Here is a 126,174-nt window from a genome sequence, read left to right as displayed (position 1 = left end):
CCCTCCCCTTTTGTCCGACCTACATTAGCTCACGGTCTTATCTTGCTTCCGACATTTCCTATTTTGCCTTCCTTGCTCACCCGATGAAGACTTTCAAAATGTTTCCCTCACCACCACCATCAGGCACTCATTTTACTGGCAACATTGGAAGCCTTTCTTAGTGTAAAATAATTTTAATTTCACCTGGACCATGAACGATGAAGGATGGGCGTTATGACTAGGCAGTTTAGCGGGGAAGCCTGCGGCAACCGGCACCTTGAGTAATTGCTGGAGACCACGTACTGCAGGTACCTCCTCACACACTAAACATCTGCCCTCTCCACAGGTACCTCCTCACACACTAAACATCTGCCCTCTCCACAGGTACCTCCTAACACATTAAACATCTGCCCTCTCTACAGGTACCTCCTCACACACTAAACATCTGCCCTCTCCACAGGCACCTCCTCACACACTAAACATTTGCCCTCTCCACAGGTACCCACCTCACACACTAAATATCTGCCCTCTCCACAGGTACCTCCTCACACACTAAACATCTGCCCTCTCCACAGGTACCTCATCACACACTAAACATCTGCCCTCTCCACAGGCACCTCCTCACACACTAAACATTTGCCCTCTCCACAGGTACCCACCTCACACACTAAACATCTGCCCTCTCCACAGGTACCACCTCACACTAAACATCTGCCCTCTCCACAGGTACCACCTCACACTAAACATCTGCCCTCTCCACAGGTACCACCTCACACTAAACATCTGCCCTCTCCACAGGTACCTCCTCACACACTAAACATCTGCCCTCTCCACAGGTGCCACCTTACACACTAAACATCTGCCCTCTCCACAGGTACGTCCCACCCTATTGGTGGAAGTGTTTGCAGTTCTCACATTCGCAATCGTCAGTCCCCTTAGAACTTGTAATGGGAATAGCAGTGGACATTGTGGGTTAATGTTGTGTTTTTCAGTTGAAAAGCATGCATTTGACGCTGATTGTGGGATTGGTGCATGATTCGCGTTGTGCGCTGTGGGTCAGATGCCCTGTTGGTTTGCTTGTTTATGCTCTGTGTAGCCCGGGTAGTCTCTGATGCTGTTGACAATGTCACAGTTCATTTCTATATTAGATCTGTCGATTGCTGTTGCTTGTGAATCAACAGAGGTATTTATAGTTGGCACATAATGCTTGAAACTGACTTCTGGCCTTGCGAATACATATTACCATACAGAACATCCCTCAGCACCATCACTGAATAATTCAGCCCCACTGTAGCACCAGCAAGAAAAATTCTCTGGCGCCGCCACTGCATGTAACCTACTCTAGAACTCAGTAGGATTACTCTGCAGCATAGCCCTCTATTTTTCCAAGCTCCATGTAACTATGTAAGAGTCTCTTCAAAGACCCTATTGAATCTGCCTCCATCACCACCGTCAGCAGCCCATTCCATGCACCCACCACTCTGTGTGTGAAAAACTTAACTCTGACACCCCCTCTGCACCTACTTCCGAGCACCTAAAACTATACACCCTCATTTTAGCCATTTCTGCCCTGGGGAAAAGCCCTGGCTATCTATATGATCAATGCCTTTCATCATCTTATATACCTCTATCAGGACAACTCTCATCCTCCATCGCTCCAAGGAGAACAGGCCAAGTTCATTCAAACTATTCTCCAAAGGCACACTCTCCAATTCAGGCAACATCCTTGTAAGTCTCTTCTGCACTCTTTCTATTATATCCACATCCTTCCTGTAGTGAGGTGACCAGAAATGGTGACCAGTACTCCAAGTGGGATCTGACCAATGTCTTATATAGCTGTAAAGTTACCTCATGGCTCTTGAATTCGATCCCACGACTGATGAATGCTGACACACCACACACCTTCTTAACAACACTGTTAGCCTGTGCAGCAGCTTTGTGTGTCTTATGGACATAGATCCCAAGATCTGTCTGATCCACAACACTGCCAAGAGTCTTGCCATTACAGTAATACTATGTTCTGTCTTTAAATTTGACCTATCAGAATGAACCACTTCACACTTATCTGGGATGAACTCCATCCGCAACTTCTCAGCCCAGTCCTGCATCCTGTAGATGTTACGGTGTAACCTCTGACAACCCTCCAGACTATCCTTGTCTCATCAGCAAACTTACTAACACACCCTTCTACTTCTTCATCCAGGTAATTTATAAAAAAAAATCACAAAGAGGAGGGGTCCCAGAACAGATCTCTATGGAACACCACTGGTCACCAATCTCCATGCAAAATACAAACCATTTACAACCACACTTTGCCTTTTGTGGTCAAGCCAATTCTAGATCCACAAAGCAAGGTATCTCTGGATCCCATGCCTCCTTACTTTCTGAATGAGCCTTGCATGGGGAACCTTAATAAATGACTGACTGACTGAAATCCATAGACAGTCCATGCAGTGCTCTACTGTCATCAGTGTTTTTATACAAGGCGACAGTAACTCAAATAATCACACAGTGATGTGCAGAAGAGCATCTCTGAACGCACAACATGTCGAAACTTGAAGTGACACATGAAATGCTGGAGGAACTCAGCAGGCCAGGTAATATCTACGGAAAAGATTACACAGTCGATTTTTCAGGACACTTCAATTGAACAGACTAGATAGGGACAGAATTTTGCACAAAATATTCATTAATTAATAATCTTGCAATTTAAAGGCCTGTGTACAAAACTGATCAGAATGTGATATAATTCTGAACTGAGATTGCAAGCCAGTATCTTAAAAAAGAAAAAAAGAATGTAGGTATATTGTACAAACTACAAAGGTAAAATAAGAACAGACATTAAAAGTAATCACAGTCGGCAAACAATAGATAATGTTTATGGATTTATTACATGATTCACAGCAGAAGAATGGCAAACTCCAATGGAAATTTTAGCCCTTTATGGTTCAGAAGAAATTAAAGATAACATTAGATAATGGAAAAGGAATAAACTTTCTTGACATTTTTATGTAACATTTTTACTGGAGACAGGATGGGAGGAGGTATAGATAAGATAACCATGGGAATGAGCAGGTTTATAAAAGATGCTGTTTGGGAGTTTGTCTCCAGAGATGGAGACAGACAGGATGAGAAAAGGGAGGAGGTGTCAGAAATGGACCAAGTGAATTTAAGGGGATGGTGGAAGTTAGAGGCTAAGTTGATAAAATTGAGGAGATCAGCATGGGTGTGTGAAGCAGCAACAATGCAGTCATCAATGTAGTGGAGGAGGAATTGGGGAGTATAACTGGGGAAGGCTTTGAACGTGGACTGAGGTATGTTGCCAACAAGAGGCTGGCATAGCTGGGGCCCATACGAGTGCCCGTGGATAGCCCTGAGTTTGGAGAATGTCGGAGCAACAAATCAACAACAGGTCGTTTCCTGCCTCTCTCCCTCCCACTAACACAGACACTCCTCCAAAACCAGGAGGACTCTGGCCATCAGTCTCCAGTCATTGGCTATCGGGCATCAACTTTCAAACTTCCAAACAACCTTCTAGCTTTGATCTTTAGTAATGATTCCCAGCCCCCACTAACCAATGACAGGTCCCCAAAATCCAGGCCTTAAATTCCGGGCACATGAACTCACCAACCCTTGTTCCCCTGTTCGGAGAGTTATCCAAATATTTTATTTACTTTCTGATTTGTTTCTACCCCCCCCCACCCCACCCTAACGCCACACCACCCATGATCCATCTCTTATCCCTGCACTGGTGCTTCAACCCTCTGCCCATCATGTCATCTCACTACCTGTTTCTATCTGGCCCTCACCTCTCCCTAATGCTTCACCTTTCTTAATGATCAGACTCTAGCACTGGTAGCCTTTGTGTTATCTGATCAGCCACCAGCTGCTGTTACCTACCGGCCCCTCAGTAGGTGTCTGCACACCCTGGCCATCTTTCCTCTTTATACTCTGTTGTCTGCCCCCTGTCCTGATGCAGGGTCTCCACCCAGTGAGCCCTCCAGCAGTGTGTCTCTTTGGTGTTGGTGACCTTCCAATGTGTGTCCTTGGAAAGAGCCCATAGATCAGCCATCAGCCCTTTGGTCTGACTGTAACTTGCTGGTCTTTCAGCACAGCGACCTGCCTGTGAAGAAGTGGTGCTGACTGGCACATTCCAGGTGACGGGAGTATGTGTGTGCTGAGCGATGCACTGAAGCTTGGTGCAGCTGGTGGAAAGTGTGGGGACAGACCACGGTCTGGGCTCCTCCGTGACCGCACATGGAGAGGTTAAGTTTCTTCTTGTAATGTTTAATGGCAGTTGTCAGGCCAGCATGCAGTGCATTACTGACACCTATTGAGGCAGAGTGTGGAGCAAAGAGACAGGAAGTATGTCCACCAACACCCCCTCCGAAATTCAAATGTCCTGCCCACAGTCTGAAACAGCTGTTTAAATTGATGTCTAAACTGAGAACGAATGAGAGAGAGACAGAGAGAGAGAGAGAACGAGAGAACGAACACGAACCGCCTGTGACAGATTACATTTGGTGTTAATTCGCGTGTGAACGGATAAGATCGACGGCGACTGCTACCTTATTTTACCATCATAGAATCTGTGGAATATTCATACTTACCTTTGCTCTACATTTCACCCTGGATTACAAATATCTCTCTCTCTCATCATTTATTTCGTGGCTGCTTTACCATCTCAGAACCCTAAACTTTGTTCCCCCAAGCTCGATAGTTTGGGAGTTATATTCACACACATATAACACATGACGCTGTTAACTTTTGTTTATCCTGGTTGTTACTATATTATAAGTAGATACTAATAAAGATAGTGGTTTTAACATTAAAACCTGACTCAGTTTGAAATCTCTTGCTGCTGTTTCGTTTTTAAAACGTTACAATTCGTAACAAGGTTTCTTCACCCATTTCTACCAGTAATGCTGAAACTGGGGATGATGCAATAGCCAGAGGAAACATTATAGTGTGTGCGCGCGTGGGCGCGTTGTGTGTGTATTTAGAGATGGAGATAGAGATAGAATTATAATTTGGTTTACGCATTTATTATGTATATTATGGTAGTTAGTCACGGGTGGGGGCGTGGTAAAAAGGTTTGTTTTACGTATTCACTCTGTTTTTTTTAGGCTGCAGTCAGAGACAGCTGGGTATGATGTCGTTTTGTTGACTGCTGAATTATCTTTAAATCACTCATTGACTCTTAAATTCGCTTAATTACATTTAATATCGCTAGTTTTAGTTTATTTAGTTTTATCGCTTCAAGATTGCTTGTGTTACTAGTTGGTTAATAAAGAATGGAATACAATTCTTCGGATTTGACCACTATAATTGGATTGGATCAGAAGGCGCATTTGACAGGATTAATTTCCCGCGCTTGGTCTCTGACAGCGGTGTTGGTTTGTTCGAGCAGTCGCCACTCCAGCACCACATCATAATCTCGGTCATCCATTCAAGAATGTCTATTCTTGAACAACAGGATTTCTGCAGATGCTGGAAATTCAAGCAACACACATCAAAGTTGCTGGTGAACGCAGCAGGCCAGGCAGCATCTCTAGGAAGAGGTGCAGTCGACGTTTCAGGCCGAGACCCTTCGTCAGGACTAACTGAAAGAAGAGTGAGTCAGGGATTTGAAAGTGGGAGGGGGAGGGGGAGATCCAAAATGATAGGAGAAGACAGGAGGGGGAGGGATGGAGCCAAGAGCTGGACAGGTGATTGGCAAAGGGGATATGAGAGGATCATGGGACAGGAGGTCCGGGGAGAAAGAAAAGTTGGGGGGGGGGTCCCAGAGGATGGGCAAGGGGTATAGTGAGAGGGACAGAGGGAGAAAAAGGAAAGTGAGAGAAAGAATGTGTGTATAAAAATAAATATGGATGGGGTACGAAGGGGAGGTGGGGCATTAGCAGAAGTTAGAGAAGTCAATGTTCATGCCATCAGGTTGAAGGCTACCCAGATGGAATATAAGGTGTTGTTCCTCCAACCTGAGTGTGGCTTCATCTTTACAGTAGAGGAGGCCGTGGATAGACATGTCACAATGGGAATGGGATGTGGAATTAAAATGTGTGGCCACTGGGAGTTCCTGCTTTCTCTGGCGGACAGAGCGTAGGTGTTCAGCAAAGCAGTCTCCCAGTCCGGTGCTCCTGATGTGGCCTTCTATATATTGGCGAGACCCGACGCAGACTGGGAGACCGCTTTGCCCTTGCCCATTCTCTGGGTTCCCCCCCCCTTTCTTTCTCCCTGGGCCTCCTGTCCCATGATCCTCTCATATTCCCTTTACCAATCACCTGTCCAGCTCTTGGCTCCATCCCTCCCCCTCCTGTCTTCTCCTATCATTTTGGATCTCCCCCTCCCCCTCCCACTTTCTTATTAACTCTTCCTTCAGTTAGTCCTGACGAAGGGTCTCGGCCCGAAACGTCGACTGTACCTCTTCCTAGAGATGCTGCCTGGCGTGCTGCGTTCACCAGCAACTTTGATCTCTATTCTTGAGTTAGCACTTCATATCGGAGCTTTAGGACCACTGGTGAGGCTGACTCATAAGCAAAATGCCTATAATGAAAAGACGGCTCTGATTAAAACAATAGATATTGATTAAGGGACCTCCTGCTCGCACCGTAACCTCACGCAACTAAGCACCTGAGTACGTGAAGTTTTTTTTTGAACACTTCTCTCGAATTTACTTCACGTGCACTTTACATGTTACACTTGTGACCATCCACACACCTAGAAACTTTATCACTGACTGTTGTTTAAAAGACTTACCACATAACTTGTGGTTTTACCTATCACCTGGTGGTTCTTGCTCCCCTCCTCCCCACCTTTTAAATCTACTCCTCAGGTTTTTTTCTCCAGTCCTGCTGAAGCATTTTGGCCTGAAACATCAACTGTAATTTTTTCCACAGATGTTGCTTGGTCTGTTGAGTTCTTCCAGCATTTTGTGTGTGTGTGTGTGTGTGTGTGTTGCTACATCCCACCTCATGTGTTTCTGTCCATCATGATGCACACCAACCTCCGCTTAGGCCCATTCCGTGCTTTGGAACAGGAAGAAAAGATTTTTGTCATAGATGAGAGAGGAAAGCCTGAATGTGTTTTGGTGGATTGCCTTAAACCGGCCCACCAAGATCTGGAGGTTTAGCTACCATGTTCCTGCCATCACAACTTGACGATGAGCATGTCAACACACCTCTGGACAAGTCAGAGGCCCCTGCTGTTCCTCCACCCATGGAACCTAGGACCCGAGCTGGAACGCTTGTTCAAGCTCCGAACAGGCTCACACTGGCAGTTTCAGTTAATTCTGGGGGTGGGCCTGTGTAGGGTAAAGTAATTGGTGGAAATGTCCAGAATTCAGAATCATTATCGTTGGGTTGGGGTTCACTTTATTTGTGGAATTCTTTGCCACAGGCAGCTGCGGAGGCCAAATCTTTATGTACATTTTAGGCGGAGGTTGATAGATTCTTAATTGCTCGGGACATGAAAGAATACAGTGAGAAAACAAGAGATTAGGGCTATCAGTCATGATGAAATAGTGGACCAGACTGGACAGGCCAAATATCCTAATTCAGCTCCTACACCTTATGGTCTGACATGAGGAGGCAATTACATAAATGACTTTTACTGTGTTTTGTGTTCAGTTTTTTTGGTATCCAATAAATCAGTTACTACAGTTTTTTCTAAACCTTACACTTAGGCTGTTTTATTTGTGAAAACCTGCAGAACTGCATCAGGAACATTTGTGGTACTGAGGTTCTGCACTGGAAGATTGGGTTATGGACTTTTTCAATTATATGGCTTTTATATGCTGTGTTTTTGCCCTTTTTTTTCCGTTAGCATATTTTGCCAGTTTTTTTTGTGCATGAGAATGGGTGGGTTCAAGACTGATTATCTTGTTACTGTTCTTTTTTTGTGTGGGGGCAGGGTGGGCTTGATTGTCTTTTGGACCACTTCCATGCTTTCCTTCGTTTCGTGGCTATCTGGAGAAAATGAATCTCAGAGTTGTATACTGCATACATACTTTGATAATAGATAAACCTTTTGATCATTTGATCTGAAAGTAGTTGTGCTGCTGCTGGGAATGAAGCTTGGATACACAAAGGGCTGTTGTTTCGTTTGCGAATGGGATAACCATGCTAAAGAATCTCATTACATTAAGGAGGATTGCTACTCCATAAGCAGTTGGTTCCAGGGCAGAAAAGTGTGCCACATAAGCCACATTTTGACCCATTGAAGATATTTTTCCCTCCTCTTCACATGGAACTGGGGCTTATGAAAAATATTGTGAATGCAATGAACGTGAAAGATTTTGATATTTGAAACAGATGTTTCCCAAAATAACAGATACCAAGATGAAAGAAGTTATTTTTGTTGGTCCACAAATCAAACAGGTCATCAATGACAGGTAATTCAAAGAACTTCTTAATGGGACTGGAGAAAATCTCACGGAAGGCATTCAAGGATCCTGATTTTTTTCTTCGCAACTGCAACGACCAAACTATGTGCAGCTGATTGACAACATGCTTCAAGCAAACAAAACCATGAAGTGCCACATGCCACTAAAGATTCATTTTCTGCATTCCCATTTAGACTTCATCGCTGCAAATTCTGGCTCTGTCAGTGACAAGCATGGTGAAAGATTTCACCAGGATTTTGATATCATGCAGAAACATTATCAGGGTATCTGGAATCCATCAGTGCTAGCTAATCATTGTTGGACATTTAAGAGAGAAGCATCAGTCACTGATTGCAAACAAAAATAATCAATAACATTTTTAGTGTAGTTGAACTATTGCAAGGTGTGAGCACTATTACACAATTAAATGCATTATATACAATAAATGTTAAGTTCTTGTTTCTTCAAATTCCTACGTGATACAAGGAGGATGAAACTATATTTGTGTTCAGCTTCAAGCCATCTATCATAGGCAAAAAAATTCTGAGGAAACACCACTTTTGAAAACATTTCCTGTCTCGTGTTAATACCCCACCCTGATCGTGGTTTGTAAAGTACATGAACAGCTGCAGTCCATCTGGTGAAAGTGTCCTCAATGTGGCTCAAGGAGGAATTCCTGGATTTAGAGTAGATGACAAAATATATCCATATATTTTCAGTGGCCTATTTATTAGGTACAGGAGTGGAACCCTGTGTAGCCTTTGGTTGCTGTAGCCCATTCACTTCATAGTTCGACATGTGTGTTTAGAGATGTTTTTCCACACACCATTGTTATAATGAGTGGTTATTTGAGTTACTGTCGCCTTCCTGCCAGCTTGAACTGGTCTGGCCATTCCCCTTTGACCTCTCTCATTAACAAGGTTTTCACCCACAGAACTGCTTCTCACTTGATGTTTGGTGTTTTTCATACCATTCTTTGTAAACTCTAGAGACTATTGTGGATGAAAATCCAAGGAGATCAGTTTCTGAGATACTCAAACCACACAATCTGGCACTAACAAGCATTCCAAGGCTAAAAATGACATTTCTTGCCCATTCTGGTGTTTGGTTTGTAAAACAACTAAACATCTTGACCATGTCTGCATGCGTTTATGCATTGGGTTGCTGCACATGATTGGCTGATCAGATATTTGCATTGATAAGCACCGTTAATAAAGTGGCCACTCAGTGTATGTGAACAATGGCTTGGAGATTTCTGTGTTTCTTTTGCTGTCAGTTCTCAGTGGTGGGGCTGACATACTTGGGAGGCATTGTCAAGGTAGACTGGGGTGATTCCATTTTATAGATAGTACACAGCTGGTGGTGAAAGGATTCAATATTTAAATTGGTGGAAAAGTGGTTTTCTGGATGGTACCGAACTTCCTGAGTGCTGTTGCAGTGCTATTGAATTGGACAACTCGAGGTTATTCCATGTCACTCCTGATGGTAGCCTTCTGATGAAGAAAACCTTTGGAATATGAATTGAGGTATTTATGCACTGATATCCAGCTTCTGACCTGCTCTTGTCAAATCATTTATAACAAAACTTGACATTCTGCTAGCTAAATTGAGCTGATAATTCAGCATTTGGCTGTTGTGTTAATGTTTTCAGAATCCACTTGTTACTCCAGCTTGGGTCTGAAGCTCCCATTCACTAGCTTGTCCTCTAGTTCCTGTGCTCCCTATACCAAAACAAAGCTCTCGTTGCCATAGAATTTCTAACATACTGGAGCCCTGATTCCTGTTCCACTTATTGGACCCCGAGTTTCCCTGGTGCTTCGAACATTATCAGGGCCCTAGGTTCCAAGCTGAACTTCAACTCACCGGAACCCCCAGTTCCTATGCTCTGACTACAGTCACCAGAGCTCTCGTGCAACCTTACTGGAAAAAATAAATATCAAGCTGTGTAACATTAAACAAAAAGCTGCTTTTTACGAAGTCCAGAAAATCTGCCAATTGACCATCAACAGCCTGAGTGTGCTGTATTAACAGAGTTAAACTGCAGATGGCTGGCCCCTTTGAGATTGTAATCAATGGGTGATTCTGCAGGATGTTGGGAGTAGGGGATTTGGTAATGTCATCCCATTGAATATCAAGAGTAGGTTGCTGCCATCTCTGACTGGAGATGATACTTGCTTGAAGCGCTTATCACCCATTCCTGAATGGTGCCGAGGTCTTGCTGCATGCAATCATTTCCTGAGGAATTTTGAACGGAATGAAACATTCAGTAATATCTCAACTACTGACATTTTGAAGGAATTCAGCTGAAGATGGTTGAGCCTAGGAACCCCTGCAGTGACCTCCAAGGTAGGGATAATTGAGTTCCAACAAACACAATATCCAGCTTTCTGTGGCAATAATTGGATCATTTTCCCCTTATCACCATATTTGCTTGAAGTGCTGACTTGATGTCAAAGCAGACAAATATAGTGCTTCACCACTAGATTTTAGCTTCTGGATTCATGTTTGGACCAAGGCTGCAGTCAGGTTTGGAGCCAATTAGCCTGAGAGAAATTCAACCTGAGCTTTGGAGAGCACAAGGCTCAGTTCATTCTAATTGAAACATTTGTGAGAAAATAACTTGTTTCAATTTGAATGGATTACTACTGTTCATAGAGTCACGCAGTATGCAAACAGGTTTTTTGGCCCAAATTCTCCCTGCTAGCCAACATACTCATCCAAACTAGTCCCATTTGCTCAAGCAACATACATCAAAGTTGCTGGTGAACGCAGCAGGCCAAGCAGCATCCTTCGTCCTGACGAAGGGTCTCGGCCTGAAACGTCGACTGCGCCTCTTCCTATAGATGCTGCTTGGCCTGCTGCGTTCACCAGCAACTTTGATGTATGTTGCTTGAATTTCCAGCATCTGCAGAATTCCTGTTGTTCCCATTTGCTCAAGTTTGGCCTAAGGCATTCTAATCCTTTCCTGTCCACATACCCAAGCAACTACCTTTTAAAAGTTGTTATTATGCTGTATCTGCCTCAACCACTTCCTCTGACAATTCAATTTACATATGTACCACCCTCTTTCTAAAAATAGTACAATTGCCTCTCAAGTTCCAGTAAATCTTTCCCCTCTCAACTTCAAACTAAGCCCTCATGTTCTGGGATTCCCAATCACAGGAGAAATATATTCATCCTATCAATGTCCACCATTATGTTTTGCACCTCTGTAAGATTGCCTCTCATTCTCTTACGAAGGAATTAAAACCTGTCCAGCGCTTCCCTATAACTCAGTCCCTTTAGTCCTGGCAGCATCATTGGAAATATTTTTGGCACTCTTGTTGATTTAATAATACTATTCTATAGCAAGATGACCCAAAGCTGAACACAATACTCTAACTACAGCCTCATCAGCCTCTCGTGCATCATAACTGGCCAACTTCACAGTTAACGCCCTGACTCATGAAGTCTGCTGTGCCAGAAGTCTTCTTCACCACTCTACCTATGATTCCACTTGTATGGAACCATGGACTTGAACTTCACAGTTCCTCTGTTCAACAACACTCCCTTCACTGTGAGAGTTCTATCTTGAATTGACTTTCTAAAATGTAATACCTGCGAGTTATCTGAATTAAACTCCATTTCCCATTTGTCGGCCATTTACTCAGCTGATCAAGATTTCGCTAATTCTTGATATCCAAATTCCTCCAGCCCACAGAGAGTACCGATGTACACTGGCACTATCTGACTCCAGGACAGCGAAACCAGAAATCCATGAGCTGGTAGTCATCGGAGGATCAGAGTTGGAGAGGGTCAGTAACTTTAAATTCCTGGGTGTCAGTATCTCAAAAGGCCTGTCCTGGATCCATCACAAGTAAATCCCTCCCAACCACTGAACACATCTACATGAAACGTTGCCATAGGAAAGCAGCATCCATCATCAAAAGATCCTCACCATCCAGGCCATGTTCTTTTCTTGCTGCTGCAATTGGGTAGGAGGTACAGGTGTACCAGGGCTCACACCACCATGTTCGAGAACAGTTACTACCCCTCAACCAACAAGGTCTTGAACAAAAGGGGATAGCTCCACTCATTAAAGGAGTCTGTTATATTGTAATGTCATGCTCATTATTTACTGCTATTTATTTATATCTGCATTTGCACAGTTTGTTTGCAGTGAACAGTTCCTGATCTTTACGGTTTCTGTACTATAGATTTGCTAAGTATGCCCACAGGAAAAGAATCTTAGGGTTTTGTGTGGTGACATGTATGAACTCTGATAATAGATTTTACTTTGAACTTTGACATCCTTCACTGTTGACATTCCAGCTGTTGTTGATGTCATCTATCATCATTAGACTCTATCTAATTAGGCAAGTACTGGCTTGTGTTCCCTGTAGGTTTTCACATAGCATACTTGCTGTCAGTCCCAAGAATGAAAGTCAAAGTTCAAAGTAACAAATGCATATCTGAAGATTTAAGTTATTAGTTGTGTTTACACAGTTCGGTGGTATTTCAACAACCTTTTTAGTTGTTTGCTTAGGCAAATGGTATTGGCTCACAACTGTCTATTCAGTCTTTGTTTACACAGCTGCATACCATAATTTTAGTTGTTAATTGTGAAAAGCACTGACTGTTTTTAGAACATGAGAGATAGGAACAGGAAATTTAGCCTTTTCGGACTGTGCCATTCATCAAGATAATGACTTACTATCCCTCAGTTCCATTTTCCAGAACTGTTCCCTTATCCCTATATTTCTTCACTGTCCAGAAATCTATTTATCTCCATTTTGATTGAACTCAATGACAGTATCTCCACACCCTTAAAAGCGAGAAGAATCTAAAGATTTACTAGCTGCTACATGAAGAAATTCCAAGGAACACGCAGAAAAATGTTGGAGCAACACAGCAGGCCAGAGAACATCTATGGAAAAGAGAAAACAGTTGACATTTCTGGCCAAGGTCCTTCATCAGGGTAAGGAGATAATGTGTGAGAGGGAAATGGGAAAGGAGAATGGTGAAGGGGAGTGGAGGCAGTTAATAGAATTTTGAGAATTTGATGTTCATGCCATCAAGTTGGAGGCTACCCAGATGGAAAATAAGGTGTTTCTCCTCCAGCCTGAGTGTGGCCTCATGGTGGGAGTAGAGGAAGCCGTGGTCTGACATGTCAGAATGCGAATGGGAAGTAGAATTAAAATGTGTGACCACTGGTTGATCCTGCTTTTTCTGGCGGACAGAGTGTAGCTGAAGACGTCTCCCAATCTATGTACTGTCTCACCCACTTACAAGAGGCCAATCGTGTGGAGCACCGGATACAGTAGATGAACCCAACAGACTCACAAGTGAAATATTGGCTCACTTGGAAGGACTGTTTAGGTCCTGAATGGTGACGAGGAAGGAGATGCAGGGGCAGGTGTGGCACTTGTTCTGCTTGCAAGGATAAGTGCAGGAGGGAGATCAGTGGGGAGGGACGAATGGACTAAGGAGTTACGTAGAGAGTGATCGCTGCGGAAAATGGTATTTCTAATCTATCTACGCCTCTTATAGTTTTATATGGTTTAACAATTTGCCCCTCTGATATTCTGTAAACAATCCATCCTCTCCTTATGGAGAATGTTCTCCAGTCCAGGCAACATCCTGGTAAAAATCTTCTGCACCCTTTCCACATACGTCCTATTCTGAGCAGACAATGTTCCAAATGTGACTTAACCAACGTTTTAGACAGTTGCACCATGCTGTTCTCATCCTACCCTGACTGAGGAAAGTATGCATGCCAATTGCTTTTGTTTTACTGTTCCATCTACTTGTGTTGCCACTTTCAGGGAGCTGTGGACTTACACAATATTCTTCTGCATATCAATCCTCCTAAGAGTCAGTCGTACCATTTACCGTATCCTTATATCTTTGGCCTCTCCAAATAAAGAAGAGGGCTGCTTATGTGAGAATGCTGTTCTTGTACTACAGTTCAGCATTCAATACCATAATTCCTTCCAGGCTCAACAAGAAGCTCGGAGACCTCGTCCTTCCCCCTGCCTCGTGCAGTGGGATCCTGGACTTCCTGTCAGATCACCGGCATGTGGTAAGAGTGGGCTCCCTCACCTCTGCCTCTCTGACTCTCAGCACAGGAGCCCCCCAGGGCTGTGTCCTATGCCCCCTCCTTTACTCTCTGCTTACGAATGACTGTTTCACCACCCACAGTTCCAATCTGCTAATTAAATTTGCTGATGACCACAGTGATTGGCCTAATCTCTGTGGGCAGCCTCATTATTATTTGAGAAGTCATCACACTAACACAGTGGTGTCAAGAAAACAACCTCTCCCTTAATGTCGCAAAAACTAAGGATCAGTTTTGTGGAACTACAGGAGGAATGGAAACAGGCTAACACATATTGACATCAATGGATCTGGGGTTGAGAGGGTGAACAGCTTCAAGTTCCTCGGCATCCACATCACCGAGGATCTCACATGGTCTCTACATACTGGCTATGGTGAAAAAGACACAACAGCGCCTCTTTCACCTCAGATGGTTGAAGGAGTTTGGTATATGTCCCCAAATCTTAAGACATTCTACAGGATCACACTTGAGAGCATCCTGACTGGCTACATCACTGCCTGGTATGGGAACTGTACCCTCAATTGCAGGTCTCTGCTGAGAGTGGTGCAGACAGCCCAGCACATCTGTAGATGTGAACTTCCCACTATTCTGGACACTTACAAAGGCAGGTGTATAAAAAGGCCTGAAGGATCATTGGGGACCTGGGTCACCCCAACCACGAACTGTTCCAGCTGCTGTCATCTGGGAAACAGTACCGCAGCATAAAAGCCAGGACCAACAGGCTCAGAGACAGTTTCTTCCACTAGGCCATCAGGCTGATTAATTCATGCTGATACAATGGTGTTTCTATGTTATATTGACTGTCCTGTTGTATATACTATTTATTACAAATTACTATACATGGCACATTTATACGGAGATGTAATGTAAACATTTTTATGCCTCATATATGTGAATGATGCAAGTAATAACGTCAATTCAATAACTCACATCTATCATATCTCCACTCAGATTTTCAATGAATCTAAAGGATAGCCTGCTTCATCTTTTAACAACTTTTCTCAATATCCACAATTCCACCAACAGGCACGTAGATACAGACAACACACAGCATAGACAGTAAATCACATAAAGTATACAGGACCATAAAGAGAGGAGGGAAAAAGACTGCAAAACCAAGATCATGATGCAAAAAAAAGGACAATCAGAGGCAAGTCCATGGTAGCGGTCATGTGAAACGTGGTCCATAGTGTTTATTGCTGAGGCAGGGTTGGGTTGTGCACGGCGATTCAAGAACCTCACATTTGTCAGAAAGTTGGCTTCTGTCCCTCCTGCTTACCATAGCAGTGTTGTAAAGTGAACAACGTCACCACAGAGACACTGAAGCTAGTGTTTGTTTAGCAAAAAACGAGCAACAGGCATCTTTCAGCATCAGAAGCACTCTTGGAAGGAGAGGCCTGACAGACCCAATGTTATATAACATTTTTAAAAGCTAAGATCAAAGGTAACAGCAGGATAATTCTATGTTTCTATACTGCTCCCTTTGAATTACATATAATTTTGAAACACCTCCATCTAAACACCCACACTCCAGGCACCCAAAATGAATGTTAATTCCCACCAACTCGGGGCTGCATTCATACACATGCAGGCTTCTGCGACCAAACGGAGTGTTTCTGTGTCTGCAACCAACCCCCAAAATGCAGATTATTCAGAGCCGCAGTGTAAATTCAATCTACAATCCACATTGAGGTCTGAAGACTGGCTGCTGTAAAAATTAGTATTTCCTTTGTACCATAAAGCAATAAGTTAAGGCATTCCGAAACCCACCGGGGGTCATTGCTAAATAATCGATCTATGCAGTTGGAGCACCAATATTCATAGCTGATAAAGACACACACACAAGCAGAAGCAGTAGTAGAGCAGTCATTCTCAACAAATACTGTAGGAAAAAACCAATATAGGATTTGCATAAAAACAATTGGAGAAAAGGACAAGAACAACCTTGGTTTCCTTCAACATAATTAAAAAAGCATAATCTACGCCTCTGAACTGAATACACTTTTCCATTGCTGTTTACGAGTGTAATTTAATAACTTCGCACGTGCTACCAAAAATAATAGCTTTTCTCAAGAGTGTATTAAATATAAACCAGCTTACAATCAAATATTTACCTTTCGTAAAGCAGGCACTGCGGACCCCGACTTGCATATTTCCAGACATCCCACCTCTCCCGGAAGTTCTGGGAGTCTTCTGCATATCGATAGTGACTCCCTGACACCCGGAAATTATATACAATATCCCGGAAATAGATTTTTTTGAGAGGAAGAGCAACCATCCTGATTGGTCTCTCTTCGTGCCTAACCACCGGGCTGCGAGGAAACACTATGATTTGGCGATATGAGTCAGCTGCACGTTTCCTCATTCTGTGACCCATTTGTGAATGTCCTCGGTGAATCATCCATGTTAGCACGGGAAAAAGATCAACTCCTCGAGCTTGCAAATGATGGTGGGCTGAAAAGTATGTTTGACATAACATCTCTGCCGGCATTCTGGATCAAAGTCAAGGCTGAATATCCTGAGATAGCCACAAAAACACTGAAAACGTTGCTTCCATTTCCAACATCACATTGCTGCGAAGCGGAGTTTTCTGCAATGAATGCAACGAAAACTAAATTGCGGAATAGACTGGACATAAGGAATCCCCTTCGAGTATCGCTGTCTCCCATCACCCCACGATGGGACTGTCTTGTTGCAGAGAAACAAGCCCAGGGCTCCCACTGACAGCGATATTGGTGTTGCAATGATTTTATATGTTCATACGAGGAAAATATGCGCGGTGTGTTTAATATCCAAACGTTACTTAAAATGTTACGATGCTATTGACTTATAAGTGACTTATAATTCAGTGGTCCCCAACCTCCGGGCCGTGAAGAATACAGCGGTGGCCAGAACGCACCCAGCACATCTTTAAGAAAAAGCCGAAATAAACAAGCTAATTAATTAGGTGCCACCCGGCACATAAATGGTGGCCCAGATCAGAAGCGATTGCCAATTGCGTTGTCTCTGATCTGGGCTGACATTTACGTACCGGGCGGCACCTAATCAATTAGCTTGTTTATTTCGGCCTTTTTCTTAAAGATGCGTTGGGTGCATTCTGGCTACTGCTGTATCGCTGCATTCTTCGCGGCCCAGAGGTTTGGGACCACTGTTATAATTGACTTATCCCTATATTCAGGCGAGGAAAATATGCGCTGTATGTTTAATATTAAATTCGTTAGATAAACCCCTTTAGAAATGAAATTGAGTGTATTAGCCACTTACAAGTGACTTATAGTTGACTTATCACCTAAATTCCAGTCACTTTTAATACCCACCCACCCCCGACCCCCTGGTCGACCAGTCTGCAAGAATATTGTCAGTATTAAACCGGTCCACAATGTGAAAAAGGTTGGGGACCCCTGATTTAAACTAGCTGGCTAGCTGCTAAGGAGCTATGCTATTGATGTCCTACGTGATGAGGCCAAACTCCCTGTAGACTTGCTTAAAGTTGTAATAGAATAAACATGATGATATAATATAAGTACATATTTTAATGTCACATTTTCTGCATATACCCAACTTGGTTTACAGATTAGAGAAAATCACTAAACAAAGTATTACATACACCCTTGGAGGTCGACGGGGGCTGGGGGTTGGGTGGATATGGGGTTGCCGGGGGTGGGGATGCTACCTCCCTGAAATGAATTCTTGCAGGGTGGGATGTCTGCCATGGGCACAGTAAAAAAGAGTTTCAAAGTCCCGATAGCCCCAACATCTCACGCAGATGGTAGAAGGAAGAAACTCTCCTTGCCATGAGCTTCCAGCGCCGCAATCTTGCTGATGCAGCATCCTGGAAGCACCCGACCACAGTCCGACTCTGAGTCCGTCTGAAAACTTCGAGCCTCCGACCAGCCCTCCAACACCGAGCACCGAGCACCATCTCTGCCGAGCGCTTCGATCCCGTCCCTGGCCGCCAAGCAACAAGCAAAGCCGAGGATTCGGAGCCTTCCCGGTTGGAGATTTCGGATCACACAGTAGCAGCAGCAGCGAAGCAGGCATTTCAGAAGTTTCTCCAGATGTTCTTCCGTGCTCTCAAGTCTGCTTCCATCAAATCAGAATTGTGCACGGCATCCTACTTGACAGATTACAGATATTCATCACTGGAGAGGCCACGCGCGCTGTATCACGCCGCCATCTTCTCCTGACTTTGAGAAAAAATAATATCTTTTCTCAAGAGTGTATTAAATATAAACCAGCTTACAATCAGATATTTAACTTTTGTTATGCAGGCACTGCAGACCCCGACTTGCATATTTTACTTAATATCGCCAGTGAGAATTATGCCCCCAAGGCAGAAATCGACAGCGGGGGTGGGGGGCGTTGTTGAGGTGCGGATTGGAAATAAAACATAAAGTAGAGAACAAAGAAACCACCAGAGGCAAATACTGATGCATATCCATACTCCTAATAATCCTGCCACTCTTACCCACACCACCACGCAGCAAAAAATTGAGATGGAATTTCTATTTTTACTGGTTTCCTCTTTATTTGATAATTGTGGTAAACCAAACAAAAATTGTAATTCGGTTTCCGGTCTGGACATGCTGCTCTGCCGACCGCTCCTGTGACTCCTCCCACAGTACCCTGAATAAAAGCGATTGTGTCACTGCTCCTCCCTCAGTCCAGGACGGGCACAGCTTGGACGAGGACGTATTTTACTGTTAATAAAAGCCTTTCAGTATTTACTCTACTTCCAGTGTTTTGGAGTAATTTATATCGCATCAGTAATTCGACATGTTGTTCTGCACTCATTTCCTCTCGCTCTTTCTGTTGCCGTCACTGGGAACTTCAGGTAAGATTCTAACCACCACGGGACGGTGGAAAAAATATTCTCATCTTAGTACCTATTGACAAATTTGTCCAAATGTAAGCGCTCTGCAATTAGTTCGTGGTTGTGGGGTTCGGGTGAAGCCGTGGTCGTTAACCCGGTCCAGAAGTCCTACTGGCCAGCGCTATTTATTCTTATTTTAAAATGCGTTCATGGGATCATGGTGGGACGTTCAAATTCATTTATTGTTACATCTTAGCTGGGGTTATAAAGTTATGCGCTTGTAGGTCACCCGAACTGTCGCCGGGGTGTGCAATGGTCACCTCCCCGTCTGTATGTGACTGAGTGGGTTCTCTCCCCGGGTCTTAGCGCCCGCTGTATTTTTTTGCTTATCGCAATAAAACGGGACTCCTGTATTAGCATTGGAGCGGCGAACGGCGAAGGTACGTGCAATTCGTCAACACACGCATGCGCAGTCACCTGCCTGCGCTAGGCTTCATGGTCATAGTAGTCTCGGTAAACAAGGCGCGAGCGTCCTTTTTCGTGCGAAATGTGTCCTCCATAATTTCGGAGGTCTGCAAAGCTTTATGGAAAGCATTGAAGCCAGAGTTCCTTCCCTGCCCTTCAGTCGCCCAATGGGAAGCTATTGCAGCGTAGGATAGAAACAAAATAATCTGCAGATGCTGGGATCAAAGCAACACTCACAACACGCTGGAGGAACTCAGCAGGTCGGGCAGCATCCGGGGAAACGATCAGTCGACGTTTCGGGCCGGAACCCTTCGTCCGGACTGTAGAGGAAACGGGTAGAGGCCCTATAAAGAAGTTGGGGGGAGGGTGGGAAGGAGAAGGCTGGTAGTTTCCAGGTGAAAAACCTGGAGAAAATCCAGAGGAAAGATAAAGGGGTGGGGGAGGGGAAAGAGGGAGGCGATAGGCAGGAAAGGTGAAGAAAGAATAGGGGAAAACACAATGGGTAGTAGGAGGCGGAACCATGAGGGAGGTGATAGGCAGCTGGGGGAGGGGGCAGAGTGACATAGGGATAGGGGAGGGAGATGGAGGGAATTACCAGAAGTTGGAGAATTCTATGTTCATACCAAGGGGCTGGAGACTACCCAGACGGGATATGAGGTGTTGCTTCTCCAGCCTGAGTTTGGCCTCATCATCGCAATAGAGGAGGCCATGTATGGACATATCTGAATGAGAGTGGGAAGCAGAGTTGAAGTGGATGGCTACAGGGAGATCCTGTCTGTTTTGGCGGACGGAGCGGAGGTGCTCGACGAAGCAGTCCCCTAATCTGCGTCAGGTTTCACCGATGTAGAGGAGGCCACACCGGGAGCACCGGATGCAATAGATGATCCCAAAGACTCACAAGTGAAATGTTGCCTCACTTGGAAGTACTGTTTGGGGCCCTGAATGGTGGCAAGAGAGGAGGTGTAGGGACAGATGTAGCACTTGAGCTTACAGGTACAGGGATAAGTGCCAGGTGGGTGATCCGTGGGGAGAGACGTGTGGACCAGGGAGTCGCGGAGGGACCGATCCCTGTGGAAAGCAGAGAGGGGTGAAGAGGGAAAGATGTGCTTAGTGGTGGGGTCCTGTTGAAGGTGGCGGAAGTTGTGGAGGATAATGTGTTGGATCCGGAGGCTGGTGGGGTGGTAGGTGAGGACAAGGGGAATTCTGTCCCTGTTGTGGCGGGAGGATGGGGTGAGGGCCGGAGTGCGGGAAATGGAGGGGATGCGGGTGAGGGCATCACTGATGACAGCAGAAGGGAAACCACGATCCTTAAAGAAAGAGGACATTTGAGATGTCCTGGAAGAGAAAACCTCATTCTCGGAGCAGATACGGCAGGCCTCAAAGCCCTCCGCTACTTTCTGGATAATAGACCTCACCAGTTCCCCACCACCACTAGCCTCCTCCGGTTGGCGGAACTGGTTGTCACACTCAATAACTTCTCTTCTGGCTCTTCCCACTTTCTTCAGACCAAGGGTGTAACTATGGGAACTCGCATGGGCCCTAGCTATGCCTGCCTCTTCGTTGGTTATGTGGAACAGTCTGTGCTCCAAACCTATTCTGGTACTGCTCCCCAACTTTTTCTTCGGTACATTGACGACTACATTGGTGCTGCTTCCTGCATCCATGCTGAGCTTGTTAATTTCATCGACTTTACTTCTAACTTCCACCCAGCCCTCAAATTCACTTGGTCTATCTCGGACACTTCTCTCCCCTTTCTCGATCTCTCGGTCTCCATCTCTGGAAACAGACTGTCCACTGACATCTTCTACAAGCCCACTGACTTTCATAACTACCTCAACTATACCTCTTCCCACCCCACCACATGCAAAAATGCCACTCCCTATTCCCAGTTCCTCCGTCTCCGCCGCAACTGCTCCGAGGATGAGGTTTTCCGTTCCAGAACATCTCAAATGTCCTCTTTCTTTAAGGATTGTGGTTTCCCTTCTGCCGTCATCAGTGATGCCCTCACCCGCATATCCTCCATTTCCCGCACTTCTGCTCTCACCCCATCCTCCTGCCACCACAACAGGGACAGAATTCCCCTTGTCCTCACCTACCACCCCACTAGCCTCCGGATCCAACACGTTATCCTCCGCAACTTCCGCCACCTTCAACAGGACCCCACCACTAAGCACATCTTTCCCTCTTCACCCCTCTCTGCTTTCCACAGGGATCTGTCCCTCCGCGACTCCCTGGTCCACGCATCCCTCCCCACGGATCACCCACCTGGCACTTATCCCTGTCCCTGTAAACGCAAGTGCTACACCTGTCCCTACACCTCCTCTCTTGCCACCATTCAGGGCCCCAAACAGTACTTCCAAGTGAGGCAACACTTCACTTGTGAGTCTGTTGGGGTCATCTATTGCATCCGGTGCTCTCGGTGCGGCCTCCTCTACATCGGTGAAACCCGACGCAGATTGGAGGACCGCTTCGTCGAGCACCTCTGCTCCATCCACCAAAACAGACAGGATCTCCCTGTAGCCATCCACTTCAACTCTGCTTCCCACTCCCACTCAGATATGTCCATACATGGCCTCCTGTACTGCCAAGATGAGGCCAAACTCAGGCTGGAGGAGCAACACCTCATATCCCGTCTAGGTAGTCTCCAGCCCCTTGGTATGAACATAGAATTCTCCAACTTCCGGTAATTCCCTCCCCCTCCCTTCCCCTATCCCTATGTCACTCTGCCCCCTCCCCCAGCTACCTACCACCTCCCTTATGGTTCTGGCCTCCTTCTACTATGCATTATGTTTTCCCCTATTCTTTCTTCACCTTTCCTGCCTATCACCTCCCTGCCTCTCCTCCCCCACTCCTTTATCCTTCCCCTTTCTGGTTTTTCACCTGGAACGGACCAGCTTTCTCCTTCCCACTCTCCCCCCACCTTCTTTATAGGGCCTCTGCCCCTTCCCTCTACAGTCCTGACCAAGGGTTCTGGCCTGAAATGTTGGCAGATCGTTTCCATGGATGCTGCCCGACCTGCTGAGTTCCTCCAGTGTGTTGTGAGTGTTGCAGCGTAGGATGACGTGATGCTACCAAGCGGACCAATCATAGTTGTTATGTTCTGCGTTGCTGCGACGCACGGTTACATTTTGGGAGAGGTGTGCGTCGCAGCAACGCAAGCTCTCGCGTAGGGTTCCGCGTCGTCTTTGCGTAGGGTTTGCGGCGACGAGTTGATGCAGAAGTATGAGTGCATACTTCAATTCCTCTTGTGCCTTCAGCGTTTTGGCTTCTGATTTAGGATGTTCATTCTGTACAAATGTTGCCAATGTGTTTTTTTGCCTCTGACCATCAAGTTGAAGTTTAATTGTCATTCAACCATACACAAATATAAAGCAGTGTTCTCCAGGGGACAAGTGTAAAAAAACACAGTAAGCACAATCACACACTTTATCGTACTTACAGTCACCAAAAATTTGAAAGATGAACACTCATCTTTAAAAGTTGGTTATAGGAGGAATAAAAGCAGGTGTTGGGTCTTCAGCTCCTGAATCTGCTCTGTTATTCAGGTAGATTGTGGCTGATATAATCCTGACTTCACTTTTCTACCCTTTCTCATAACTCCAGACTTTCCCTATTGACAATCAACCTCCACCATTGCCTAAATGTCTGTCCACCTTGGCCTTGAATACATTGATGGACTCCACCTCACAGCTCTTTGTAATAGAGAATTCCATATATTTAGGATCTCTTGAGAAAAGGAATTCCTCATTTGTTTAATTCCAGATTCCCCTCCACTTTGGAAAACATCCTTAGCCCGTGAAATCATCCCACATTCTGCATGGAATGGAATATTGTGAGTAGTTTTGGACCACTTGCCTAAGAAAGGATGTGCTGGCACTGGAGACTGGCCAGACGAGGCTCATGTGAATGATCCCAGGAATGAAAGGGTTAATATACAGGACCATCTGATGGTTCTGGGCTTGTACTTGCTGATGCTCAGCAGAATGGATGAGTTCTCGTTCAAACCTATCATACTGGAAGTCCTAGATAGAGTGGACATGGAGAGGATGTTTCCGGCAGTGCAGAAGACTCAATGGAACTGAGATGAGGAGGAATTTCTTCAGCCAGAGTATCGTGGATCTGTGGAATTCACTGCCACAGGTGGCTGTGGAGGCCGAGTTATTAGGTACATTGAAAGCTGAGGTTGATAGGTTCTTGATTAGTCAGGGTGTCACGGAGAAGGCAGGGAATGGAGTTGAGAGAGAGAATAAATCGGCAGACTCAGTGGGCCAAATTGCCTAATTCTGCTCCTTATTTATCCACTGCCCTTCCATTCTAGGTTCAAGATCCAAGTTGTTCAATGTCATTTCCAGTACACAAGTGTAAAGGGGAACAAAATGATTGTTACTCTAGATCTAATGTAGCACAAAATAAACACAATACTATAAATAAATACCTAAAATAGATTATGTACTGTACATTGATTTTATGTCCATACATTGATGCTAGGCACAGGAGGGTTTGTACATGAAATGATAAAGTGGTGGAGGTGTTGATCTGCCTTACTGCTTGCAGAAAGTAACTGTTTATAACTGGTGATTCTGGCATGGATGCTACGTAGCCTCCTCTCTGATGGGAGTGGGCCAAACTGTCTGTGGGCAGGGTGGCTGGGAATCGTTCATGATATTACTGGCCCTTTTCCAGCACCTTTCTGTATATATGCCACTTTGGATCCTTTCTAATTCACACACTCAAATCAGTCCAATGTAAGGCGGCTGCTTTTGGCTTGTTCGTAATGGAAGTAAAGGGCCGCAGCTTTTGTTAAGCACATAAAATGACTGTCGCATGTTTTATTCACAAAATCCTACACCACCACCCTGCTCTCATCATGTCTGAAGCACCAGTAGCATTATACTGTTTACGTTTTAACTTTTATTGATTTATTTGTAGTAATATGACTTCATGAGTTGTGTGCTGTGTTGTGCACCTTGGTCCAGAGGAACATGGTTTTGTTTGGCGGTACATGTGCGTACGGTTGAATGACAATAAACTGAACTTGAACTTGATACATGCTTGATGGCGGGTAGTCTGGTGCCAATGATGTATTGGGACTCTATATCATGGAGCCTTCCTGCCTGCCACAGGGCAGTTTCCGTACCATACAGTGTGTAAGGATGCTCTCTACTCTGCACAGACCAGCTCGCTTCAGCCTTCTCAGAGTACCATGCCGGCCCATTGATTTTAATGACCTAATATGTTCTTTATGCAGCTCAGCCGATAACCGTTTGATAGTACCCTTGTGCCTGTGAACATTTCAGATTTATGCCTCTTCCCCTCCCCCCCCATTCTCTCCACCACAAAATAAAATAAAACCTGCACTGCCAGCTTCAGAGTAGCTTCTATCCGAAGAATTTTTTTTAAGATTATTGATTGCTTGTACTATAAAGTGGACCCCTAACCTCACACTCTGCCTTTTTCATTTTATTATGTGCCTGCATAACACTTTCTCTGTAACTTTTTATTCTGCATTCTGATCACGTTTACCCTGTTACTACCTCAATGCCCTGATTTGTACGAACGGCAAGCAAAATGAACTTTTCACTCTATCTCCGAACATGTGAAAATGATCAACAGCCAAGCTGCTGTTTCTTAACATCAGATTGTTCGAAATGCTTTCGTATCATGAACATTAGGAATGCAGAATGATAGAGAATTAACAGCGCACTGATGATATCACCTCGTATGGGGATGAAACGTTTGCAAATTAATTGCTGGATCGGAGAACAACTCAAGCCAACCATGATAGAAAATATTTGCCTTAGTGCTTTTGGACCCTTACTGAGCTAAACATTGGCAAAGAGAATAAGATCATAAGACATAGGAGAAGAATTAGGCCATTTAACCTAATGGTGGAGCCATGGCTGATCCCAGATCCCACTCAACCCCATAAACCTGCCCTCTCACCATATCCCTTGATGCCCCAACCAATCAGGAATCTACCAATTTCCACTTTGAATATACCCACAGACTTGGCCTCCGCTACAGTCTATGGCACTGCATGCCACAGATTCACTACTCTCTAGCTAAAGAAACTCCTCCTTACTTCTGTTCTAAAAGGTCGCCCCTCAATGTTGAGGTTGTGCCTTCTAGTTCTGGATGTCCCCACCAGAGGAAAGATCCTCTCCACATCTACCTTATCGAGTCCACTGCTGTTCACTCTGCTCACCCAGCAATACACAACTTGAATCACATCATCAAGTTCGCCGATGACACGACAGTGGTGGTTCTCATCAGCAAGAACGACGAGTCAGCATACAAAGAGGAGGTGCAGCGGCTAACGGACTGGTGCAGAGCCAACAACCTGTCTCTGAATATGAACAAAACAAAAGAGATAGTTGTTGACTTCGGGAGAGCGTGAAGCGACCACACTCCACTGAACATTGACGACTCCTCCATTGAGAACGTTAAGAGCACCAAATTTCTTGGTGTTCACTTGGTGGAGAATCTCACCTGGTCCCTCAACACCAGCTCCATAGCCAAGAAAGCCCAGCAGCGTCTCTACTTTCTGCGAAGGCTGAGAAAAGTCCATCTCCCACCCCCCTCCCACCCTCACCACATTCTACAGAGGATCCTGAGCAGCTGCATCACTGCCTGGTTCGGGAATTGCGCCGTCTCGGATCGCAAGACCCTGCAGCGGATAGTGAGGTCAGCTGAGAAGATCATTGGGGTCTCTCTTCCCGCCATTACAGACATTTGCACCACACGCTGCACCCGTAAAGCCAACAGCATTGTGAAGAACCCCACGCACCCCTCATACAAATCTTTCTCCCTCCTGCCATCTGGCAAAGGTACTGAAGCATTCGGGCTCCCACAAACAGACTGTTCAACAGTTTCTTCCTCCAAGCCATCAGACTCCTTAATACCAAGAGTCTAGACTGACATCTACATCATTTATTATTATATTGTAATTTGTCCTCTACTGTGCCTATTGTCTTGTTTATTATCTATTGTACTGCCCTGTACAGTTTTGTGCACTTTATGTAGTCCTGTGTAGGTCTGTAGTCTCGTGTCATTTTGTGTTGTTTCATGTAGCACCATGGTCCTGGAGGAACATTGTTTCGTTTTTACTGTGTACTGTACCTGCAGTTTATGGTCGAAATGACAATAAAAAGTGACTTCAATTGATTCGATAGGTTTCAGTGAGATCCCCACACGTTCCATAAAGCTTTACAGACCTCCGAAATTATGGAGGACACATTTGGCTTTTACGAAAAAAGATGCTCGCTTTAAACTTTACCCCTAGAAAGACTACCACGACCATGAAGCCTTGCACGGGCAGGTGTGTGCGCATGTGCGACGTGCCGGAATTGCAGAGCGATGCCGACACACCAACGCACGAGTATAAATGCTCACAACGCGCGTAGATAATCGCGTCGAGTTAACGCAGAAGTATAAATCAGCCTTGAGCAATGAACGAAGAACTGGTCTGTACATAGCACCGTGCGGGAGAAAGCATTGGGGCGATTACATCAGATCCCTGCCACTGTGCTCGGCATGGCTACCCCCAGTTCCCTCCCGCGGTCCAGGAAGAGCTTGCCCTCCACGCTTTTGTAAAGGAGGTGATCATTTCGGGTCTAGGCACTGGCAGAGGCGGAGAGGGCAGAAGCAATTTCAGCCTCCCAAGCCATTCCAGTATCACCCCACACGCCGCAAGCCCGGGCTTGTGTCACCGAGCATCCTACTTGACAGATAACCGATATTCATTCCGGAGTGGCCGCTGCTGCTGCGTCACGCCGCCATCTTCTCTTCATTTTCCAAAAAAAACCGAAAAGCAAGTTAGAAAAAAGAGAAAAAAGAAAACTGTGTGTTAATTAGTCCTTAGCAGAGGAAGGCAGGTTGTCGAGAACACTTTGAGCTTCATCCGGAGTCTTCAGTCGCCCAATGGGAAGCTACTGCAGCGTAGGGGGAAAAGCGATGCTCCCAAGCGGACCAATCACAGTTCATTCGGTCTGCGTTAATACTATATTTAACCAAGCTAAATTTTCAAAAATACTAATTAATAATATCATAAGTAATTAAACCCTCCCAAATATATATAAAAAAGAAGCCCTATTAGTAGGAAAAATCTACCAATTAATTAAGAAAGAAACAAAAAAAATCAATCCAGGTATTAGGTTGGAGAACCAAATCCCTTTATCTTCTCAGTCGAATGTCCGAATGACCATTTAAACAGTCATACTTGAACCATAAATCTTCTTTCCAAAAGAAAACCGATAGTATGCAACAATGAACAAATCTCCTTATCTTCTTTTATTAGTCTCTCAATGGAATATCCAAATAGCCTTCATAAATCTTCTTTCCAAAATGCGAATAATATACTGATAACTAAACAAACTTTCAGATAGTTCATTCGGTAGTGAATGCAGGTATAGTCTAAACAAAGTCCAGTGTGGCTTTTGGATCAAAAAATGTACGAGGAGGAGAGTTGGGAGGAAAAACTTTAATTCTTGTCAGGTAATGCAGAGAAGGAAACAGTTTCTTATCATTTGCCTGTTTCAATACCAAAGCAAATTTTGATCTTTGTTCCATTGCCTCCCTCAGATAATCTTCATAAAAATGGAGCTCAGACTCCTTCAATCTAAAATCTCTCTGTTTTCTTGCCTGTTACATTATTTGATCTTTAATTTTAAAGTGAAGAAAACAACCAGAACAGATCTTGGTTTATTTGGATCCTTAAATTTCGAAGTATACACTCTATGTGCTCTTTCTACAGCAGGCAGCTGTGATAAAATGGTAGGAAATAAAGTATGAAAAAGCTTACCAATGTAAGCAGTTAAATCTCCATCTTCAGCTCCTTCTTGCAGTCCGACTATTCGTATATTCTTTCGGCGAGACCTAGTTTCCAGGTCTATAATCTTACTTTGATATCTTTCCAATGGGTTGTAGCTTCAAACAATATTTGCTTAGTTATTTTCAATTCCTCTTCATGTGTAATAACTTGAGTTTCCAAGTCTTTAAGTTTTCCCAGAAATGACTTCATTTCATTACTATTCTTTTCCAGTTGGTCTTCAATTGAATTCCGTTTCCGAATGATATCTTCAGCTCATGGTGGCATTTCATCAGACCTTTCCTTTGGCATCTTTCCTTTCCCATTACCTTTGTCACTAGGTTCAGACAGGTTCTTCCCACTCCTCGTAGAACAGAATATTATTCCCCCTCAAGAATCAGCAAATAAAAAATTTTAAATTTGAAGTTTAAACTAGGGGGAGAGAAAGAAAACTAAGAGCAGCACAAAATTACTGCTACTCCATTTGCAGACAGGGGTGGTCTCCTTGTCAAAAGCCTTCGGAAAATCCAGGACATCACGTCTACTGCATCTCCTTTGTCTACCCTACCTGTAATTTCCTCAAAACATTGCAGTAGGTTTGTCAGGCAGGGTTTTCCCTTCAGGAAAAACCATGCTGACTTTGGCCTACCTTGACATGTGCCTCCAGGTACTCCGTGATCTCACCCCTAACAATTGATTCCAACAACTTCCCAACCACTGATATCAGGCTAACAGGTCTATAGTTTCCTTTCTGCTGCCTCCCACCCTTCTTAAATAGCAGAGCAACATTTGCAATTTTCCAGTCATCTGGTACAATGCCAGAATCTATCGATTCTTGAAAGATCAATGTTAATGCCTCCACAATCTCTCCAGCTACTTCCTTCAGAACCCGAGGGTGCATTCCATCAGGTCCACCCTCAGACCATTAAGCTTCCTGACCATCTTCTCAGTCATAATTTTTGCTGCACATACTTCACTTCCCTGACACTCCTGAATGTCCGGTATACTGCAGATGTCTTCCACTGTGAAGACTGATGCAAAATACGCATTCAGTTCTCTGTGCTTCTCATTACAACATCTCTAGCATCATTTTCTATTGGTCCAATATCTAACCCTCGACTCTCTTTTACCCTTTATATACATTAACAAAAAAAGCTTTTAGTATCTTTGATATTAGTTGCCCGCTTCCTTTCATAATTCATCTTTTCCTTCCTAATGACCTTCTTAGTTTCGTTTGGCAAGTTATTAAAAGCTTCCCAATCCTCTATCTTCCCACTAGCTTTGGCTTCCTTGTATGCACTCTCTTTTGCTTTTACTTTGGCTCTGACTTCACTTGTCAGCCACGGTAGTATCCTCCCATTTGAAAATTTCTTCTTATTTGGAATATATCTGTCTTGCACTTCCCTCATTTTTCACAGAAACTCCAGCCATTGCTGCTCTGTCCTTCCTGCTAGCGTCCCTTTCCAGTGAACTTTGTCCAGTTCCTCTCTCATGCCACTAAAATACTGACATTGGAATTTAGTTCCACCTTCTCAAATTTCAAAGTAAGCTCGATCATATTGTGAGCACTGTTCCCTAAGGGTTCCTTACCTTAAGCTCTCTTAACACCTCCAGATCCTTGCATAACACCGAATCCAGCACAACTGATCCCCTAGTGGGCTCAAAAACAAGCTGTTCTAAAAAGACATCCCATAGTCATTCTACAGATCCTCTCTCTTGAGGTCCAATACAGGCCTGGTTTTCCCAATCCACTTTCATGTTAAAATCCCCGACGATCATCATGACATTGCCCTTCTGACACGCCTTTTCTGTCTCCTGCTGTAATTTGTAATCTACATCCCAGCTGCTGTCTGGAGGCCTGTGTACGACTGCCATTAGGGTCCTTTTAACCTTGTCATTTCTTAACTCAATCCATAGAGACTCTACACCTTCTGATCCCATGTCATCCCTTTCTAATGATTTAATATTATTTCTTATACACAAGGCCACATCACCCCCTCTGCTGGCTAACCTATCTTTCCAATACACTGTATATCCGTGGATATATAGCTCCCAATCTCAGCCATCCTTTAGCCAAGTTTCAGTGATGGTGACAAAGTCATACTTGCCAATCTGTAGCTGAAATTCAAGATCATTTATTTTATTTCTTATGCTGTGTGCATTCAAATATAATACTTTCAGTCCAGTATTTGTTGCTTTCTGTTTTAATTGCACCATGCCTCTATTGCCTGTAACTCATCCCACTGGCTGTGATTATGTCTCATCACCTGCCCGTCCTTTCTATCATTTCTGTTGCCCACTATCTTTGATTTATTTCTGTTTTTCTTCTTCAGCCCTATCACTCCCATTCCCATGCCAAATCAGAGTAAACCCTCCCTAACAGCTCTATTATACCTTCCCGCTAGGATATTGGACCCCTTTGGGTGTTGATCACCAAGCGCCCACAACATTCGAGGAATGCCCTCTTCAGGCTGAAGACCCACACTCAATGATTTAGTTACAGCTTCTTCCCTCCACCAACATATTTAGAAACAGTTCATGAACACATGAACTCTGCCTTATTTTTACTTTATTTTTGCACTTTGTATTTATTTTGTAATTTATAGAAGTATTATATCTTTGTTTTGAAACAACAAATTTTATGTCTTAATAAACTTGATTCTGACAAATGACTGTACTGATTCTGTGTCCGAGAATCAAAATAGAACTCAAAATTTCATTAATTTTGCTGCCTTTTTCCACATGGCTCTTAACTTCACAAGGTTCATTCTTTCCCTTTTTGGAACTCTATACCTTTGTCTTAGCCACTTTATCAGGTAAACCTGCTTGGTAATGCAAATATCTGATCAGCCAAACAAGGGACAGCAACTCAATGTGTAAAAACATGCAGACGTGGTTAAACGTGCAGCTGAGGAAGTAGGGAGTCTGCAAAAGGACTGACAGATTAGGACACTGAACAAGGAAGTGGCAGATGGAATACAGTGTAGGGAAGTGTATAGTTGCACATTTTGGTAGAAAGAATAAAGATGTGGATGATTTTCTAAACAGGGATCAAATTCAGAAATCAAAGGTGCAAACCTAGTGGAGGATACCCTCAAAATTAACTTGCAGGTTTAGTCAGTAGTAAGCAAGATAAATGCAACATTAGCGTACATATTGAGAGGACTAGAATATAAACACAAGGAAATAATGCTGAGAATTAATAACAGATTGGTTGGACAAAACTTGGAATATGGTGAACAGTTTTGGGCCCCTTATCTAAGAAAGGATATGCTGGTCTTGGAGAGGCACCAAAGGAGGTTAACAAGAAAGACCTCAGGAATGAGAAGGGTTAGCGTTTGAAGAGTGTTTGACAGCTGTGGGTTTGTGGAGTGTAGAAGAATGTGGGGTGGGGGGGGGGAAGGTGCATTGAAATGTATTGAATATTGAAAAGTCAAGACAGAGTTGATGTGAAGATATTTCCCATAGTGGGGGAGCCTTAAGCGGGCACAGCCTCAGTATACAAGGATGGGAAGATGGAGCTGAGATCAGGTATGAAATTGGAGCTACAATCCAGAGCACAGGAAGGATCTGTTTCTAAGATTGTAATGGGAATGTGGGTGTATGTTTATCCAGAACCAGTTATTAGGAGTGCTATGGGAATGTGAGTAAGTGTTATCAGGAATGTGATCCAGGTGTGTGACTGGCATCAGGAGTTGCGGTATGTGCACGTCCATTTAATATCAAGCTTACATGTGCAAACTGAGCAGTAAAATATTATGCAAATAGTAGAGCTCCTCGTCAATTTATTAAGACAGCCGGTTGGTCCAACATGAAAGCAGTTGGGAAAAAAAACTGCTTTTTCTCTGCAGCCAGTGCCCTTTTTCACCAATGCTCTATGTTCTAGGCTGTGGTGAGAGTTCATGCATCTCAAAATACAATTTAATCCAGCGGTCGTGGAGCATACGGATCTTGGACCTCCAGAAAGTGTCCACAGCAGGGGTGATTGATAAGTTCGTGGCCTAAGGTCGAAGGAGATGATGTAGAATAGTGGTCCCGAACCACCGGGCCCCAAAGCATGTGCTACCGGTCTGCGAGGAAACAGTACGATTTGGCAATATGAGTCAGCTGCACCTTATTCCCTGTCGCTCTCACTGTTGAGCTTGAACGCACGCACGTCATCCATGTCAGCGCAGGAAGATCAGCTCCTCGAGCTTGCAAATGATGGCGGGCTGAAAAGTATGTTTGACATAACATCTCTGCCGGCATTCTGGATCAAAGTCAAGGCTGAATACTATATCCTGAGATAGCCCCGAAAGCACTGAAGACATTGCTTCCATTTCCAACATATCTCTGCAATGAATGCAGCGAAAACCAAATTGCGGAATAGACTGGACATAAGGAACCCCTTCGCATATCGCTGTCTCCCATCACCCCTCGATGGGACCATTTTGTTGCAGGAAAACAAGTATTCAACACAGGGCTCCCACTGATTCAGTGATATTGGTGCATTGCAATGATTTTATATGTTTATACAGGGAAAATATGCACTGTGTGTTTAATATCCAAACGTTACTTAAAATATTATGATGCTATTGACTTATAAGTGACTTGTATAACCATATAACAATTACAGCACGGAAACAGGCCATCTCTGCCCTTTTTGTCCGTGCCGAACGCTACTCTCACCTAATCCCACTGACCTGCACTCAGCCCATAACCCTCCATTCCTTTCCTGTCCATATACCTATCCAATTTTTCTTTAAATGATAATATCGAACCTGCTTCTGCCACTTCCACTGGAAGTTCGTTCAACACTTACTTCAAGCTCCCCTGACCTCCCCTGATAATTGACTTATCACTATATTCATGCAAGGAAAATATGCGCTGTGTGTTTAATATTAAATTCGTTAGATAAACCCTTTTAGAAACGAAATTGAGTGTATTAGCCACTTATCAGCTATATTCCGCTCGTGATTAACACCCCTACCCCCCCGGAACACAATCGTCAAAAACGATTGGGGGGGCGGGGGTGGATCGGCAGGTACACGCATGCGCGCTTGTGCCCACGCAAGGCTTCATGGTCATTGTTGTCTTTCTCGGGGTAAACCCAACGTATTTGACTGCTACTCCTGGCCGTTGGCAACCCTACCCCCCCCCCCATCCCCGGATTGACCGGTCCGCAAGAATATTGTCAATATTAAACCAGTCCACAGTGCATAAAAGGTTGGGGAGCCCTGATGTAGAAGGAGGTTCGTGACCTTAGGCCACGAACCTACTCAATCACCTATCTGTGGCACTTTCTGAAGGTCCGAGATCCGTATGCTCCACGACCGCTGGTTTAAGTGTGTAAATGTAGGAGGGGACTATGTTGAAAAATAAATGTGCTAGGTTTTCTAAAATTGACTACTTCTATCTTAGGCCACGAACTTATCAATCATTCCTCCTGTTGTGGTGAACATTCAGTCCATGATGACAGACGAGAAGAATTCATTTAACTAACAGCCATTTTATTGTAACAACTACAAAAAAAAACAGATAGGTAACTATGACCCAGGGAGAAAACACACTCACACACCCAGTCACATTGCTTAAGGCTGAATTATAGACTCGGCACAATGACAATAAAGTTTAATGTAATTAATTAGTTCGTGGTCGTGTTCGTCATCCTGGTCTAGCATTCCTACTGGCCAGCGCTATTTACTCTTTTTTATTATCATGGTGGGACGTTCAAATTTATTTATTGTTACATTTTAGCTGGGGTTATAAAGTTATGCGCTTGTAGGTCACCCGAATTATAACCGGGGCGTGTAATAATCACCTCCCCGTCTGTATGTGACTGAGTGGGTTCTCTCCTCGGGTCTTAGCGCCTGCTTTGTGTTTTATTTACTTATCGTAATAAAACGGGGTCCATGTAGCACCACTGGGGCGGCGTTACGGCGAGGGTCTATTAGAGTAAGCAATGAAGGAACAACTAGGCTGTACACAGCGCCGTGCGGGAGAAAGCATTGGGGCGATTGCAGCAGATCTCCGCCACTGTGCTCGGCATGGCTACCCCCAGTTCCTCCCGCGGTCCAGGAAGAGCTTGCCCTCCACGCTTTGGTAAAGGAGGTGACGCTGGAGCACCTTCGGCAGTGTGTTCACCTGACATCACCATCATTGCTGGTCGAGGCACTGGCAGAGGCGGAGAGGGCAGAAGCAATTTTAGCCTCCCAAGCCGTTCCAGCATCGCCCCGCATGCCGCTAGCCCGGGCTTGTGTCACCGAGTCGGAGGAACCCGTGAGACGGTCCGCCCTGCGCCGCACTGACAAGTAACTGTATAAAAGTTTACAGTTCTGAATGTACTGATCACCAATGCAAAATATTATTGTTTGCATTGTTTCTTCCTCTCTATTTGTTTATCATGAATAAAGCCTAGTTATGAAAGGGGAAATCCTCGCGATAATAGGGCGACGTAGGGGAAACGGCGAAAATCTGAAATATTTAGCGAGCACCCTGTCAGTGGTTCGCAGCACTGGCCAAGGTTTTCTACGTTTTTTTTTTATGGTTTGTGCTGTCTTTCGGAGTTGCAGGTAAGTACGTGGCTCCGTTGTAAATCGCGCTGCCGGTATGGAGGCCAGACGTCCGGCTTTTGAACACTCTGTCCTCAGCCTGGCCACCTCGAGCTGGACGTTAATTTGTCCTTTTTTGGGTCTGACTAAATAATTAACATAATTTACCTTAGATATACTTAGAACAGTGGGAACTGAAAGCTATAACAACCGATCACGTATTTTTATTGTATGTAGTTGCCGTTGTCAATACTGCTGGTGAACCGCACGCAGTGTACGAGTAACGTCAGCAAGTCTCGAGTTTAACCACACAGTTCAAAGTGATTGTATCTACAGCCCTTCCATCCCCTCTTCCCTCCCCCCGCAATGAATTCCAGTTTCCCGCCTCATGGGATGCAGGTACTTACTAAATACGCTCACGTACTAACCCGAGGAGCTACACTGGCTGCTGCAGATAACACGGGTGCCGCTGCCGCCCGCTCGGAATCACAGCTTTTAAGGGCAGAAATACAAAAACAGGACATCCATACCCGGCAGTCCATGGTAGGCTACTTCATTTAGTTTGTGAAGTAAGTTAATTTAGTCAGCATATCTGCTTCAGCAGGAGTAAAAATGAATATTCATTTCTTTCCGTTCTTTATACTGTATGAATGTACAAAGTTTGTATGTATGTAATATGCAGAATGATGAATCACTGAATAGGAAAAAGGGCTCTGGCAGAAAATCACTGATTAATGATGAAATAGCTAGGTTTTTGCTGGATTTATATAGACAAAAATATCATGTTAGAATTTTAATAAAATAACTAAAGTGATCATCTGTTCGCATTTGCTTTTGCAATACGGTTTAAATTTTATAAAACTACATTTTTTTGAAACACTGTGTGCATACATATGGTAACCTATGACCACGTACGCAATGTCCTCCTTTTTGGAAATTTGGAAATGGCCACCCTAGCTGCCGGGTCCGCCCTCACCCCAACAAGAATCAGGAGTCTAAAAGATTTACATTCACAGGCACACAGGGTTAAATAGTACATTGATTTTAATGAAGAAACACACTAATGGGAGGTAAGTATTGTAATCAGCAAGGACCAGTTCGGCATGCACTGGTATAAGGTGTACATGCCTCAAAAACTTGTATAGATTTACCGTGGAGAGCATTCTGACAGGCTGCATCACTGTCTGGTAGGGTGGCCACTTCCAAATTTCCAAAAAGGAGGACATTGCATACGTGGTCATAGGTTACTTTTATGTATATATGTATATTAGTGTGTGTTTCAAAAAATGCATTTTTTAATGTAAAATTTAAACCGTATTGCAAAAACAACAAATGTAAACAAATGATCACTTTAGTTATCTTATTAAATAAAAATTCTAACATGATATTTTTTGTCTATATAAATCCATGAAAAACCTCGCTATTTCATCATTAATCAGTGATTTTCTGCCAGATCCTTTTTCCTATTCAATGATTCATCATTCTGCATATTACATACATACATACATTCATATAGTATAAAGAACAGAAAAACATTGATATTCATTTTTACTCCTGCTGAAGCAGATATGCTAATCAAATTAACTTGCTTCACAAACTAAATGAAGTAGCCTACTTACCATGGACTGCCTTTTACTTGCCATTTCCATGAGTTTTCTGTTGGCCAGGAGTTTTTTGTACATGGCTGAGCACTCTTCTGAGAAGTTGTAACATATTTGGAGCTCTGCTTTGACTGAGTCCACTTGCAGACGATTTCTGTCATTTCTCCAAGCTGAGGTCATCATTGAAAAAACTCGTTCTGTGTGAGCATTGCTGCATGGAATAGAGAAGATATCAGCACTCACCTCCTTCAGGTTTGTAAAAGAGACCTCAGATTTACCGAACAGCTTGAGATAGCATTCTTCACTATGGCTATCTACCATCTCAGGAGTATTGATAATTGCCTCCACAATCCCATACTCTTCATATAATTCATCCATATCAATATCTTGAAGGTTACAGGCCTTGACTGCGTCACAGAATTCTCCAAAAGGTATGGCACTTGTTAGGCTCAATTTTGACACTTATACCTGTTACTTAAGTGCTACCTGTCACTTAAGTGCTTTGAGTCTTTCATAGAGAACAATGAAGTCTGTTTCACATTTCTTAGACACATGAGGGCTAAGCTGGCTAAGCTTGGTGTTCACTGCAATGCCAAAAAAAAATAGTCCTTTACTCTTTTCTCAAGTTTGCTTTCCAGTTCAGCCATTAGCTTAATAACTGAAATTATGCTGAATGACTTGGCTTCTAGTGCTTCAATAGTGTCTGAGAACAATTTAAGAGTGTGACTGAGGAAGAAGAAATAGATCTCTGACAATTCACAGGCATTTCCTTCGTCTCCAAAGCACTTCCACAGTATCTTGGGGCACTCCTCCTCACCTAGACTCTGAAAATAACTTTTTAGGACTTCCCAGCACTTACGTATTCTGTCAATAGATGGCAAAAGAGAGAGCCATCCAGTCACAACATGCCGTAACAGATTACAATTATCAACATCCACGAATTCAGAGAATTCCTTTAACTGTGCTGTTCTTTTAGCTGAGATGTGAAATGGTTGTTTACTTTGAGCACAATATTTTCAACATTAATTCCCAGTTTTCTTGTAGCAAATCTTGTTGCATTGTACAAAATATGGGCCAGACAATTGGCAGCAATAATGTTCTTTTGAGCCATTTTCAGTTTTTGATAAACACTGTTGTGTTTTCCATGGTTTACACTTGCACTGTCAGCGGTGTATACAGACACTTTATTCAGATCCAGACCTGATGTCTCTAGTTTAACCAGCAGCTGATTTGTTATGTGCTCTAATGATTCATTGTTATCGCTGTAAAATTCAAGTAACCAATGTTGCACTCCCTTCTCAAAATGAAAGTATCTCAGAAGTATTGGGAAACACTTTGTTGCACCTTTGTTTGAAGCATCAGTTGCTACTGAAAAGGGCAAGCCATGTTCTTTGATAGACTCCACATGCTTTTAGAACCATAGAACATTACAGCACAGAAAACAGGACTTTTGGCCCTTGGCTGTGCCGAACCATTTTTTTGCCTAGTCCCACTGACCCGCACCTAGTCTATCCCTCCATACCCTTTTTGTACAGAATACAGTGCTAGAATATTTTCACACGAGTTTTTTGCTTTAGTTTTCCCACGTTACACCTTTCACTACCAATGAGTCACTGTATATTTCTTTGTCAACTTTTACTCCACAATCAACACTTCTGTGTGACTGATGATGCTTCACAGCATGATACACTTTACAGTTCTGCAGCTAAGATTTTGTCACCTTGAGTTAATTGAGCTGGGGAGAAAAATGATAACCATGATGACGTACCAGCAGTACAAGTGCTAACTTTGTTTATCTATGGTAGCAAGTCGTTCAACTGCACTTTTTCCCTTACTGCCAATCTCCACATCACAACAGCATAGTGTACAAAAAACATGAAAGGTATCTTTTCTGCTTTTAGCAATAAATCTAAATTCTTTGGCCCATTCATGGTTAAATATAGTACTTCTTTTCGGCATTTCTTTAGGGGCTTGAAACAAGAACAAAAATGTCAACCACACTCCACTGCAGCCTTGGGCAGACTGACCCTCTCAGACGTGCTGACGTGACTCGTACACTGCATGTGGTTCATCAGCAGCAGTGTTGACAATGGCATCTACATATAATAATACGTTAACGGCTTTTATAGCTTTCAGTTACCACTGTTTTAAGTATATCTGAGGTAATTTATACAAGTTTTTTTTAGTCAGACACAAAAAAAGAGGACAAATTAACATCCGGCTTGAGGTGGCACTGGACGGAGGAGTTTTTCATTTGTCATCAAGGACTGAAGGGCCTGTTCCTGGCTCTACTGTTCTGTGACGTGGATGAACCCATTAACTTGGTTGACACGACTGATGGAAATTCTGGTTCCCTATGGCCAAGTTCCAAAACTCTAGGATGGCATTCTGTAAATGTCTGTTGATATAATATATTGTGATTTGTGATTGTACCTCAGTTATGCTGCTGAATAATCAGAATTTTACCACCAGAGTTCAAAGAATGTTTTTCTTTTTTTTAATCCAAATTAGAGAACTGGAAAGTAGTAAATGGGACCATTGGTTCATCAGTTTTTCTGGATCCTGAACACCAAGGTAATCTCAGCAGGAGTGAAATTTTATGGACCTTCACTGGCAGCAACAGATGCTGTGTTCCTATTTTGGATTACGTTCCAGATGAACCTGTGGAGCAATCAAATGAACAATTCAGATCCCGTTTACAGTTTAACGCTTCTACTGGCTGTCTGCTGGTGGATGGAATAAAATCTGAGGATCAAGGTGTTTATAATTTTGATGTAGATGGGAGAAGAACAACTACAATAGAATTGCTTCTCTTTGGTAAGTATGCACTTTGTGTATCTTGAAAAAACTGAAGCTGTTGAATTATTTACTCATTTGCTTAAGAACTGTACATACAGGATTTGATTATTGATACTGTTGTAAATTAATTTTCTTCACCCAGAAGATTAACATTAGTAAAATAAATAGCTGTTCAGTCAGCCTCTGTTGTATTTGCATATATATTTACTCTCCCACCTGAGGAGTTGCTATGGAATTGTGATCTACCATATATTTCTGTCCTGGTGAGATGAACCCAAAGGGTCTTTTTTCCCAGGGCTGACATGGTTGCCACAAGAGGACACAGGTTTAAGGTGCTGGGGAGTAGGTACAGAGGAGATGTCAGGGGTAAGTTTTTTTAAATGCAGAGAGTGGTGAGTGCGTGGAATGGGCTGCCGGCAATGGTTGTGGAAGCGGATACGATAGGGTCTTTTAGGAGACTTTTGGATAGGTACATGGGGCGTAGAAAAATAGAGGGCTACGGGTAAGCCTAGTAATTTCTAAGGTAGGGACATGTTCAGCACAGCATTGTGGGCCGAAGGGCCTGTATTGTGCTGTAGGTTTTCTGTTTCGAAAAGAAAATCTGCAGTTTCTGTAAATCTAAGCAACACAAACAAAATGCTGGAGGAACTCAGCAGGCCAGGCAGCACCTATGGGGGAGAGAAAAAACAGTCAATGTTTCAGGCCGAAACTCTTTGTCAGGACTGGAGGGGGAAAAAGAAGCTGATTTGAAAAGTTGGCAAGGGGAAAGGGAAACACCAGGCGACAGGTGAAACCTGGAGGGGCAGGGATGAAGTGAAGAGCTGGGAAGTTGATTAGTGAAAGACAAAAGGCCATGGAAGAAAGGGAAAGGGGGAAGGAGCACCAAAGGGAGGTGATGGGCTGTCAAGGAGATGAGGTGAAAGAAGGAAAAAGGGATGGGAAATGGAGAGGTGGGAGGAGGGTTGGAAGGCATTACCAGAAGTTTGAGAAGTGAATGTTCATGCCATCAGGTTGGAGGGTACCTAAAAGGAATATAAGGTGTTGTTCCTCCAACCTATGTGTGGCCTCATCACAACATTAGTCGCAGGTCACAGCTTCAATTTAGCGCAGACGAGTAAACCCCAACAAGTAACAGTCAAGAAGGCACAGCAGCGATTATCCTGCCATGGGGGGGGGGCGCGCAATGGAGCCACGAACCAAGATGGCAGCTTAACGTGGAGGCGTCATACAATGTTGCACTAAACAAATTTAAAACCCTAAGTTAACAATACCAACTGAACTTGGTCTATGCCAAAAACGACTACAATGAAGGACTGTGATATCTTCACCCGAAGATGCGGCTTCCAAAAACTGAAAATCAATACTTCATCGACAGAGCAAGACGAGGAAGCTACTAGTAGCGTGGCGGAGCTAACGGCGGTGCTAGCTGAACTAAAGTTACTTCGCTCTGAGTTTGGAGGATTTGGATCCAAACTGGACAGTATAGATGACCGCCTGGGTAAGATGGCCGGCTCTGTCGCTGCCTTGGAAAACAATATGTCGGTGGTGAAGTGAAATGTTGCTTCTAACGCCACACGGGTGGAAGAGGCTGAAAACCGAATAATGACGACAGAAGAGCACCTGGAAAAGAACAATACTGAACTAACCAATGCCATGAAACGAATCACCTACCTGGAATCCAAGACTGAAGACCTGGAGAATCGGAGTCGAAGGAAAAACTTGCGGTTGTTTGGCCTCCGGGAGAGCGCTGAAGGAAACCAACCACTGCTAGAGTTCATACAAAAGATGCTACCGCACTGGCTGGAGCTGGACACGGACAGATCCTTCATTCTAGAAAGAGTTCACCGGACTCTAGCACCACCGAAACCAAAGCAGACAGAACAGAGCAGTTCTCATTCGGTTCCTGTAATTTCAAGATCAGGAGTTTGATTTCCGCTCCACTAAACAGCGTAATATCACGTATGAGGGAAACAAGCTTTTCTTCGCTCAGGACCTCTCAACTGAGACCATGCAACAGCAAAATGAGTTCAACACGGTCAGAAGAGTTTTCGTCGAAAAAGGAACGTTCTGTGGATTTCAACATAATCCATGCAAGATGAGGGCCCTCAATAATGGGAAAATACACCTGTTTTCATCACCAAAAGAGGCCGAAGATTTCCATCAAGGACACACCTGAGGGGTCTGATTAAGGCAGTGGTGAGATTTCTTCACTCCCGTACCCATGAGAATCGGCTGATACTGACTGCTTAACAGGTATAAGCCTACACTGAGTCCCAGAAGACATCTTTTTTTCTTCCTTTATTTTTCTTTGCTAGAACTGCCACTTTAGCCTCGTTTATTCTATTCTTGAAAAGATACTGTATTTAAGAGGTTGTTTATGCCACCAGAATAGCTTTATTTTGCCTATTTTTATTACTTACAACATTTTTGTTTGTTGAAACCTTAATTCTATTGAGGTGGGACTCCATGGACCTGAGTGAACATCTATAATAGGCAATATTGGAATACAGTTCAGTGGCTACTTAGATTTTATTTTTATGCTAAGTGGGTTAAGTATATAATATTCAAGATGTAATAAGGTGCATGGTTGGTGGACACCACTAGCTGCCTATGGGGTTAGGTTCGCATAGTTTAGCTGCTCCTCTGTAGAGTGGATCTGCACAAGCCCTATAGTTTTGTTTTGAGTAAGGGAGGGGGAATTCAAGAGTTCAAATGTCTATATGTGTAAATGTACGTTTTTTTTCTTTATGTATGTCGTGCACCCAACACAGCAGTAATATTTCTTGCTCCTATTTTTGGTATAATTGACATGTACTATATATGGAATAAATGAGCACTCAGAATATCTTTAATATAAAAGTCACAAGCTGGAATGTTAGAGGACTAAAGTTAACCAAATTGAAAGAGGTTATAAATAGGATTAAACAGCCTAAATCCAAAATAATTTTTCTTCAAGAAACCCATCTGACAGTCTCAGATATTAAATTGGTATGGAATAGATGGCCTGGCCAAGTAATATATGCAACATATAACAACTATGCTAGAGGTGTACTTATTCTTATTCCTAGAACGATACCATTTCAAATTATGAAAACAATCCAAGACTCAGCCGGAAGGTATGTTATTACGCAAGGTAATATCCTCTTTCACATAAAACCTAGTCAGTATACAGTATATGGCCCAAATGAAGACAATCCTAAATTTTTTGAAGATTTCCTCCTTACTGTGTCCACTTTACGAGGCTTTTATATCATTGGAGGAGACATTAATTGCACTTTAAACCCAGCAATGGATCGCACTTTAGGCTGTGATACCTATAAGGCACAAACTAGAAAATTACTAAAACAATACATTGTGGATATAAATTTGGTTGAAGTATGGAGAGAACAAAACCCTGGCAAAACAGAATACTCGTAATTCAAGTACATGTAAATCTCATTCTTGTATTGATTATTTTCTTGTCTCAAGAGAGCTCTTATCAAAGATTAAAAGTTGCTGCTATGATAGCATAGTAGTAAGTGACCATGCTGCTATTTCATTAAGTATTCATATAGAGAAATTTACTCACACTCCCCCTAACTGGCAATTTCAGGTGAGATGGCTACAAAACCCAGACTTCGTTAAATTTATGTGAACTAAAATAGATAGTTTCAGTTAAATACATATCAAACTATTGCCAGCATGAGATGGGAGGCGTTCAAGGCATATATTAGAGGAGAAATCATTAGTTATACGTACAAGCTCCAAGGCCAAACAACAAAATAGTGATGGAAACTTTGTAGAAACAAATTCTGTCTTTAGAGATAGAACTAAATGAAAGGGATGATCCAACAAAAAGAGAGATCTACTTTCGAGAGCCAAATATAATAAATTATCTGCTGATAAAGCTGCAAAAAGTTTAATGTGGCTGAAGGAATCTTATTATGATCAAGGAGAAAAAGCTGGGAAACTCTTGGCATGGGAATTTAAAAAAAATACAGTCTGATAGAGCAATTAACAGTATAATAACCTCTTCAGGAAGCCTAACAGTAGACCCATTGGAAATTAATAACAGTTTTGGAGAATTTTATGAACATTTATATAGATCAGAATGCCCCCAAGCCTCAGAAGCACGGGACGCATTTCTTGACCAGTTTTAATTCCAGACACAGACAGAAGATGCAAAAAAGGAGTTAGATAGAGACTTAACAATTGAAGAGATATCCCAGGCTGTCCAAAATATTAATAGTGATAAAGCTCCAGGACCTGACAGCCTACCAATTGAATTCTACAAAACATTAAGAAAAATTACTAGTCCCACTCTTAAATATATATGACGAATCTTATGGGAATGGAACTCTCCCTCCCTCTTTAAGGCCGGCAATGATAACGCTGATCTTGAAAGCAGGCAAACCGCCTACAGAATGTTTCTCATTTAGACCGATAAATCTGATTGGATCGGACACAAAAATACTTTGTAAAGGCTTAGCAAGAAGTTTAGATCCTTATATCCCACATCTAGTTCATAATGATCAGAATGGCTTTGTGCAAAAATGCCAAGGATTCCATAATATTTTTTAGATTAGATTATGAGGACACGCAGTCCTCTTTTATTGTCATTTAGTAACGCTTGCATTAAGAAATGATACAATTTGTTCCTCCAGAATGATATCACAGAAACACAAGACAAACCAAGGCTAAAAAAACTGACAAAAACCACATAATTATAACATATAGTTACAACAGTGCAGGCAATACCGTAATTTGATAGAAGAACAGACCGTGGGCACGTAAGAAAAGTCTCAAAGTCTCTCAAATATCCCATCATATCACGCAGACGGTTGAAGGAAGAAAACTCTTCCGGCCGTGAGCTCCCAGCGCTGCAAACTTGCCAATGCAGCATCCTGGAAGCACCCAACCACAGTCTGACTCCGAGTCCGTCCGAAAACTTCGAGCCTCCGACTAGCTCTCTGACACCGAGCACTGAGTGCCATCTCTGCCGAGGATTTGGGGCCTTCCCCTCCGGAGATTCTCGATCGCACAGTAGCAGTGGTAGCGAAGCAGGCATTTCAGAATTTTGTCCAGATGTTCCTCTGTGCTTCTCACGGCTGTCTCCATCAAATCAGGATTGTGCATGGCATCCTACTTCACAAATATGATAGCAATTCGATATCAATATTAGAATTCTCAACATAATTCAGGAAAAATTTGATGCTAAAGATACAGCAGTATTATCACTGGATTCAGATTGAATATACAAACCCAATAGCCAGTGTCTTAACAAATAGTATAGTTTCTAAAGCAATCATCTTGGAGCGATCTACTCGCCAGGGATGTCCTTTGTCACCGATGTTTATACTGGCCATAGAACCCCTGGCTATGGCAATAAGAACGCAGACAGGCCTGTCGGGCATCCAGTTAGGAGAACAGGAACATAGAATATCCTTGTATGCTGACGATGTGATTCTTTTTTTAAACAAATTTATCTGTCAGTGTTCCAAACTTAATGCAACAGATTGAACTGTTTGGGCAGTTCTCTGGTTATAACATTAACAACTCAAAATCATCAGTACTATTTTAGAACGAAGAAGAAAGATTGAAACCAGTCATAAAAACCCCGTTTATAAATGCAAAGGAAGGATTTACCCACCCTGGTGTCAAAATTACCCCAGAAATTAAAACGATCGCCCCAACAAACTATGACCCACTAGTGGGCGAAGTGAAGGAGACATTGGATTGATGATAACAATGCCCATATCAATGACTGGCTGTATAAACATGATCAAAATGAATATATTACCAAAATTTCTATACCTTTTTCAATCACTTCCTCTCCCAATATCAAAATCATTTTTTGATAAGCTTAATAGTATTTTTAGTAAATTCATTTGGAATAATAAAAAATCTAGACGGAGACTTAGGCTGCTGTACCTGCCTTATGAAAGGGGAGGGCTACGGCTCCCGAACCTGAAATGGTATTATTGGTCTGCTCAGTTATGTTCTGCAATGTTTTATTTCTCAATGGAAGCCCTTCCAGCCTGGGTGAATATTGAACAGGCATCAGTACCAAACCTCCCATTAAAGCTGTATCTATACTCTGCAGACCCAAGAAATCTGAAAACAAGCGAGAACCCTTTCCTCAAAAATACTATTGACATCTGCTATAAAGCACATCAGCATATTAAAGATTCTCCTCCCATTCCTCGCTTCTCCCCAATATGGGGCAATGCATACTTCAGGGCAGGAAGAGCAGATGGTGGCTTCAGAATCTGGGCAGACAAAGGTGTGCAGAAAATAGAGGACCTTTATATGAATGGTAATCTTATTACATTTGATCAATTGTGTCAAACATACCCTATCCCTAAAAAAAAAACTTTTTAAAATATTTGCAACTGAAACATTTCATATTATCAAAATATAAGCATTTAATATCTGAATCACCCCTATCACATCTTGAAAATCTCACACTTCTAAACCTAAAGGGGAGGAGTCAGATTTCTTTATTCCATACAGCTTTGATGTCATATGATAAGGAGTCCACCGTTGACAGGCTGGAGGCATGGAGACTGGATGCTCAAGAGGACATACAAGAAACTGAGTGGGAAATGGCATGCTTAAAAGCCCCAAAACAATAAATTAACACGAGAATGAAGCTATTACAATACAAATGGTTAATGAGAGCTTATGTTACCCCGGTTAAACTGAACCATCGGTCCCCTGACATCCCGGACACCTGTGTTAAATGTTTAGAAGAAAATGGTACTCTGTTTCACTCTGTATGGGACTGTCCAAAATTTAAAAAAAAATACTGGAAAACAGTTGTTCAGACTATATCTGAGATTGTTGGAGTGAAGGTGCCTCACCAAGTAAAAATGTGTGTACCAGGTATATATCCAAAGAACTTGACTGTTAGTTCAAAACAGTCAACTCTAATTGACTTTAGACTCCTGCAGACCAGGAGGATGATAGATTTATCTTGGAGAAAAATTGATATACCTTCAATACATGTATGCGTGAAGGAGATGGTATTGCATTGGAGAGACTGACTTACATAACCAGAGGAAGGGCAGGAGAACTTGAAAATGCGTGGAAACCTTTATTGGAGTTTCTTGGACGTCAAGGTGCACAGTCATTTTGAAATAGCTGTGTTGTTGAGTGCCTCTAGGGTTTTTTTTCTGATGTGTTTTTATTTTACTTCTTTGTTAAATATGTGATGTGTGTGAAATTTTGTATTTCTTTTCCTTTGATGAAAAACATGAGGACATCTTTCACTAGTTTAATTATTATTATTGTTTATTTGTATATCTGAAATACATGAAAAATTGTTTTAAAAAAGGTACAGTAGCATCTATATTTTCTGAGGACATTGAGGTGTGCAAGGCTCTCTGTCCCCATCCTAAGAACTTTGTATAGGAGTACCATTGAGTGTCCTGTCCGGCTGCATCATTTTATGGTACGGAAGCTGCAAGGCATCAGACTGCAAGACCCTACTGAGGATAGGAAAAAAACCACTGAGAGGGTCATTGGAGACTCCCTCTCCCCTGTTTGTGACTTTTACTGGGAGCGTTGTATACTGGGCACCCGAAGTGTTGTTCAGAACCCCTACCAACCATCACACAATCTCTTTGACCCACTATCATCAGCAAGGAGTTAGAGGTTGTCAGGACTAGGATGGCTAGATAGGGTGTTACGTACCCCGTAACTGGGTTTCCAAACCAGCAGAAATGGACCACTCGTTGGAGTCTGGATTACTAGGAACTAATAAAGTTTTATTAAAGAAATAAGTAACAGAGTATTCTAATCATGAGGATATAAATGCAACTGGTTAGCAATGATAATACACACATGTACACAGAACTAGGGTAATAGGGATCAACCAAGCTCTATCGCAGTCTAGGGGTAAAATGATCAGTCTTAACAGTAGAACAGAGCTAAGGTGAGTGGGAAGACAGATGATTGGGAAATTTTTAAGGAGCAACAGAACTTAACTAAAAAGGCAATACGGGGAGAAAAACTGAGGTATAAACGCAAGCTAGCTAGGAATATAAAGGAGGATAGCAAAAGTTTTTTTAGGTATGTGAAGAGAAGGAAGATAGTTAAGAACAATGTTGGGCTCTTGAAGAATGTATTGGGAGAAATTGTTATGGGAAACAGAGAAATGGCAGACGAATTTAATAAGTACTTTGGATCTGTCTTCACTAAGGAAGACACAAGCAATCTCCCAGATGTATGGATGGGCCAAGGACATGGGGTAATAGAGGAACTGAAACAGATTGACATTGGGAAGGAAACAGTGATGAGTAGACTGATGGGACTGAAGGCTAACAAATCCCCAGGTCCAGATGGTCTGCATCCTAGGATACTAAAGGAGGTGGCTCTGGAAATTGTGGATGCATTGGTGATCATTTTCCAATGTTCCTTAGATTCAGGATCAGTTCCTGAGGATTGGTGAATGGCTAATGTTATCCCACTTTTTAAGAAAGGAGGGAGGGAGAAAACAGAGAACTATCACACTGTTAGTCTAACATCAGTAGTGGGGAAGATGCTAGAGTCCATTATTAAAGATGAAATAGCGGCATATCTCGATAGCAGTGATAGGATTGGGCCGAGCCAGCATGGATTTACCAAGGGCAAATCATGCTTGACTAATCTATTGGAGTTTTTCGAGGATGTAACCAGGAAGATAGACGCAGGTGATCCAGTGGATGTGGTGTACCTTGACTTTCAGAAGGCATTTGATAAGATACCGCATAGGAGATTCGTGGGTAAAATCAGAGCTCATGGCATTGGGGGGGGGGGGGCAGGATATTGACATGGATAGAAAACTGGTTGGCAGATAGAAAGCAAAGGGTATCAGTGAATGGGTGTTTCTCGGAATGGCAGGTGGTGACTAGTGGGGTGCCACAGGGCTCGGTATTGGGACCACAGCTGTTTATGATTTACGTCAATGATTTAGAGGAAGGCATTGTGAATAACATCAGCAAGTTTGCTGATGATACCAAGCTGGGTGGCAGTGTGACATGTGATGAGGATGTTAGGAGAATTCAAGGTGACTTGGATAGGCTGGGTGAGTGGGCAAAAACTTGGCAGATGGCGTCTAATATGAATAAGTGTGAGGATATTCACTTTGGGAGCAAGAACAGCAAGGCAGATTATTATCTGAACGGTGTGGAGTTAGGTAAGGGTGAAATACAAAGAGATCTAGGAGTACTTGTTCATCAGTCTCTGAAGGTGAATGAGCCAGTGTAGCAGGCAGTGAAGAAGGCTAATGGAATGTTGGCCTTTATTACGAAGGGAATTGAGTGCAAGATCAAGGAAATCCTTTTGCATTTGTACAGGGCCCTGGTGAGACCACACCTGGAGTATTGTGTGCAGTTTTGGTCTGCAGGGTTAAGGAAGGACATCCTGGCTGTGGAGGAGGTGCAGCGTAGGTTCACTAGGTTAATTCTTGGGATGTCCGGACTGTCTTACGCAGAGAGATTAGAGAGACTGAGCTTGTACACGCTGGAATTAAGGAGATTGAGGGGGAATCTGATCGAGACATATAAGATTATTAAGGGATTGGACAAGATAGAGGCAGGAAATATGTTCCAGATGCTGGGAGAGTCCATTACCAGAGGGCATGGTTTAAGAATAAGGGGTAGGTCATTTAGGACAGAGTTGAGGAGGAACTTCTCCCAGAGAGTTGTGGAGGTGTGGAACGCACTGCCTCAGACAGCAGTGGAGGCCAATTCTCTGGATGCTTTCAAGAAGGAGCTAGATAGGTATCTTATGGATAGGGGAATCAAGGGTTATGGGGACAAGGCAGGAGCCGGGTATTGATAGTAGATGATCAGCCATGATCTCAGAATGGCGGTGCAGGCTCGAAGGGCCGAATGGTCTACTTCTGTGTCTATTGTCTACTAAGTGACGCAGATTTCAGCTCAACTCAGCTTAGTACAGTTTGCAGTAATCGCTGTTGTGCCATTGGAGAGAGAGAGGGGGGGGGATGCAATTTGGTTCAGTCAGACCTTTGATGTCTTCACAGTTGGTTTAGGGCAGACACTTTTTGGTTCAGGCAGACCTTTGATGTCTTCTATCCCGCTGTGGTCACCGACTGTGACCCCTCCGTTCCGGATATGATCGTTCTTCCGCGGCGAACCTGGCACCCAGACAAGGGCGGACACACACACCAGGTTCCCACGAATCGTACCTTTACACCCTGCGAGCCTATGGTCGGTTCCCGCGAACTGGACCTCCAAACTCCCACCAACTTGTGGGGGCACACCGCTCTTTCCAGGGTCTCGTTATCTCGTGGTGTCACGTGCCTTGCAAACCTGTTCTTTTTATCTCCCACTTTTCCTTCGCTACATCGACGACTGCATTGGCGCTGCTTCCTGCACGCATGCAGAACTCGTTGACTTTATTAACTTTGCCTCCAACTTTCACCCTGCCCTCAAGTTTACCTGGTCCATTTCCGACACCTCCCTCCCCTTTCTAGATCTTTCTGTCTCTGTCTCTGGAGACAGCTTATCCACTGATGTCTACTATAAGCCTACTGACTCTCACAGCTATCTGGACTATTCCTCTTCTCACCCTGTCTCTTGCAAAAACGCCATCCCCTTCTCGCAATTCCTCCGTCTCCGCCGCATCTGCTCTCAGGATGAGGCTTTTCATTCTAGGACGAGGGAGATGTCTTACTTTTTTAAAGAAAGGGGCTTCCCTTCCTCCACTATCAACTCTGCTCTTAAACGCATCTCCCCCATTTCACGTACATCTGCTCTCACTCCATCCTCCCACCCCCCCCACTAGGAATAGGGTTCCCCTGGTCCTCACCTACCACCCCACCAGCCTCCGGGTCCAACATATTATTCTCCGTAACTTCCGCCACCTCCAACGGGATCCCACCACTAAGCACATCTTTCCCTCCCCCCCTCTCTCTGCATTCCGCAGGGATCGCTCCCTACACAACTCCCTTGTCCATTCGTCCTCCCCATCCCTCCCCACTGATCTCCCTCCTGGCACTTATCCGTGTAAGTGGAACAAGTGCTACACATGCCCTTACACTTCCTCCCTTACCACCATTCAGGGCCCCAAACAGTCCTTCCAGGTGAGGCTTCACTTCACCTGTGAGTCGACTGGGGTGATATACTGCGTCCGGTGCTCCCGATGTGGCCTTTTATATATTGGTGAGACCCAACGCAGACTGGGAGACCGCTTTGCTGAACATCTACGCTCTGTCCGCCAGAGAAAGCAGGATCTCCCAGTGGCCACACATTTTAATTCCACATCCCATTCCCATTCTGACATGTCTATCCACGGCCTCCTCTACTGTAAAGATGAAGCCACACTCAGGTTGGAGGAACAAAACCTTATATTCCGTCTGGGTGACCTCCAACCTGATGGCATGAACATCGACTTCTCTAACTTCCGCTAAGGCCCCACCTCCCCCTCGTACCCCATCTGTTACTTATTTTTATGCACACATTCTTTCTCTCACTCTTTTTCTCCCTCTGTCCCTCTGAATATACCTCTTGCCCATCCTCTGGGTCACCCCCCCCCTTGTCTTTCTTCCCGGACCTCCTGTCCCATGATCCTCTCGTATCCCCTTTTGCCTATCACCTGTCCAGCTCTCATCTCTATCCCTCCCCCTCCTGTCTTCTCCTATCATTTTGCATCTCCCCCTCCCCCTCCAGCTTTCAAATCCCTTACTCACTCTTCCTTCAGTTAGTCCTGACGAAGGGTCTCAGCCTGAAACGTCGACTGCACCTCTTCCTATAGATGCTGCTTGGCCTGCTGCGTTCACCAGCAACTTTGATGTATGTTGCTTGAATTTCCAGCATCTGCAGAATTCCTGTTGTTTGCTTTTTATCCCCCTGCTGGGGTATCACCTGTCCATCAAACTTCAAACAGTTCAGGTTCAAAGCAACCGGTCTGTCAATATTCTGAATTGTGTTTCTTTAACGTTAATTCCTCTCTCCTCTCTTATTAGCATTTTAAACGTTTCTCCATTGTCTCTCTTATCTCCCTCATTCGCATCAATCCTCTGATAGCTTTGCTTGGCGTCACAAGGGTAACAGGTTCTTCCCTCAGGCTGTGAGGTGAACCCTAACTACAAATCTAATGAATACCTGGCTACCACCGAGGTCTCGTCACAAGGACAGCAAACTGTTCTACTGTACAGTTTATCTGTATGTATTTTTGAATGATAGTTTATTATTTATGATAATATTATGTTTGTGTGTGTGATATACATTATGTATTATGGGTGCACTGTGGTCTGGAGGAATGCTGTTCTGTTTGTTTGGATATATGTACAGTCAGAAGACACAAAACTTGAACTTGAAACATAAAATTCTGAGATCAAGAAACACTGGGCACAGGGATCTGTTTCCCCTTGTTGGGAGTCTGGAACCAGATGCTATAGTCTTGGCATATGGGCTAAGAAATTAAAAGTTGTGTGTTTTTACACCCCTGGGACGCAGCCCATGCTGGTTCCCTGTGAAATTTCACTCTGTGGGCTGTCTCTGAATATATTCTAGAAAGCAGTAACAGATTTCTAGACACTCAAAACACACTCAGCAGGGGTACGGATAAAACAACAGTGTTTAAAATAGCAATTCAGCTACAATTGTATTGAACGGCAAGACAGGTTTGAAGACCGAATATCTGATCCCTCCTATTAAATTTTCTGTACCACTTCTCTCTAACCTTTTGGGACTGACTGGGTATTTAAAACAGAAAATCCTTTTGGAGACGAGGAATTAATTTCTTCACTAAAGATTTGTCACTAGTATGTAGAAATCCCTTGTCCTTCATTGGAACCTGGTAGTATCTCCCCTGCATGCAGGCTTTGCAGGTTTTCAGGTGTACCCATAAATGAGGCCTATCATTAACAACACTCACAACACGCTGGAGGAACTCAGCAGGTCGGGCAGCATCCGTGGAAACGATCAGTCGACGTTTCGGGCCGGAACCCTTCGTCAGGACTGTCATTAAAATGTTGGGTTCAATCACACAGCCATTGAGAGCCAAACCCAGGATTGTCATGATAACAGTTTCTCCTTTCCCCAGTCATTATTTCCGTGGAGTGAGGAGCTCATGGACTGAGGACTTAAAACAGAAAAATAGCCTTGACTGCCATTCCATAAAAGGCGTTTATCTATACATTTACTGGTGTCTCATCTCTCTGCCTGCTGGAGGGCCCCCTGCTGGTAACATTGTGTAGTGGCAGCAGCAAATTTCGAGCAGTAAATTCACAAACTTAGAAACAACGTTTGAACTGGTATCATTTGCCTTTTGTGGAAGTAAATTTCAAATGTCCTTTGGGTGGAAAAGTGTTCAAATTACATATCAAAAGCACTGGTTCCAATTTCAAACTCTCTTATCATCTGATGTTTTTATGGTTTACAGTATTCTGTTGATCCACAATCATACTGTAAAATGCATTTATTTGTTCATAACTTGACCAGTGAGGGCTAATTTGAAAAGAAGGATAAAATATAAACAAGAGAAAATCTGCAGGTGCTGGAAATCTAAGCAACACAAAAAATGCTGGAGGAAATCAGCTGACCAGGCAGCATCTATGGAAAAAAAGCACAGTCAACGTTTCGTGCCGAAAAGCTTCGCAGGATTGGAGAGATAAAAAAGCTGAGGGGAGAGAGAAACACCAGGCGATAGGTGAAGCAAAGAGCTGGGAGTTGATTGGTGAAAGAGACAGAAGGTCATGGAAGAAAGAAAAAGCAGGAAGGAGCACCAGGGGGAGGCAATGGGTGGGCAAGGAGATGAGGTGAGAGAGGGAAAAAGGGATGGGAAATGGAGAAGGGAGGGTTGGGGGGCATTACCAGAAGTTTGAGAAATCAATGTTCATGCCATCAGGTTAGAGGCTATCCAAACAGAATATAAAGCGTTGTTCCTCCAACAGCTTCATCGGAATGGGAATGGAAAGTGCAATTAAAATGGATAGCCACTGGGTGATCCCGCCTGTTCTGGTGGATGGAGTGTAGGTGCTCGGTGAAGCGGTCTCCCAATGTACGTTGGATCTCACTGAAGTACAGCACTGGACATAGTATATGATCCCAACAGACTCCCAGGTGAAGTGTTGCCTCACCTGGAAGGTCTGTTTAGGGCCCTGAATGGTCGTGAGGGAGATGGTGTAGGGGCAGGTGTAGCACTTGTTTTGCTTGCAAGGATAAGTGCCAGGAGTGAGATCAGTGGGGAGGGATGAATGGACAAGGGAATTAAGGGAATTGCATAGGGAGCGATCACTGTGGAAAGCAGAAAGTCGGGGTGGGGGAGGGAAATATGGCTTGGTGGTGGGATCCTGTTGGAGATGGTGGAAGTTTCAGAGAATTATGTGCTGGACGCAGAGGCTATTGGGGTGGTAGGTGAGGACAAGAGGAACCCTATCCCTGGTAGGGTGGCGGGAGGAGGGTAAGAGCAGTCATGTGTGAAATGGAAGGGATACAGCGTTGATGGTGGAGGAACGGAAGTCCCTTTCTTTGAAAAAGGAGGACATCTCAGTTCTAGAATGAAAAGCCTCATCCTGAGTGCAGATGCAGTGGAGATGGAGTACTGGAGAGAAGGGGATGGTGTTTTATATGAAATATAGTAGTTTATTAATCAGTATTTTTCCCTTTAGCTAAGCTGTCGAAAGCTTTGATAAGCTACAGTGCCCCTGGTTACACCATCCAACTCACCTGTGAGGTTGACGGAAAACCTCAGAAGTATGAATGGCTGAGAAATGGAAGGGAAATGTCCCAGCGTCACTGGTTAATTAATGAAAACAGAAGCCTCATCATCTTGACTGACTTGGCCGGTGAATGTGGAACGTACACTTGTGTTGCCTCCAATCCTGTCAGCTCTGTGCAGGCAAATTACACTTTAAATCCCCCAGGTAAGCTTCATTTATAGACAATATGGTAAAAGTTTATGTCGTGGACTTTGGAATGTGGTTTAGGGCAATTCAATTAGTTTTACAACATGAGCAACACACACACACACACACACACACACAGTGCTGGAACAACTCAGGAGTGCAGACTATATGAAGGAAATGAACTGGAAAGGAAGGAGGCTGAATCCAGAATATAAGGATAGGGGGAGGGGGAGGACGACGAGCTGGCAGGAAATATGAGAAGAGGGATGAAAGGGAATGATGTGAGAAGCAAGGAGCTGAGAGGCAGTAGCAGTAAAGGGCTGAAGGAGGAGGAATCTGACAGGATAGGAGACCATGAAACAAAGGGAAGGAGGTGGGAACCAGAGAGGTGACGGACATGTCATAAGGTCAGTGTTGGAGAAGAAGTGAGGTGAGGGGCCACTGGAATAAGGGAAAACAAAGGGCAGCAGTGGAGGTTGATGGGAAACAGTGTGTGGTTATGGGAAATTAGAGAAATTGATGATCATTCCATCATGTTTTGTGTATGTTGCTCTAGATTTCTAGCATCTGTAGAATATATTGCGTCTTGGTCTTACAATATTGCAGTTTCTGAATTTCATATCCAAACTTTTCTCTTGGCACCCCACCGTCACCAACTGTCATATGGATTTGTTTAGTATCCTTTCTGTCATAAGAATGCTGAAGCAGAGCTTCCTTGGTCTTCAGCTATCAGGCTCAAGCGACTTACAAACCGGGCAGGTTTGACAGTAAGTGTAGGATATTAAGCTTCTTGGATATGACAGCACTGCACCTGGCGGGAATGTATAATCAGACTGAGTGTGGAATTTACTTTACGGGGATTGCAAATGGGGAGACTGGCTGATTTTTTGTTTTTATCCTGATCATTGGGCATCGTCTCACCCAATCCCTGTCACAGAACAGTTCAGGTTCCACCAATTTCTCCTGATTACCCTTCACCTTTCTCTAAGTGATAGCTAATTGGCAATCCTCTTACCCAGCCAGAAGGAGTCACCCTTCCTCACTCTGACAAAACCCTCTGTTAGTCTTTTGTGTTGAACTTACTTTACAGTGATTGGAAATTGGGAGACTGATTGATTTTCACTTTCTTTTATCATGTGGTCTGTGGAACAATGATCACATCCTGATTGGCTCTGTGTGTCAGAACAAATAATTCACTGCCAGTATTGGATGGGATAAGAGACTACTTGGGTAAACGGGGGTTTAGACTCTCTGTGGAGAATGTGCAGAGAAAATAAAGCTCAGGCCTACAGTATAACACACCTGTACAAAAATAACATGTAGTATAAACACACTGTTGATCAGTCAGTACCCACTCTGTGTACCACGTATGACTAATTTCATTGATTTGTTCCCAATCCTGACTATTTCTTCCTCCCTACCAAAAATATTTAGACAGCGGCTCAGATGGAACAATTACCTGATATTTTCGGGTTTTGATACCTACAGTACATTTTCCTGTGCTTGTGCACACACAATGGATCACCAAGAGCAGGAGAAGGTGATTCTAATCAAATATGTTCGACCATTCTTAGATTCAGTCCTTGAAGAAGAATTCTCCTTTCCTCGATAAATGATGACAGCAGTTGTTTTGTATATCATCGTTTAAATCACAAGAGGCCTCTTTTTCTTTCTCGGAAAATTTTTATCTCATTGATTTAAATCTTATAGTATCAGCATCCCTTGTAAGTAGATTAAGTACTGGTTTAACTTCACGAGAATGTACTGAAGTATCACCCAATGAAAACATGCCCTCAGCAACTTTCCATCGATTGACAATTTGCTCACAGTCCCTAATATAGGCTCTCGGCAGGTGAGGCACTGACAGTTCTATTTGATAGTTCCCCGAGAATCAATGTAATGTCTCTCTGTTATTGCCCACAGTGAACTTTTCCCTTGGTGTCAGCTCTGCCTCATGTGGCAGCATTCTCTCCTCTGAATTCCAGATTGTGGGTTCAGATCTCATTCTAATATCTTAATCAGAATCAGATCCAGGTTTAATATCACTGGCATATGTCATGAAATATGTTGTTGTGAAGCAGCAGTACATTAGAATACATAATAAAAAATACAACCAGTAATTATATAATTAAATAAGTGCAAAAGCGAGCAAAATAGACAAAAATAATGATTTAGTGTACCTAGTTTTATTGTCCATTCAAAAATTCTATGGTTGTTGTCAAAAAGCTGTTACTAAAACATTGCATATATGCCTTCAGGCTCCTGTACGACCTCCTTGATGGTCGCAATGAGAAGAAAACGTGTCCTGGGTTATGGGGGTTCTTATTGCTGGATACCACATTTTGAGATTTGCCATCTGAAGATATCCACGATGCTGGGGATGCAAGTTCCAATGATGGAGCTATGGCTCGTGTGTAACTTTTTGCAGTTGTCTATGATCCTGTGAGGTGCCCCCTCCATACCAGACGGTGGTGCAATTAGTTGGAGTGCTCCCCACAGTACATCTGTAGAAATCTGTGTGTCTTTGGTGACATAATAAGTGTCTTCAAACTCCTAATGAAATATAGCCACTGTTGTGCCCTCTTTGTAATTGTGTCAATGTGTTGGGCCCAGTATAGATCTTCAGAAATGTTGCACCCAGGAACTTGAAACTGCTCACCCTTTCCACTGTTGATCCCTTGATGAGGACTGATGAGTGTACCCTCGACTTCCCCTCCCTGAAGTCCACAATCAGTTCTTTGGAATTACTGACATTGAATGCTGGGTTGTTGTGGCAATACCACTCAACTAGCTGATCTATCTTGCTCCTTGTCACCACCTGAAATTCTGCCAACGATAGTTATGTCATCGGCAAATTTAAAGATGGCGTTTGACCTGTGCTTCACCACACAGTTATGGGTGTAGAGAGACTAGACCATTGTTTCTAATCTATTCTGACTGTCATCCCTCGTTGAGGAAGTCAAGGATCCAGTTGCAAAGGGAGGTACAGAGGGCCACGTTTGGAGCTTGTTGGTTGGTACTGAGGGCATGATGGTGTTAAACACAGAGTTGTAATTTATAAACAGAAGCCTTACATAGGTATTACTGTTGTCCAGGTGATTCATGGCTGAGTGGAGTGCCAGTGAGATTGCATCCACTGTAGATGGATGTTGGTGATAGGCAAACTGCAGTGGTACAGCTCCTTGCTTAGGCAGGAGTTGATTCTCACCATGACCAACCTCACCAAGTACTTCATCACAGTTCAGCAACACACACAAAAAACGCTGGTGAACGCAACAAGCCAGGCAGCATCTATAGGAAGAGGTACAGTCGACGTTTCGGGTGGGACCCTTTATTAGGACTAACTGAAAGAAGAGATAGTAAGAGATTTGAAGGGGGAAGGGGAGGGGGAGATCCAAAAGGAGAAGACGGGAGGGGAGGGGTGGATCTAAGCGCTGGAAAGTTGATTGGCAAAAGGGATACAGAGCTGGAGAAGGGAGAGGATCATGGGACAGGAAGCCTGGGGAGAAAGAGATGCGGGGAGTGGAGCCTGGAGGGTGGAGAGCAGGCAAGAAGTTATAGTGAGAGGGTCAGAGGGAGCAAAAAGAGAGAGAGGAAAAAAAGGGGGGAAATACAAAATATATTAACAAAATAAATAAGGGATGGGGTGTGAAGGGGAGGAGGGGCATTAATGGAAGTTAGAGAATTCAATATTCATGCCATCAGGTTGGAGGCTACCCAGACGGAATATAAGGTGTGGTTCCTCCAACCTGAGTATGGCATCATCTTAACAGTAGAGGAGACCGTGAATAGACATATCAGAATGGGAATGGGACATGAAATTCAAATGTGTGGCCACTGGGAGATCTTGCTTTCTCTGGCGGACAAAGCATAGGTATTCAGCGAAACGGTCCCCCAGCCTGCATCGGATCTCGCCAATATATAGAAGGCCACACCGGATGCAGTATATCACCCCAGCTGACTCACAGGTGAAGTGTTGCCTCACCTGGAAGGACTGTCTGGGGCCCTGAATGGTGGTAAGGGAGGAAGTGTAAGGGCATGTGCAGCACTTGTTCTGCTTACAAGGATAAGTGCTGGGAGGGAGATCGGTGGGAAGGGATGGGGGGGGGACAAATGGACAGGGGAGTCGTGTAGAGAGCGATCCCTGTGGAAAGTAGAAAGAAGGGGGGAGGGAAAGATGTGCTTGGTTGGGATCCCATTGGAGGTGGTGAAAGTTACAGAGAATTATATGTTGGACCTGGAGGCTGGTGGGGTGGTGGGTTAGGACAAGGGGAACCCTATTCCTAATGGGGTGGTGGGAGGATGCGGTGAGAGCTGATGTGCGTGAAATGGGAGAAATGCGTTTGAGAACAGAGTTGATGGTGGAGGAAGGGAAGCCTCTTTCTTTAAAAAAGGAAGACATCGCCTTCGTCCTGAAATGAAAAGCCTCATCCTGAGAGCAGATGAGGCAGAGACGGAGGAATTGCGAGAAGGGGATGGCATTCCCACATATGTTTGTGACACTTCTCACGCTCTGAATCTTTTCAATGATTTTAAGTTCCCTGGCCCCCAGCGCTTTATTTTCATCATGGATGTTCAGTCCCTATGTACCTCCATCCACCACCAGGAAGGTCGCAAAGCTCTTCACTTCTTTTTGGATTCCAGACCTAACCAGTTCCCCTCTACCACCACTCTGCTCCGTCAAGCCGAATTAGTCCTTACTCTTAACAATTTCTCCTTTGGTTCCTCCCACTTCCTCCAAACTAAAGGTGTAGCCATGGGCACCCGTATGGGTCCCAGCTATGCCCGCCTTTTTGTTGGCTTTGCGGAACAATCCATATTCCAAGCCTTTACTGGTATCTGTCCCCCTGTTTTCCTTTGCTACATCAATGACTGCATTGGCGCTGCTTTCTGCACACATGGTGAGCTCATTGACTTCATTAACTTTGCCTCCAACTTTCACCCTGCCCTCAAGTTTACCTGGTCCATTTCCGACACCTCCCTCCCCTTTCTTGATCTTTTTGTCTTTATCTCTGGAGACAGCTTATCTACTGATGTCTACTATAAGCCTACGGACTCTCACAGCTATCTGGACTATTCCTCTTCTCACCCTGTCTCTTGCAAAAATGCCATCCCCTTCTCGCAATTTCTCCGTCTCCACCACATCTGCTCTCAGGATGAGGCTTTTCATTTCAGGACGAAGGCGATGTCTTCCTTTTTTAAAGAAAGAGGCTTCCCTTCCTCCAATATCAACTCTGCTCTCAAGCGCATCTCCCCCATTTCACGCACATCTGCTCTCACTCCATCCTCCCGCCACCCCACTAGGAATAGGGTTCCCCTTGTCCTAACCCACCACCCCACCAAGCCTCCGGGTCCAACATATAATTCAACGTAACTTCCGCCACCTCCAACGGGATCCCACCACCAAGCACATCTTTCCCTTCCCCCCCACGTCTGCTTTCCGCAGGGATCGCTCCCTACGCGTCTCCCACCCCTCCTCCATCCCTTCCCACCGATCTCCCTCCCGGCACTTATCCTTGTAAGTGGAACAAGTGCTACACATACCCTTACACTTCCTCCCTCACCACCATTCAGGGCCCCAGATAGTCCTTCCAGGTGAGGCGACACTTCACCCGTGAGTCAGCTGGGGTGATGTACTGTGTCCGGTGCTCCCAGTGCAGCCTTCTATATATTGGCGAGACCCGACGCAGACTGAGAGACCGTTTCGCTGAACACCTACTGTCTGTCCGCCAGAGAAAGCGGGATCTCCCAGTGACCACACATTTTAATTCCACGTCCCATTCCCATTCTGATATGTCTATTCACGGCCTCTACTGTAAAGATGAAGCCATGCTCAGGTTGCAGGAACAACACCTTATATTCTGTCTGGGTAGCCTCCAACCTGATGGAATGAATATTGACTTCTCTAACTTCCGTTAATGCCCCTCCTCCCCTTCACACCACATCCCTTATATATTTATTTAATATATATATATATATATATATATATATTTCCCCCTTTTCCCTCTGTCCCTCTCACTATACCTCCTTGCCTGCTCTCCACCCTCCGGGCTCCCCTCCCCACTTCTCTTTCTCCCCAGGCTTCCCGTCCCATCATCCTCTCCCTTCTCCAGCTCTGTGTCCCTTTTGCCAATCAACTTTCCAGCTCTTAGATCCACCCCTCCCCTCCCGTCTTCTTCTACCATTTCGGATCTCCCCCTCCTCCTCCCACTTTCAAATGTCTTTCTATCTCTTCTTTCAGTTAGTTCTGATGAAGGGTCTCGGCCCGAAACATCGACTGTACCTCTTCCTGTAGATGCTGCCTGACCTGCTGCATTCACCAGCATTTTTTGTGTGTGTTGCTTGAAATTGCTGCATCTGCAGCTTTTGTTGTGTCTACGTCCTCAGAGTAGATATGAGTACCTCTGGGCATTGGTTGTTGAGACAGCTCACCCAGACTTTTTGGGCGCCAGTGTAATGGTCGCCCTTTTGAAGCAGCTGGGAATCTCCAACAGCAGCGGTGAGAGATTGACGATGTTCTTCAATAATCCCACCAGCTGGTTGGCACAGGTTTTTAGTGGCCTACCAGGTACGTCAGAGCCTGAAGTTCTGCAAAGGCTTGTCCTCATGAAGGATGTTCTGATGTTGGCCTCTGAGACAAATTATAGGGTAACCAGGTGGTGTTGGGATTCACACAGGTCTAGTTTTATTCTCTCTTTCAAAGTGTTCATGAAAGGTGTTTAGCTCATCTGGAGTGAAGCATCAGAGACATTCATAAGACCATAAGATATAGGAGCAGAATTAGGCCATTTGTCCCATGAGTCTGCTCCCCAATTCAATCATGGCTGAACTTATTTTCCCCTCGTCAGCCCCATTCACCAGCCTTCTCCCTGTAACAATCAAGAACCTTTCAAACTCTGCCTTAAGTACACTCAACGACCAGACCTCCACAGCTACATGTGGTATTAAATTCCACAAATTCACCACTTTCTGACTCAAGAAATTTCTCCACATCTCTGTTTTAAATGGATGCCCCTCTATCCTGAGGTTGTGCCATCTTGTCCTAGACTTCCTCACCATGGGAAACATCCTTTCCACATCTACTCTGTCTAGGCCTTTCAACATTTGAAATGTTTCAATGGAATCCAGCCTCATCCTTCTGAATTCCAGTGAGTACAGACCTAGACCCAATAAACATTCCTCATATGATAACTTTTTCATTTGCAGAATCATCCACGTGAGCCTCCTCTGAACCCCTCCCCCTCAATGCCAGTACATCTCTTCCCACATCTTTTCTTAGATGAGGAATCCAAAACTGTTCACAATATCCAAGGCAAGGCCTCACCAGTGCTCCACAAAGCCTCAGCATCACACCCTGTTCCCGCACTCTAGACCTCTTGAAATGGATGCTAACATTGCATTTGCTTTCCTCTTCACCGACTCTATCTGCAAGTTAACTTTTAGGGTTTCTGCATATGGACTCTCAAGTCCCATTGCATCTCAGAATTTTGGATTTTCTTGCCATTGAGAAAATAGTCTGCACATTTATTTCTTCTACCAAAATGCACGACCACGTATTTTCCAACATTGCACTTCACTTACCACTTTCTGGCCCATTCTTCTAATCTGTCTAAGTCCTTCTGCAGCCTACCTGTTTCCTCAACACTATCTGCCCCTCCACCAATCTTTGTATCATCTGCAAACTTGGCAGCAAAGTCATCTACAAATCATCAAAATCATTGATGCACAGCATAAAAAAAAGTGGTCCCAACACTGACCCCGGTGGAAAACCACTAGTCACTGGCAGCCAATCACAAAAGGCATGATGTTAGGTTTTTCCCCATTGGCCTACAAATACTGCAAGGTAAGCATGTAATCCCAAAAGTGCTTTCTGGGTCATGGCCCTGGTTGTGGTACTTCTTTCAGTAGAGAAGGAGAGGATCAAAGTAAGCTGCAGAGAGTTGTAAAGTTGGCCAGTTCCACCATGTGCACTAACCTCTGTAGTATCCAGGACATCTTCAAGGAGTGATGCCTCAAAAAGATAGTGTCCATCATGAAGTAACCCTATCACCCAGGCCATTCCTTGTTTTCATTGCTTCCATCAGGAAGGAGGTACAGAAGCCTGAAGGCACATATATATACATACTGCAATTCAGTTTTTTATCCTATTATTACGTATTGCATTGTACTGCTATTGCAAAGTCAAAAAATTTCACGATGCAGGCTGGTGATATTAAACCTGATTCTGATTGAGTTCACTCTTGTGTTCCAGAATATTTATCTCTCAACCAGTATTAACAAATCAGATTTTCTGTTTCAGCAGATTAAATCTTCCTCTTACAAATTGCAACAGTGAAATCACATAAGGCATCACATTCTCTAAGAATACACTGGATAGATCAAGGTTTTGGTTTATAACTACACATAAATTTACAAAGGTCTGTGATGAGTTGAATAACCAACTAAATTAATGCAGGCATCGTTGAATAGACCACATTCACCATGCATTCTTGGAGGCATGATAACTCAGTTGCAGTAACGCGGTAGACAAGAACCTTCAATCATTATGGACTTGAAGCAACATCAACCCTAATTTAATCTCAATTTCCTGACAGATGAGTCTACCAAATAGCCTGTATTGAAATATGGGAGTACTAATGGTCATTTTCTCTAATGCCTTTTTAACTTGTGTGATTAGATATGCTTGGACTCTTTTCACTGGCAAAAAAGTGGCTATTAGGTGGGTGATCTTGATAGAATTTAAGAAGAAATCAGGAGGAACATAGGAAAGATGGATTGTCGCAGTCTTTTTCCCAAGGTATGGGAGTCTAAAACTAGAGATCATAGATTTAAGGTGAGAAGGGAAAGACTTGGCGGGAGCTGAGAGAAAGGTGTTTCACACTTGAGGGGGTGGGTAGATGGATCAAGCTGTCAGATAAAGCAGTAGATGCAATTACAAAATGTAAAGTACATTCAGAGAGATATGCATATAGAAAAGGTTATGAGCAGGGGTTCCAAATCTTTTTACACCATGGACTAATAGAATTTGGCAAGGGTTCTGTTGACCCCAGGTTGGGAATCCCTGGTTCAGATGGATATGGGCGAAATGCAGGTACTGGGACCATCTCAGAAAGATACTTTGGTTGACATGGACAAGTTGGGTCAAAGCACCTGTTTTTGTTGTTTATAACTCTCTGACTCTGTTCTATTATGTGAATATTTCAATAACAGGTATTTCTGGTGAAGACTCTATAATTATTATTGCGTCAATCACAGGACTGGTATTATCTCTGCTATCTCATAGTGGATTCTTGCTTCGGTCATGGTTGAAGAAGAAATCAAACCAAGGTACTGTACGTGTCAAATGTTGAATAGGTTGGGAGGCTTCAATATCCATCACCGAGTTTTGCTGGGTATCGCTTCAATAAATCAACCAGCTAGCCAGAATGATATCGCTGTCAGAATGGGTCTGAGGCATGGGATGGAAAAACTGACCTGGCTTTGTCCTTCCTAATCTGCCTGTACTGGATGTTTCTGCCGACAATAGTATTAGCGGAAGTGAGTGCCACACAGGCCTTGTGAAGGCAAGTCTTTGCACCTTGTATCATGGTGTGTTTCTCTGCAAACATGATGAATAGGATTGACTTGCAGTAGAACAGATTTGGCAGCTTTAAAACTAGGCATCTGTGAAATATGGTGGATCATTTTCATTGGCAGAAATGCATATGTGTACAGCATGGTGTTCGTAGCCTTTCTGGAGTGCAGATCATCAATACTATAGGTGAGAGGTTGTGGGTCTCATAGCCTTTTCTGTACCCAGTGCAGTTATCTCCTTCTTGATCTCATGTGAAGTGGATCAAATTGATTGGAGGATAGCCTCTGAATGTCAGGGATCTCACAATGAGACTGAGATGTATCTTTATCTTCTGGCTTGCACTTTCTCACTTTTAAGAACGTATCATTCTTCTCCCGGCATGCCATTCCATACGGTTGTGACACTGACATCTACCCAACCTTGTAGAAAGTTGGACAGAAGACAAAAAAGCAGGACAACTTCAATCCAACTAATTGATGCCTAATCAGTCCATTTAGAATCAACAGCAAAGTGATTGAATCTGTCATTAAAAGTGCTATTAAATACCTTTTCACCAATAACTTATTGACTGATGCTCATTTAAGGGTGATTAGGGATGGGCAATTAATTGTCAGCTGTACTGAGATACAATAAGCAAATACATTCAAAATATTTCACCTCAGAAACAGGAGCAAATCTGCAGATGCTAGAAATCCAAGCAACACACACGAAATGCTGGAGGAACTCAGCAGGCCAGGCAGCATCTATGGGAAAGAGTACAGTTGATGATTGGGCTGAGTCTCTTCATCAGGACTGGAGGAGAAAAGATGAGAAGTCAGAGTAAGAAGGTGGGGGGTGTGGAGGAAGGAACACAAGTGATCGGTGAAACCAGGAGTGGGGGGAGAGGTGAAGCAGAGAGTTAGGATTGGTGAAAGAGATAAAGGGGTGGAGAAGGGGGAATCTGATAGGAAAGAACAGAAGCCATGGAAGAAAGGGAAGGAAGAGGAGCACCAGGGGGAGGTGATGGGTAGGTAAGGAGATGCATGAGAGAGGGAATGGGAATGGTAAGGGTGGGGAGGCATTACTGGAAATTTGAGAAATCAATGTTCATGCCAGTAGGTTGGAGGCTACCCAGAAGGAACATTGAGGTGTTGCTCCTCCAACCTGAGTGTGGCCTCATCACGGCAGTAGAGAAGACCATGGACTGACATCTCAGAATGGGAAGTAGAATTTAAATGATTAGCCACTGGGAGATCCCGCTTTTTCTGGCGGATGGAGCATAGGTGCTCGGTGAAGTGGGCTCCCAATCTACATTGGGTCTCACCAATTTACAGGAGGCAACACTAGGAGAACTGGATACAGTCGATGACCCCAACAGACTCACAGATGAAATGTCACCTCACCTGAAAGGACTGTTGGGGGCTCTCAATGGTAGTGAGGGAGCAGGGGTAGGGGCAGGTATAGCACTTGTTCAGCTTGTAAGGTAAGTGCCAGCAAGGAGATCAATGGGGAGGGGTGAATTCTCATAGCTATCTGGAATATACTTCTTCCCAACCTGTTAGATGTACAATTGCCATCCCCTTCTCTCAATTCGTCCACCCTTACTGCATCTGCTCTCAGGATGAGGCTTTTCAATTCAATTCAGTTTACTTCAATTCATTTCAATTCTAATTGTCATTTAACTATATATGAATACAGCAAAATGAGGCAGCGTTACTAGGAGTCAAGGTGCAAAGACACATTAACTATAGTCACACACAGTAAGCACAGACAAAATATCAATCACGTAATACGAGTCCTGACACCCACCACCTCTCCTCCCACCCCACCCCCATGACACGATGCTCAGTTCCTGCACACACGTCAACAAACCCATATGCAATATCAGTAAAAATACAACAATGTAGAATATGCATCTGTATATATACAGTTCATTCCAGAACTAAGGAGATGTCCTCCTTCACAGAAAGGGGCTTCCTTTCCTCCACCATCAATGCTGCTCTTACCCACATCTCTTCCATTTCCCACACGTCTGCCCTCACCCCATCTCCTGCCACCCCTCCAGGGATAGGGTTTTCTTCTCCTTACCTACCACCCCACCAGTTTCTGTATCCAGCACATAACTCTCCGTAACTTCTGCCATTTCCAACGGGATGATGCTCAACATCAACCAAACAACACTAGAGTGGCTGGCTGTCTGGAGTGACAAGCTATGATGATGATCACCAAACACATTTTTCCCTTCCACCTACTTCTGCTACCACAGGGATCGCTACCTATGCGACTTCCTGTCCATTCGTCCCTCCCCACTAATCTCCGTTCTGGGTCTTATCCTTGCAATCGGAACAAGTGCCACACCTGCCCCCTACACCTCCTCCCTCACTACCATTCAGGGCACCAAGCAGTCCTTCCAGGTGAGGCAACACTTCACCTGTGAGTCTCTTGGGGGCATTAACTCTGTCCAGTGCTCCCAGTATGGCTTCCTGTATATTGGTGAGACACGACGTAGATTGGGAGACTGCTCCATCCAGTAGAAAAAACGGGGTCTCCCAGGGGCCACCTATCTTAATTCTACAGCCCATTCCCATTCCAACATGTCAGTCCATGGCCTCTGTTGTAGCGTGGATGAAATTACCGGAGAGACAAAGTCACTGGTAGATACAAAGCAGCTTCTTTATTCGACACAACAAGGTACAGCAGGCATCTTAACGGACGGAGACGCTTTCCGCAGAAAGGTCTGTAAGCTCAATGTGGGCTCGATATTTATATGCTAAACACAAAGGCAATCGCCACTTAAAAAGTTATAGACAATGCTTCCTATTGAAGCTACATACAAAATCTCACACCATCCTTTCCTCCCGACGCCAATATGTCAGGGTTGGTATCCACAGCCTTTAGTTCAATCCATAATACATTTATTTGGCATTTCTGTGCTAACATAGAAGACAATTAATAGTTATAAAGTATAGCTAATACTGTCTTTGAAACTACAGCATCAGGTCAAACTACGGTGCCAGAAGCATCTGGTATCCACACCTTTCAGGAAGCCCATTGTCAGACTTCCCACCTCTCCTGGAAGTTCTGGGAGTCTCCCACATATTAAGGGTGGCTCCCTGATGCCCGCAAATGATATACAATATCACGGAAATCAATTTTTTTGAGAGAGAGAGAGAGTGAGCAAGAAAGAGAGAGAGAGCACGCCATTGCAGAGTGTTCCAAAAAATATAAAACGTACGTCACCCCAGACTACACTAATGTGTACCCCTGCCTAATAGGGGTCAAAATAATGACAGTGTTGCTCGCTGCGCTGTTTGCAACAGTGACTTTTCTATTGCCCAAGGTGGGTTAAGACTGTAAAAGACATGTTGAGGTGAGTTTAACAGGTGTCATTCAGGTGTCGTTTATTAGCATAGCTAACGTTATTTAAACTAGCTGGCCAGCTGCTAAGGAGCTACTCTATTGCAGACATCCCACCTGTCCCAGAAGTGCTACCTCCCTGAAATGAGTTTTTGCAGGGTGGGATGTCTGCATTGTGGTGGACTCAATCCACAGTCCTTTGTCAAACAGTTAAAATAGAAGTCTGGTGGCCAAAGTCATTTAAGTGTAAACAAATTATCTACCCAAAAAAAATCCACTCTAACAGCCTCCTCTACTGTCGTGATGAGGCCACACTCAGGTTGGAGGAGCAACACCTTATATTCCTTCTGGGTAGCCTCCAACCTGATAGATAGATAGATATACTTTATTGATCCCAAGGGAAATTGGGTTTCGTTACAGCCACACCAACCAAGAATAGAGCATAAATATAGCAATACAAAAACCACAAACAATCAAACAACAAAATGCAAACTATGCCAGATGGAAATAAGTCCAGGACCAGCCTATTGGCTCAGGGTGTCTGACCCTCCACGGGAGGAGCTGCAAAGTTCAATGGCCACAGGCAGGAACCTCTCGTGATGCCCAGTGTTGTATCTCGGTGGAATATGGACGGAGTCCAACAGCAGAAAGTCCAATATCTGGTCTACAAACATGTACCTCGATCGTAATATGACCCAGATTGCACCATCCGTTGTTATCCAGAACAGTAAGTCCCTAGCTCCTTTACGCTTACCACTCTCAGTGCACTTCCAGTCAGCCCGAACATCAATTTCTCAAACTTCCGGAAATGAAACCCCCCACCATTCAGCATTCCCCATTCCCATTTCCCTCTCTCTCATTATCTCCTTACCTACCCATCACCACCCCTTGGTGCTCCTCTCCCTTCCCTTTCTTCTATGTTTTTCTGTCCTCTCCTATCAGATATCCCCTCTCCAGCACTTTATCTCTTTCACCAGTCAACTTCCCAGCACTTTACTTCACCACTCTCCCTCTCCTGGTTTCACCTAACACCTATACAGAAATTCTGCAGATGCTGGAAATCCAAGCAACACACAGAAAATGGTGGAGGAACTCAGCAGGCCAGGCAGCATCTATGGAAAAGAGTAAACAGTCGATTGTCCTGATGAAGGGTCTCTGCTCAAAACGTTAACTGTTTACTTGTGTCACATGTCTTTGGAGAGGTAGTGGAGCTTGGGGATGGGCTGCTAATATTTATGAACGAGTTTTTATACAGAATGGTGATGTCTGATTTGTAAATGTTAGGAGCTGTATTTGAGAAGGGGGCGCTGTTAGGATTATAAACCAACAGAGCTCTGAAATGGTGTGATTGGGAGTTGGACATTGTCAGCATGTGTTTAGGGAAGTTTTCATACTCGGCAGTGGAAGATGTTTGGTGAGGTTGGTTCAACAAGAAAAAGGAAAGGAAGGAAGGTGCAGAGAAACTAATGGTTTTAATCAACGAATAATCCCAGGTGCACCTAATGTTTTATTGAAAGTGAAGCAAAAGAGACAAAAAAAGTGAATTTGGGCGAGTAAAAGTGAGTGTTAGCTTTGTATTTCATAACAATCTATGAGCCATCAGTGTCACTGTCAATCTTACCCACCCAGGTCCCTTCAATATTACCTGAGATGATGGTTGTGTACATTTTATTCATATTTATAAATAGCTGTCGAGTAGGTTGAAGTGGAGTTAAGCCATTCTAATGTTATTGTTCATTTCTCTGTAGTGTTTCAGAGCCTCGTTATTTGGAACATTTTGTCTGTTGTTGGTACCTTCGTTGCCCTCATCTCCTGGATTGCGATTAAAGGTATGAGCACAAAGATGTGTTTGGTCCATATGCCTCTCAAGCTCAGTGACCCTCTCCAAATGTCCTTTGTGAATTGTTATTGTCCCCATCTCTGCCACTTCCTCTGGCAGCTCATTCCATATGTCTAACACCCTCTCAGTGGAAAAACTGGCAGCTCACATGCTCTTTGACTCTCAGAAACCTTAAATTTCGATTTCCTTACCCTGGAAAAGGAATGTGTTCTTATGACTTTATAACCTGTATAAGGTCACTCCTCAGGGGAATCAATTCCAGTTAGTGCGAGAATAACAATCTTCAGTACATCAAATTGGACCATAAGACTATAAGATATAGGAACAGAAATAGGCCATTCGCCCCATCGAGTCTGCTCTGCCATTCAATCATGGCTGACCCAATTCTTCCAGTCATCCCAATTCCCCTGCCTCTTCCCCATACCCTTTGATGCCCTGGCTAATCAAGAGCCTATTCATAATTGATGCAATGGAAAATGTGTATTTAAATAAAATACAGGTTTCCCCCGCTATCCAAAAGTAGAGCGTTCCTATGAAACCGTTCGTAAGCCGAAATGTTGTAAAGCGAAGAAGCAATTACTATTAATTTATATGGGAAAAATTTTTGAGCAATCCCATACCCAAAAAATAACCTACCAAATCATACCAAATAACACATAAAACCTAAAATAACATTAACATATAGTAAAAGCAGGAATGATATGAGAAATACACAGCCTATATAAAGTAGAAATACTTTTCTGCAATCATTGCAGCACTGTCAAGTGTAGCGAAAGTCTCACACAAGCGCTCTCGGCGGAAGCGCTCTCTTCAGTAACCTTTAAGCTATGAAGCTGCCAGCGCCTCAAAAACTGATCAAACCGCCCATGACTACCTTTAAATTCCACTTTCACAAAAATGTCTTGCATTTATATTGGAAAAATTTTTGCATGTTCCCAAACCCAATAACCTACCCAATCATACCAAATAACACAAAAATACAAAGCCTATATAAAGTAGAAATAATGTATGTACAGTGTAGTTTCACTTAGCGGAATTGGGGAGACAGCGAGCACACTGATGATGGTGTGTTAGGCTGAGGTTGCAGTGGTGGGGGGTACAGGAGACTGGTCACTAACGTCTTCTATGTCTGCCTGCCTTGATGTCGAAGGCTGAGGTTCGTCATCTGCTGTGGCTGATGTCGAAGGCTTGAAAAATGACAGTATGCTTGTCTGCTTAGCCTCACACATTTTTCTATCAAACAGTTCTTTGTAAGCACTCAAACCATCTTGCAAATATGCCCTAAACCTACGTGCCCCTTCAAAATTAAAGTCATACTTTTCTGCAATCATTGCCGCGCTGTCAATCGCAGCGAAAATCTCACGCAAGTGCTTCACGTTCAGTTAGTCATAGTCATAGTCATAGTCATACTTTATTGATCCCGGGGGGAAATTGGTTTTCGTTACAGTTGCACCATAAATAATAAATAGTAATAGAACCATAAATAGTTAAATAGTAATATGTAAATTATGCCAGTAAATTATGAAATAAGTCCAGGATCAGCCTATCGGCACAGGGTGTCTGACCCTCCAGAGGAGGAGTTGTAAGGTTTGATGGCCACAGGCAGGAATGACTTCCTATGACGCTCTGTGTTGCATCTCGGTGGAATGAGTCTCTGGCTGAATGTAGTACATTATGTAGTGGATGGGAGACATTGACTAAGATGGCATGCAACTTAGACAGTATCCTCTTTTCAGACACCACCGTGAGAGAGTCCATTTACATCCCCACAACATCACTGGCCTTATGAATGAGTTTGTTGATTCTGTTGGTGTCTGCTACCCTCAGCCTGCTGCTCCAGCACACAACAGCAAACATCATAGCACTGGCCACCACAGACTTGTAGAACATCCTCAGCATCCTCTGGCAGATGTTAAAGGACCTCAGTCTCCTCAGAAAATAGTGACGGCTCTGACCCTTCTTGTAGACAGCCTCAGTGTTCTTTGACCAGTTCCTGGACAACCTCAATTTCGCTACTGCGTTCGGTTTTGATTCGTATCCTTTCCTCTTGCAATTACATCAGCTCTTCATCTGTCAGTTCTTGGTCATGGGATGCCAAAACCTCTTCAACATCATCTTCGTCAACTTCCACAAACTCAGCCTCCTTAGCCAAAGTTACTATTGCTCTATTTATTGTTGATGGTTCAAAGCCTTTAAAATTGTTCACTGCTTCGGGACACAGTTTCCTCCAAACGCCATTTCTCATCGAGACTGTTAGCCTATCGAGAGCATCTCCAAGATTGGCGATTGCCAATTTTACACTGTACTAGATAACGGGGTGACCCTTTGGGGCACCCTTTGAGAGAAGGGTAGTGCAGTCTGATGTGACCCGAATGAACATTAAATTTTCCTGAATGCTATTGCTATCTTTTTGATTTGGAAATTAAAGAAGGAAAACTCAGCTTATTAGAGAAGAAAGACGCATAGCAAGACAAATATGTGACCAGAATGAACATTAAATATCCATGAAGTAAACTTGAAGGAATCAGGCTTGCTGGGTTGGGTCTGGAATTAAATGTCCAATGTAATGATGGATTTGGCCTTGGATAATCACAGAAGGATTCCATCAATTCCTAGTTGGAATGACTTCTTTCGCACCAAAGGATGTCATTTGGAAGAGGCAATTGTATTGTCTGATGTTCTTTCTGAACTTGTTTGCAATAGGTTCATCATTGCTGTACAAATTGAGGAGTTCATTAGGTAGAGGCGGCAAATTGCCTATCCTGAGCTTTCCAGTATTTTTCAACAAAAGGACTAACGTATCCACTCATGTACTCAGAAAAAATCCCTTGGGTATTCTAACCGCTTGGATGTGAACGGAACACAACAGAAAGCGTATTCTTATCAACGCCTTTAAGTACCCTCGGATTTTCTGAATGGTACACAAGTAGAGGCTTAAGGACAGCATCGCCAGTGGCGTTCATAACAGGCATTAGGGTAAACCTGTCCTTCAATGCCTTCTGTCCGTTAGCCTGCTTTTCTTCTACCGAAATAAATGTCTTGCTCGTTAATTTTTTCCAATAAATTGCAGTTTCGTCACAGTTAAACACCTGCTTATACGAATAACCACCTTCTGTAATTATTTTCTTCAGTTCTGCTGGGAGCTTTTCGGCAGCTTCAGTATCAGCCGAAGCACTCTGTCCGATAAATGTTAAACTATGAAGCTGCCCTAGCCTCAGAAATTGATCAAACCACCCATAACTACCTTTAAGTTCCACTTTCGCAACACTTTCATCACCATCAGCCAGTGCTTTCTGTTTCAGCTTATTAGAAAGACTGACTGACTGATTTCTCCTTAAGTATAAGATAACTTAACGGAACACCACGCTTTGTACACCCATCAATCCACTCAAGCAATAGACTTTCCATTTTATCCATTATCGGATGCCGACTAAGAGAGACACTTTGCTACGAGCAGAACCAACAGTAACATCGGCAGCTTTCAAGATTCTCTCTCCGGGTATCAATAGTGCGAATGGTGGATGCAGGCAAGTTCAACGCGCTGTCAATGTCCTTCATTGACCATGATCAAAATGCTTAATTACGTCCAGTTTTATGCTAAGTGTAACACCCTTACTCTTAGGCTTTTCCGATACCTTAGAACTCATCTTGCTAACGGAAGCACAAAATAAATCGGGATAAAGCACAGATGCTCACAGACTCATGTTTAAGCAATGGCGGCTAGAATGCAGTTCCGGGGGAGGAGCTTGGCTGCTCAGGGCGCGCACTGCCTTTTTTCATAAAAGCGAAAACACTCTTCGGTTAGCGAAAACAGGTAACTAATGTAGGTCTTTCGTAATAGCGAGCTGTCGTAAGGCGAACGTTGGGAAAACGGGGGCCACCTGTATTCAAAATTTGAAAGCTTATTCTGCATTTTTCATTCAAGGAGAAAACTATTTAGTAAGGATTAGAATGATTAGTAGGAAAGTGAAAAATGCAATGGAATAATAATTACTGGGTTCATCTCCAAATCCTTGTGGAGAATGTATGTAGTTCATCTGCTCATGTAAGAAGATTTAGGCTCAGACAAAAATAAGGGTATCTAGATCAGGCTAAAACTATCTTTGTCAAGAAGATCAAAGCAATGTACAGGTCCAGATGTTATTCTTAATGTTTCAACCTACCAATGAAAATTCTTTTGGTTGGGGTTGCGGTGACATCATCATTCAGAATGGCAGCTTAAATCTACAGCTCCGCCGGTAAACCACACGTTTTGCCCGTTAATCCATCAAATACAAGATCTTTCGAAAATATCTGAATTGATAAGGGGGGCAAGAATGGGGAGAAAGAATGGAGATAAAAAAAAAAGCACCACTGCGGAGCCTATGGAAGGGAGAGGTACAGCGTGCGGCTCTCCTACATGTGCCGGTGGTGGCGAAGCTGATGATGGGCCTCGTGCAGGCGAAGTGGCAAATATGATAAGGATTTTGGAAGCGATAAGGCAAGTCCAAAAAGATATAAAGCAGCAACTCAATGATATAAAGTCAGAGCTCGCCAATGTCAATCAGAAAATAGTGGTGGCAGAGACTCGAATTGAGAAGGTGGAAGATCACGTGCAAACGTGGAACAGATACGAAGTAAGACGATAAAAATATTAACTCAACAGGAAAGTAAATTGCTTGACCAGGAGGGAAGATCACGACGGAAAAATATCAGGATTTATGATGTTCCCGAAGGAGCGGAGGGATTGTCGAAGACGGACTTTGTAGACAAGCTGCTGCGGGAAGCGCTGGAGATTCCTCAGACTACAGAGATTGAAATTGAAAGGGTGCACCATTCGCTTGTCCAGTGGCCTCCCGGAGACAGAGAAGATAAACCGCGCTCCATTGTACTTAGATTCTTTCGATTCAAGAGAAAGGCGGAGATTCTGCGAAGGGCCTGGGGTAAGAAGAGGGTGTTTTGGAACGGGAAGTTAATGTACTTCGATCATGATTATCCCCCGGTGGCCCTAGAGAAACTGAAGGAATATTCCGAAGCAAAACGAATATTAAGGCAAAAAAAGATTAAATTCCAAACCCCGTACCCTGCTAAACTGAGGGTATTTTACCAAGAAGGGATACGACTATATCAGACGGTGGAGGAGGCGACTACAGACATGAAGAACAGAGGACTGCCCATTAGCGTGGTCAAACTGAGGGAAACTCTGGCTGAGCAGTTATCCCGAACTGCTTGGGAAATAGTAAGAGAACCTAGAAAGCAGGGGACAGGAGCAGGACGAGACTTTAGGAAAAGACTGTCAGCTCACCAAGGGTAGCCCTCACCTCCTCCAGAAGAGCCATAAGGTTTGGCTAACTTTAAAAGTGCTGATAAACTAAACAGAAGCAAAAATAGATGGCGATATACCTATCTCGAGAAATACGTGTTATAATGTGGATTTTATATTACTCAATTTTTTAAAAAATCATTTATTCATTCCTTTTTCTCCACTTAAATGAGAATATATACATGGGAGGAATATACAGGGAAATCATTTCTGTGTAATAGACATAGTTTTTTTTTTACTTACTTTTATAGGTAGTGCAGCGGGGGCCCTCAACCCACAGGTTGGAGGGGCTATCCCCCATGGCTCGACTTTTCTTCTAGCCCAACCCAGGGTCATCTAGAGGCCCCAGCCTTGGAACCACACCCTCCTTACCTTTCTTTTTATTATTCACTTTTCTTGATTCTTATTTGTTCAGGGAGTAGATCCATTAAGTTATATTCTGCAAATTTCAATGATATACTAAGAGTAAGACCATATACTTTGGGTATATACCTCAAGAATGGTTAAAAAGAGATAAATATAAATATTTAATGGATGTACTGCTGGTGGCTGGTAAAAAGACCCTTACCAGGAAATGGTTATCTCAGGAGAGCCCAACTTTAAGTGTATGGATGGAAATTACACTGGACATTTACAAAATGGAGAAGATAACAACATCTGTTAATCATAAGTTGGAACAATTTTATTCATACTGGAAAAAATGCTTTAACTACATAACATCTCATAGGCCTGATTTTATTCTCACAATCAATGAATATGTTGTAAAAAAAAATCACTCCCTACTCTGTACATAGTTTTCTTCTTTTGATTGTTCTTTCTTTCCTCCTCTTTCTATAAGAGTATACTTCAGATAAATATTATGTGAAGATTTGTGACAAATATGATTATATGATATATATGTATAGTATCCGTAATACATCCTATGGAAATGTTTGTTTGATGATGAAACTCAATAAAATATGAATTACAAAAAAAAGAAAATTCTTTTGGTTGTCCCACACTGTATTCACATTGATATTTTAGAAGGATATTTCTTTCCAAATCCACACCTCAAATTGCCAAGGAAAGGACAGCAGGTGTGTGAGGTCTCAATCACCAGTTGGTCCCTTGCCAAGTCATAACAATTCTGATTTGCAAATGTCACTAATTTTCATTGTAGCTGAGTCTTGTGTCACTATGGAATCATTTTCTGGTGCTTTGCTGTCTGTAAGAAGGTAGTGGGAGGCCTCGCGCCCAAGAAGCTTAGAAATGGGCAGGAGCCCAAGATCAACACTATTTTTCACCAATCTCACGATGAGTGCATTGAAGAGGATTGAAACAGCGAGGCGAGTGAGGAATGTGAGCGAGTGTTCAGCACCTGATACCAGCCTCTTGCTCGCTGTTGCCGGAGGAAGTTGTTCGCATGTGACGGTCTCCCCCTCCACCCTCCCCCCCCCGCTCACTGCTCCCAATGGAAAATTCCCTGCACTTGAATGACCTCGCTCTCCCTCCATGCTGACTGAGGATGGTACCAAAGTTCTGGGTCTGCAGTTTATAGATTAGACTGTATTTCCTGGTAGCTCCTTTATCTGTTACTATTTTGTACAACTTTGCAGCCTGTAGATAATGAATACTAAGCTGAACTGAATATTGGCTCTTTTGATTTTGCGTTTTATATTTCTGTGATTTTGATCATTCCTTCTTCTTCCTCTTTGCGCGTGGGGGAGGGGTGTATGATGTACTTGTTGCCATTTGTGTGATTTGTTTTCTGCATTTGGGGGCTGGGGTTGATGTTTTTCTGTGAACGGGTACCATAGTTTGTTTTGTGGCTTTCTGTGGAAAAGACGAATCTCAAAGTTGTATACTGCATATATCCTTTATAACCGTATAACAATTACAGCACAGAAACAGGCCATCTCAGCCCTTCTACTCCGTGCCGAACTCTTACTCTCACCGAGTCCCACCGACCTGCACTCAGCCCATAACCCTCCATTCCTTTCCTGTCCATATAGCTATCCAATTTAACTTTAAATGACAACATCGAATCTGCCCCAACCACTTCTGCTGGAAGCTCATTCCACACAGCTACCACTCTCTGAGTAAAGAAGTTCCCCCTCACGTTACCCCTAAACTTTTGCCCTTTAACTCTCAACTCATGTCCTCTTGTTTGAATCTCCCCCACTCTCAAAGGAAAAAGCCTATCCACGTCAACTCTATCTATCCCCTTCATATCAAGTCCCCGCTCAACCTTCTACGCTCCAAAGAATAAAGACCCAACTTATTCAACCTTTCTCTGTAACTTAGGAAATGAAACCCAGGCAACATGCTAGTAAATCTCCTCTGTACTCTCTCCATTTCGTTGACATCTTTCCTATAATTCAGTGACCAGAACTGTACACAATAAACTTTGAATCTTTTGAATCCTTGGAATTTTCACCAGCTGTTTTTCTAGGAGTTACAACCTACTCCCAAGGTCTACCCAGAACCCCGAAATATGAATTTGAAAGAAATTTAAATGTGTTATGAATTACTAACCAGTATTGTTGAATCTTCCCTCCAGGTGCTGTCTTTATATCTGTTGTTGCATTATGCACAGTCTCTGCCCTGTTTTTGGCCATAATTACATCAATTGTCATTCTGAAATTTGGCTGCTCCTTTAATGGGAATTTCCTTGGGAAAAACGGTAAAGAACAATTCACTATTGTACAAAATTTCTAGGTTTAACAGTAAAACTATACTTGCAACTAAATTATATCATTTACATTTAACAGGATCTCAACCTTTCATTGACTTGAGTGGTTTCATTATAATCCCCATTTCAATCACTCTCCTAAAGGAAGAGGTTCAGCAAAACAGTGAGTCTAACATTGCAAACATTGGCATTTCTGTGTACTCAGCATGTTTTAAAATCACAAGTACTGTGTGAAGTGGCCACTCCAATCACCACTGTTAAACCCAGATTAATCTGCAATCAGTACATGTTATTTTCTGTGGATATACAAGCCTTACTTCAATGTTGGCTAAACAATCGACCTGTTTGTTGACTTCAGGGGGTGCACACGCTCCTGTTTGCATCTAAAGTGCTGATGTCGAGAGGATTGAGAGCCTCAGGTTCTTAGGAGTGAACCTCGCTAATAGCCTGTCTTGGTCTAACCATGTAGATGCCGTGGCCAAGAAGGTGCCCCATGGCTCTGCTTCCTTAGGAGGGGAAAGAAATGTGGCACTTCCCCAATTTTTATAGATGCACCATGAAAAACATCCTATCAAGATGCATCACAGGCTGGTGTGGAAACTGCTTTGCCCATGACCATAAGAAATTGCAGTAAAAACTGGATACCGCTCAGTATATCACAAAAATCAGCTTCCTCATCATAGACTGTCTACACTTCTTGCTCCTTTGATAAAGCAGCCAACATAACCAAAGGTCCTCCCTGCTCTCAGACATTCTCTCTTACTTAGGAATATAGAAAACCAACAGCAGAATACAGGCTCTTTAGCCCACAAAGTTGTGCTGAACATGTCCTACCTTAGAAATTACTAAGCTTACCCATAGCCCTCCATTTTTCTAAGCTCCATGTACCTATCCAGAAGTCTCCTTAAAAGACCCTATCGTATCTGCCTCCACCACCGTTGCCGGCAGCCCATTCCATGCATTCATCACTCTTTGCATTTAAAAAAAACTTACCCCTGACATTTCCTCTGTACCTACTCCCCAGCACATTAAACCTGTGATGTCTTGAGGCAACCATTTCAGTCCTGGGGGAAAGCCTCTGACTATCCACACGATCAATGCCTCACATCATCTTATACACCTCTATTAGGTCACCTCTCATCCTCCGTCGCTCCAAGGAGAAAAGGCTGAGTTCACTCAACCTGTTTTCATAAGGCACGCTCCCCAATCCAGGCAACGTCCTTGTATAATCTCCTCTGCTCCCTTTCTATGGCTTCCACAACCTTCCTGCACTGAGGCGACCAGAACTGAGCACAGTACTCCAAGCGGGGTCTGACCAGGGTCCTATATAGCTGCACCATTACCTCTCAGCTCCTAAATTCAATTCCACAATTAATGAAGGACAATACACTGTATGCCTTCTTAACCACAGAGCAGCTGCTTTGAGCATCCTATGGACTCGGACCCCAAGATCCCTCTGATCCTCCACACTGCCAAGAATCTTACCATTAATACTGTATTCTGCCATCATATTTGACCTACCAAGATGAACCACTTCACACTTATCTGGGTTGAACGCCATCTGCCACTTCTCAGGCCAGTTTTGCATCTTATCAATGTCCCGCTGTAACCTCTGACAGCCCTCCACACTATCCACAACACCTCCAACCTTCGTGTCATCAGCAAACTTACTAACCCACCCCTCCACTTCCTCATGCAGGTCGTTTAAAAAAAATCACAAAGTGTAAGGGTCCCAGAACAGATCCCTGAGGCACACCACTGGTCACCAACCTCCATGCAGAATATGACCCGTCTGCAACCACTCTTTGCCTTTTGTGGGCAAGCCATTTCTGGAGTCACAAAGCAATGTCCCCTTGGATCCCATGCCTCCTTACTTTCTCAATAAGCCTTGCATGGGGTACCTATCAAATGCCTTGCTGAAATCTATATACACTACATCTACTGCTCTTCCTTCATCAATGTGTTTAGTCACATCCACAAAAAATTCAATCAGGCTTGTAAGGCACGACCTGCCCTTGACAAAGCCATGCTGACTATTCCTAATCATATTATACTGCTCCAAAAGTTCATAAATCCGGCCTCTCAGGATCTTCTCCATCAACTTACCAACCACTGAAGTAAGACTCAGTGGTCTATAATTTCCTGGGCTACCTCTACTGCCTTTCTTGAATAAAGGAACAACATCCGCAACCCTCCAATCCTCCAGAACCTCTGCAGTTCCCATTGATGATGCAAAGATCATCGCCAGAGGCTCAGCAATCTCCTCCCTCGCCTCCCATAGTAGCCTGGGGTACATCTCATCCGGTCCCGGCAACTTATCCAACTTGATGCTTTCCAAAAGCTCCAGCACATCCTCTTTCTTAATATCTACATGCTCAAGCTTTTCAGTCTGCTGCAAGTCAGCACTACAATCATCAATATCCTTTTCCACAGTGAATACTGAAGTAAAGTAATCATTAAGTACCTCTGCTATTTCCTCTGGTTCCATACACACTTTCCCACTGTCACACTTGATAGGTCCTATTCTTTCACGTCTTATCCTCTTGCTCTTCACATACTTGTAGAACGCCTTAGGGGTTTTCCTTAATCTGGCCCACCAAGGCCTTCTCATGGCCCCTTCTGGCTCTCCTAATTTCCTTTTTAAGCTCCTTCCTGTTAGCCTTATAATCTTCTAGATCTCTAACATTACCTAGCTCTCTGAACCTTCTATAAGCTTTTCTTTTTTTCTTGACTAGATTTATTACAGCCTTTGTACACCATGGTGCCTGTACCCTACCATAACTTCCCTGTCTCATTGGAACGTACATATGCAGAACTCCACACAAATATCCCCTGAACATTTGCCACATTTTTTCCATACTTTTCCCTGAGAACATCGGTTCCCAATTTAAGCTTCCAATTTCCTGCCTGATAGCCTCATAATTCCCCTTACTCCAATTAAACGCTTTTCTAACTTGTCTGTTCCTATCTCTCTCCAATGCTATTGTAAAGGAGATAGAATTATAATTTATACTTTCGACTTTATTATGATCACTATCTCCAAAATGCTTTCCCATTGAGAGATCTGACACCTGACCAAATCAAGTACAGTATCTCCTCTTGTAGGCTTATCTATATATTGTGTCAAGAAGCCTTCCTGAACACACGTAACAAACTCCATCCCATCTAAACCCCTTGCTCTAGGGAGATGCCAATTGATATTTGGGAAATTAAAATCTCCCATCACGACAGCTCTGTTATTATTACACCCTTCCAGGATCTGTTTCCTTACCTGCTCATCGATATCTCTGTTACTATTGGGCGGCCTATATATAAAAAAAACACCCAGTAAGGTTATTGACGCCTTCCTGTTCCTAACCTCCACCCACAGAGACTCCGTAGACAATCCCTCCATGACGTCCACCTTTTCTGCAGCCGTGACGCTATCTCTGATCAACAGTGCCAAGCCCCCACCTCTTTTGCCTCCCTCCCTCCCTGTCCTTTCCGAAACATCTAAAACCCGGCACTTGAAGTAACCATTCCTGTCCCTGAGCCATTCAAGTCTCTGTAATGGCCACCACATCACAGCGCCAAGTACTGATCCACGCTCTAAGCTCATCTGCTTTGTTCACAATATTCCTTGCATTAAAATAGACACATCTCAAACCATCCGTCTGAGCGCGTCTCTTCTCTATCACCTGCCTATCCCCCCTCACACACTGTCTCCAAGCTTTCTCTATTTGTGAGCCAACTGCCTCTTCCCCAGTTTCTTCAGTTCAGTTCCCACCCCCTCAACAATTCTAGTTTAAACTCTCCCCAGTAGCCTTAGCAAATCTCCCCGCCAGGATATTGGTCCCCCCTGGGATTCAAGTGCAGCCCGTCCTTATTGTACAGGTCACACCTGCCCCAAAAGAGGTCCCAATGATCCAGAAATCTGAATCCCTGCCCCCTGCTCCAAGCCCCCCCTTTCTATTTGGCAGAAGATATTAAAACCTGAAAACCAGAACCAGGAGACCTGAAGACAGGTTGTATCCCTCTGTTATAATACTACTGAATGGCCCTCTAGTATGATAAGATGGACTTTTGACCTTACAGTCAGCCTTGTCCTGGTCTTGCACCTTGTCTTCCTGCACTGCGCTTTCTCTGTAACTGGGTCACTATATTCTGCAATCTGTTCTTACTTTCACTTGCTCTCAATGCACTGATACAATGATCAGTATGGATGAGATTCAAAATTATTTTTTCTCTGTACTTCAGTACATGAGAAATTAACAAACCAATTTACTGATTTATGTGGATGAGGCTGAAGAGATTTTGCATCACCTTGGTTCCCTTTTCTCTTGCCACAACCCTGGTACAAGCTTTCTGCTTATGAACTCCTTCAGCGAGGTCAATCCTGATGCCATACTATTGGACATTGAAGACCCCGACCAGAGTAGATTCTGTCTCCTTGCTCTACTCCATCACATTTCCAAGTGGTATTCAAAGTGGATTTTTCTAATTACTCAGCTGAGGGAGGCTGTGGTAAACAGGAGGCTTCTTTGTCTTCGCCTTGGGAATTTATGGAGCTCAGAATCAATAAAGAGGACCCCTATAGCCCCTGGCTTTTGTTTATTTACCATACTATGCTTTCCTGGTGTGTCGTTTTGGGCAAAGATCTAGCCAGGCATGAAGGACTCTGGGGCAATGGTTACAGACTAGTATGTCCATTACTTGTCTATTTTTTGATTCAGTTCAGCCTTCGCAATTTGTTACAGTGTACTTAAATGTGCTGAATGTGGGGTGTCCAGCCCATAGGTATTTCATAACATTTCCTTTTGTAATTTGTTGTCAAGTTTCTTTGCCAATGAAGAGGGATCTAGTGCTTTCCCAGCACATGTGACACATAAACTCTTCTCAAGATTCCAGCCGGGTCTAGGTGTCAATTTTAGCTGATATTTCAATGACAAACTCCGCCATCTTCATCAGCGATGATGCAAGGGAATGTCTAGTCTGTTGGTCTATATACTCAACTCCCCTCATCTGTCCTTTCTGATTGGTTAGTGCTCAGCCATTCAGCTTTCCGCTTTTGCCTTTGTCGCCAGCTATTGCTAATTTCTACATGGAGGACTTTTGAACAGAGGGTTCTGAGCTCATCGCCCTTGAGCTCCAAATGCTTCTTCAGATATGTTGATGACACCTTCGTAGTATGGCCACATGGACTCCAGGCACTCCAATAGTATCACGACCATCTGAGCAACATACACCCAAACATTCAATTTACGATGGAGATGGAGATAAATAGTTGCCTCCCATTCCTGGACATTCTAATACGAAAGAAACTAGACAGTAGCCTCGGGCAAGGCACCTATCAGAAGCCCACTCACACAGACTTACACCATGACAATAACAGCCACCGTCACGCCTCCCAACGTATACCAGTTCTTCCTACTTTGGTCAACTGTCGAAGATCTTTCACACCTGGAGAGTCTGTATGAGGAATTAAGACGATTACGCACAATATTCCTACGGAATGGCTACAAGGCAAAAGAAATCAATTGGGCCCTTAACAGGGCCAATGGAAAAACCAGGAAACCTAACGCCAATGAGGAACCCGTAGCTACCATCCATCTTCCTGATATTTCCACAGTTTCTGGAAGGATCAGCAGGATTCTGATGAAATATTGGATAAATGCCATTAACAGACCCATAAGGAAGCTCAGATTCCAGCTTATCAGGGTCAAAGATGACCTGGGATTCAGGATGGCTGGCATTTACATAACACCCTGTGAATGTGGAGGAGCGTGTATCTGCCAGACGGGACGCACGGTGGAAACCTGCATCAAGGAGCATAGGAAGTGTATCTGTTTGGGTTACCTGGAGGAATTGGCGGTAGCGGAACAGTGCATATGCAATAACCACAGGATTGACTTCAACAGCACAGAACTACTGCGCCGTGCCAATGGCTTTTGGGACTGCCTGGTGAAGGAAGCCATTGAAATAAGACAAGACTAAGAATTTGAACAAAGATGTGAGCCTCCCTCTAAGTAAGAACTGGAATATGATTCTAAACAATGTGGGTCAACTGATAATTAGCCAATCAGGAGGGATGGACAATGGGATTTCAGTATATATTCCACAAGGCTAGACATGCCTAGGCATCATCCAGATGAAGATTGTGGAATACGACATTGAAATGTTGGTTAAAATTGACACCTGCACCCACCTGGAAGCCTGAGAAGAGTTTATACGTTGGTTTGCTAATGCTCCAAAAAAAAAATTCCTTGGGTTGGTTTACCAAGGTGAAGGTGTTAAATAAATGCTGCATTGGGACACATTCAACTTACACAGTGTTTCATTGTCACACATTTTCAGATCAAAGTTGTCACACCAGCATCTTAGAATGGAGCATACCGATTGCACTATTGGTCAGCTGTGTTATTATGATATCTGTGTTCCTTGCAACACATCACTGTAAATGCCGTAAGTATCAAATCCTTTCCACTTCCGGAAGAATTCAGAATGGAAATAAAAACGTTTACGTAACTGTTGTTACGTAACCCATGATGGGAATAAAGAACCAGCAGAAATAGAAAACACTTTGGAGTCCAGTATTGCCATTAACTAATAATATTTATTAGTAACAATGCAATAAAGTAATATAAATGTAGATAAATCAAACAGGTTAGCAATGATTATATATAAATAAGTATATCAGTAAGTGGGGAAATATATATGAAAAACTAAGCTTCTTCAAGTCTAGGGGTAAAAAGATAGTCTTACGATGATGAGTAAAGTTCAGTTCAGTTCGTGGTATTGAATTGAGTAGTGATAGAGAGAGAGAGGGAGAGAGAGATTTGTGTCTTCAGGTGAGTTGACGCCCTCGATATTCTCGTTGTCCTCTGAAATCCTTTAGAAGTCACCGACTGTGACCACAACAAAGGGGTTTTCTGTGGTGGAGCTATCACCCAGGCAAGGGTGGACACATGGACAACTCACCACCAATCAATCCCTTTTCTTTTCACTGCAGGAGCCAACTGATCGATCTGCCTGATCGATCCTCCAAAAACCCACTTTTTCTGCGGGCACAACAAAGCTCATTCAGTGTCCAAAACATGTGTCTGAGGTCTATATCATCTGACCTCCTATTTATCTCACCCGTACTGGGTATCAACTGTTATTCAAATAACTCCTCCTTCTCTGTATAAGAAATGCACAAGCAGGCAAATGTCTTTGAGAAGTATAAACACACTGCCAGAAAATCATAACATCGATTGTCCATCAAATAACACCGCCTTCGGTCACCATAGCAACTTACAAGCTGCCCGGTGCCATCTCCAACTCAGCAGAAATCCAAAAGTTAGCCAGTTCTTTCTCGTGCCTTAAAGTGACAGTCCAACAGTTAGTCTTCGTCTCTCTCTCCTTTCAAAACAAGATATCAGTGGTAAATACCTCTCTCTCTCTTCAAAAGCACAGTCTATGGGGGTAATTCAGGACCCTGTTACACTATTTTGTCATTAACTTTTAAAGTAGAACAGTTGTGAAGAAATTGTCTCAGTACATTATCTTCCTTTCCTTTATACCCACAATGTCATCGTAGAAATGTCAAATCCCTAGCACAGGTTGTTGCACTAAATACCTGTTCTTGGGGTTAGCAAATGGACAAGGCTAGAAGTCTTTATTACGAGTCACATGTGTATCCAACTTTCCCTGAAGCCAAAGGCCACTACGCGTTCCCCTGAATTCCCATTTTGTTTAAAGACTCTCACTGTCCACAGACCCTGATCCTGAAGGTGATACTGCAGGTCAGCCTGCCCCAAGGCTATACAATCACTACACAATCTAGTACGAGGGGGCATGACTTAAGGATTGAAGGGCGCCCATTCAGAACAGAGATGCGAAGAAATTTTTTTAGCCAGAGGGTGATTAATCTATGGAATTTGTTGCCACCGGCGGCAGTGGAGGCCAAATCATTGGGTGTATTTAAGGCAGAGATTGATAGGTATCTGAGTAGCCAGGGCATCAAAGTTTATGGTGAGAAGGCGGGGGAGTGGGACTAAATGGGGGAATGGATCAGCTCATGATAAAATGGCGGAGCAGACTCGATGGGCCGAATGGCCAACTTCTGCTCCTTTGTCTTATGGTCTTATACCAGGCTTCTGTCTTGACACATCTTATCAAACTCAATTTTGGGAATGAAAAGATCCTGACCTGTGAATAACCTGGATTGTAGAAACAAGCTCCTGCTGCTGAGAATAGAGGGGGGCAAAGAGGGTGAGTGGGACTGTGGAAGAGAGGGAGACTAAACTCCTTGGTTTGAAAATGGAGAAATGGTTTGGTTCACTGCATCATCTCCAACTGCTGATTTGGGACAATACTTTCCACCAGTTTCTGTATTTGTCCTGTATCTCTCTACTTTCCACAGATGTCTTCATGGTATTTCCAAACCCTGCCACAATGCAGTACAAAGTGGATCTGCTACAGTAGTTACCTCAGAGACTTTAAATAATATAGTTATGAAAGTATCATACCATATCACCAGTTTCTGTTCCTTACCCCTAGCTTTTGAGCCCCAGCCCCAACCCTACCTGCTTTGTTCTTTCAACCTTGTCACACGTAAGTATCAACCTGCAACCCCTTGCCAACATGGAGCAAAGGAGCCGCTGCCTGGATCACCTGCTCCACGGTCCTGGCACAATAGGACACTACTATATATCCATATTCTCTGCTCTGTTGAGCCCAGGAGTTTATATCCAAATAAAGTGACAGACCACATGAGTATAATTTCATAGTGCACCCAATGAAATCAGCCCCACAAAATGAGTAAAATGTCGGTTGTCCCTGAGATCCCCACAGTACGTTCAATTACAATTATAAGGAAACCACATTGACCTGGACCAAAATATGAGAGATTGAGTCAAATCTGACTTTTCCACAGAAAAATGGTGATGAGAAACAATGTTCTTTGTTAACTATCTCAAATTTATAAAGGTTTATTTTATTTGTTATAGACAGAAACATAAATGAAAACATTGAAGTAAGACAACAGGTATGTTATCATCTAAATGTCTGCAATTGTCTAGAACTCTGTTACAAGGCCAGTTTAATGTGCATTTATAAAAGTAAGATGCAAATCAGGCTTTGGCCAGAGCGTGGGTTTGGGGGTTCAATATCAGTGAGCATGTATCAAATGTTTGATAATTTAATTTCGAAAATCTGCTGTTTCATAGAATTCTTAAAATACAAAAGGAAGCCATTTGGCTCATTAGATTTATTACAGAAATCCCATGAGTTTCATTCCACTGCTTTCTGTGCCCCACCACCCACTGACTTGCAAGTTATTTTTCCTTATTTGTCTGAATAATACACTTCTCAAAGCCTTGACTAATACAGTTTTAACCACGCTACAAGTATGAGTTCCAACTATAATCATGACCATCAGGAAGGGTAAGGGGAGGAAGCAGTCAGTGCAGGGTTCCCCTCTGACCATTCCCCTCATTAACAAGTGTGCCCCTTGTTGCTGCTGGGTGGAGGGCAGATGACCTATCAGGGTGCAGCAGAGCCGCCAGGCCAGTGGCACTCTGTCCGGATCTGAGGCCCAGCCGGGAAGGGTAAAGTCAGGCCGAGCAATAGTCATCAGAGACTCTATAGTGACGATGACAGTCATGAGATTGTGTGGCTGCAGAATGTTCTCACGAGAGAGGGTGAGCAGCCAGACGTTGTGGTGCACATTGACACATCAGTAGAAAGGGGGAAGAGGTCCTGCACAGCTAGTGTAGCGAGTTAGGGAAGAGACTGAAGATCAGAACCTCCAAGGTAGTAATCTCTGGAGTACCCCTGGCGTCTGCTTGTCAGGACAGGAATAGGATGATAGTACAGATGAATGAGTGGCTGCAGAGGGCAGGCTTTCAGATTTCTGGATCATTAGGATCACTTCTGGGGAAGGCAGGGCCCGTACAAAAATGGCGGGTTACTCATGAACTGGAGATGGACCAAAATCATTTGTGCAGATTTGCTAAAGCTGTTGGGGAGTGTTTAAACTAATTTGGCAGGGGATGGGAACTGGAGTGATAGAGCCGAGGATGGGGCAGTTCCTATACAAGTTGAAATGTTGTGTACTGAGTCTGTGAGGAAGGGCAGGCAGATACTGGGGCAAAGTTGCAATCAATGGGATGAGGTGAAGTGTAACGGGGACAAAATCAAAAAGTGTGATGAATACAGTACTGAAGGTGTTATTTTTGAATGCACACAGTATACGGAATAAGGTAGATGATCTTGTAGCGCAGTTAGAGATTGGCAGGTATGATATTACAGGCATCACTGAGTTGTGGCTGAAAGATCCTAATTAGGAGCTTAACATCCAAGAAAACATTGTATCGAAAGGACAGATAAGTAGGCAGAGGGGTGGGGTGGCTCTGTTGGTAAGATGACAGCCATGGTATTACAGGAAAGATACTAGCATGGATAGAAGACTGGCTGTCTGACAAGAGGAAAAGCATAGGAATAAAGGTGACATTTTCTAGCTGGTGCCAATGACTAAAGGTGTTCCACAGTGGTTGTTGTTGGGACTTTCTTTTCACATTATACAGTATGTCAATAATTTGGATGAAGGAATTGATGACTTTGTAGCCAAGTTTGCTGACAATACAAAGATAAGTGGACAGGCAGGTAGTTTTGAAGAAGCAATGAGTCTCCAGAAGGACTTGGACAGATTGGGAGAATGGGCAAAGAAATGGCAGATGGAAAACGGTGTTGGGAAATGCACTTTGGTAGAAGGAATGAAGGTGCAGCATATTTTCTAAACAGAGAGAAAATTCAAATGTCAGAGGTGCAAAGGGACTTAGGAGTCCTTGTACAGGATGCTTGAAAGGTTTACTTGGAAGTTGAATAAGTTGTAAGGAAGTCAAATGCAATGTATACATTCATTTTGAAGGACTAGAATATAAGATTGGGGCGTTTTAAGGCATTGGTCAGACCACACTTGGAGTATTGTGAGCAGTTTTGTGCCCTTTATCTAAGAAATTGTGCTGACATTGGAGACCGTTAAGAGTAAATTCACAAGAATGATTTTGGCAATGAAATGGTCCTTTATCATCTGCCGGACAATGCTGAGGATGTTCTGCGAGTCTGTGGTGGCCAGTGCTATCGTGTTTGCTGTTGTGTGCTGGGGCAGCAGGCTGAGGGTAGCAGACACCAACAGAATCAACAAACTCATTCGTAAGGCCAGTGATGTTGTGGGGATGGAACTGGACTCTCTCACGGAGGTGTCTGAAAAGAGGATGCTGTCTAAGTTGCATGCCATCTTGGTCAATGTCTCCCATTCACTACATAATGTACTGGGTGGGCACTGGAGTACATTCAGCCAGAGACTCATTCCTCCGAGATGCAGCACAGAGCGTCATAGGAAGTCATTCCTGCCTGTGGCCATCAAACTTTACAACTCCTCCCTTGGAGGGTCAGATACCCTTAGCCGATAGGCTTGTCCTGGACTTATTTCATAATTTACTGGCATAATTTACATATTACTATTTAACTATTTATGGTTCTATTACTATTTATTATTTATGGTGCAATTGTAACGAATATACCAATTTCCCCCGGGATCAATAAAGTATGACTATGACTATGTTAATGTATGAGGTGCATTTGATGGCTATGGTCCTATACTTGCTGGAGTTTAGAGGAATGAGGGGTAATTTCATTGAACTCTAATCAATAGTGAAAGAGCTAGATAGAGTGGATGTGAAGAGAATATTTCCTTTGAGTCCAGGACCATTGGTCACAGCCTCAGAATAGAGGGTCATCCTCTTAGAACAGAGATGAGAAGGAATTTCTTTAGCCAGAGATGATGAATTTGTGGAGTTCATTGCCATGGACAGTTGTGGAGGCCAAGGCATGAAGTATTTTTAAAGAGGTGGTTGACAGGTTCTTGAATTGTCAGGGCATCAAAGGTGGCGGGTAGATGCCAGGAGAAAGGGGTTGAGAAAGATAATAAATCAACAGGATGGAGTGGTGGAGCAGAATTGATGGGCTGAATTGCCTAATTCGGTTCCTACTTCTGGTAGTCTTATGGTCTCTTATGATCTGATGTGCATCTATACCCATTTTAACAAATTGTACTTCCTGTCCATTGAAACATCTGCCTGGGTAACACCTGTGCTCCACTGAACCTAACTAGGTCACTCATGATATTATACAGACGTCTGAAATACCTTCTCAGCTTTCTCTGCTCCATAGCAAATGGCAGTTCACCATCTAACCTTGCACTCTGAATACATCATTCATGAACTAATTCCAGCAAATACTTCTTTACGTCCTCTCTATGGTGTCTCAGTCCCTGAAATGGATATAATAATCCAGTTGGAGTCTACCAGTTAGCCAGAGTCAATATAACATGCCTGCCTTTGTACTCTATGCTTTTCATTATGAAAACTTGGAGTTTGTACCCTTTGCTAATTACTACTGAACATGCTCTGACATTTTCACATACAGTACTGTGCAAAATTCTTAGGTGCATATATATACCTAGGCTGCTGAAGACCTTTGCACAGAACTACACAAATTTTATATATTGCACTGTACTACTGCTGTAAAAAAAAAAGAAATTTCACGATAGGTGAGTGATGATAAACCTGATTCTAATATGGGTCTCTATTGTGGACTGAGAGTTGGAAGGGGACAAGGAGAGGGGAATTATAGAAACATAGAAACATAGAAAATAGGTGCAGGAGTAGGCCATTCGGCCCTTCGAGCCTGCACCGCCATTTATTATGATCATGGCTGATCATCCAACTCAGAACCCAGCCTTCCCTCCATACCCCCTGACCCCTGTAGCCACAAGGGCCATATCTAACTTCCTTTTAAACATAGCTAATGAACTGGCCTCAACAGTTTGCTGTGGCAGAGAATTCCACAGATTCACCACTCTCTGTGTGAAGAAGTTTTTCCTAACCTCGGTCCTAAAAGGCTTCCCCTCTATCCTCAAACTGTGACCCCTCGTTCTAGACCTCCCCAACATCGGGAACAATCTTCCCGCATCTAGCCTGTCCAATCCCTTTAGGATCTTATACGTTTCAATCAGATCCCCCCTCAATCTTCTAAATTCCAACGAGTACAAGCCCAGTTCATCCAGTCTTTCTTCATATGAAAGACCTGCCATCCCAGGAATCAATCTGGTGAACCTTCTTTGTACTCCCTCTATGGCAAAGATGTCTTTCCTCAGATTAGGGGACCAAAACTGCACACAATACTCCAGGTGTGGTCTCACCAAGGCCTTGTACAACTACAGTAGTACCTCCCTGCTCCTGTACTCGAATCCTCTCGCTATAAATGCCAGCATACCGTTCGCCTTTTTCACCGCCTGCTGTACCTGCATGCCCACTTTCAACGACTGGTGTATAATGACACCCAGGTCTCGTTGCACCTCCCCTTTTCCTAATCGGCCACCATTCAGATAATAATCTGTTTTCCTATTTTTGCCACCAAAGTGGATAACTTCACATTTATCCACATTAAATTGCATCTGCCATGAGTTTGCCCACTCACCCAACCTATCCAAGTCACCCTGCATCCTCTTAGCATCCTCCTCACTGCTAACACTGCCACCCAGCTTTGTGTCATCCGCAAACTTGGAGATGCTGCATTTAATTCCCTCATCCAAGTCATTAATATATATTGTAAACAACTGGGGTCCCAGCACTGAGCCTTGCGGTACCCCACTAGTCACCGCCTGCCATTCTGAAAAGGTCCCGTTTATTCCCACTCTTTGCTTCCTGTCTGCTAACCAATTCTCCACCCACACCAATTATGGTTGGATAAAGGGGCCGTGAGACAGGATGGAGTGGGGAGTCCCAGAGAGACATTCTGTAATGATCAACAAACTAATTGTTTGATATCAAATCACCTTGCCTGGTGTGTCAGGGCTGGTAGTGTCTGCCCCCTGGCCACACCCCCCCCTTTATGTTTCTTGTTTTTAGTCTATTGCTACCCCAGTCTAATATGAACCTTTACTTTCATGCACCTTAATCTTGCTGACTAATGGTTTGTTTGTTCCTGAAAATCCATGCAGACGACATCTGCTTTCCCTTCTTAAAATGGTTGCCTTTATTAGAATATTCCCCACAATGCATCTGGCTACTAAGCTCAACCAAGAGAAAGTTACCAGATGCTGGAAATCCAAGTGACACACACAAAATGCTGGAGGAACTCAGCAGGCCAGGCAGCATCTATGGAAAAGAGTACAATCGATGTTTCAGGCCGAGATGTTGACTGTTCCCTATCCCATAGATGTTGCCTGGCCTGCTGAGCTCCTCCAGCATTTAGTTGTCTTGCCTGGTCACTAGGATAGTTGTAAACCTCCCACCATCTATTTTGTTCAGTATGGTTATTTACTGCTGGCAATTGGGTGAAAATATTGATCCATACATATAACAAATATGCTTTGCTCTTTTTAGAATAATGAAGAATCATCAGATTTCACTACTACTACCTCAGAGCAGGGTGCTACATCTGATTTGCTTCAGACTCTTCAAAATGGATATGATGGGTGTTAGTCTGGACTTAAGTACCAGAGGAAAAACTTTGTCCATCAATAGAGCGAATACTTGCCTTCACTTCCATGGAATAGCACTGTTATCTGAAGCACAATGTTACAGCATTACAAATTATTTCAGCATTCTTTCTTTCAAAACACTGTTAGAATGTATTACTTGGTCAGTGTCAGATGGAAGAAGCACCCTTGCCCTCATTTCGGGCTGAGACGTCAACTGTGCTTTTTCCAATGGATGCTGTCTGACCTTCTGCGTTCCACCAGCATTTTGTGTGTGTTGCTTGAACGTCCTTATAAGTTTTCTCTGTACTCCTTCAACCTTGTTTACATCTTTCCTGTAGCTAGGTGACCAAAACTGCACACAGTAATCCAAATATTATATCATTTCTTAATGCATGCATTACTAAATGACAATAAAAAGAGGATTGTGTGTCTTCATAATCTAATCTAAATTAGGCCTTACCAATGTTTTGTACAACTTCAACATAACATCCCATCTCTCGTACTCAATACATTGATTTTGTAGCCTGGGAAAAATACACACTAAGCACAACAAATAGTTTTTCAGGTCATCAATTACTTTATCTGTTTTAGGTGTTTTAATGCAGAAAGAGGGTATCAAAATAAAAATAAAATATATTTAAAATAACACATTTCCTGCTGTTACAATCTCAGCTTAATTTTGGTCCACACCCTTGTATATCAACTAGTAACTTCTGCGGTATGAAAATCTATAAAACAAAATATACAAAACCAATTCTAAAAAAAAATACAAACCAACATTAGAATCCCACCAACCCTGTACGTATACGATATCAAAAATATGAAAAAATACATCTCATCTTAACTAGAGGTACACTAACTTCGGCACACTCATACCTCACATCCAAACACGCATTGTCTAGTCCCTGAAACAAATTCTTGCTCACACTATATGAACAGAGATTATCACATTACTCCATTACATTCACATTTGGTCATGAACAAAAATAAACTTTCACAAAAACGTTTACAATATATTGTCTTGTAGTTAAATTATAAGATGGACTAACCTACTAAGCCGATAAGGAACTTTGCACAACCATGCTATCCAGTGCCAATAACTTACTCGCAAAAATCTAAAGCATCCACATGTAAAACATGCCAAATCATCGATATTCTTGATTTACAAACAAGTATAAATGAATTTGCATGGATATTATCAAATATTAGATTATGAGGACACGAAGTCCTCTTTTACTGTCATTTAGTAATGCATGCATTAAGAAATGATACAATGTTTTTCCAGAATGATATCACAGAAACACATGACAAACCAAGACTGAAAAACTGATAAAAACCACATAATTTTAACATATAGTTACAACAGTGCAAAGCAATACTGAAATTTGATAAGAACAGACCACGGGCACGGTAAAGTCTCAAAGTCTCTCAAAAGTCCCATCATCTCACGCAGACAGTAAACCTCCAGTGCCGCAAACTTGCCGATGCAGCATCCCGGAAGCATCTGACCACAGTCCGACTCCGAGTCCATCCGAAAACTCCAAGCCTCTGACCAGCTTCCTAACACCGATGCATTGAGCACCATCTCCGCCAAGCGCTTCGACCCCGGCCCTTGCAACAGGCAAGGCCGAGGATTTGGGGCTTTCCCTCCGGAGATTCTCGATCGCACAGTAGCAGCGGCAGTGAAGCAGGCATTTCAGAAGTTTCTCCAGATGTTCCTCCGTGCTTCTTCACGTCTGACGCTATCAAATCAGGATTGTGCATGGCATCCTACTTCACAGATACGATATCAATTTGGAACGGCCGCGGTGTGCTATGTCGCACCGCCATCTTCTCCTCCCTCCAATTATACACATTTCCTCACCATACATCTGGTACTTGACATTCTTTCTAGAACACTAACTCCTTTTCCGACTCTGCACGTGCATGATGACATCACTGCTTTCTCTTAAAGGCATAAGCAACTATTTTAGCATTACCAGTGTGAATACTTAAGTGCACTTTAACAATAAAAAGAACAATGAATGGTCACCTGGTTACATTGATTAATGAAGTCCAATGTGCCAAAAACTCACTTTATGACCCTATCTACCTGTGACGCCACTTTCTTTCTTTTGTAGTTTAGTTTTGCCACTACCAACAAATTATGTTTCCAGACATCCCACGCTGCAAAAACTCAACTCATCTCAGGGAGGTAGCACCCCCGCGCACCCCCCCCCTCCGTCGACCTCCAAGGGTGTATGTAATACTTTGTTTAGTGATTTTGTCTAATCTGAAAACCTAGTTGGGTATATGCAGCAAATGTGACAATAAAAAATATATTTATATTATCATGGAGTCATTTTTTCATTCTATTACAACTTTAAGCAAATCGACAGGGAGTTTGGCCTCATCACGTAGGACATCAATAGAGTAGCTCCTTAGCAGCTGGCCAACTAGTTTAAATAACATTAGCTATACTAATGAACAAATGACACCTGTTAAACTCACCTCAGCATGTCTTTTACATTTTAACCCACCATGGGCAATAGAAAAGTCTCTGTTGCAAACAGTGCAGCGAGCAACACTGTCATTATTTTTGAGGTTGTCTGTAAAGCCCGCCCACAGAGAAAACTGATAGGTCTACTTAGCACAAAGCGAGACCGATCAGGATGCTCCCTCTCGCTCTTCCTCTTCCTCTCCCTCTCAAAAAAAATCGATTTCTGGGATATTGTATATAATCTGCGGACGTCAGGGAGCCACGATCAATATGCGGGAGACTCCTGTAGCTTCTGGGAGAGGTGGGATGTCTGTGTACCTGATTCCTCAGATCTGTTTGTTCTTCAATATGGTGACACTTTCTGAGCATACACGCTCAATGATTCAACTAGATAAGACTGGTGAGGAAATCAGAACAAAATATACCATCAATGCTGACTTTAATGTAATATTCGCCAGGTCTCTAATGTAATACATCAGGTGGATGATACCAACAAGGCATTGGGTAAAATCCAGAGAATGCCCGAGGGAAAGAAGAAAGCCAAATGGACCTTCGTAGTTTTATCACAACTAAGAGAGAATGTGTTAAGTAAAAATGTCAGCATAATAAAGACTGAAGAGTCTAAAGAATACATATGTGTGTTAACTGAAAAAGTGAGAAAGGAAAAAGAAAATTGTGACAAATTACAAGATAGCTCCTTGATGATTTAAAATGTTAGAATGTTTGAATGGGTTATTGTCTCTGAATGTGAAGTGTAGTTATCAGCAAGTATGGCTCCTGGTACCTCTCTGCAACAGACACAATTAAAAACCCTGATTGAGATGGAAGGAGGGAAGAAAAATGTCATATCTACACAGACTCACGATAGGGTTTCGGAGTTGTTCACAATTTTGGAAATCTATGGGGCAAAGGGGATTTCTTATAGCTCCAGGAACCCCAAACAAAAGTGGCCAGATGGTACAAGAGTTAATGGAGATCATACAATTTCCATCAGAAGCGGCTGTATTGAAATGTAGAAGCCGTTGCAAAATGGACACAGTTGAAAGCTGTGGAAATGGACCAGCGGATGAGGCAGGGAAAAAGCAGAGAACAGAAAGGAGTGTAGCCCCCCTGGCAAGCCTCAGGGTCGCTCAGCTCGCTGTCGTCTAGGGAAGAAGCCCTCGGCCCCACCAAACTTTGTGATGTATCCCACCCCGCCAAATCACAGACAATACAGCAGATACAGTTAAATGAATTACAGTTTATAGATATTACTGGAACTATATAATTAATAGAAGTTCAATACAAAGGAATGGAAAAGGCGCCAGACTTATCAAAGTTCAATTTCTTCGTGCGCACGGTGGAGCTCGGGGACCACTCGGACCCCCTCGACTCGCAGCTCGGGACCACACGGAGTGATCAGCCTGAGCTTTCCCCGCACGTCCGTCGTCCTCACGGTCTCTCCTCCAAAACCCCCTGCTTCCCAGCCATATGAGACAGCATATCACCCCAAGAAAGAATAACATAGACACCCATTGGTTCATTTACTCTGCTATCTGTTACCCAAGCAAAGTGCTAGCTAGAGACTTTATCAGCATTTAACATAACAAAGAAGCCATTTTAATTAAAATACGCAGTAACATAAAAGATTAACATAACAAAGAAGCCGTTTTGATTAACATACGCCGTAACATAAGAGAAGAAACCCTTTACACTCTCCCCCAGCAAATAAAACAGCATTAACAGAGGAATAACATCAACAGAGTTCACTATTGCTCCTGGCAAAACACAAAACCCAACCTAGGTGCATAAAGCAGTGACATAACTTCCCAGGGCTGTAGAGATCACACCCTGCTCTCCCGGCGCTGTATAGGTCAACCTCACCGGGGGGGGGGTGCCCACTTCTCTGAGACCTCTGTACCTCCTCTGCTGACTCTTCGGGCTCAAACACCACAGGTGACACCCCGGGCCTACCTGTCGGACCCTCACCCTCACTGGGACCCCCACCTGTGAGCCTTCTGCCTCGGGTTCTGGTTCCAGCCTCTCTCCCCTAATGCCGGCTGTATGAGCCTCTTACATAGAACATAGAATAGTACAGCACAGTACAGACCCTTTGGCCCACAATGTTGTGCCGACTCTCAAACCCTGCCTCCCATATAAGCCCCCACCTTAAATTCCTCCATATACCTGTCTAGTATTCTCTTAAACTTCACTAGTGTATCTGCCTCCACAACTGACCCAGGCAGTGCATTCCACGCACCAACCACTCTCTGAGTAAAAAACCTTCCTCTAATATCCCCCTTGAACTTCCCACCCCTTACCTTAAAGCCATGTCCTCTTGTATTGAGCAGTGGTGTCCTGGGGAAGAGGCGCTGGCTATCAACTCTATCTATTCCTCTTATTATCTTGTACACCTCTATCATGTCTCCTCTCATCCTCCTTCTCTCCAAAGAGTAAAGCCCTAGCTCGCTTAATCTCTGATCATAATGCATACTTTCTAAACCAGGCAGCATCCTGGTAAATCTCCTCTGTACCCTTTCCAATGCTTCCACATCCTTCCGATAGTGAGGTGACCAGAACTGGACACAGTACTCCAAGTGTGGCCTAACCAGAGTTTTATAGAGCTGCATCATTACATCGCGACTCTTAAACTCTATCCCTCGACTTATGAAAGCTAACACCCCATAAGCTTTCTTAACTACCTTATCCACCTGTGAGGCAACTTTCAGGGATCTGTGGACATGTACCCCGAGATCCCTCTGCTTCTCCACACTACCAAGTATCCTGCCATTTACTTTGTACTCTGCCTTGGAGTTTGTCCTTCCAAAGTGTACCACCTCACACTTCTCTGGGTTGAACTCCATCTGCCACTTCTCAGCCCACTTCTGCATCCTATCAATGTCTCTCTGCAATCTTTGACAATCCTCTACACTATCTACAACACCACCAACCTTTGTGTCATCTGCAAACTTGCCAACCCACCCTTCTACCCCCACATCCAGGTCGTTAATAAAAATCACAAAAAGTAGAGGTCCCAGAACAAATCCTTGTGGGACACCACTAGTCACAATCCTCCAATCTGAATGTACTCCCTCCACCACCACCCTCTGCCTTCTGCAGGCAAGCCAATTCTGAAACCACCTGGCCAAACTTCCCTGGATCCCATGCCTTCTAATTTTCTGAATAAGCCTACCGTGTGGAACCTTGTCAAACGCCCTACTAAAATCCATATAGATCACATCCACTGCACTACCCTCATCTATACGCCTGGTCCCCTCCTCAAAGAACTCTATCAGGCTTGTTAGACATGATCTGCCCTTCGCAAAGCCATGCTGACTGTCCCTGATCAGACCATGATTCTCTAAATGCCTATAGATCCTATCTCTAAGAATTTTTTCCAACAGCTTTCTCACCACAGACGAAAAGACTCACTGGTCTATAATTACCTGGACTATCCCTACTACCTTTTTTGAACATGGGGACAACATTCACCTCCCTCCAATTCTCCAGTACCATTCCCGTGGACAACGAGGACATAAAGATCCTAGCCAGAGGCTCAGCATTCTCTTCTCTTGCCTCTTGGAGCAGCCTCTGGAATATTCCTTCAGGCCCCGGGGATTTATCTGTCCTAATGTATTTTAACAACTCCAACACCTCCTCTCCCTTAATATCAACATGCTCCAGAACGTCAACCTCACTCATATTGTCCTCACCGTCATCAAGTTCCCTCTCATTGGTGAATACCGAAGAGAAGTATTCATTGAGGACCTCGCTCACTTCCACAGCCTCCAGGCACATCTTCCCACCTTTATCTCTAATCGGTCCTACCTTCACTCCTGTCATCCTTTTTTTCTTCACATAATTGAAGAATGCCTTGGGGTTTTCCTTTACCCTACTTGCCAAGGCCTTCTCTGCCCCCTTCTTGCTCTTCTCAGCCCCTTCTTAAGCTCCTTTCTTGCTTCCCTATATTCCTCAATAGACCCATCTGATCCTTGCCTCCTAAACCTCATGTATGCTGCCTTCTTCCACCTGACTAGATTTTCCACCTCACTTGTCACCCATGGTTCCTCTACCCTACCATTCTTTATCTTCCTCACCGGGACAAATTTATCCCTAACATCCCACAAGACATCTCTAAACATCGACCACATGTCAATAGTACATTTCTCTGCAAAAACATCATCCCAATTCACACCCGCAAGTTCTAGCCTTATAGCCTCATAATTTGCCTTTCCCCAATTAAAAATTTTCCTGTGTTCTCTGATTCTATCCTTTTCCATGATAATGCTAAAGGCCAGGGAGCAGTGGTCACTGTCCCCCAGATGCTCACCCACTGAGAGATCTGTGACCTGACCCAGTTCATTACCTAGTACTAGATCTAATAGGGCATTCCCCCTGGTCGGCCTGTCCACATACTGTGACAGGAATCCATCCTGGACACACTTAACAAACTCTGCCCCATCTAAACCCTTGGAACTAATCAGGTGCCAATCAATATTAGAGAAGTTAAAGTCACCCATGACAACAACCCTGTTATTTTTGCACCTTTCCAAAATCTGCCTCCCAATCTGCTCCTCTGTGTCTCTGCTGCTACCAGGGGGCCTATAGAATACCCCCAATAGAGTAACTGCTCCCTTCCTGTTCCTGACTTCCACCCATATTGACTCAAAAGAGGATCCTGCTACATTACCCACCCTTTCTGTAGCTGTAATAGTATCCCTGACCAGTAATGCCACCCCTCCTCTCCTTTTTCCACCCTCCCTATTCCTTTTAAAGCACTGAAATCCAGGAATATTGAGAATCCATTCCTGCCCTGGTGCCAGCCAGGTCTCTGTAATGGCCACTACATCATAATTCCGGATACCGGGGAATTAGCGAACGGAAACAGATGTCACACATCCGAATCATCGTCTTCCGATGGCGTATCCCTTTCTAGGGTGGGGACCGGCCCCATCTCTTTCGCAGTGGGCCGCGCCCTCGCAGAGTCCTCGTACTAGTCCTAAATTCCCATTCGGGCTTTTGGTCTACCTGCACCTCTCAACCCAGAGGCAACAGGTGGTTCTGATGGAGTACCTTGACAGGTGCCTTCCCATCCTCTGGTCTCACCCCGTAAACAGGTAGCTTTGGCATCTGACTCTCTACCACACAGGGGGTGGCCGCCCAGCGATCCGCCAACTTGTGCTCACCAGGTATTCCTAAATTCCGGATAAGGACCCGGTCTCCCGACAATACTTGGGCGAACTTTACTTTCTGATCATACCTCTTCTTATTCCTCTGATTCTGCTTGGTGGCTGCCGCCTCAGCCAACTCGTACGCCCTTTTCAACTCCCTCCTCATATCGGACACGTACTTCAGATAGGGCTTCGAAGGTAATTCACCCGCTTCAGTCCCAAAACACAGATCAATGGGCAACCTCGCTTCCTGTCCAAACATCAGATAATAGGGCTAGTACCCGGTAGCATCATTGCGAGTACAATTGTAACAGTGAACCAAATGGGCAATGTGCTGACTCCACTTACTCTTCTGTCTGACCTCCAAAGTGCCGACCATGTCCAGCAGGGTCCGGTTATACCTCTCAGGGTGAGGATCACCCTGCGGGTGATAGGGGGTGATCCTGGATTTCTTGACCCCGAGCATACACAGTAATTCAGGGATAAACCTGCTCTCGAAGTCCCGTCCCTGATCATTATGGATCCGCCGAGGAAGGCCATAATGAACAAAGTACTTCTCCCATAACACCTTTGCTACTGTAGTCGCTTTCTGGTCCTTAGTGGGCAACGCCTGAGCATACCTAGTGTAGTGATCCGTGATGACTAAAACATTCGCAGTGTTGCTGGTGTCTGGCTCAATAGACAGGAAATGCACACACACCAGGTCCATGGGTCCTGCACTCTGCAAGTGGGACAGAGGAGCCACCTGCACAGGCAAGGTCTTCCTCCTGATGCAACGGCTGCATTTCTTACAGTATTCTTCAACCTCCCCCCTCATCCAGGGCCAGTAAAACCGGTCCTTGAATAATCCATAGGTCTTTTCCACCCCCAAGTCCCGGAATCATCAAGTAGTGCCTGGAGCACGGTCTTCCGATGCTTCTCAGGCATGACCAGCTGCCAGTGCTGGGGGTGGTCCGGGGGCGACGTGACCCGATACAGGACGTGGTTCTTCAGCTTCAACCGGGGCCACTCCTTCAGTAGTAGGGGAACGGAGGCATGTTTCGCCTTCTCCACCTGCCCCATATCACCCTGGCTAACCGCGTACCAGATAGTGCCAATGTTCGGGTCATCACGCTGAGCCGCCCCCACTTCCTGGGGGCTCAACTCTGGCAGCTGCCTGTTCCTCACAGCAGTTAAATTACAGTAAACAGTGGGCAGCGCGTCATCGTCAACCCCCAATTGATCCACTGCCTGATTCAGCCCCATCGGGGCTCCTGCTTCCCCGTCGCTCGCAAATTGACACATGGCCTTCACTCCCGGGGCGGGGACACTCTTCCCCTCCTCAGCCGTGCCCGACTCGTCGTGCGCCCGACGAGATAGAGCATCTGCATCGATGTTCCGACTCCCCGGCCGATACTTCAGGCTGAACTCATAGACAGACAAGGCCACCAACCACCGATGCCCAGTAGCCTCCAGTTTTGCCGAGGTCAGGATAAGTGAGAGGGTTGTTGTCCGTTCTCACCTCAAACTTGGCCCCGTATAGATAGTCACTCAACTTGTCCACTACCGCCCATTTCAGCGCCAGGAACTCCAACTTGTGACTGGGATAGTTTCTCTCAGATGGCGACAAGCTTCGGCTGACAAACGCCACCGACCTCAATCCGTTGCCCCGTTCCTGGTACAGGACAGCCCCCAGACCCTCGTGACTGGCTTCAGTGTGTAACACATACGGCTTCCAGGGATCAGCAAAAGCCAACACCGGGGCCCGTGTCAGCGCCCTTTTCAGAGATTGGAACGCCTCCTCACATTTAGCATCCCACCTCGGTCCAAAAGGCTCCACCGGGTTCAAGTATCCTCCTGCATCCGGCCCTCGGTCTCTCTTCCTTTTCTTCCCCACAGGTGGATAGCTACACAACAGCCGGTTCAAGGGGTGACTCGTTTTAGCGTATCCTTTCACAAATAGCCGGTAATACCCACAGAACCCCAAAAACGAGCGCAGGGCGCTCACCTTCTGGAGTCTCGGCCAGGTGGTCACTGCGGCTATCTTAGCCGGATCAGTAGCCACTCCAGCTCGCGAGATTATGTGTCCGACATAGCCGACCGACGGCTTACAGAACTGGCATTTATCCAGGGAAAGTTTCAACCCTTCCTCCTTCAGCCAACTCAGCACCACTATCAGGTCGTCCAGATACACCAACACCTCGAGCAGGTTCATATCCCCCACCATCCTCTCCATGAGCCTCTGGAAGGTCACTGGGGCCCTGATATGTCTTGGGGCATTCGTTCGAACTGTAAAAAAATCCCAGGGGCAGATAAAGGCCGTCTTCTCTTTATCAGCCTCACTCATCGGAATCTGGTAATACCCATTCCGCAAATCCAAGACACTAAACCACTGCGCACCACTCAAACAGGCCAACGCGTCTTCAACTCTCGGGACCGTACAGTGGTCGGGGACAGTGCGCCGGTTCAGGGTCCTATAGTCCACGCACATGCGTACCTTCCCATTTTTCTTCCCAGTCGCTACTTTGGGGGATGCATAGCGGCTCCGGGACTCCTCGATAATCGCTGCATCCTTGAACTGCCGCACATCTTCCACATCTGCTGGGGCCAACCGCCTTTCTCTAAACGGGGTGTCATTTGTCACCCGGATAGTGTGCCGAGTGCTCTTGGAACATCCCACATCAAACTCGCCCTGAGAAAGGGCATCCCCTAATTTCAGCATCTTCTCCACCAGCCTACTCTTATACTCTGGCGGCACAGGGGAGTCTTTAAAATTAAAGGCCTCCTCGGTCAGCCGTCCCGTTCTCCAATAGTTTTCCTCCAGTGGGCCACACGGGGGCGCTAGACATCACCGTCACCGGGAACAAGTGCGTGAGAGGCATCCCGCGCTTAAAGGTGATCTCCCTCTCCGTTGTGTCCGTTACAATCACCCCCATCCGCCGTGCCTGAACAACTGAGGGCCTCTGCAATTCAGGTCTCACCAGCACCCCAGCCGGAAACCGGGATTCCCCTTCAAGGTCTTCTGGGGCGTCCACTAACAGGGCCTCGCCCGCTGGTACTCCTGGGAATCTGGGGGTCCCCATCACTAGCGCCACCTCCCCCGGCCGTATCACCTTAGGCCTCGCCTGAGTCCACCACACCGTCCCTCGTTTGCACTCTGGATCCAGCCCCTGGGGGTCACCCACTTCTTCGAACACCGCTCGAAACACTGGGTGTACTGAGAGGGTCTTCAGAAAATTCTCTTCCGCCTTCTCCTTACAGGGTCCCTGGAGCCGTCGCACTGGAGGGGAGTTAGTCCCCACCAGCAGGGCAGCGCCACCGGTTTCCACCGGGTCCGGACAAACCAACACCAACGTCTCAAGGGCTTCGGACACTCCCACATCGCCCTGCAAGAATTCCAATCTCACTGACAGGTACCCATCATACGGGTAATCACCATCAGTTATACCCCAAATCTCCAGCGCATGAAGCCGGGTTACTGGCAAATGCTTCAGATATTTGTTGTAGAATGACCAGTACAATAAGGTAACCTGCGTTCCTGTGTCAAGGATGGCTCTTGCAAAGATTCCCTCTATCCCTAGGGACACGCTGGAATGGGGCCCCACTGGTCCATCCAGAATAAGGGCTTGGGCTTTCGGGGGTCCCATGGCTGATTTCTGGGAACGTGTTCCCCCTGAGACTCCAGTCCGTTCCCTCACTGAGCCTCTCCTAAGTTTCCCGCCACCTCTCCCTTTCTAATGGCCCGTGGGCTTTCCCTCCGCGGGGCGCCTTGTCTCTCACAATCCCTCCAAAAGTGACCCGCTTCCCCACAGCTGTAGCACACCCCCGGCCATTTACATTCCGGCCAGAAATGCCCCTCTTTCCCACAGTTATAGCACACGCTACCCGCTGCCCCTCTCTCCCCGGGACGCCCCCCACTCCCGCCGTCCCCCGAAGGCGGTACTCTCCCTGTCCATTCCCTCAAGCGGGGGGTTCCTACCCCCTGGGACCCCTTGGGTTTCTCGGTTCTCAACTCAGCTACCACCTCCTGAACCGCTGCGGACTGTTCCCGGTGGCCCGAGCCCCTTTTCCGGCCCAAAGCGCTCTCCTCCTCTCGCACCTCTCTCATCAGCTGCCCGAATGTCTGTCTGCCTGTCTGTGTCTTGTTTTACGGCGGTTGGCATCCAGCTTAATGGTGCATTACCGCCACCTTCTGCTCCGGAATGTGCACTAGACATACATTCTAAATCCCTTCACCCAATCTCGCTCACACGCACACACACACACACACACACAAACCTACACTTTACCCTCCCACCTTTGACCATCCTAATACTCTATTCCTGTTTATCCGTCATATCCTATAAAAAAAAACCCCTGTACCCCTTAAGAACGCTAAAAATACCCGGACCTGTGCTCTCTCACCCATGCCCAGCAACCCTTTTAATGTGAATTCCTGCATCCCCAACTCCCTGAGTTTAATTCTCATCATCTCTCTCTGTATCCCATATTTCCTGCAACACAGAACTACATGTTCTACTGACTCCTCTTCCTGACATTCCTCACACAATCCTGTCTGGTGTTTCCCTATCATTTTCAATGTTTTGTTTAATGCACAATGCCCCAGCCTTAACCTAGTCCACACAGTCTCCTCTCTTCTGTTTCCGCTACCTACCCTAGTAACTGCAACACTCTTTTGTATTTGATATAAATGCCTCCCTTTCCCCTCCCTGTCCCATCTTTCTTGCCACATTTGGTTGAATTTTTCCCAGATTACACACTTAACCTTTGCTTTACTGATACTAATGTGCATTTCCATATTTTCTTTCTTTAACGCCCTCTTTGCCAACTCATCCACCCTCTCATTCCCCTTCACCCCTACATGTGCTGGAACCCATAGAAATTTTACCTAACCTCCCTGATTTGCAATTCTTGTAACTAACTGAAGGACTTCATAAAGTACATCTTGCCGACTGTTTGTGTGAAAAGACCATAAACTTGCCAGAACTGAGGATGAATCTGAACATATCAATGCTTTGACTTGTCTGGCTTTCTGCACCCATTGCAACACAACCAACACCGCCAGCATCTCCACTGTAAACAGCCCTAACTTATTAGATGTTCTTCTGCTGATTCCAATTTCTTTTGCTGGTATAACCACCCCAAACCCTGTCACTCCTGTTTCAGGTTCCTTCGCACCATCCGTATAAGTGTTAGTATAATCACTATACTTTTCCATCACATGACAGTTAAATGCATTTACCAAATCTGTTTTATATCTTCCTTTCCTTTTTACCTCTAACAAATGCCAGTCTATGTCAGGCCATACAAGCTTCCATGGAGCTACAACCGGATAAACTACTGAAGGACTTATCCTTAGATCAAACACTCCACATTCTTTCGCGATATCATTCCTTACCCGACTAAAGGTATCCCTCTGAAACCTCCCATTTTCCCAGCACTCCTGCAACACCCCTTTAGCAGAATGAGAATCATTGTGCCCCTGCAAGTTAGTCCAGTAGTTTGCCATCAGTTGCATCCTTCTTAGTTCCAAAGGCATTATTCCCATTTCTACCTGTAGAGCTAACACTGGTGACGTTTTAAAAGCCCCACTGCACACTCTCAAGGCCTGAGCCTGAATCACATCCAGTTTCCTTATAAGAGACCAGCTGCTGATCCATATGCTATATTTCCATAGTCCAACACAGATCTCACTAAAGCCACATACATTCTCTTCAACGCTGAACAACTTGCTCCTCATTCCCTACCAGTCAAACATCTCATCACATTTATTACTTTCTTACATTTCTCCTCAACTTTCCTGATATGGTCTGCCCATGTTAATCGTGAATCAAATATAACTCCCAGAAATTTAAATGATGCAACTCTTTCTAATTCAACCCCATACATCCTTAACTTCTTCCCTACCTCAACTCTTTTCCTGGTAAAAAATACAGTTTGAGTTTTATCTACTGAAAATCTACATCCCCAATCATAACCCCACTCTACCACTTCATCAATTGCTTCTTGTAGTTTCCTGATTATATGGTCCATGTTCCTGCCTCTTTTCCACAAGGACCCATCATCCGCAAACAGTGACCTACCTATATCCACTGGTACCTTTGTGAAGACATCATTGACCATAATGATGAAAAGTAACGGGCTAATCACACTACCTTGAGGTGTGCCATTTTCCACTATGTACTGTTTTGATAATTCTGATCCAATCCGAACTTGAATTTTTCTACCAAACAAAAAATCTTTAATCCAATTAAAAACTCTCCCACCAACCCCCATCTGGTGCAGTTTAATTAATAATCCTTCCTTCCACATCATATCATAGGCTTTTTCAATGTCAATGAACACTGCCACTACTGACTCTCTATTTGCCCGGGCCTTCCTTATTTCAGTCTCTAACATAATCACTGAGTCCATGGAATTCCTTCCCTTTCTAAAACCATTCTGATAACTTGCCAGCATCCCCCTCTTCTCAAGCTCATACGATAACCTTTCTGTTATCATCCTTTCCATTATCTTACATATACTTGATGTTAATGCAATTGGTCTGTAGCTAGTGGGTTTTGACAGATCCTTGCCAGGCTTCCTTATTGGAATTACTACTGCTTCTTTCCATGCACTTGGTAATCTTCCCTCCTCCCACACTCTGTTATAAAAATGCAGCAACTTCAAGAGCGCTCCTTCTCCTAGATTTTTTAGCATCACAGAGCATATCAGATCTTTCCCTGGGGAGGTTTGTCTTGATCTCTTCATTGCTCTCACCATTTCTGCTAATGGAAATGGATCATCAATTATATCATCTGTCCCTTCCCTCCTGTTTAACACACGTGGGTGTTGGCTCATTATTCTTTCCCTTCTCCTTCTCCCTTCTTCAGACAAATTTTCTGAACTGTGTATCAGTACGAATGACTTAGCCATGATCTCAGCCTTATCCCTACTGGAGACTGCAGTTTCCTCCTCAGATATCAGTACTGGATATTCCCATTCCCTTCTATCTCCTCCCATCCTCTTAATTATTCCCCATATCTCTCCCACAGGTGTTCTTCCTACCTTGTCGCAAAAACCCCTCCAACTTGCCCTTTTAGCTTGACGTATAGTTCTTCTCACCACTGCCTGTGCTTGCTTATATTGAACCAAATGCTGCATATTATGGGTTCTTTTAACTAGCCTGAATGCTCTATTTCTGTTTTTTACAGCCTGACAACATTCCTCTGTCCACCATGGTACCAGTTTCCTATTCATCCTATTTTTACTCCTGGGTATAGATCCTTCTGCTGCCATGATAATTGCTGAAGTCACCTGACTGTTTAATTCAACTACATTTCCAGAAATATCAATCTTTGTCAATCCTTCTTCACTTAACTTCTGGAACTTCACCCAATCTGCTTTTCCAAACACCCACTTTGGGGTTCCGCCACCTGGTCTTACTTCAACTCTTTCACCCACTGAACATAAAACTGGGCAGTGATCACTGCCTACTGTTGAAGCAGTCCAAACTCCCCAGTTACTAATGCCAGCCAAGGTATTAGACACTAACGTAATATCTCAGTTCCTGTTGTTATATCTATCCTTGTGCCTCTACCATCATTCATACACACCAAATCTCTTTCTTCCATCAAATCTTCAATTACGTTTCCATTTGGATCTGTAATCTGATCCCCCCATATTGTGCTATGAGCATTCAAATCTGCACACCACACTACTTTATGTCTGTTTTGTCCTTGTATCTTTAATAGGCTGTCCAAATCCAACCTTTTACATGGATTGTAGTAGTTAATTATAACCACTCTCTCCCCTCTCTCCCACACTTCCACCACTATGTATTCCTGATCATCTCCTTTTTCCAGTACCCTATATGGTATACCTTGCTTGATTAACATAGCACAACCCCCTCCTCCCCCTAGATTTCTATCTTTCCTTATCATTGTATACCCATATACCACAAAGTTTAAAGTTGGTTTCAACCAAGTTTCCTGAATACACACTACATCCGGTTTTACAACCATTTCTTTAATAAAGTGCTTGAATCCCTGGCTATTGGCCAGTAAGCTCCTTGCATTCCATTGCAAAAGAATCACCATAATCAGTATTAAGCAACTCATGACACTTCCTGGCTTGACTGATTAGTGAGGTTCTCCCTCACTTCCTCCCATGTCAGTCCTACTAACCCTAAATGGTTTACTGCTGCTTTTACCACCAGCTGAATTTTGTCACTTTTTGACTTTACCTCAGTCGTACTATTAATCACTCCTGCAATGAATGTTACTAGAGCCTTTTTGTCTACATAAATCCTGTCATTTGTTCTTCATTGCATCTCTCGTATCCCTATTGCTTCCTGTTCATTAGGAGCATTATTCTGTCCTCTTGACATTCTTACAGCTTCTGCATAAGTGATCTTTCTTTTCACTCTTATTTCTTGAATTTTATTCTCCCATCTCACAACCTCACACCCACTATATGCAACATTATGAGCTCCTCCACAATTGCAGCATTTTGGTTGAACTCCTGCGCCGCACTTTCCATATTCATGATCACCCCCACATCTAGCACATCTCCTCTGCCTTTTACAGTTTTTAACTATGTGTCCAAACCTTTGACAATTATAGCACCTCAGTGGCTTTGGCACATACACCCTTACTGGGTAACTCATGAAACCCAGGAACACCTTCCTTGGCACTCTTTCTTCTTCAAATTCAATCAATACTGATTCACTTTCCTTTTTCACTCCCTCCTTTGTTGTTTTCAGTCTTTGAACATTCATTACTTTCCCTCCTTTGATATTCCTCTTTAACTCCTCCATATCTATGCTCATTGGTACCCCCGTGATCACTCCTTTACAACCACTATTTTGTGCTCCCACCCTCCCAGTGTATTCCACCTTGCATTTTCCTATCTCTTTTAGCTTGAGTGCTTTCTCAAGTTGTTCCTCATTCGCACATCTTACCAATAAGTTGCCATCATTAAGGACTTTTGCAAATACTATTTCCCCTATCTTATTTGCCAGAGTTGTTGTTAGCACAAACGGGTTAATTTTCTTCATATGTCCCTGAGCCTTCTCATTAAACCTAATTATGACAACACCTCCTCTCTGAGCTTGTTCATTTTCCTCACTTTCAGAGCTTTCTCCACTATCATTTCTTATTCTTTTATTCCCTTTGCCTTGGTTTTTATTAATCCAACCCCTCACTATCTCCTCATTCCCTTTATTTCTCCCTTCACAATAATCCATCTCTCCCCAGCTGTCTACCTCTGATCCCAAGTCCCTATCCCGCTCCTTCTCCACTTTCTTTCCCTCAACCCCCCCACCTCATCTTGTCCGCCATTACCGGACCCACACGACCCCCTCCCAGCAATTTCCGTTCCTTCCCCACTCTCTTTCCCTCAACAGGTTCCAAACCACATTCACGCATCAAGCAAAACACAGCCAGCCTTCCGCCCCTCGTCGGTCAGCCTACACGCAACTGCGATTGGAGCTCGCACCGGGTCGGGGCCCAAGCTCGTCTCGCTGCCAGCTGCCCGAATGATGGAGGGGGGGCTCCTTTTATAGGAGACTCCAAGCCACCTCGTCCTCCTCCAGGGAACCACTAAATATCTGACTCATCCGCAACCTCGCCACTTTGTCCGCCTTCACTACCCCTCAGGGCCACAACCCAGTAAGCATAAATGTTTTCTGAGAGCTTTTCCCCTCTACCCTGCCCCATGTAGTGAAACTCTGCTAAAAGTTCCCAGGGATCTCCTGACATTCCAAACGCTCCCTCCAATGCTTCCAGATACTTCGCCAGGGAAGCCAAGGGCCGTTCCGCCCTCAGCTCCCGGACTACACCAGCCGCCCCACCCCTCAAACTTTCTACCAATCGCTGTCTCTTTTCCTCATCCGAATTTGGCCACGCCTCTAACAACTGGGACGTATTCTCAATCCATATCTCGTAGCCGTCCTCCGCTTCCGGAGTAGGCGTGGCTCCTGAGAAAATTCTCAACATCGGGCAGGGCCCCTCGGCCCCTCTCACCAGGGAGGTAATGGCGGCTGCTAACTCGGGGGTCTCACCCCTAGATGGGGGACGGGACCTGGCCAAGCCTTCCCTCTCTGACCCTCTACCAATGGCTACTGCCACCTCCCATGGGGTCTCATCTAGCTCCTCCTCCGGTATCTCCTCACTTTCTTCCTCCGGGAGGGTGTGGAGGCCCCACAGCCCCCCCTCCCCCTGGACGCCGACCGTCACTGACAGTTTCAACGTCATGATGTCAGCACTCATCCAAACCAAAGCCCAGCTAGATTCCACTTCTTTACCACACCTTCTAGCTACCAGTTCTACCTCCGCTATACCTTTGATCAAACTCAACCCTCGCACTAGTACATCTCCCGAAATGCGGAAATCCACCCCATTTAACACGCATGCATGATTCACTGGTACATCCTCTAACTCACACCAGTTTACAAGCTTATCTCGATCCATCTTTGCACTACTTAACGTGGCAACTTATACAGCTTTACCGAAAATCCAATCCCGGATGAGCCCCCAATGGTAGCCCCCCGGCAAGCCTCAGGGTCGCTCAGCTCACTGCCATCTAGGGAAACAGCCCTCGGCCTCGCCAAACTTGGTAATAAAATAAACTTGGTGTGATGTACCCCACCCTGCCAAATAACAGACAATACACCAGATACGATTAAATGTATTACAGTTTCTATATATTACTGGAACTATATAATTAATAGAAGTTCAATACAAAGGAATGGAAAAGGCACCAGACTTATCAAAGTTCAATTTCTTCGTGCACACGTTGGAGCTCGGGGACCACTTCGGGACCACTCGGACCCCCTCGACTCGCAGCTCGGGACCACCCGGAGTGATCAGCCTGAGCTTTCCCCGCACGTCCGTCGTCCTCACGGTCTCTCCTCCAAAACCCCCTGCTTCCCAGCCATATGAGACAGCATAACACCCCAAGAAAGAATAACATAGACACCCATTGGTTCATTTACTCTGTTATCTATATTATAACCCAAGCAAAGTGCTAGCTAGAGACTTTATCAGCATTTAACATAACAAAGAAGCCATTTTAACTAACATATGCAGTAACATAAAAGAAGAAACCCCTTACAGGAGTAAAAGAAATGAAGGAAGTGAATCCATTAACTAAATCTGTGAGAACAAACTTGAATTCTCCAGCACATAGAAACATACAGCATATCCAAGAAATGCAAGTTCAATGTTCTAACAGAAAAAAGTTGTACTATATGCTTGGAATTTGAACAACAACTGGGCATGGAGATATAACACCAGTCACAGACTGATAGCCTTAGCGACATTGCTGCCTTACGGGCACTGCAGATACACTCACTAGGATATGTTGGAGAGGAAAACATGACTAGCAGATTCTCTTCGTGGAAGTGGAATCCGTAATTCAAGTCACCAAGCTTAACAAATATTGGAGAGATGCATGCCATACTGAAAAATAAACATACTTAAGTACTGTACTCCAACCCCATCTAGATCCTCTTACTGCAAGTGATTTACATGAACAAATTGCCAAGGATACTCAGACATACTAGTAATAGTAGATGTTCTCAACATGGGTGAAGCCTGTTCCAGCAAGGAAAGCCACTGCTACACATAAGAGTAAAAAATGATTGAGGACCAGGAGGGCTAAAAGAAGACATGAGGTTTCCTTGGCAGTCAGGTTGAAGGATAATCCAAAGAGCTTTTACAAGTATATTAAGAGCAAAAGGATTGTAAGGGATAAAATTGGTCCTCTTGAAGATCAGAGTGGTCGGCTTTGTGCGGAACCAAAGGAAATGGGAGAGATCTTAAATAGGTTTTTTGCGTCTGTATTTACTAAGGAAGCTGGCATGAAATCTATGGAATTGAGGGAATCAAGTAGTGAGACCATGGAAACTGTACAGATTGAAAAGGAGGAGGTGCTTGCTGTCTTGAGGAAAATTAAAGTGGATAAATCCCCGGGACCTGACAGAGTGTTCCCTCGGACCTTGAAGGAGACTAGTGTTGAAATTGCGGGGGCCCTGGCAGAAATATTTAAAATGTCGCTGTCTACGGGTGAAGTGCCGGAGGATTGGAGAGTGGCTTATGTTGTTCCGTTGTTTAAAAAAGGATCGAAAAGTAATCTGGGAAATTATAGGCCAGTGAGTTTAATGTCAGTAGTAGGTAAATTATTGGAGGGAGTACTAAGAGACGGAATCTACAAGCATTTGGATAGACAGGGGCTTATTAGGGAGAGTCAACATGGCTTTGTGCGTGGTAGGTCATGTTTGACCAATCTGTTGGAGTTTTTCGAGGAGGTTACCAGGAAAGTGGATGAAGGGAAGGCAGTGGATATTGTCTACATGGACTTCAGTAAGGCCTTTGACAAGGTCCCGCATGGGAGGTTAGTTAGGGAAATTCAGTCGCTAGGTATACATGGAGAGGTGGTAAATTGGATTAGACATTGGCTCCATGGAAGAAGCCAGAGAGTGGTGGTAGAGAATTGCTTCTCTGAGTGGAGGCCTGTGACTAGTGGTGTGCCACAGGGATCAGTGCTGGGTCCATTGTTATTTGTCATCTATATCAATGATCTGGATGATAATGTGGTAAATTGGATCAGCAAGTTTGCTGATGATACAAAGATTGGAGGTGTAGTAGACAGTGAGGAAGGTTTTCAGAGCCTGCAGAGGGACTTGGACCAGCTGGAAAAATGGGCTGAAAAATGGCAGATGGAGGTTAATACTGACAAGTGTGAGGTATTGTACGTTGGAAGGACAAACCAACGTAGAACATACAGGGTTAATGGTAAGGCACTGAGGAGTGCAGTGGAACAGAGGGATCTGGGAATACAGATACAAAATTCCCTAAAAGTGTCGTCACAGGTAGATAGGGTCGTAAAGAGAGCTTTTGGTACATTGGCCTTTATTAATCAAAGCATTGAGTATAAGAGCTGGAATGTTATGATGAGGTTGTATAAGGCATTGGTGAGGCTGAATCTGGAGTATTGTATTCAGTTTTGGTCACCAAATTACAGGAAGGATATAAATAAGGTTGAAAGAGTGCAGAGAAGGTTTACAAGGATGTTGCCGGGACTTGAGAAACTCAGTTACAGAGAAAGGTTGAATAGGTTAGGACTTTATTCCCTGGAGCGTAGAAGAATGAGGGGAGATTTGATAGAGGTATATAAAATTATGATGGGTATAGATAGAGTGAATGCAAGCAGGCTTTTTCCACTGAGGCAAGGGGAGAAAAAAACCAGAGGACATGGGTTAAGGGTGAGGGGGGAAAAGTTTAATGGGGGCTTCTTCACACAGAGAGTGGTGGGAGTGTGGAATGAGCTGGTAAATGCGGGTTCTTTTTTAACATTTAAGAATAAATTGGACAGTTACATGGATGGGAGCTGTATGGAGGGATATGGTCCGTGTGCAGGTCAGTGGGACTAGGCAGAAAATGGTTCGGCACAGACAAGAAGGGCCAAAGGACCTGTTTCTGTGCTGTAGTTTCTATGGTTCTATGGTTCTATGACCACAGCACTAGGTGTGGATTGTCGTGTTTTATTGACTCTATGTTGCCTGATGAACATTGAATGATTCTCCCTCAGTCCACATCATCCAGAGTTGTCAGAACAGGTGGAGGAAATGAAGGGGACTATCAAACAAATACTGATCAAGTATTATGAGGAGGATGTACTATGGCTCTCTGTTCTTCTTGGACTGTTGTTCTAAGTACAATAGTCAGCTTTGTTGAATATTCTGTAAATCCAACCCAAGCTCTTCAGTCTGCTTCTCAATAGTTCTCCAGTGGAAGGAGGACACACAATTCCCATGAGTGTGTCCTGATCAAGAACCCATTGGGTGCTTTGTGGGAACAACCTTATCACATGCTATCACTCACTAATTCAGCAGTAAAGGTCAAAGGAAAAAGAAATTAAATGGATGCACACGAAGCACTGCAAGTGAGCAAAGATGGCACCAGGCAATAAAGATGCAGATAGCAAACACTGAGGTTAATGTACGTTTGTACTAGGAACCTATTCCTCAGTGCCTAGCCCATTAACCTACAGTGATTAAATCACTAACCAGCCAGAAGATGTTGAACAAATTCCTGAATCACTGAACATGACAAAGCTCAGTCTAATGTTGTTATTTTTGATTGTTACCAATCTTGTCGACTCTGCATGTGCCAGATGAAATAACTCACAAAGTATTCTTACAGGTATCACATCGATTTCCAGATGCTGTTAATTTCTCTGGATGTTGGATATCCCAATACATACTAGACACATTCCAAATGTAGGAGTGCAATCACTTGTGTTGTGTATGATCTTCTCCGAAGTTGTCTATTGGAGGGTCTTCAGGTGACTGTAGGTGCCAATCCAGGACCCACATACAGTATTCTGATCTCACAATCCTGTTCCCATCACTGCTTGCTTATCATCACACAACAGGACTTAATCCAGGATGTGAAGGGGGGATTCCCTTAATTGAGAATACCTGTGCGTGAGCTTGTTTACCGTGGGGAGTCTGATACATGGGCAGCCACCACACAGTCCCTGGCAGATCAGGGTCAGTGTTCAGTAACTGGGAATGGAAGATGATAGGGGATGCTTCACCACTACAGCCTTCCTCCACTTCACTGCCATTGTGATGCATCATCAGCTGCCAGCTGCACAACTGAGGTCTTAGTTGGATCGCTGTATGTAACCCCTCCCTTGACCTTACTGGCTTGGGTGGCACTACCAGGGGCTAAGTGACAGATGGTTAAACTCCACATGGCATTGCCCTTGGGATCTCAGGAACTCCCAGACCTCTCCATCACAACAAGGTGACAATCCTCGGGGAAGAAATATTACAAAACTCACTGATGTTAGGTAGACCCTTAACAATCACATGTTCTTTTCCTCATCCAGCATTGCAATCTAACAACTTGGTATCCTTCCTTCACTCTTCTCAGGGGTATTATGGAAACACAGTAACCACATGTGTCACACACCATCTTAATCTGGATCATTTGTGCCAACACTATCTGTCTCATCTATTGAGTTATGTCTAGTCCAGAACTAATGCATTCATCTGGGTATGGTATGCCAAAGTTCAAACCTGACATCGATGATAAGGTTACGTCCTTTCAGGTGTTCACTGTAAAGGCTGCCTTTTGCATCAGTTCTAAAGATAACCTCAAAGTAGTTCTTGCAAATACAGATATTGCTGATCTGAACATAATAATGACTCTGCAATTTTCATTGACAATGTTCATTATAATATCACAATCCAGGGTACCTTCCAATAACTAAGAAACAGGTTGAATTCATGGAACGACATACTTTGTGCAGAGATGGAGATAACATACATAATTGTGTGTAATTGATTCTACATAATTGATGAGGATCCTGTTATTTGAATCTTGCCTTCCCTGTTATGACACTTGCACAAACCTTATCTTGTCCAGATATAAATGTGATATCTTGGAAGGAAGGAGTTTTGCAGCAATCATAGGACCATAAGACATAGCAGCACTATTAGGCCATTCAGCCCATCGAGTCTGCTCTGCCAGTCTATTATGGCTGTTCCTGGATTCCAATCAACCCCATACACCTGCCTTCTCACCATATCCTTTGATGCCCTGACCAATCAGGAAATTATTGTGGGTTGGTTGATTTCTCCCTTTTGCCACCTACTTCTCCCCCCTCTCACTACTCTATCACTCTCACTACTCCATCCCCCTCATCCCACCCTCCCTGTCCCTCTACCCCTTCCCTCTCCACCATCACCCTCTTCCCCTCCCTCCCATTCCCTCTCTCACCTCCTCTTTCTCACCACTCATCTGTCCCTCAATCACCTCCCACTTCCCTCTCCCCTCCCTCTCACATTTCCCTCTCCCTCTGCCCCTCCCCTTCACTCTCCCCACTTTTCCTCTCCCCCTCCCCTCCCCCTCCTCGTACCCATTCCCTCTACCAACACCCTCAGCCCCTTCCTTCTCCTCTCCCAGCTCCCTGTCCCCATCATTCTTCTCTCCCACTTCCCTCTCTCTCCCCTCCTCACCCCTCCCCTTTTGTCCAACCTGGTCTGTTATCTTGCTTCCGGCATTTCCTATTTTGCCTTCCTTGCTGATCCTATGCAGACTTTCAAAATGTTTCCCTCACCACCACCATCAGTCACTCATTTTACTGGCAACATTGGAAGCCTTCCTTACATGTAAAACAATTTTAATTTCATCTGGACCATGAACGATGAAGGATGGGCGTTATGACTAGGCAGTTTAGCGGGGAAGCCTGCGGCAACCGGCACCTTGAGTAATTGCCAGAGACAACGTACCGCAGGAACCTCCTCACACACTAAACATCTGCCCTCTCCACAGGTACCTCCTCACACACTAAACATCTGCCCTCTACACAGGTACCTCCTCACACTCTGAACATCTGCCCTCTCCACAGGTACCTCCTCACACACTAAACATCTGCCCTCTCCACAGGTACCTCCTCACACACTAAACATCTGCCCTCTCCACAGGTACCTCCGCACACACTAAACATCTGCCCTCTCCACAGGTACCTCCTCACACACTAAACATCTGCCCTCTCTACAGGTACCTTTTACCACACAAAACATCTGCACTCTCCGCAGGTACCACCTCACACACTAAACATCTGCCCTCTCCACAGGTACCTCCTCACACACTAAACATCTGCCCTATCCACAGGTAGCTCCCCGCACACTAAACATCTGCCCTCTCCACAGGTACCTCCTCACACATTAAACATCTGCCCTCTCCACAGGTACCTCCTCACACACTAAACATCTTCCCTCTCCACAGGTACCTCCTCACACACTAAACATCTGCCCTCTCCACAGGTCCCTCCCCACACACTGAACATATGCCTTCTCTGCAGGTACCATCTTACACACTAAACATCTGCCCTCTCCACAGGTACATACTCTGACACTAAACATCTGCCCTCTCCGCAGGTATCTCCTCACAGACTAAACATCTGCCATCTACGCAGGTACCATCTCACACACTAAACATCTGCCCTCTCCGCAGGTATCTCCTCACACACTAAACATCTGCCCTCTCCATAGGTACCTCTTCACACACTAAACACCTGCCCTATCCACAGGTCCCTCCCCACACACTAAACATCTGCCATCTCCACAGGTACCTCCTCACATACTAAACCTCCACCCACTCCACAGGTACCTACTCACACACTAAACATCTGCCCTCTCCACAGGTTCCTCCCCACACACTAAACATCTGCCCTCTCCACAGGTACCACCTCACACACTAAACATCTGCCCTCTCCACAGGTACCACCGCACACACTAAACATCTGCCCTCTCCACAGGTACCTACTCACACACTAAACAGCTGCCCTCTCCACAGGTACCTACTCACACACTAAACAGCTGCCCTCTCCACAGGTACATCCTCACACATTAAACATCTGCCATCTCCACAGGTACCTTCTCACACACTAAACATCTGCTCTCTCCACAGGTCCCTCCCCACACACTAAACATCTTCCCTCTCCACAGGTACCTTTTCACACACTAAACATCTGCCCTCTCCACAGGTACATCCTCACATACTAAACATCTGCCCTCTCCACAGGTACCTCCTCACACTCTAAACATCTGTCCTCTCCGCAGGTACCTCCCCACACACTAATCATCTGCCCTCTCCACTGCTACTTCCCCACACACTAAGCATCTGCCCTTTCCACAGGTTCCTCCTCTCAGACAAAACATCTGCCCTCTCGGCAGGAACTTCCTCACACACTAAACATCTGCCCTCTCCACAGGTAGGTCCTCACACACGAAACATCTGCCCTCCCCACTGATCCCTCCCCACACACTAAACATCTGCCCTCTTCGCAGGTACCATCTCACACATTAAACATCTGCCCTCTCCGCAGGTATCTCCTCACTTACTAAACATCTGCCTTCTCCACAGGTGCCACCTCACACAGGAAACATCTGTCCTCTCCACAGGTACCACCTCACACAGGAAACATCTGCCCTCTCCACAGGTACCTCCTCACACACTAAACATCGGTCCTCTCCACAGGTATCTCCTCACACACTAAACATCTGCCCTCTCCACCGGTACCACCTCATACACTAAACATCTGCCCTCTCCACAGGTACCTTCTCACAGACTAAACATCTGCCCTCTCCACAGGTACATCCTCACATACTAAACATCTGCCCTCTCCACAGGTACCTCCTCACACACTAAACATCTGTCCTCTCCGCAGGTACCTCCTCACTTACTAAACATCTGCCCTCTCCACAGGTGCCACCTCACACAGGAAACATCTGTCCTCTCCACAGGTACCACCTCACACAGGAAACATCTGCCCTCTCCACAGGTACCTACTCAAACACTAAACATCTGCCCTCTCCACAGGTACCTCCTCACACACTAAACATCTGCCCTCTCCACTGGTACTTCCCCACACACTAAACATCAGCCCTCTCCACAGGTTCCTCCTCGCAGACAAAACATCTGCCGTCTCGGCAGGTACCTCCTCACACACTAAACATCTGCCCTCTCCGCAGGTAGGTCCTCACACACTAAACATCTGCCCTCTCCACTGGTCCCTCCCCACACACTAAACATCTGCCCTCTTCGCAGGTACCATCTCACACATTAAACATCTGCCCTCTCCACAGGTATCTCCTCACTTACTAAACATCTGCCCTCTCCACAGGTGCCACCTCACACAGGAAACATCTGTCCTCTCCACAGGTACCACCTCACACAGGAAACATCTGCCCTCTCCACAGGTACCTACTCAAACACTAAACATCTGCCCTCTCCACAGGTATCTCCTCACACACTAAACAGCTGCCCTCTCCACAGATACCATCTCACACATGAAACATTTGCCCTCTTCACAGGTACCACCTCACACACTAAACATCCGCCCACTCCACAGGTACCTACTCACAGACTAAACATCTGCCCTCTCCACAGGTCCCTCCCCACACACTAAACATCTGCCCTCTCCACAGGTACCTCATCCCACACTAAACATCTGCCCTCTCCTCACGTATGATCTCACACACTAAACATCTGCCCTCTCTGCAGGTAGCTCCTCACACACTAAACATCTGCCCTCTCCACAGGTACCTCCTCACACACTAAACATCTGCCCTCTCCACAGATATCTCCTCACACATTAAACATCTGTCCTCTCCACAGGCACCTCCTCACACACTAAACATCTGCCCTCTCCACAGGTACCTACTCACACACTAAACATCTGCCCTCTCCACAGGTACCTCCTCACACAGGAAACATCTGCCATCTCCACAGCTACCTACTCACACACTAAACATCTGCCCTCTCCACAGGTACCTCCTCATACACTAAACATCGGTCCTCTCCACAGGTATCTCCTCACACACTAAACATCTGCCCTCTCCACAGGTGCCACCTCACACAGGAAACATCTGTCCTCTCCACAGGTACCACCTCACACAGGAAACATCTGCCCTCTCCACAGGTACCTACTCACAGACTAAACATCTGCCCTCTCCACAGGTCCCTCCCCACACACTAAACATCTGCCCTCTCCACAGGTATCTCATCACACACTAAACATCTGCCCTCTCCTCACGTATGATCTCACACACTAAACATCTGCCCTCTCTGCAGGTAGCTCCTCACACACTAAACATCTGCCCTCTCCACAGGTACCTCCTCACACATTAAACATCTGCCCTCTCCACAGGTATCTCCTCACAGACTAAATATCTGCCCTCTCCACAGGTATCTCCTCACAGACTAAACATCTGCCCTCTCCACAGGTACCTCCTCACACACTAAATATCTGCCCTCTCCACAGGTATCTCCTCACAGACTAAACATCTGCCCTCTCCACAGGTACCTCCTCACACACTAAACATCTGCCATCTCCACAGGTATCTCCTCACACACTAAACATCTGCCCTCTCCGCAGATATCTCCTCACACACTAAACATCTGCCCTCTCCACAGATATCTCCTCACACATTAAACATCTGTCCTCTCCACAGGCACCTCCTCACACACTAAACATCTGCCCTCTCCACAGGTACCTACTCACACACTAAACATCTGCCCTCTCCACAGGTACCTCCTCACACACTAAACATCTGCCCTCTCCACAGGTACCTCCTCACACACTAAACATCTGCCCTCTCCACAGGTCCCTCCTCACACACTAAACATCTGCGCTCTCTACAGGTACCTCCTCACACACCAAACATCTGCCATCTCCACAGGTATCTCCTCACACACTAAACATCTGCCCTCTCCACAGGTATCTCCTCACACATTAAACATCTGTCCTCTCCACAGGTACCACCTGACGCACTAAACATCTGCCCTCTTCACAGGTACCTCCTCACACATTAAACATCTGTCCTCTCTACAGGTACCTCCTCACACACTAAACATCTGCCATCTCCACAGGTACCACCTGACACACTAAACATCTGCCCACTCTGTAGGTACATCCCACCGTATCCGTCGATGTGTTTGCAGTTCTCACATTTGCATTATCAGTCCCCTTAGAACTTGTAATGTGAATAGCAGTGGATATTGTGGGTTAATGTTGTGTATTTCAGTTGAAAAGCATTCATTTGACGCTGATTGTGGGATTGGTGCGTGATTCACATTGTGCGCTGTTGGTCGGATACTCTGTTGATTTGTTTGTTTATGCTCTGTGTAGCCCGGGTAGTCTCCGATGCTGTTGACAATGTCACAGTTCACTTCTATATTAGATCTGTCAATTGCTGTTGCTTGTGAATCAACAGAGGCATTTATAGTAGGCACATAATGCTTGAAACTAACTTCTCGCCTTGCGAATACATATTCCCAATCAGTACTTCCCTCAGCACCATCACTGAATAATTCAGCCCCACTGTAGCACCAGCAAGAAAAATTTTCTGGCACCGCCGCTGCATGTAACCTACTCTAGAACTCGGTAGGATTACTCTGCAGCATAGCCCTCTATTTTTTCCAAGCTCCATGCCCTCTTAAAAGACCCCATTGAATCTGTCTCCATCACCACCGCCGGCAGCCCATTCCATGCACCCACCACTCTGTGTGTGAAAAACTTAACTCTAACACCCCCCCCCCCCCGCACCTACTTCCGTGCACCTTAAAACTATACACCCTCATTTTAGCCATTTCTGCCCTGGGGAAAAGCCCTGGCTATCTATATGATCAATGCCTTTCATCATCTTATATACCTCTATCAGGACAACTCTCATCCTCCATCGCTCCAAGGAGAACAGGCCAAGTTCATTCAAACTATTCTCCAAAGGCACACTCTCCAATTCAGGAAAAATCCTTGTAAGTCTCTTTTGCATTCTTTCTATCGTATCCACATCCTTCCTGTAGTGAGGTGACCAGAAATGTTGACCAGTACTCCAAGTGGGATCTGACCAATGTCTTATATAACTGTAAAGTTACCTCATGGCTCTTGAACTCAATCCCACGACTGATGAATGCTGACACACCACACACCTTCTTAACAACACTGTTATCCTGCGCAGCAGCTTTGTGTGTCTTATGGACATAGATCCCAAGATCTGTCTGATCCACAACACTGCCAAGAGTCTTGCCATTACAGTAATATTATGTTCTGTCTTCAAATTTGACCTATCAGAATGAACCACTTCACATTTATCTGGGATGAACTCCGTCTGCAATTTCACAGCCCAGTCCTGCATCCTATAGATGTCGCGCTGTAACCTCTGACAACCCTCCAGACTATCCTTGTCTCATCAGCAAACTTACTAACACACCCTTCTACTTCTTCATCCAGGTAATTTATAAAAAAAAATCACAAAGGGGAGGGGTCCCAGAACAGATCTCTGTGGAACACCACTGGTCACCAATCTCCATGCAAAGTACAAACCATTTCCAACCACACTTTGCCTTCTGTGGTCAAGCCAATTCTAGATCCACAAAGCAAGGTATCTCTGGATCCCATGCCTCCTTACTTTCTGAGTGAGCCTTACGTGGGGAACCTTAACAAATGACTGACTGAAATCCATAGACAGTCCATGCAGTGCTCTACTGTCATCAGTGTTTTTATACAAGGCGACAGTAACTCAAATAATCACACATTACAACAGTGATGTGTTTAAGAGCATCTCTGAACGCACAACATGTCGAAACTTGAAGTGACACATGAAATGCTGGAGGAACTCAGCAGGCCAGGTAATATCTATGGAAAAGAGTACACAGTTGATTTTTCTGGACACTTCAATTGAACAGACTAGATAGGGACAGAATTTTGCACAAAGTATTCATTAATTAATAATCTTGCAATTTAAAGGCCTGTGTACAAAACTGATCAAAATGTGATATAATTCTGAACTGAGATTGCAAGCCAGTATCTTAAAAAAGAAAAAAAGAATGTAGGTATATTGTACAAACTACAAAGGTAAAATAAGAACAGACATTAAAAGTAATCACAGTCGGCAAACAATAGATAATGTTTATGGATTTATTACATGATTCACAGCAGAAGAATGGCAGACTCCAATGGAAATTTTAGCCCTTTATGGTTCAGAAGAAATTAAAGATAACATTAGATAATGGAAAAGGAATAAACTTTCTTGACATTTTTATGTAACATTTTTACTGGAGACAGGATGGGAGGAGGTATAGATGAGATAACCATGGGAATGAGCAGGTTTATAAAAGATGCTGTTTGGGAGTTTGTCTCCAGAGATGGAGACAGACAGGATGAGAAAAGGGAGGAGGTGTCAGAAATGGACCAAGTGAATTTAAGGGCATGGTGGAAGTTAGAGGCTAAGTTGATAAAATTGAGGAGATCAGCATGGGTGTGTGAAACAGCAACAATGCAGTCATCAATGTAGTGGAGGAAGAATTGTTGAGTATAACTGGGGAAGGCTTTGAACGTGGACTGTTGTATGTTGCCAACAAGAGGCTGGCATAGCTGGGGCCCATACGAGTGCCCGTGGTTAGCCCAGAGTTTGGAGAATGTCGGAGCAACAAATCAATGACAGGTCGTTTCCTGCCTCCCTCCCACTAACACAGACACTCCTCCAAAACCAGGAGGCTTCCGAGTCATTGGCTATCGGGCATCAACTTTCAAACTTCCTATCAACCTTCTAGCTTTGATCTTCAGTAATGATTCCCACCCCCCACTAACCAATGACAGGTCCCCAAAATCCAGGCCTCAAATTCCGGGCACATGAACTCACCAATCCTTGTTCCCCCTGTTCAGAGAGTTATCCAAATATTTTATTTACTTTCCGATTTGTTTCTCCCCCCCCCCCACCCTAACGCCACACCACCCATGATCCATCTCTTATCCCTGCACTGGTGCTTCAACCCTCTGCCCATCATGTCATCTCACTACCTGGTTCTGTCTGGCTCTCATCTCTCCCTAATGTTTCACCTTTCTTAATGATCAGACTCCAGCACTGGTAGCCTTTGTGTGATCTGATCAGCCACCAGCTGCTGTTACCTACCGGCCCCTCAGTAGGTGTCTGCACACCCTGGCCCTCTTTCCTCTTTATACTCTGTTGTCTTCCCCCTGTCCTGATGCAGGGTCTCCACCCAGTGAGCCCTCCAGCAGTGTGTCTCTTTGGTGTTGGTGACCTTCCAAGGAGTGTCCTTGGAAAGAGCCCATAGATCAATCATCAGTCCTTTGGTCTGACTGTAACTTGCTGGTCTTTCAGCACAGCGACCTGCCTGTGAAGAAGTGGTGCTGACTGGCACATTCCAGGTGACGGGAGTATGTGTGTGCTGAGCGATGCACTGAAGCTTGGTGCAGCCGGTGGAAAGTGTGGGGACAGACCACGGTCTGGGCTCCTCCGTGACCGCACATGGAGAGGTTAAGTTTCTTCTTGTAATGTTTAATGGCAGTTGTCAGGCCAGCATGCAGTGCATTACTGCCACCCTATTGAGGCAAGAGTGTGGAGCAAAGAGACAGGAAGTATGTCCACCAACACCCCCTCCGAAATTCAAATGTCCTGCCCACAATCTGAAACAGCTGTTTAAATTGATGTCTAAACTGTGAATGAATCATAGCACATAATCCGGGGGTATTTCTTTGGTCCATTCCAAGACTGAAAAGTTAGCAAACTTCTCAGATGTGAATACTGCGATTTTGTCTAATAATCTTTTCCTGAGTTATCTGAAACTTTGAACTATAAACTGAAACATCTGAATGTCCTGTCCCTGATCTTTTGAACCATCTGATTCGATATGGAAGAAAACACAATATCTGCCTTGCCTGAATTTGCTGAACTTCCTGTGCCACTGATATACAATCAGTCTTCACCTGATTTTTCTTAAGGCTTAAATCAACCATAGGAAAGGGGAAAATCCATGGAGGACTGATAGAAAGGTGTACCCTGGGACTTTATTCCGCATTAAACAATGAAGACTTTGTACCCCTTCATTTCCTACCCACACAAAACAGAAGACCTTACAAATGCAGTGCTCCCAGTACTCTGCTAATCTTGCCAATATTGAATCTGTATGTCTTCTTACATAAACCCAGAGAAATTGTTAACTATAAACTGCATAGATTTAAAGGTATGTTACGAACCCACAGGTTTCATATGGACTGTCGCTTTAAGAGAGTCTGCAGGAGGCGGGCCTATGACGTCAGTCGCAGGCTGAAACCATTCTCCCTCTCCCTCTCCCTCTCCCTCTCCTTCTCCCTCTCCCTCGTTTGTCGCAGTTGAGGCTTGGAACACTCCTATGCCCACAAGAGTGGGTGAAACGTCAGCACACGGTGGTCAGCACAAAGAATGTGTGGCTGCCACTTCGTATAATCCATAGGAGTGGATTTTTGGGAACATTTTGGGGGACCACTTGTCTTAACCTTTGCTTGGGTATGTTGTGTGGTAAACCCTGTGAAGACGATATTCCTGTGACAGATTACGTTTGGTGTTAATTCGCGCGTTGACGAATTCAACGGATAAAATCGACGGCCACTGTTATCTTATTTTACCATCATGGAATCTGTGGATTACTCGTAAATTCTGAGATGCAACGGGACCTGGGAGTCCTCATACAGGATACCCTTAAAGTTAACCTCCAGGTTGAGTCGGTAGTGAAGAAGGCGAATGCAATGTTGGCATTCATTTCTAGAGGAATACAGTATAGGAGCAGGGATGTGATGTTGAGGCTCTATAAGGCGCTGGTGATACCTCACTTGGAGTACTGTGGGCAGTTTTGGTCTCCTTATTTAAGAAAGGATGTGCTGACGTTGGAGATGATACAGAGAAGATTCACTAGAATGATTCCGGGAATGAGAGGGTTAACATATGAGGAACATCTGTCCGCTCTTGGACTGTATTCCTTGGAGTTTAGAAGAATGAGGGGAGACCTCATAGAAACATTTCAAATGTTAAAAGGCATGGACAGAGTTGGTGTGGCAAAGTTGTTTCCCATGATGGGGGAGTCTAGTACGAGAGGGCATGACTTCAGGATTGAAGGGCGCCCTTTCAGAACAGAAATGCAAAGAAATTTTTTTATTCAGAATTTGGTGAATCTATGGAATTTGTTGCCACGGGCAGCAGTGGAGGCCAAGTCATTGGGTGTATTTAAAGCAGAGATTGATAGGTATCTGAGTAGCCAGGGCATCAAAGGTTATGGTGAGAAGGCAGGGGAGTGGGACTAAATAGGAGAAAATGGATCAGCTCATGATAAAATGGCGGAGCAGACTCGATGGGCCGAATGGCCTACTTCTGCTCCTTTGTCTTATGGTCTTATGGTCTTATTTACCTTTCCTCTACGTTTCACCCTGGATTACAAATATCTCTCTCTCCTATCATTTATTTCGTGGATGATTGAACTTTCCTACTTTACCATCTCAGAACTCTAAGCTTTGTTCCCCCGAGCTCAATAGTTTGGGAGTAATATTCACACACATATAACACATGACATTGTTAACTTTCGTTTATCCTGGTTCTATATTATAAGTAGATACTAATAAAGATAGTGGTTTTAACATTAAAACCTGACTTAGTTTGAAATCTCTTGCTGCTGTTTCGTTTCTAAAACGTTACAATTTGTAATAAGGTACTTCACCCATTTCTACCAGTAATGCTGAAACTAGGGACGATGTAATAGCCAGAGGAAACATTATATTTGGTGTATGTGTGTGTGTACATTATTTTTATATATAAGAGAGAGATAAAATTTATGCTACGCGTTTATTATGTATATTATGGTAGTTAGTCACGGGTGGGTGCGTGGTAAAAGGGTTTGTTTTACGTATTCACTCTTTGTTTTTTTTTAGGCTGCAGTCAGAGCCAGCTGGGTATGATGTCCTGACGAAGGGTCTCGGCCTGAAACGTCGACTGCGCCTCTTCCTATAGATACTGCTTGGCCTGCTGCGTTCACCAGCAACTTTGATGTATGTTGCTTGAATTTCCAGCATCTGCAGAATTCCTGTTGTTTGGGTATGATGTCATTTTGTTGACTGCTGAATTATCTTTAAATCACTCATTGACTCTTAAAGTGTCTTAATTAAATTTAATATCGCTAGTTTTAGTTTATTTAGTTTTATCGCTTCAAGATTGTTTGTGTTACTAGCTGGTTAATAAAGAATCGAATACAATTCTTTGGATTTGACCACTATAATTGGATTGGATTGGATCGGAAGGCGCGATCTACTGGATTAATTACCCGTGCTTGGTCTCTGACAGCGGTGTTGGTCTGTGCGAGCAGTCGCCACTCCAGCACCACAGCATAATCTGGCTATCAATTCAAGAATCTCTATTCTTGAGTCAGCACTTCAAATCGGAGCTTTAAGACCGCTGGTGAAGCTGACTCATAAGCAAAATGCCTATAATGAAAAGACGTCTCTGATTAAAACGATAGATATCGTTTAAGGGGCCTCCCGCTCGCACCGTAACCTCACGCAACTAAGCACCTGAGCACGTGAAGGTTTTTTTTTAACACTTCTCCAGAATTTACTTCACATACCTTACCTGTTACCCTTGTGTCCATTGTTACGTACCCGGTAACTGGGTTGCCAAACCAGCAGAAATGGATCACTCAGTTGG

At 44.3% G+C, this 126,174-nt stretch overlaps 1 protein-coding gene and 1 pseudogene across 2 annotated transcripts; one reads left to right on the top strand and one right to left on the bottom strand.

The window, feature by feature from the left end:
• Nucleotides 1–19,137: 19,137 nt before the first annotated feature.
• LOC134346160 (hepatic and glial cell adhesion molecule-like) lies at nucleotides 19,138–93,840 on the top strand. 2 transcript variants are annotated; one of them, XM_063047471.1, is made up of 10 exons: nucleotides 19,138–19,290; nucleotides 39,183–39,488; nucleotides 54,070–54,324; nucleotides 63,517–63,633; nucleotides 68,965–69,045; nucleotides 76,898–77,020; nucleotides 77,109–77,192; nucleotides 83,363–83,470; nucleotides 85,999–86,036; nucleotides 91,441–93,840. In XM_063047471.1, the coding sequence occupies exons 1-10, from the start codon at nucleotides 19,233–19,235 to the stop codon at nucleotides 91,537–91,539; spliced, it is 1,269 nt and encodes a 422-aa protein (XP_062903541.1). In that variant the 5' UTR covers nucleotides 19,138–19,232; the 3' UTR covers nucleotides 91,540–93,840. The 2 variants fall into 2 exon arrangements, with proteins under 2 accessions (XP_062903541.1, XP_062903543.1); XM_063047473.1 differs by lacking the exon at nucleotides 63,517–63,633.
• Nucleotides 93,841–102,840: 9,000 nt separating this feature from the next.
• Nucleotides 102,841–109,597, bottom strand: LOC134347294 (modulator of apoptosis 1-like; annotated as a pseudogene).
• Between the last annotated feature and the right edge of the window lie 16,577 nt (nucleotides 109,598–126,174).

This window comes from Mobula hypostoma, chromosome 5 (genome assembly GCF_963921235.1).
Source record: "Mobula hypostoma chromosome 5, sMobHyp1.1, whole genome shotgun sequence".
NCBI lineage: Eukaryota > Metazoa > Chordata > Chondrichthyes > Myliobatiformes > Myliobatidae > Mobula > Mobula hypostoma.
Note: the sequence above shows the minus strand (reverse complement) of the source record. Positions and strands in the feature narration are given on the sequence as shown.

What these genes read in the sequence shown, in the direction of transcription:
- LOC134346160 (XM_063047471.1), top strand. Translation starts at nt 19,233, where the DNA reads ATGTTGTTCTGCACTCATTTCCTCTCGCTCTTTCTGTTGCCGTCACTG. An exon ending in GAAGAAGAAATCAAACCAAG is followed by an intron (nt 63,634 to 68,964) that starts GTACTGTACGTG and finishes ATTTCTCTGTAG; the next exon opens with TGTTTCAGAGCCTCGTTATT. An exon ending in AACACATCACTGTAAATGCC is followed by an intron (nt 83,471 to 85,998) that starts GTAAGTATCAAA and finishes TATTTGTTATAG; the next exon opens with ACAGAAACATAAATGAAAAC.